Source organism: Prionailurus viverrinus, chromosome C1, assembly GCF_022837055.1.
Source record: "Prionailurus viverrinus isolate Anna chromosome C1, UM_Priviv_1.0, whole genome shotgun sequence".
Classification (NCBI taxonomy): domain Eukaryota; kingdom Metazoa; phylum Chordata; class Mammalia; order Carnivora; family Felidae; genus Prionailurus; species Prionailurus viverrinus.
In genome coordinates, this window is record NC_062568.1 from 16,589,468 (window position 1) to 16,690,812 (window position 101,345).

At 39.3% G+C, this 101,345-nt stretch overlaps 1 protein-coding gene across 12 annotated transcripts; it reads left to right on the top strand.

Moving 5' to 3' along the window:
* The first annotated feature begins 21,383 nt into the window (after nt 1-21,383).
* Nucleotides 21,384-91,314, top strand: FN1 (fibronectin 1). 12 transcript variants are annotated; one of them, XM_047871070.1, is made up of 46 exons: nt 21,384-21,818; nt 22,817-22,945; nt 23,870-24,007; nt 25,582-25,713; nt 26,652-26,789; nt 29,000-29,158; nt 31,663-31,854; nt 32,681-32,860; nt 33,521-33,697; nt 34,994-35,146; nt 36,439-36,567; nt 38,410-38,553; nt 43,279-43,400; nt 46,051-46,231; nt 46,430-46,606; nt 47,626-47,754; nt 47,862-47,951; nt 48,975-49,169; nt 49,958-50,230; nt 51,552-51,818; nt 56,861-56,955; nt 58,626-58,794; nt 59,319-59,405; nt 60,905-61,096; nt 62,414-62,686; nt 63,810-63,992; nt 66,123-66,212; nt 67,497-67,766; nt 68,764-68,880; nt 69,776-69,940; nt 70,690-70,845; nt 71,516-71,629; nt 72,468-72,737; nt 73,944-74,131; nt 75,351-75,438; nt 76,321-76,497; nt 77,248-77,337; nt 77,590-77,769; nt 78,920-79,009; nt 79,862-80,250; nt 81,386-81,524; nt 83,967-84,131; nt 86,011-86,136; nt 86,643-86,749; nt 89,854-89,961; nt 90,557-91,314. In XM_047871070.1, the coding sequence occupies exons 1-46, from the start codon at nt 21,671-21,673 to the stop codon at nt 90,626-90,628; spliced, it is 7,353 nt and encodes a 2,450-aa protein (XP_047727026.1). In that variant the 5' UTR covers nt 21,384-21,670; the 3' UTR covers nt 90,629-91,314. The 12 variants fall into 12 exon arrangements, with proteins under 12 accessions (XP_047727026.1, XP_047727031.1, XP_047727025.1 ...); XM_047871075.1 differs by having other exon boundaries at nt 80,144-80,250; XM_047871069.1 differs by having other exon boundaries at nt 21,385-21,818; nt 79,787-80,250.
* Nucleotides 91,315-101,345: the final 10,031 nt, after the last annotated feature.

Below are 101,345 nucleotides of genomic sequence, written 5' to 3' on the forward strand. Positions count from 1 at the left end.
TCCCAGGTGCCCCTCCTCAATAATTTATTAAATGTGTTACTCACTGAGCAATTGCTATGTACCAGGCAGGCACTGTGCTAATGATTTTCATAGATTATCTAATCCATTCAACAAGTAGGTTACTGAAGGTGATGCTTGTTTCACAGAACCACAAAGAGGCTAAAAAACCTTGTCCAGTATCATACAATTAGTGAATAAGCATAGCTTTGAACCCAGACAGCTTGATTGCTGAGCCCACGTCTTCAGCCACTTCCCAGCTCAACCTCTCACAGCACTTTAGTCTGGACCATTTATCTACACCACAGTGGCTGGCACATAATAAGCAGTCAGTAGGTGGTCATTGATTTCTTTATTATTACATTGCAATATTAGATTCTCAAAAAAATGTCCTGTATTTTCTTCTCCCCATAGCACAGCCCCCTACAACTTGTTAGGCATGCATAACACTTAATGTGTTATTGGATTTAATCTATCAAATAGACCAGAAGTGGAAACATTCTAAATATCACTATTAGCAAGAGTAATGCACACTTTTTTTCAAATTTAAAAAGGAGAGGTCGTTTGTAATTTCTTCAGTTCATAAGTGTACTAATTATTTCAACTCTTAACTATTTTTTTGCCGTTAGACTTGCTGTTATTTATTGCATACATGTTACCTCCCTTGCTTGACTATTCCAGTTCTTTTTTTTTAAGTTTTTATTTAAATTCCAGTTAGTTAACATACAATGTAATATTAGTTTCATGTATAGAATACGGTGATTCAACACTTCCATACAACATATGGTGCCACAAGTGCCCTCCTTAATCCCCATTACCTATATCACCCATCCTCTCACCCACCTCCCCTCCAGTAACCCTCAGTGTGTTCTCTGTAGTTAAGAGTCTATTTCTCGGTTTGCCTCTTTCTTTCCCCCGCTATGTTCACTTATTTGTTTTGTTTCTTAAATTCCACATGAGTGAAATCACATGGTATTTTCATTTTCTGATGACATTTCACTTAGCATAATATTCTCAAGCTCTGTCCATGTCATTGCAAATGGCAAGATTTATTCTTTTTATGACTGAGTATTATCCTTGGCTATTATTTTTAAAGTGGTGCCAGGTAAAAAATGTACCATCGATTCTCTGGAATACATTCTCAGATTCTTACCAGATTTATAGTATTTCATTTTATTTTGTTTCCAGCTTTATTGAGATATATTTAACATACAATGCTGCATAAGTTTAAAGGGTATAAGGTAATGATTTGATACACATATATATTGCAAAATGAGATTAATTTTATAACATTTTCCAACTATTTTTAATATTGACTCATGGAATAATGAGTATTATTTTATAATTTAGAATAGAACTAAGGTTAAAATTGAAATGTGTTAGGAGAACACTGACTACATTTAACACATTAGAAAAATCCTCCAAGGGTTGCCATTTCCAAAAATACACCCCATCCTCTAGTGGACATCTTGTACCTGGGGAAAGATCCCAAGTCATGGATAACACAGTTATGATAATTGAGGATTTTACATCCAAGACATTTGGGATCATGTTTAATATATGTGGTAGACAAAACTCTAAAATAGTCCCTTAAGATTTCTCACTCTAATATGATGAGCTATCAAGCCTAGATTAGTTACATTATATAGCAAAAGGGATTTTGCTGGTGTAACTAAGGTCACAAATCAGGTGTGTTGGGTTAATCAAAATGATTATCTGGACAGGCCTAATCAATCACATGAGTCCTTTAAAAGAGAGTGCTTTCTCAGGCTTGCGGCAGAAGAAGTCAGAGATTTGAAGCCCAAGGATTCAACATATCCTTGCTGGCTTGAAGATGGAGGGAGCCACATCGAGGACCAAAGAGGAGCTTTGAGTTCCTGGCAACAACCACAAGGAACTAAATTCTACCAATAATCTGACTGAGCTTGGATCCCTGCCCCACCTTGATTTGGGGCTTGTAAGACCCCAACCAGAGAATCCAGGCAAGTACGCCCAGGCTTCTGATATACTGAACTGTGAAATAATACTTAAGTCTTATTTTAAGCTGTCAAATTTGTGGCAATTTGTATACAGCAATAGAAAACTGAGGTAGGATTTTTTTTAATTGTTATTGATTTACACATATGACATTGCCAATATTCACTGTTCATCTATAGAAATAACGATTTCATTTCATTCAAAGTAATATTATTTGGATGTGTTCAATCTGTTATTATTTGGCTGATGGGTTCTCATAACTTTGGCATTGTAGGAACATAGCAAAAAAAAAAAAATGTTTACCCACTCCCTTATCTTTTACTCTCCAAGATGCACACATCAAAAAAAAAATGCATATATGTTTATCATCTCATCAGTCTTACACCAGAGAAAATGTCTCCTACCTCTAATTATGTTGTTTCTAACTACTGCTATTACCAATTTTGAGCTATATTAAAGCTTTTGTCTGTTCTCAAATGTAATCTTGAAGTATTTGAGGTCAGAAACTATGTTTATTTCCAACATAATTTTTTTTACATAAAACTCTCTTAATAAATGAACATTGCAAGCGTGTCTGGGTGGCTCAGTCAGTTGAACATCTGGCTCTTGATCTTGGCTCAGGTCATAATCTCAGGTTCATGGGATCAAACCTCACATCAGGCTCTGTGCTTACAGCTCAGAGCCTGCTTGAGATTCTCTCACTCTCTCTCTCTCTGCCCCTCCCAGTTTTTCTCTCTCTCTCAAAATAAGTTAATAAACTTAAACAAACAAACACTGCAATGTTTAGGTTTCCAATGGTGACCTTTTGAAATTCAAAGAGTATATGATTCAGTTATGCAGAGTGATGTGGGGGATTTTGTTTTGGCATGACGACAGTGGGAGTGGGGTGGGGGGGGGGAGATGTTTTACAGTTGAAACTGTAGATTGAATCATTTTTTTCCTACAAAGTAAAAAAGCAGTTGAGAAGTGTGGTAAGCTCCTATGCACAGAAACAGGACTCCAAGAGCTGGTGATTGAGCTGAGAATTTAACAAGCCATCTTTTCAAAACAATTCATGAAAACCTTTAAGAACAAAAAGGAGCAGAAGAATCTTCATTGGCATAAATAATCCCAGAAATCGTGTTTTCTTTACAAAACATGTATTTTTTTGTACTCTACATGTGTGAGCCAAAAGACTCAAAAAGTGAACTTAGTGTAAGTAGGCACGTTTTGATGCCACAGTGAGGATTTTGAGACAGAGTAAAGACCAAACAGCTCCTCCTAGTTGTCACTGAGGGTGCGGCATTTACTATCAAATCAGGAAATGTGTTTCTGGTGAAGCTTAACTCTGGGATGCAATAAAGAAATTAGTCACGTGTTTTGACCACTGTTGCCTCAATAATGCTAAATCAATGTAGCTCCATCCATCTGGATAAAAAGAAGCTGTGGCTAATTTATTAGAAAAGTTATAGCCAAGACAGTAGAATCCATCTACTTACCAAATCTTCAAGACCATACTTCCAAATTGATAGTGTCCATTCTTTGGGCAGCTTTTGTTCATGAGTTTCCTCTCATAAATTTTAGAATTTGCAAAGTGATTTCACCAACAAAATTTCGATCATTTACAGCATTATTTTAGGAGTAATACATAGAAACTATTTTCAGAAGTAATAAAGGAATACTAATAGTATAAAATACGTCATACTTGCAATAATCTTTTAATCTTGTTAGAAAATAGATATTGTTCTCAATACTTTAATTTGCAAAAATTCATTTCCAATGGTCCTCTTCTTCCACTTAGCCGATTTTAAATGTTCCTGATTCTTTTTTGTTATTTAAGCAGAGGCATGATGGTTAGTTTTAGTATATTCTATTAACTAACATAAAAGGGAAAAAAAAAACTTTGGAAGAGTTGACATCATTACATATTTCAATAGCTCTTACAGAATATTAGAATTGGAAGAGAATTTGGAAGTCAACCAATAGAATACAAGCATGAATGACTCTGCTTCAAGTACCATCACCAAGTGATCATACAGCCTTTTTGTAACTAAGGCAGCCCATTTCAGTCTTGGATAGCTCTTACCATGAAGAAGTTCATCCTTATGTCAAAATAAAATCTGTACCTCTCTATCATTTCTATCCATTGTCATGAAGGTCAAAGTGTACTTAAGATTGTAGCTATTTTGTTCTTGTCTTGCTAGTTATTATTTCATTATAGATCTTTATCTAGTCACTGAAAATTCTGCCAACATATTCATTCTATCAAGCCATATCCTACATTGTACACTGACATATATTTCCATAGAAGCAATTCCCACAAGTAGGATTTTAATTTCCAAGTGACATACTCTTAAACATTGTCTCAGAAGCCATTTCATTCTTTAAATTCATGGACAGCCATTCTGAAACACTTCTGAAACACTCACATGAACTCCAAATTGTGAAAATGAGTTATATTGCCTTTGAAGTCAAAGGTATTTTAATTCCTCCAAATAGAAATGTTAAAACTAAAATGTCAGAGTAAGCAATAGTAATGCTAACACAGTTAATACTGAAGATAAATGTTAAACATGTGCACACATTTCTTTGCACAGAGCATCTGCAAATGTAGAACCAAGAGTGGTTTCTTATGGACGAATCTACCTGAGAAGTTATATTAAATTGCTTTACATGCCATATCTTGGCATTGTCTAAAATTTAAAAAAAATTCACAAAGGTTTATTTCCGGAGAACATAGCCGGTAATGACTATGACCGTACGTTTAGAAAAGAAGCACCTTTACCCTCTTCCTGATGATTTTCCATAAGCACAGTCCTGGTAATTCTCCTTGACCTTTATCTCATTTTGTCTCATCTCTGGAGAAGTGAAGTGAGTTACTGGATTGGTAAATTTGGAAAGCATAACCAGACAAGCCAGCTGAACTCTGCACTCCTTTTTCCCCCTAGGTATGGAGGCTGGTCATTGAAATCTTTTTTGCCTCTCTGCTCCTCCATGCATCTGGCCTTGCTAGGACAGTCATGTGCCCTCCGTGGGTCACTCCAGTCCAGTGGGGCCTTCAACCGGCAGAGGAGCCTCCCTAATTCCGGGCACAGTTAGCAGGTCCATCGTGAATCACTACCTCCATCCTAGCCCTCATTGGCCGTCTCTTTAGGTTGCAGGCAGGGAAGAGATGCCTGTTTTGTGAACTGCACTGCCCACCTCCAGGGACCCCCAAAAGAGGAAACCATGAGGTAGAGTAACAAAGGTTTTCTGATGACTTAAACAGAGGGGAGAAAAACACAGTTTTTACTCTTGCTAGAGATAAAGCTTTATCTCTTCAACTTTTCTCTTACTTAGAAACAAAGCAAGTTCAGATACAAACCCATATTCCTTGCTAAAATACGTATTTCAATTTTCTGGGTATAGACAAAATATGTACATGAATGGTTAACAAGTGTAAATGTGTCATTATTTTATATTCAGCCATTTTTGAAAGTGAAGTTTAAAAATTGCAAGTGATAAGAGCTGTTTTAAAATGACGTAATTTTTTTTGCCCAGAAATAATATAATTCAACATACCTGTTTTGCACATAAGGAAATGAAGGCACAAGTGGTTTTTTTTAAGCATAATCAAGGTGACACAGGTGCATGTACTGATAAAGCAAGGACCAGAGTGCCAGTCACATAAAACTGCTAATTGATAAATATGAAGCCAAAAGCTGCTGTAAATGCCACTCTGCAGACCACTCTTTGCAATATACTAATGATGTGGAGGTGTAGACAGGTATAATTTTATCCAGTTTTCTTAAAAAAGAGGGTGAAAAAGTAAGTACTTTCCCTGAAATCATAAGGCAAATGAAGAATAAAATTAATAACCTAATTTTTGTTAGGTTTCCTATACCCGAGTACACATATTTAACGTTTGACAATTAATTATACATTGAGTAATTATACGTTGCAGTATATACTTTGTCTGTATACAAAACTTTTGGTTAATTGGCAACCCAAAAGCATTTTTGTCTTAGGGTAATAAGGACCCTTAGACTAAGCTGCTCTACTACAGATTTTTATTCATATTCCTGAGTAAATAAAAGTGAAAATAGTTGAGGCAAGAATTATGCAAATTACATATAACGATTGGCCTTCAAGGCAGCTTTGTTATTGTTGTCGATATTAATGACATCTTATAACTCAAGTTTTCGACAGCGTGCAGCAAACTCTCCCATCTCACCAAAACTGAGCAAGCTTTCCACTGCGTCCTCCTCTTTGTCAGGAACAATAAATAATGTGCCCATTTTCAGTCACATTGTTTTATGCGCTATGAAGTCGTTTGAACCTTATGGCCTTCTTTCACATCAGCGATTCTGACAGGAGGCTTTTCTTTGAATGCTGCTGCTTAGGCAAGAGTCCAACATCGAGGCGGTAGATGAGAAAGCATAAAAATGAATCAGGAAAGCTGAAGTGTCATTTGGGAGAATGGCAAAAAAGAAATACAGCGTCACAAATCAAAACAGATTGAGGGCCTAAAATCCGTGGTTGAGCAGACCTGTCTGTGTGGCTCTGAGAACTGACTTACCCCAGGCATTGTCACCTCTGGCTTGTGGAAGCTTCACTATCTAACCTCCCATCGGGACACTCTAACTGAACGTTTGTGGCGCGTTCCATTCAGCATCCCGTGCTTGGGGAAAGGATACAAGAGAAATGTGAAGATGACCTCCTGCCCTTATGGGGTTCATACTTTAGTTGGGACGAGAATGCCAAACAGCGGAAATAACCAGACTACAATTTCAAAGTAAAATCTCTTAAACAACTTCCACTCCATCCATGCACCGTATTGGCCTGTGCTCTGCTTTCTGTCCATGGAACGTAACAGTGATGCCACGCATCCTCAAAGCCATGGTCCTGTCCACATGTCAATCAATGCTCTTCTGCTCCAGTCAGTCGGGTTTACCAGGGCTCAGTTCTTGGCTACCAAACTGTTTATTCCATTTCTACTTGTTTTCATAATCATGCAATTTAATTAAATATTTTTGAACCTTTGAGGTACAGAAGTGTGAAAAGAGCATTTTCTTTGAAAATTAATTTGAATTACTCTGAAAAGACATGATAAAGTGCAGAATTTAAAGTATTGCTTTGGAATTGGGTGTGAACAAGGCAACTAAAAAGATTAGAAGAAATATTATAGTCATCGGGAAAGATACTTCACTCAGATGGTCAACAAACTTTTCTTAAAGGGACAAATAGTAAATATTTTCAGTTTTGTGGTCATGTGGTCTCTCTCCCTATATAACTCTGACACTGTAACAAGAAAGCAGCCAAAGGCAATATGCTAAAAAACGGGCATGGTGGTATTCCAGTAAAATGTCATTTGTGAACACTAAAATTTGAATTTTATATAATTTTCTCATGTCATAAAGTATTATTCTTTTGGTTTTAAAAATATATGGGGTGCCTGGGTGGCTCAGTCAGTTAAGCATCAGACTTCAGCTTAAGGTCATGATCTCATGGTGTGTGGGTTCGAGTCCCCCGTTGGGCACTGTGCTGATAGCTCAGAGCCTGGAGCCTGCTTCCGCTTCTAGGTCTCCCTCTCTGTCTCTTCACCTCCCTGCTTGCACTCTGTCTCTCCCTCTCAAAAATAAATAAACATTAAAAATTTTTTTAAATTAAAAATAAAAATATAAAATCTGTTCTTAGATCACAGCCTGCATAAAAAAATGATGGGCTAGATTTGGCTTCTAAATTTGCAGATCTGTGGGTTAGGTTAGGTATCTTAAAAAAAAAAAAAAAAAAAGACAGGAATTTGGGATTGCTGTATTGAAAGGCATGTGCATTTTGTTTCCAGTGCTTATTTAATTTCATTTAATGCAATATAGCCCTGGTATAATTTTGAATATTTTTAATAGGTATACATTAGATCATCAACACATTCTAAAAATAATAATGAATCCTCCCTACAGATTTCTGATCTAGTGTCTACGACAGAGATTGGTTAGGTAGACTAGAGGAGAGATGAAGAAATTGTCAAGTGCCTCGTTGTTCAAATGTCCTCTTGGTCAGGACGTGTCAAGGTATCTGAGCTCTAGGAACAAGACTTTTGCTTCCTTCCCAAAGAGTTGAAATAAATCTTGTTTGCCAAAGACAGCTTGGGTAGTGGATTCTCTAGCTTGTCCTGGCCTCTCATCGGCCTTCCAATTTGGAAAGCTACTGAATGAGAGAAAAGTACAATATCTATCTCCAGTACTAGAATTAATACAAACATTCCGTTTAAATCGTTTTGATAGTTCTTTTTCTTTATTATTTTGCTTTTTTATAATTTTATTCTATTTTTATCAAAAGATAATGAGTAAAATTTCTTTTGAAGTTTATTTGTTTATTTTGAGAGAGACAGAGAGAGAGAGTGGGGGAGGGGCAGAGAGAGAGAATCCCAAGCAGGCTCACACAGTTAGCGTGCAGCCCCATGCAGGGCTTAGATTCACACTATGAGATCACGACCTGAGCCGAAGTCTGACACTTAACCAACTGAGCCACCCAGGTTCCCCATTAGTACAAAGTTTTTTATGAAAAACAGCTGTTCTTACCCCACCCCTCTCCATCTTTCCTCCATTACCTTACCCACCCCCCTGTAAAGACACTTCCCAATTCCACCATAATATCTAATAAAATCAATATTCAGAGTTTCTGCTGCCCTATTTTTTTTAATTTGTGAGTTATTTCTTGCTCCCTGAAGGCCCATACATATATAGATTACTAATTTTTTTTATTCATACAATAAATCTCTTCTCTCTCTACAGTCACTGATTTTCGAGTTTTCATTGATTTTGTTTTTCATTTTCTCCTATTTCTTCCATTGTCGCTCATTCAAATCTTTTATTTTGTCTTCTGTGTAAGTCCATTCTGCTCTTTCTTTATGTAAGAGGTTTTCCTCAAATGTTTGGTGACCGTTAGCTGTCTATTGAGATTGAGAATTGAGGCACCAAAGATCTGACTGGAAACTCTGTGCACATGATGGAGCCTAATGACCGACTGACATCACTATAGGTGACTGGGGTTGACATCTGGCTGTTTCATTGTATCTGCATATCACTCTCTCCAAAGATACTTAATCCAGAGAGAAATTCTCCCATCTGCCACATGGAGAGTAAGCGTGTCGACTTTCAGTCAATCCTCCTGTTTCAGCACTGGGTTTACCTTCTACCACTCTTCCTGCTACTGCATTTGGTATTTCTGGGCCATCTATTCAGTAAGCCAAATTCCTAGCTCCTGCTTCATGAGGTGAGGATGTGGCGAGTTGGTCCTTGGTTAGGTAGACTAGAGGAGAGATGAAGAAATTGTCAAGTTCCTGCTTATAGAGAGACATTCAAGTACTTCTCAGTCCTTCATTTCTTCCCTACCTTTAGAGGTACCCGGTGCCTCCAATTACTTGTTTTATAATTTCTTTAACATTTGTTCACTTTTAAAAGACAGAGAGAAAGCATGAGTGGGGGAGGGGCAGAGAGAGAGGGAGACACAGACTCTGAAGCAGACTCCACGCTCTGGAGCTGTCAGAGCAGAGCCCAACACCGGGCTCAAACCCATGAACGGCGAGATCATAACCTGAGCTGAAGTCAGCCACTTAACCGACTGAGCCACCCAGGCACCCCTCTGGGGCCTCCAATTATTGACAAGAGACATGGCAACAGGGCATCTAAGGAAGACTGAGATAGACTCCCACTGTTGGTTAATGTGAAATCTGGGCTGCTATAAAAAAAAAAAAGATGATCAACAACACAGAGGCTTACAGCATAAAGGAGTGTACTTCTTTCTTATGCAATTGTCCCAGAATGAATGGTCCAGGTCAATGGTGAAGCTGTGCTCTGCTGACATGAAGAGCAGAGTCAGGTCCCAACCTGTTTCCAAGACATTTTCATCATCTGCAAGGTAAAAGCTGGATGCTTTCCAAGCTTGCGTGGTTTCAGCTGGTGGGAAGGAATAAAAGAATCTGGAGGAGGTATGCCCATTGAATTAAGTCCCAGACCCACGGTAGAGACACATCACTTCTCACATTCCATTGGTGAGAACTATTTCCACTGCAATTTCTAACCGCAGAGGAGGCTGTGAGATGTAGTCTCGCTGTGCACAAAGCAACTAACTGTGGAAGAAGAGAATGGATCTGGTTGGACAGTCTCCACTGTATTCCTTACAAAACCTCAAATAATAGAAAATTTAAAAGACTTTCTAGTAGGAGTGAATTCAGTGCTTAGCATCAAAGAGTTTACAGTGCTATTGAAGAGAAAAGAATCCATGCAGATTTTTTTTCAAGAAGCCATAGAAATATGCCAGTGTATGTGGAAAAGAATGTAAGTGTAATCAAAATAAGAAAAATATCAGATTGGGCCAGAATAATCAGAGAAGGCCTATAACTGTTATCATTGCCACTAATAATCATAATTTTCCTATTGACTTTCTGACTTGCAAGCAGAGATAACAATCAATAACAACTTCACACAGAACACAAGCTATGTCACATTATTTACATACTAATTATATTAAATGATAATAGATTCCAGGACTATCTATCAATTAGCTTAATAACCATTTAATTCAACACCTAGAGAAGCCCCATGGTTATAACATTTATTTCCTGTGGTGTCTTTTCCATGGATTTGAGCTTAGACTTTCTTCCAATTTCAGTCTTTGACATCATGTTCCAAGAGAAATAAAATTTATTGTCAAAGAGTAAAGTGATAGAAAAGGACATAATGCTTTATTAGCTAAAAGGAAATATGAAGACAATAGTAAAAAAAATCTATGTAATAAAATACTGTCAAAAGTAGTATTTTTTATTGGGCACAAAATAAAAGAGACACAAAACTATCTAAAAATGCATATGTAATACATATAACTCCAAGTTATATTTGAAATAAGGCAGAGTATTTTTTCAAGTTACTGATTAATATATTTAAAATATCTGAAAACTGAAGAGCAGTCCCACTCTCAGCTAAGATAGGATCATAGGAAACAAATTTACAATCTCACCCAAAACAACTTTTTAAAAAAGTGGGGGGGATAGAGAGAGATTGAGAGAAAGAGAGAAAGAAAAAGTGTATGAAACCATGATCTTCAAGACACTGGGTATCAGGCAACAAGGGACAATGATCCTTAAGAGACTCAAAACAAATGGCATAAGAAAAAAACTGTAAACTGTACTTGATCAAATTAGAAAAGTTTACTCTTCAAAAGATACCATTGTAGAAAAAAAAAAAAGACAAGCTATTCATCAGGAGAAAATATTTTCAAAGCATATATCTGATAACTTGTATCTAGAATATATAAAAAGTTCTCAAAACTCAATACAAAAAAAAAAAAAAACAAAAAATGAGAGAAAGGTTTGAATAGCCACTTTATAAGAGAAGATGTATAAATGGATAAGCACTTTGATCCTTAACATCGCTGGTCATTAAGAAAATACAAATTAAGGGGCGCCTGGGTGGCGCAGTGGGTTGAGCGTCCGACTTCAGCCGGGTCGCGATCTCGTGGTCCGTGAGTTCGAGCCCCGCGTCAGGCTCTGGGCTGATGGCTCAGAGCCTGGAGCCTGTTTCCGATTCTGTGTCTCCCTCTCTCTCTGCCCCTCCCCCGTTCATGCTCTGTCTCTCTCTGTCCCAAAAATAAATAAAAAACGTTGAAAAAAACAAATTAAAAAAAAAAAAGAAAATACAAATTAAAATCACAAAGACATCACTACATACTTATTTAAATGGCTAAAATATAAAAGATGGAACATAGCAAGTGTTGTCAAGGATGCTAAGAAACCATAGTCCTCATACATTGCTGGTGGGGATGTAAAATGGCACAACTAGTTTGGAAAACCATCTGGACTTTTCTTAAGATGTTAAAAAAATATATACCTATGATATGGTCCAGCCATTCCACTCCTAAACGCTTACCCACAAGAAAAGAAAGTGTATGTTCAAACACTTACATGCAAATATTTCTTGCGGTTTTTATTTCTAGCCATCAAAAACTACTCATATGTCCATCAGCAGATCAATAGATGAATATATGGTGGTAAAACTATTTAATTGAATACTATTTAGCAATAGAAAGAATGAACTATCCATAAACACAACAGCATAGATGAATTTCAAAATAATTAAACTGAGTCCAAAAAGTCAGGTACTGAGGAATATATACTGTATGCTTCTATTTATATAAAACTCTAGAATGTGCAAATTAACCCATAGTGACAGAAAACAGCTTAGTGGTCACCTGGGGATAGACAAGGCAGGAGGGTGGGACTGCCCAGGGAAACAAGGAAACCTTTGAAGGTGATGGATAGGTCCACTATCTTAATTGTGGTGATCACTTCTTGGGTGTACACATATACCAACATTTATCAGATTGTACCCTTTAAGTATGTGCAATTTATTATATGTTAATTATACCATTAAATAGTTAAAGAATCTTAAGGGAACATTTTAGAGAAAACAGTATGTCCTTGTTTTTTAAATTTTAAAAACTTCTTTAAATACAGCTTTCTCTAAATAATCTGTTATTATTTGGGAATAACCAAAAACATAATTTGCTGGAATATTAGAGCTGGCTGTCTAGATTATAACTTTAAGCAATTTTAATTTACCCACAATTAAACAAATTTGGTAAAGAACAGAGAATGAAAAGATAAAGATTTTCACAAGTAAAGGAGAATACCTACCTTTTAATTTCATATTATGTGTGCCTAAATTGAAAAACTTGGGGCACCTGGGTGGCTCAGTGGGTTAAGTGTCTGACTTCGCCTCAGGTCATGATCTCTGGGTTTGTGAGTTTGAGCCCCGTGTTGGGCTCTGTGCTGACAGCTCAGGGCCTGGAGCCTGCTTCGGATTCTGGGTCTCCCCCCGTCTCTACTCTTCCCCGGATCATGCTATGTCTCTCTCTGTCTCTCAAAAATAAATAAACATTAAAAACATTTAAAAATAAAGATAACTTCCTCAGAGAGGTTAGATAGTATCAGAGCAAATTTAATGCTCTAATCATAATTTATGCTTAGTATTTCTCTCTTCCAAACTGAAATGAGTTTATAATTTAGGGTCTGTAAAAATTTGTATTATTTTGCTTCAAAACTTAATTGGACGAAGCAAATGGGAAGATCAATTAAATGTGTAAGTTGTTAAAGTACCAGGAATCTTTCAAGAATTTTGTACAAATTGACAAAAATGTGACCACTATGCTGTAAAAAAATAGAGAATAAATTATCAAGTATCTTTAGGATGAGCTACAACTGATCACACAGAACTGACAAAGATGTGATACATATTTTGATTTCCAAATTAATAAAAATAAATAGATTCTCTAGGTTTTTTTAATTTTTTTATTTTAATGTTTATTTATGTTTTTTGAGAAAGAGAGACAGACACAGAGCACAAGCGGGGGAGGGGCAGAGACAGGGAGACACAGAATCCAAAGCTGGCTCTGAGCTGTCAGCACAGAGCTTGATGGGGGGCTTGAGCTCATAAACCACAAGATCATGACCTGAGCCCAAGTCGGAAGCCTAACCTACTGAGCCACCCAGCCACCCTTGGATTCTCTAGTTTTCAAAAGATGATGAAGAGTCTCCAAAAGGTATAAATGATTAGTGATGCATCAGGTCTGTCTAAGAAAGTTTGTTTCTGCATAAGGAATTTATCTACATGAATTTTGGTAAGACCTTGGTATTTACTGCTCACAGGAGTACAGCAATCCAAACAAGCTTTCCTTGACTTTACAAGCTCTCAGCTAAATTATTTCAGTATCTGAAATGACTTAAAAAGCAAAGCTCGGGGCGCCTGGGTGGCGCAGTCGGTTAAACGTCCGACTTCAGCCAGGTCACGATCTCGCGGTCCGTGGGTTCGAGCCCCGCGTCGGGCTCTGGGCTGATGGCTCAGAGCCTGGAGCCTGTTTCCGATTCTGTGTCTCCCTCTCTCTCTGCCCCTCCCCCGTTCGTGCTCTGTCTCTCTCTGTCCCACAAATAAATAAACGTTGAAAAAAAAAAAAAAAAAGCAAAGCTCATCTTTACACATATGAAAAATGTGTAAAAACTTCAACTTTTCCATACATGCCATTTGTAGATTTATGAGGGATTTTTAAAGATAAATTTCCATTTTTGATCTGGTAAGTCTCTTGATCCCATATTCTTTGCATGAACCAAATTGCTTGGTGGATAAATCAAATTATTTCCAAGGGAGTTAGGAAGTTACAACACATATACTTAAAAATAAAATCTTGCTTTGTTTTCTTTTCTTTATAATTTATAATCATTAGGTCATGTGCTCCTATCATCAGAGCATTTTACTCTGGGAAAGATATAATATTTGAGGGGCACATATTCAGCAGAGAAAAGGAAAACATAAAGGCCAAGACGTGGGAAATGCAAGAAGAAATCACTGACTGAGTCATATTAGTTGCTAAGTTTGGAAAAGAATTCATGTGTCCTAAATCTATTTGGCTAAAATTTACAACTTAAACCATAGCTTATGTGAACTATTCATGTTATCCTTAGAAACTGTTGGAATCTGTATTATTAGAGTTCAGCAGGAAATAGAATTCAAATGATTTCCTCTGAGACACTTTGGTGAAGGCCTGTTAAAGAGGTATGGGCATAGCCAAGGGATAAAGAAGAAGGGATGTTTGAGGCTCCCAGGGACCAGGAAGGTATGAACTTTTATTACTTCTAGGGCTGTCATCATAGGAGGGAGCCAGGGAGGGCTGGAGCCTCAGAGAACAGTCTGGCAGGAGACGTCGCTCCAGAGTAGAGTTCCTCCCCATTTCTTTTTAGTTACCCCCACTTCAACTGCCCCCACTCCAAAAATTAAATCTAATTCAAATTTTACCTAACAAAATAAATTAACAACAAAGGAATAAGATTTTATCAGGTAGGGGTGTAGGGGTGAGTTGTTTGGGTTCTTTTTTTTAACCCCCACTCACTTCTCAAGAACCAGTTTTACCCTCTTGGGCACAATATTGCTCCCACTGAGAAAGAACGCATGTTCTAGAGACAGGCAGCTGCCCCCCAGAACTGCGGCCCTGAAACAGGAAACAGACTTCAAAAGAAGCACCCTGACCTCTTTGTCCTCCTGCCCTCCAGCAAGCAGAGATTTCTGCCATACAGTCCAAGGGGTCAGCCCCCAGGTCAGAGCAAGGCAGTGAAAAGCAGAGCATGAAGATCTGAGAGGAACCAAAAAAAGTAACCATCAAAGAATTTTTCCAAATTTCTTAACACTTATAGGGAACAGATCTCTTTGGGGGAAGCCTCGTACGCCTTGGCAAAGAACATGGATTTTGTGTCAGGAAGAACTTGATTGAAGTTCCAGCTTTGTCCCTCTCTCACTACACCAGCTTAAGGACCATCTTTAATCTCTGGAGGCTCAGAGAGAAAAATGAGGCTATTTATATCTATTTCTGGCAATTGCTTTGACAATAAACTATAATAACAGAGGCAGAGCACTTAGTAATGTGACCGGCTGGATACATAATCACTAAATGTGAATTTGAGAGTGCCTATTGTGTGCCCTTCTTTTCTTTCATTCATAGGTGCCAAGTACTTACCCAATAGTGCCTTGTGTCCAGCACTGGGCAGACAGAGTAAACAAGACAGAGACTCTGCCCCACCATGCTTGTAGTCTACTGGAGTCAGGTAATGGTCTTCTACATGAGATTCACAATATCAGAACATAGGCTGTTGGAAGGAAATTGGTTCACAAAAGAATGGCCCCAGATACCACAGGTGACAACTGGTAACATATCAGGTAACAGAGATCTGTGTGACATCTTCCGAATAAATTAGTCTTCTGTTGACTACATCACTCACTAAATTCTTTAGCCAATTGCTTTGCCTATACATTTGTTCCAGAGGAAGATCATTAAGTGATACCACAATTTCAATAGGACTGGCAATTTAGAAAACATCCTTCGAGTTACTTTTCTAAACCTCAGACCCTTATCTGTAAAAGTAAGTGAATAGAGAATAGTATTTGCTTCAGAGGGTTGTTGATGGTTGAATGAAAAAAAAAATGCTTGTAAAGCACTTAGTCTCAGGTCTCAGAGTTAAGTGCTTAATAAAATCTAGCTATTTAATTTATTTCTCTTTTGGTGCTAGAATCTTTAAGACCTGATGCAGATACTTAAACTTGCCTTAGTTTTCCATGTTTGACACAGTAATGATTTTAGATTTTTTTTAAGATTTTATTTTTGGGGCACCTCGGTGGCTCAGTGGGTTAAGTGTCCAACTTTGGCCAGTTCATGATCTCATGGTTCATGAGTTCGAGCCATGCTTCAAGCTCTGGGGCTGACAGCTCTGAGCCTGGAGCCTGCTTCAGATTCTGTGTCTTCCTGTCTCTCTGCCCCTCCCCCCCTTCTCAAAAAAATGAATAAACATTAAATTTTTTTTAAAAGATTTTATTTTTAAGTAATCTCTACACCCAACATGGGGCTTAAACTCCCAACCCCAAGATCAAGAGTCACACATTCTTCCAACTGAGCCAGCAGGGAGCCCCAACACAGTAATGATTTTAAATGTTTATTGCATCTCAGTAAAATTTTATAGTTAATGAGAGAGTATCTTAAATTTATCTAGAAAATGGTTCAGCAAAGATTTAGAGATAAATATATTTATGCTTTCACTTTTATAATTGAGTTGAATGTCTTTAATTTATTGTAACTAATCATTTAAAATAGTTGGTAGAAAGAGTGCCTACTGACCACCTATATGACAATAGCCTTTTGTTGGCTTGAAAATTTATTTAAGAGATAATGTGTACAGTTATTTTTAAGCATCTGACACAACCTTCATGATCAGCTGCATATCAGAAACTGAAAGTATGTAAATGTAAAAGGTTATAAAATAATTTAAATAGTGGAAATCTTTTCAGTTTTTTAAAATATTTTAAGTTTTTATAATTTACTTATTTATTTTTTTAATGTCTATTTTTGAGAGAGACAGAGAAAGAGAGTACATGCTGGAGCAGGGGAGCAGCAGAGCGAGAGAAGGAGAGAGAGAATCCCAAGCAGGCTCCACACTGTCAGTGCAGAGCCTGATGCAGGGCTCAAAACCCACAAACTGTAAGATCATGACCTGAGCCAAAATCAAGAGTTGGACTCTTAACTGACTGAACCACCCAGGCACCCCAAGTACTTTAAGTTTTTTTAAAATAATTTGTAATGTTTATTCATTTTTGAGAAAGAGAGAGGCAGAGATAGAGGGAGACAGAGGGTCTGTGCTGTCAGTACAGAGCCAGATGTGAGGCTCAAACCCACAAACTATGAGATCATGTCTTGAGCTGAAGTTGGATGCTTAACTGACGGAGCCACCAAGGCACTCCAAGTTTTTAAAAAATTTTTTCAGCCTTTCAAAACAAACCTTTAAAGACACTAACATAAAATAAAGCAAAACTGAAAAAAGAAGCAACACACAAAAATAAAAATTTTCCCAGAAACTGTTACCCATCTTGGGAAGCTGGAAATGTTCTCTTAGCCTTGGTTAAGTGTTCCAGCTACACAGTAGTTAGTTCTGTTTTACTGGATGGATTAGGCTTCTTCGCAAAGCCTTTTGGGAGTTAGTCTAATGAGAAAAGAGTACTCCTGTTTAAAAAAGTGGCGAGGGGGCGGGGCCGCTTAGATTAAAGCTTTTAGAAGTGCTGATTAAATAATAAAGTAACTTAAAATATAAACAAAATACTTATTAAGTGGAAGCTGGCTAGCTTTCAAGGAATAAATTAACGCCCTTATCAAATATTTTTTCCCTGGTTGTAGGTGCCCTGTCAATTACAGACTAACTGCTTAGACATTCAACCCACGTGGGCTGCCCTTGGGGCAATTTATTTTTCCTTCTCACACCTGTGTTTAATGAGTAGCAGTTTTGCAAGCTTGGCCATTTTCAAGGGAAGAAGATGGGAAGGATTTCATGCCAAAAAAATAAAATCAAGATAAGAAACAAAGCTACTGCAATTTATCTCTCTCCAGCCATGAAATAGAAAAAGACACTACAGTCTCTTAAGGCAGAAAGTTCCAAAGGTCTCTAGTCAATGGCCTTCCCTCTAACCGGACTGAAAGAGATTAAGAACAGGATAAAAGCCAAAGGTTTTCAGGAAAAACAGCCTACCTTCCTTTAAAGTAACCTTTGGGTCAAGAAGTTATTTCTTATCAGGGCTAAGGTTTTTTTCTAATAGAAGGGTTTCAGCTAGCAAGGGTATTTTCTGCCATGTGTGTATTAGTCTTAAAGGAAACTCATTTTCACTTGGAAAAAAATTGCCTTTTAAAATTTATCCCTTAAATTATTTTTTAATTTCAATCCTCTTTAAATGACTGGATCTGATAAATTCTTTTTGTGCTTAACCGTAATCTTCCACTAATAGTCAATTCAACTCAGATTTCCATAATTGTTCATAATCCTCAATATCCTCCTCTAATAACAAAACATCCAAATAACACCCCCCTCCCCACGCACGAGTACGTGTGTTCCTTTTTAAGTTGCTCTCAATAAATTCTGGGAAAATCCTATCACCACGGCACCTCCATGGAGAAGCAAGGCACAGTCCTAAGTAACGATTTGTTCTGTCTTGAAACATACATGTCATCTCACAAATACTGGGTTTCTTAAGGAGTTTCTGGCATAGAGGGACAGAATCTGCTACTGTATCAAAGGCAAACTTCCTCTCAGAAAGATGAAGACATGAAGCCACCTTATGTATGGCTGCAGCCTCTTGGGAGTGTGTCCTTGAAACAAAATCAGAAGAGGTACAAGTGAAAAGAATAAAGAAATACTACTTTTTGGTCAATTTTGTTAAAAAACAACTTTATTGAGGTGTAATTTACAGAATGTCATAATTATCACCCTTCTGAAGTTACAACCCCATGATTTTTAGGAACTTTGCCAGGTTGCACCCGTCCCAGCACAGTCTGGTTTTAGAACATTTATTTTCATCACCCCAGTAAGATTTCTTGTTCCCATTTACAGTCAATTCCTGGGCCCAGCCCCAGACACCTATGGATTTACTTTCTGTCTCCTTTGTCACACTTTCCTCTCCAAATCAAGATGAGGAAAAAGAAATCCAAGGATATATCCTACAAGTAGAAGGATACTATTTACTGAAGAATCCATCCTGTCCAAATAGTCTCCAGAATTCTTAAGAAATGCAAGGGAATCTTGGACCCTGGGCACATCAGTTGAGTTAGAACAGAATCAGAGAGGTCTTCAATATTTAATTAACTCGCTAGTAAGAGATACTAGACTTACATAGTTACAAGGGATTTTGATAATGAAAGATAAGCCTTGTTATCTTAACCAAAGAAATGTCTCCGTCTCCAAAGTTTAAGAATAACAACAAAAGTTCAAGTAAAAGGGTAAACTTCCAAACATTCCTATAAAATTCAGTCTCATATTTTTATATTTTTGCTTGTAAGATATTAGAGATGTACTATTTCCTGAAACAAATTATATTTCAATAGGATTGAAATATAAACGTTTCTTCTCAAATGTAAGGTGGTCCTTTTTCCTCCAAGCTCTCATATATATATTATTCTAATGTATTTTGAGTACAGCAAATATATCAAAATATCATGCTGTTTGTTGACAAAATACTTTTCTAACCACTTATTTCCTTCCCCCAGAATCTATGTATTTTAAGAAAGCTTTAGTTTCAGGTTTATCTTGCTTACATCCTGATTTCCAGGTATCCTTCCCTCTGGCTTCCCAGAAATTTACTAGGCATTTTACAAGGGGCCCTTTTATACTTGAAAGAGAAAACTGCTTTGTTGAATGATGATGAGAAATTAAAACAAACAAACAAACAAACAAAAAAGTCTAACCCAGACGGGGCTCTAAATTTGGGGAAACCCATGGCACTCTCTCAACTTGAAACGTTGGTCACAAAGATTACTCAAGGAGTTATTTTATACTACTTGTAAGAGACTGATATTTGCTGTGGGGTTTTTTTAATCCATGCGTTAATAAAAGCAAATGTTAGTTTTGTGTCTTTGATGTGTTGGGTATTTTATAACCATAGAGTTCTTTAACCCATGGCAGTTACTGGAGGTGGAACTTTTGGAGAAAACAAGTACTTGCAGAAATAAACATTTTTCCAGTACTTTTCATAGGTTCTTAAAGCAAACAGGAGGTCTGCACCACGAACATTACTTCTGGAAGGCAGAACTTTGAGTCAGGGTCTCTCTGGAGTTGCTGAAGAAAACTGGAGTCTTCCTTTTGAAGACCTTTTTAAAGCCGAGTGTGACTCTGGTTTGTCTGAAAACAAACTGATGTGATGAAATGCTAAATGCTAGTCTTCTCAGATTCCCTTTCAACCCTCTGCATTTAGAGGGAAAGAGGGAGAGACCTTAAATGGGAACTTTCCACATTCTTGGAATATGTAACAATTGAGATGTATTTTTTTTTTTTATTGGCAGCAGGGGCTGGGGGAAGGGCATTCTGTGATGAAACTGATGTCTACCAAAAGAAAATGCCAAATAAAAGCAAGGAAGGGACTATTGGGAGGCAAGGCTGTGAATGGTCTTTTCTTAGCTTTTAGTGAGTCAGACAAGATCTCTCCCCCGTGTGCAACAGGCTTGGTGAACGTGGGCAAAGACATGAAGACCTTTCTCTCTCCAGGTTTCAGGTCATCCACGACTGATTTCACTTTGAGTGGAAACAGGCACCCCATCCCCAGGAAAGAGACTTTCCCGCACATTTTTTGACGGCTGCTTTGTCCTTCCAAAAAGAAAACTCGTTCTCTGAATTTCCCCCAGATCCTCCAAGCACCCCGCAGAACTTAGTAGAAGCTCATTAAAGAATCGCTTTCTCCCCCCTTCCTCAGAACCCGGCAGGTACAGCCTTCAGAAGGGGAGAAGTCTTGAATAGGAAGCTGTGAAGGCAGAGAAAGCGAGTCCCAAGTCAGTGCACATTAGACCAAAGAGAGGGAACAGGAGGGAAGCCAGCCCCGCCCTGGGACTGTAAAGTCTACATTCCTCCAGCTGCAAGGTGGTGGCTACTTTATGGTTTTTCCTCCCCCCAAAATACACTCCAGTGAGCAGACTTTTTTTTCTCAGAAGTGATGCAATTCCTCAACTTCCCCCCGCCCCAGTAAAAAAGAAAAGGAAAGGCGGGGGGTGTCTTGCAACCCCTTCGCCTCGCTCAACTCCAGCCCCTCCCTTTCCTCCCGGTCTACCCCTTTCCAGCCGCTTCCCATCCCTCCCCCTCAGCCCCAAGAAAGTTTGACGACCGCAAAGGAAACCAAAAAAAAGTTCCTTTGCCCCAGTCCTGGCGGGCGATCAGCATCTCTTTTGTTCGCGGCGAACCCACAGTCCCCCTGACGTCACCCGGAGTCCGGGCCAATCGGCGCGCGGTCGGCGGCGGCGGCGGGGGCCGGAGGGTGGGGGGAGCCGGGCCGTCCCTCCTCCCCGGCGCCCGGGGCCTCGTGGGGGGCGGGAGGGGACCGTCCCATATAAACCCTGGCGCTCGGGGCTCGGCCGCCCGCGCCGGCAGCGCTTTGCAGGGGGAGGTGAGGGAGCTCCAGGCGCGAGCGCCGGAGAGGGGACCTGCAGCCACAACTTCTCTCGTCCTCTCCTTCCCCTCTGTCCCTCGGGCCGTCCCCTTCCCCATCCCCTGGCCCCTATTTTCTTGGGGTCACCAACCCGCAGAAGGCACTGGAACCTTCTCCCGCAGGTTGCAAAGGGAGACAAACTTGGTGGCAACTTGCCTTCTGGTGAGGGCGTCTCCCTCCCGCACCGTCTCAAGATGCTCAGGGGTCCGGGGCCCCGGCTGCTGTTGCTGGCCGTCCTGTCCCTGGGGACAGCGGTGCCCTCCACCGGAGCCTCGAAGAGCAAGAGGCAGGCTCAGCAAATCATTCAGCCCCAGACCCCAGTGGCTGTCAGCCAGAGCAAGCGTGAGTACCGACCGCGGGCTGAAACAGGCTGTCCCCGGGACGGGACCCTGAAGCCAACCAAAGTTGTGGCTGAAGTTTTGCGCGCGCGCGTGTGCGGCGTGTGTGAGTGTGTGAGTGTGTGTGAGTGTGTGTGTGTGTGTGTGTGTGTGTGTGTGTGCGCACGCCTTAATGAGAGTTGCCGAACGAGGGCACAAAAGGCTCGGGGTTTGATCAGGCTGGGTCCGAGGGCCTTAGAATAAAATAAAGCATTGGAGCACAGGGGCTCCCGCAGCGCTCTTGTCAGCGGTACCTATTAAAGTCGTCCTCCTATGAATTCATCCAAACTTGCTTTTAAGGAGGAAACTGCCTTTACATTTTCCATTTGGTATTAGTGTGATCCTTACGCTTCAGATTTTCTTTGTTACTAAATAATTGGTTAAATATTTTCAAAATGGGGATGGTAGGAGGGTGTCCAAATAGTTACATTGTTCCTAACGAACTTGAAAGCGATGTGATTGGTTCACAGTGCTTTGGGCCCTTCAGGATACTTCTCCAAGAACAGATCTGAATTCCTCTTCCAGTTTTTCAAAGACACACCCTCCCATAGCCTGGGCTAAAGGAAACTCCTTAAAGTTGTCCTTCTTGACTTATTACCCCAGAAAAGCATTGAAGGTCTTTGCATATTTTAAAATGTAATTCCAGGTATCTGTCTTCCAAAATGTTTCCACTCCTTTGATGTAGACCCCTGGCCAGATGGAAATGACATCATTGTATAACATTTAGCTAAGTTAAAAGAGAAAAAAGGAATACCTAAATATCTACATGTACGAATTGTGGTTAACTCCCTAGATAGCTAATTTCTATATATTTAAGAGTGGAATATTCTGATCCTCTGTTGATTAACTTATTTTTCTATGTTTGTTGCTTAGTCTTGTCAATTTAGTTGTGTAAGAAAATTCCATAATTTAGAAAAAAGAGAAGATGGAGATGTAATCACTTTTTTCTTCAATCATTTATAGCTGGCTGTTATGACAATGGGAAACACTATCAGATAAACCAACAATGGGAGCGCACCTACCTGGGAAATGCCTTGGTTTGTACCTGTTATGGAGGGAGCCGAGGATTTAACTGCGAGAGTAAACCTGAACGTAAGTGGTGGGAGCCTGGCAGTTAGTATCTTTTGATATATGGAGAAGTGGGTGCTTGTTAATTAAACTTAGCATTGGTAACAAAAATATGTACACCATTTTCCCAGTAGAATTATCTATCATTTCCTCTTTAAATAACTGTTAGTAACTGCTTTTGTCTTTTACATGTTACTTCTACCTTTAAAACCAAACAACTAGTATATCTGAAAGTAGTTTCTTGAGTCTACTTTTTGTTTTATTCTCTCAAAGTTTTTGATGAGAAAATGAAAGATTTTGTGTTTTCCCTCCAAAGAAACCACTTATAAAATTTTAATTTATTAGAAAAGAATTTCAAATCTTAAACTACATGTAAGATTACGGGCCAGAAAACACTTTGGGCACTCTATTATAAAGTGATTTGTCAGTTACATAAAACCAGGAGCTGCTTACTTCAAAGTTCTCATTCTTTTATGACCATTTTTCTGTTTCTTGTAAATTATAACAACACCTGGAGAAAAGCACGGATGAGGCTAAAATGGAAATAGGACTAAGACATGACAGTGCCTGGTGGGAGGTGGAGATCTTCAAATTGTTTGCTTTTAGTGTGGACCTTGGTTTGAGTGAGCCAGAGATTACAATGGAAGCCTTCCTTCACAATCTAACCAGTCCAAAAGTAGTGCTTAATACAGTTTTTTCCTAAGGGCCTGAGAATCCTTTACAATAGAAATTAATTTACAGAAAATCAGAGAACTGGTCAAAGTTCAAAAGTTGAGCTTCATTAAAGCCTGCAGTAAAATGTAGGTCTCCCATTTTAATGTTTTACATACTTCTGTTGTACTGTGCTACTCATAGAATGAAAAAGTGAGTTTTTCTTTGGATGGGATTAGTAGAATAAAAAAGCTTTTATATATGTGAGGCTCACATGAACTTTCTTTCTCTCCTCAGCTGAAGAGACTTGCTTTGACAAGTACACTGGGAACACTTACCGAGTGGGTGACACTTATGAGCGCCCTAAAGACTCCATGATCTGGGACTGTACCTGCATTGGAGCTGGGCGAGGGAGGATAAGTTGTACCATTGCAAGTAAGGAAGACATTCTGCAAAATGTCAATAAAATAAATGAATTTCTCCATTACCGTCACTGTCACTTTCTGCTATCCATGACTGGATATTCCTAATTTGGGGCTTTACCCCAGGTGACTGGGTGCTCTTATGTGATCACCCAACTGGATCCTGTGCTTCTGGAAGATGGCTCTGTGCACAGGTGGAAACAGTGTTTAGTTTGTATGGACTTGTGAGTACCCAGTGGATCTCTTGAGTTCCATTTCAGTAAGATATGCTTGGAGGAGTTGTTCATTTTAATTTACCTGGACATCTTCAAGCTAGACTGACCAAGTGATTAGGAAGATGGTCAAGAAGAGGAGAATTAGCCATTGTGTGGTCTGCTCTTCTTGTTTGTGATGCACAGACTTCTTGCATCCCACAGATGCGGTCTGACTTCATTGTGACTTATAGGATTTACCCAGGAAACAAATCTCTATTCCCAGGGATAATATGGAATGGTTAGCCTACTAGTGTTTCCAAGGACCTTTGGGGACTGTGTTGACTCTCATTAATTCCCGTTTAGCTAAGGCAGTCTTTTCATTATTATTCACTAGGCTACCAATAGACTCTATTAACATAGCATTTAGTGGGGCACCTGGGTGGCTCAGTCAGTTGGGCATCTGACTCTTGGTTTCGGCTCAGGTAATGATCCCAGGGTCATGGGATAAGCCCCGCATCAGGCTTCACACTGAGCATGGAGCCTACTTAAGATTCTCTTTCTCTGTCTCTCTCTCTCTCTCTCCCCCTCTCCCCCACTCTCTGTCTTTCTCTCTCTCTAAAAAAAATAAAAAATAATATATTAATTAAATTAAATTTTAAAAAGAAAGCATTTAGTTTTTTTAATCCATCCTTTAAGTATAAGTTACTTGAAAGGCTTCTGTCCAAAAGAACAAAGCAGTCCTTTGTGAATAGACCCAATCAGCTTTTCCTGTACTTAATGTTAGGGTTTATTAAAGTTTATTGGCAGTCTTATGAATTAGTGGTCCATAGTGCTTATAATCTAATGGACAGTTTGGCCTCTGATGTGCCACTGTGTTTAATAGCTTAGAAGAGTACCCAGATTTCCACACTTGATAGGTGTGCATCTATGTGATTTCCACCAATGTGACATTTTTTATGCTGGGGTAAAACATGGGCTCTCCCACTCCTGAAAGCTGGAAAGCTATGCCCAGTGTGGCCTTTTCATTCCATCAGGCTCAATCTGCCTGCCAGCCTTTCTTTTCTGCCTTAGGACCCAATTTCCTGTGATCTCTCTGAGGAACCAGGATTTATGACCTCTTTCTTTGCCATTCAATTTTCTGTGTGATTTCCCATCATGCTTAACCAAGACCCAAAGTGACCAGACCTGTTAACTTTCCCCCTGCCTCTGACGGGAAAGGTGTTGTCTGTGTTCTTGCTTTGCTTAACCCAAGTACCTATCCTGGGTGGAACATGAGACCTTTTCTTTTCTTTCTTTCTTTCTTTCTTTCTTTCTTTCTTTCTTTCTTTCTTTCTTTCTTTAACTGAAATATTGTCTGTCTTTTTCTCTAACATTTGCTTTTTGTCTTGAACAGACCGTTGCCATGAAGGGGGTCAGTCCTACAAGATCGGTGACACGTGGAGGAGACCACATGAGACCGGCGGTTACATGTTGGAGTGTGTGTGCCTTGGTAATGGGAAAGGAGAATGGACCTGCAAGCCGATAGGTGTGTGGCTCTGAGGGACGACGGAGAGGCGGGGAAGTACAGCCAACATGGTGGATTGCACCAAAGGCCCTGTGGATGCGAGATCTGAATTCCAATTCAAAAAATAGGGAAGTGGAAATTTTATTTCAAATACTGAAATAAGTTCATAATCCACAGCCCTGAAGGAATCAGGCCCAAAAGTACTAACATTGGTAGATGTCTTAATTTTGTTTCAAAAGGACAGGATCGAATTGAAAGATTTAGGAAACAGTCATTTCTTTTGTCTACTATCTCATCACTGCTTTCTCCTTGGTCAAGATATAAATTATTTAAAAGAAAAAAAATAGCACTTTTGACATCTTTCTTTATTGGAACACGCTGGACCGAAACAATACTGTGTGTGCTCTGTCACACCTTGGTAATTTTTCTTTTTCAAACTCAAACTTTTTGAGCTTCTTTTGGCCTTAATCTTAAACTCTATAAACACAAGTCTAAGTCTCTGCCTATAGATTTGAATATATAAATTGTTCTTGAATGAGACTTTTTGTGTTGTAGTTATTATAGAAATCAGATTTTAAACAGCTTTCTTGTCTTTTTTTTATGCATTCATAATTAAGATCGGAATTGTGGGTGTTTTGTCCCCCACAGATGAATACATATACAGATCCTTTTCACCCAAATACTTGTGTGAGAAATTTTACTAGCTGAATATATATAGTCTATGTACTTATTAGGAGAATAGAATTTCCGCCTGCCGGCTCATCTTGGGCTTTCTTTCACTTTGGTTACTTACTATGTGCTTAGTTATAGGGCGTGCCTTTCTTTTTGAACAGAGTACCACTTAAAAAAATGTGGCTGGATTTTTGCTTACACAATATACTTTAAATTACAAGGAGCCTGCACAATTCAAAATAACCCTTTCCCCCCCACCCCTGTTTTTCATGCAAATTTCCTTACAGCTGAGAAATGTTTTGATCATGCTGCTGGAACTTCCTACGTTGTTGGAGAAACTTGGGAAAAGCCATATCAAGGCTGGATGATGGTGGATTGTACCTGTCTGGGAGAAGGCAGTGGACGTATCACCTGTACTTCTAGAAGTACGTCTTAGTTCTTTTGCTCAAGATGAGGCGAGGTATTGTTTTCTGGATTCCTAGAGAGACCTGTAACGTGATGTCACTTATAACACACCCACCACACCAGCATGCTTTGGTAACATTTGGATGTCAAGAAAAATTCCACAATCAACTTATTCTGTTTCTTCAAAGAAAACTATAAAGTTTAATAATAAGGTCTTCGGCTATGAGTGACTAAGAAAGATCCCAAATATGCATTAAAATGCCAAATATGCTGTGGACCTGAAGATTAGTTGCAAATGTTTGATTAAATTATCACTGAGATATTTTCCAAGTATTAAAAGCAAAGAAATCATTAAAATCCATGCAAATACATCTTTGGGTATGTAGGTACTATTAACAGAGAATGGAGTGAAGCTCTAAAGTTTTAGGTTTCCTTCTATGTTTGAAATTTAACTGGGGCATATTCACTGGCAAAACTGATGAAAATAAAAAGTACATATAGGTTAAAATTATGTGTCTACGTGGGACTAAGGACAGTGTCTCTTACCCAAAGCTCTTAAATAGGCTTCTTAGTGCCATAAAGAAGCTGACCTCTAGCACCCCTGCTGCTCCTTCCAGGATTGCCTGGAGGCCCTACCTGTTGCCCTAGGGATTCAAGGCTCCTCTTTTGAACTTTTCAGACCAAAGGCAACTAGTTTATTGAAGCAAAACAACCATTAATGTTGCTGTTATAAATAAATTCTAAGTCAAATCTCAATATATTGAACCTATTTTGTTTATCTAGGTTAAAGTGTTTAACATCTTAAAATGTTCAACCTCTAAATTTGAATTCTTTGCTAACAAAAAAATGAGTCTTTCATGGAAATTGATAATAATTCTGGCAGACTCTTTCCCAGAAACTTGCTTGTTCCTTAGATCTTTTGCATTTAGAATGTTATTATGATCATTAGACTTTCAAGACCTTGGTGGCAAAGTTTTAGCTCAAGACAAAGTAAGTGTCTGACTCAAACCCTCATCTATTATTTAAAGTTATTCTAATAGCAAGTTGGGGGAAAGTTCCTCAAAGAAAAGTCATGTATTGCATGAAATTTTGTAAGTCCCCAGTTTATACAGGATGGTATAGGAATGCAAAAAATAAATTGGACATTAGTACAGCCTCCAAAAGCACTTAGTTAGTCGGTCAGGGAGATAAGAAAGGCTTATACATATTCATTTTCTACAAAGTGTAATATTAAGGGCTTCAAGAAAAATACTGAAAATAGTGCTACGGGGGTATAGGGAAGTACTTTTCCCTGGGATATGGAGAAAAGCTATAATATCTTCCTCCAGACCTCCATTCTGATACTAGATCAATGTGGGTGTGTATTTGTGTGCACTTACATCAACCGTCTAATTATGGTCTCTTTCACCTCGTGCTGTGATTTTCTGATTCATACAGAAATCAAATCCTCCCTCCTCACATCGTAGCATATGGGCAAAACTGGATTATAACTGAAACAATCTATTTGCCAGATAATTGAACACATACACTAATGGCAATTTAGTTACAAATGATCGCTTTATGGTAATAATTCCATTTTTCCATGAAAGGTTCACACTGAGCCATTCAAAAGAAGCCATTTGACTGATAATTTTAAATAGGTGTGTGTTGGAGGAGGTTAGAAGAGAACATTTTAAAGAAGTTGGCAGTACTCTGGATTTTCTTACATAACAAATGAAAAAAGAGATGCTACTGTTTTTTATAGCTTCTTTGGGGCAGTTGGGGGAGACCTTTTGAAACCTACTTGCCTCCTATTGTTTCTCACTTTCTAAAGAAAGTCCCCTGTTGAAGGGCTGGTCGTATCCAGCAATTACTGGGAGAAAGCTGGGAGAGCATGAGAAGGAAAGACAGGGGGGAAATAGAAAGCCAGAGAATGAATTTGATCAAAGGACCAATGTGAAAACAATTTTTTTTTAAATTAATGGATGAAAGATGATGAAAAAGTCCTTTGGCAAAGGCGAAGAGGAACGAGACTAAATCCTACAAAGTCACACATCTCCCTTTCTGCTCTAACAAATGGAATCCCATCTTTCAGAAGGTTGACACCTGTGGTACCAGAGCCACATAGAAACCTACCACCAGAGAATAGCTCACCAAACTTTAAACCACTACGTTCTTTTTTTAGCATTGACTTGAGCATTTGCCCAGCTTGACATGACGTGTATATTGAAATGCTTCCTTTCTGATACAGACAGATGCAATGACCAGGACACCAGGACATCCTACCGAATTGGAGACACGTGGAGCAAGAAGGATAATCGGGGGAACCTGCTCCAGTGCATCTGCACGGGCAACGGCAGGGGGGAGTGGAAGTGTGAGAGGCATGCGGCTCTGCAGACCACGTCCGCTGGTGAGGCACAGAACTAGCCAGAAACCGCAGCACGTTTCGAAACCTATTTCTGCAAATCCATCTTTCCTTTGACACGCCATTTGAGGATGAGTTTGCCATGTTTCTGCTAATAATCTGAGTTCATTTACAGACTGCTAGTTGTTAAAAACTTTGTTTAATATCAGGTTTTAAATTTTTAAAAAATGAAATAAGAATAGATCTTAGAGGGAACAAAAGGAGGTTTAGCCCCAAGAGATTAAACGATGTTTAAGGCAATGCCAATGTTAAAAAACCCACACAATTAATATATAGATATATATGTAGATATGCACACATATACATTCACATACATATGCATTTTTTTACCTATGCATTTTTAATACCTAAAGTGCATTTTAATGGAAATGAAAGGGTTATGATGGGTTACACGACTACTTGGTTCTTCTGCTAGGAAAAGGGAAAAAAGTACATTTGTTCTTTTCCAAACTGGAATATGTTTCCTTGTCCTGACATTCAGCTTTCTTTGTAGCGGAAACAATTCTTTATGCGTGGTTTCCATGCTCCAGCAGACTTTGTTGCATTCCATAAAATAATGCACAATCATTTTCTTCATGTATTGGCATTTACAATTCGAGAAATTCAGAGGAGGCCCCGGGATGAGAATGAATGACACAATGTCTAAAGCACTTAAAAAAAAAAAAAGTAGTTTTCATTATTTCTGACACAAGAGCAAGATCTTTGCATTGTAACTTGTTTTGTAAGAGTCTGAAGACAGAAATAATGGCTATCACGGGTGTGTGCTTCTGTTATCCTTCTTAATATGTTCTCATCAAGTTTTCACTGCATAATGTACTAGCATTATTGTTTAGCCCGTTATCAATCAACCATTTAACCATAAATAAAAATATTATTTGTTTAGATTTTTCTCCCTTTGGTGAATTTTCGTCTTGCTCTGAGCACTTCCAAAGGTAAACAAGATTAGACTTGATAGTATCTTTGAGTTATTTGATTTTTTCATTTTTATTTTATTGATTGATTGGTTGATTGAGAGACAGAGAGAGAGAGAGAGAGAGAGAGAGAGAGCAGGTGAGGGGCAGAGGGAGAGCAAGAGAAAGAGAGAGAATCCCAAGCAGGCTCCATGCACAGTGTGGAGCCTGAAGGAGGGTTCCATTTCACAATGGTGAGATCATGACCTGAGCTGAAATTAAGGGCCGGACACTTAGTGACTGAGCCACCCATGCATCCTGAGGTTTTTGATTATATCAGTGAAATTACTGCTAACCAAAAAACCAAACAATTATAAACATCAGTCTACTGAAATAGTTTATGTTTTATTTTTTTCCCTCCTCCAGCTCCCCTACTGAAATAGTTCAATTAAAAGGGTAATTGAGGTGTAACAGGATAAGGATTCAATAAATGTTATCTATTTTTATTAATATTACTAATATTATACAGAAAAGGTTCTGTTTAAAAAGTTTGAGAAGCATTGGGTCAAACAAAATGGATCCTGCTTCTATGAGATCTTTATGTTACTTTGTACTGTGGCTCTTCAGTGGGGTATATACAGATGGCCACTCCCCATGACCTTGGGACCCATTGTATGTAAAGTGTCTTTGGGTTCTAGTGGTGAGCAGGGCTTAGAGAGATGCTGAATTCAGTCCATCAGTTATTCTGGCATTCATTCTGACTCTTCTCCTGTGGGCCTGGCCTTTGAGAGAACAGATTTCCAACAATTTAGAGAAAAGATCAACATATTGTGTTGTCTTACTCTGAAAACAAAGCTGTGTGAAGCGGATTGATTGGGTTTAGAAACACACACACACACACACACACACACACACACACACACACCAATTCTCAAATAATCCTGGGGGGAAACAAAATGTGGAAGGAGGAACAACTTCTAGAGAATCCAGAATGGCTGCCCAGGATGCTTTCATTTAGCTCAGAGTTAAACAGACGGCCACAGGTCTGCTGCAGGGTGTCAGGGACTTCTCAAAAACAATATTGGCAAGAGAAATGCCTAGTTATATTGAACGTATAGAAGCTGCTAAGAGAGCGAGGGTGAGGCAGACCATTCCAGGAGAAGGGAAAGACATGAAGACAGTACAGGGTACAATGAGTGAATGAGGAGACAAGGCTTACACCAAGGAAGGACGTGGTCAGAGGTGAGCTGGAAGAACTTAAGTGTGGGGGATTATGAAGCTGTGGACCATGTGCTTCCTGGATTGAGTGAGGAATTGTTGAGGGCATCTGCTCTGTTGAGTGGCAGGATAATGTCTGTGATTTAGAAATATAATCCAGATAAACTGGAAGATGGAGACCCTTTGGTTAGACTCTTATAGGTTATTTCCTAGGCTGAACGTAAAAGCTAACACAGGGAGGGGCATTTCTTTTCAGTTCCAGATCAGTAACACTATGGATTTCAGAGTGATCTGTATGGGACCCTGAAGATCCCCACTCCAGAAAGTAGTTAGTTGGTTTCTCTCACCCAGCTTTATGACTTTCCCTTCTCATGCCCTTAGGATCTGGCTCCTTCACAGATGTCCGAACCGCCATTTACCAGCCCCAGCCTCACCCCCAGCCTGCTCCATACGGTCACTGTGTCACAGACAGTGGTGTGGTTTACTCTGTGGGGATGCAGTGGCTGAAGACACAAGGAAATAAGCAAATGCTATGCACTTGCCTGGGCAATGGTGTCAGCTGCCAAGAGACAGGTCTGTATTATCTTTTCAAAAAATAATACTGATAGCTTTTTATTATTAAATTTTTGAGAAGCAGTACATTCATTTACAAAAACAAACAAAAAAAACAAAAAAAAAAAACCAAAGTAAAACAATAAAGCAAACAAGAAAAGCTTATAATCTTACCACCCTGTGATAACAACCAGGGTTGGCATTTCATATATTTTCTTCCAATCTTTTTAATCTATGTATTTTCTTTCCTGTAGTGGGGAGTAAACTGCTATGTATTATCTTTATTTGTCTAAAATGTTGTTATAAGAGGGCTGCTTTCTGAATAGCAAACCAACCATATTTTATACTCTGAATCTCAAATTTTTGGAGCTTCATGATGTAAACTTTCAACAACTTAATACATTGCTTCTGGGCTACAAAAGTGATAGTAACCACTGTAGTGGTATAACTATATAATTGGTAGTAACCAATAACAATTGGTACCTTTGACTTTTTCCCTAGAATAACCTCATGTATTAATTATTATGGCACCAACAGAGTTCTGTATATCACTCCAGTATACTTTGAACAGAATTCTTAACTAGTCTGTATTAATACACCATTGCAAATGGGGAAACTGAGGCACGGCAGCAAAGGTGGCAACAAAGGACATGGGCAGAGGAACTCCGATGTCACTCTATTCACAAAAGATAGGTTTGCTGAGTAATACATTTGGACTGACTAGGTGATTCTCTGTGCTGGCCGCTTGAAGGCACAAGCTTAGTCTCCATTAAGCTATAAAGAAGCAGCTACTGGTGGGAGATAAATGCAGCTCTATTTACTGAGACCCTTTTGGTTGTGCTTGTAGCTGTAACCCAAACCTACGGTGGCAATTCAAATGGGGAGCCGTGTGTCTTACCATTCACCTACAACGGCAGGACTTTCTACTCCTGCACCACAGAAGGGCGACAGGATGGACATCTCTGGTGCAGCACAACTTCCAATTATGAGCAAGACCAGAAATATTCCTTCTGTACAGACCATACTGGTGAGTCTCCCAGGAGGAAAGCACAGCAGTGAGAAAAACCCATTTCTCACGCCCTATTTTTATTTGCCAGCCTTCTGGGCATTCATCTTGAGGCTGCAGAAGACGTATCACTTTTGTTCAGTCTGGACCCAGGAGACATGAAGCGAACTTAGCAGCTGAAGATCCTTCCATGTTCTCAAGGACCCTTGGGAAATGACACTGAGGGGAAAGCCCTCCTGTTCAATTATTTCTGACACACTGGGATTATGATGTGATTAAAGATACGGGTATATTAACATCCGTAGGCAATCCCCCAGCACTAAAGAATACACAGGATGAATGCCTGAGTGCTTCTGCTTCTCTACTGGTTAACACTATGTTTTATTCAAAGCAACCATTTGATCTTTTCTCTTTTGGCTGGGAAAATGAGAGTGAAATTGGATTTAAATCTGTTTTGAAGGTGAAGGTGAATACGCTAAGGAAGCTTGAGACTATATTAGCAGGCATCCTTTCTTCTGAGGTAGACTCCCCGTGAATTAGCTGCAGAGACCTGGCTCCCTCGGAACCTTCCTGTGGTAATTCCCCACTGTAAGCTGGGGTCATATGAAGCTGTGTGCTTAGTCCCCACTGTAAGCTCAGTTGTCATATTATTTCTTCCTATTTGTCTGTTATTCTGGGCAGTTTTGGTTCAGACTCGAGGTGGAAATTCCAATGGTGCCTTGTGCCACTTCCCCTTCCTGTACAACAACCACAACTACACGGACTGTACTTCTGAGGGCAGGAGAGACAACATGAAGTGGTGTGGAACAACGGAGAACTACGATGCTGACCAGAAGTTTGGATTCTGCCCCATGGCCGGTAAGACAAAGCCCTGTAGACACCCATTTACGCAGTAAGACAGAAGAATAGTGTCCGGTTTACTCCTATTTTACCCATTAAGTCTTAATTTTCAGATAGCATGCAACTTTGTAAGATATATTTGTATACATATACTTATATAATATCACATATAATTATTATATATTATATAACCATTCATATAATTGTAAAATCCTTTCGATGTAGTTGAATTCCAAAAACATATAAATGCAATAAAAATGCTTTTTTTTAAAGTCTGGAAATGCACATATTTTACAGGTTTGTCATTTGTAAAGAGCACACAACTTACAGCATTTAATACATAACTGCTGTCGTCACAGACCCACGATATTTACAACATAATTTTGGTTTGATTAGAATAAGCCCGGTCACTGGGGCGCCTGGGTGGCGCAGTCGGTTAAGCGTCCGACTTCAGCCAGGTCACGATCTTGCGGTCTGTGAGTTCGAGCCCCGCGTCGGGCTCTGGGCTGATGGCTCAGAGCCTGGAGCCTGTTTCTGATTCTGTGTCTCCCTCTCTCTCTGCCCTTCCCCTGTTCATGCTCTGTCTCTCTCTGTCCCAAAAATAAAATAAACGTTGAAAAAAAAAAAATTTTAGAATAAGCCCGGTCACTTATTAAATACCAAAATGACCAAAACTCTGCTTTTCTTTCAAGTATGGGATCTTTTCTTTTTTAAGGGGGATCTAGTTTGTAAGGATAGAGAAAGGGGGGCCAACACCTTTTCTTTGTTCTCAAATTTCAAGAATGCCATAGGTTACAGTTGATCTTGTAGTTTTGGAACTGAGAAGCTGTGCACCGTATGTTGTGGAATGTGAGGCCATGAAACATAAGAAAAGTACTTCTACTTTTATTTCTTTCAACACAAGAGAATGTCGGATTTAGAAGAAAAACATGCTTTAGCTTACAATTCTATACCCAAGTGCATAGTTTCCCTTCAGGATAGAATAAGCTGGAAGTAGAAAAAATTATGAGGCAGTAGTCAACATCAGTCTTCTACAACAATGCAAACCCTCTACATGAATGTGTAGGCATTATTGTGGTTTAACATCCCTCAACCTTTCCTGTAATTATTCCCTACAACATACTTCACCTGTGGACTATGTTTGCTCCCTCTGGTACTTCAAACCCTACATATGCAGAGAGCAGCCCTGAGACTTCTTTGAGGCACACCAGACTGCTTTCCAACCAATTCTTGGTTATCCTATTAGCCTAAGGACTGATAATACTGCACATGTTTTTATACCTTGTGATCATTTCTCCATCCATTTCTATATAGCCCACGAGGAAATCTGCACAACCAATGAAGGGGTCATGTATCGCATTGGAGATCAGTGGGACAAACAGCATGATATGGGCCACATGATGAGGTGCACATGCGTTGGGAATGGTCGTGGAGAATGGACTTGTGTCGCCTACTCTCAGCTCCGAGGTAGGCTTGCTTATTAATGAGAGCATGTGAAAGGACCGAGACTGCAGAGAGGACCAAGTTTTGTGGACATTTGTACTTTCCAAAAGCAGGAGGGGAAATGTGTGACACCATGCCATCAGTCTACCATGCTAGATAGGTTTGTCATGTTAGGCAGCCAGTGGAGAGAAGCTGGCAGAGCACTTCTAAAATTTGAAACATTCCCAGGATGTAAGTACTTAGGCTGAGAAGATGACTTCAAAGGCTAGAACACAATTATTTGATCCTGTTAGCTTTTAGTTACACCATTGGATTGATGTCTAGAAAAGATTGAATAATTTCTGTAAAGAAAAGAGACTTCGCTATTCTAAAAACAGATCCTTGCAGATCCAAATTGAAGGTGACAATCAGAGAGACCTATTTCTTTTGCTCAGCTCAATTTTTTTTCCCTTGGATCCTGGGATATAATATATGGATATTGATTTATGAAAACCATGTTGGTACTTCTGTTTCTTTGATTTGAAGAGTATGATTTAGGTACAACTCTAAACCAATAAATAGTCCATATAACTGGTGTGTTGACCTTGGCCTGAACTTGTTCTCCTTTTGTGGGTAACACAATACCAGAGTAATAATAATTCCACATGATGTTGCAGAACAGAAAGGAAAGACATACAGACTAACTCTTCATTTTACAGAGGAAGGAGCTGAGACCCAAAAAGGGAAAGTAATTTTCTCAGGATCTCTCAGAGAGTTTGGAACACAATTGGCCTACTCTTGTGTTTTGTTTTATTTTGTTTTTAATTTCACAAATGCCATCGATGTTATTTTATTTCCCAAATCCAAATATCTCCCCACCCCAGCCATTCCAGAGATCAGACCATCACACCATGCTGGGTACTCCATAAGTATGCTTAATTTTCCTCCTATTTCTCATAGCACGCGGAGACCTAAAGGACATTATCAAATTAGCAAGAACTTTTCCAAAAGTAAAACATGTATTTGTTTAAAAATTACCTTTCCACAGGAAGGTGTATTTTACCACATTCTTTACTTAGTTGTATAGACTTTGACCTCTGATATTTAAGTTTATAAAAAAGTTGATAAGACAGAGAATTTTTTGTTTTCCAAATCCTGTATTCCTGACTAAGGTTTGAAAAAATGTTCTTTCTATGCTAGTAGAAAAGTTATTTTAGTGGGAGGTGTTGGTAATTTAGTGGGGAAAAAAACTGTATGCTTTGAAAAACATGACTTTTTTTTTTATCTCGTCGTGAAACTTAAAAAAGTTCTCCACCATCCCACTGTCTCCTAAACAGATCAGTGTATTGTTGACGACATCACTTACAACGTGAATGACACATTCCACAAGCGTCATGAAGAGGGGCACATGCTGAATTGTACCTGCTTTGGTCAGGGCCGGGGCAGATGGAAATGCGATCCCGTTGGTAATTAGCCTCATGTCTCTAGGAGGTTTTGGACGCTGGGACTAGTTAACAAGTTTCAGATAAGGAGAGCCATTTGATATTACATAATGGAAGTTGACTCCAGACTTTGATCAATGGCTTGCAGAGAGCTTTGCAAAGTCTTTTCTCTAATCATAGACCAAGATACCAGTTTGATAGTGACAGTTATCTATTTTTGTTGAGTTTGGTAATATATGCAGGTTTATTTTAATGGAATGGAATTAGTTCTTTGGTTCTGAATCATAAAGAGAATCCATGTTATGAAAGAGAACTTTCCTTTGCTGACTGTGCAATAACGCGGGCAAGTGAGCGTGCCAGTAAATACCTCCTTCCAAATACTTTATTTTTCTTGGCTGCCCTTTATAATAGATCTAAGCAAATAGTGAAGATTGAGCCTTAAAAGAGCTGAGTGGCCAGCCTTAAGGTAATCCATTAATATTCCCTTACCAAAGGAGACCTGTTGCTCACACGAAAACAAACTGATCAGATGAGTTTGTTTGACATGAGATTATCAAAGCTGAGAGAGAAGCCTGAGAGGTATTTTTTTAGAAACTGCTCAGCAAGTAGTCGTTGTTAAAATCTAGTTCATCCATGTGCATGTAAAATTAAGCACTCCAAAATTTAAAGAGGTATATAAAGTGATCCTTTGTTCTTACTATTCAAACGGTAAGTCAGTGCATCAATATAGGTTAAATATAATATCTAATTTATTGTTCCAAAATTGATATTCAGAATGTCAGTATATACTGAAATCTAAATCATAAATTTTTTATTTAGAAATATCGTCTTTTTTGGGGCACCTGGGTGGCTCAGTCAGTTAAGTGTCTGACTTCAGCTCAGGTCATGATCTCATGGTCTGTGAGCTTGAGCCCCGGATTGGGCTCTGTGCTAACAGCTCGGAGCCTGGAGCCTGCTTCAGATTCTGTGTCTCCCTCTCTCTCTGCCTCTCCCCAACTCATGCTGTCTCTCTCAAAAATAAATAAAACTTGAAAAAAATAAAAATAAATTTAAAAAGAAATATCTTTTTAGAAAGCTAAACATTTCTCCCAATGGGTACTTTTTTTTACTGCTACTAATTGCTCTGTAAGGTAAAAGATATGAACAAAACATTTTGTAACCACATACTTTTGTAAGGACAGTTGCCTCTCTGCCCCTCCCCAGCTCATGCTCTGTTTCTCTCTCTCTCAAAAATAAAAAACATTAAATTTTTTTTAAATGTAAGGACAGTTGCAAGTTTCCATTAAAATTAAGAATATACGGTCTGAAAATTTACAAAAAAGGAGGGGGAGGCGTCTGGGCTCAGTTGGTTGAGCATCCGACTTTAGCTCAGGTCATGATCTTATAGTTTGTGGGTTTGAGCCTTGCATCAGGCTCTGTGCTGACATGACAGCTCAGGGCCTGGAGCCTACTTCAGATTCTGTGTCTCCCTCTCTTTCTGCCCCTCCCCTACTCACACTCTGTCTCTCTCTCTCTCTCTCTCAAAAATAAATAAGCATTAAAAAATGTTTTTTAAAGAATATAGGAGCGCCTGGGTGACTCAGTCGGTTAAGAATCCAACTTTGGCTCAGGTCATGATCTCACAGTTCATGGGTTTGAGCCCCGCATCGGGCTCTGTGCTAACAGCTCAGAGCCTAGAGCCTGCTTTGGATTCTGTGTCTCCCTCTCTCTCTCTGCATGTCCTCTGCTCATGATCTGTCTCTCTCTGTCTCTCAAAAATAAATAAACCTTAAAAAATTAAAAAAAATATATATGGTCTAGCACACTGAAATTAAATTTGTACCTCCATGTCTTCAATGCTGCTTCTTCTACTTGTTTATATTTTAGACCAATGCCAGGATTCAGAAACCCGAACATTTTATCAAATTGGAGACTCCTGGGAGAAGTACGTGCATGGTGTCAGGTACCAGTGCTACTGCTATGGCCGTGGCATTGGGGAGTGGCATTGCCAACCTTTGCAGACCTATCCAGGTAAGTACCTTTCTTAATGCAAACTGAGAGTCTTTAACGGAGTTTCCAAAACAGAGCAGCATCAGTGTTTTTAATACTCTGATGCCTGCATTGGCCTCCTCTCTATTTTCTATCTTTTTTCTCTTGTCTCTAATAATCAGATTTTTGACTAAAATAATTTTCCTTTCTCCTCCATCAAGTTAAAGGTGTGCTCAGCTGTGAAAATGTGCCTGTGTGTAAATTTGTTTCTGAACACTGTAGAGCGTTCCATTAGGTTAAAACACTCTGGCTAATTTCTCACATCCCCACGTGGAAATAGAAACCATACCGTGAACTATACTGGAGGTAACGTGTGGGGTTGTATGTTACGGCTCTTAACAGAAAGGTTGCCTAGAGAGATTATGTGAAATACAATATAGGGTATGTGTGTTCGCTCACCATTTCATCTGGGGCTTCTTTGTGTCAAAATTTTCATTTGTTTGATCAGTTGGAGTCTAGAACAAACTATCCTGGGTCAAGAGTTGAGTAATTTGGTCAATTTTCTGCCTACGCAGTTCAAATATTCTCAAATGTTTATTGCTGGGTTTTTTGTTTTTTTTTCTTTTTCTTTTTCTTTTTTTTTTAGGTCACAGGACATAATGCCTAGCTGGAGGTGTGATTAATTCATTTTAGACAAAAAAACATTTTTTAAATTTAATTTTCACTGAGAGATTATAATAAGACACGGTGAATTATGAAGCTCAAATTTTTAGGCACCAGTTATTTGAGCAACTACTAAGCTGTAAAGCCTCCTAGGCCTCTGTTACCCTTAGACCTGAAACATGGGCCACATTCAGAAACAAAAAGAAGTTGGGAGAGCATCAAATTCTGCCTATGACAGAAATTAAGATTAAGTGAACTAGGGACACCTGGGTAGCTCAGTCGGTTAAGTGTCTGCCTTTAGCTCCAGTCATGATCTCACGGTTTGTGAGTTTGAGGCCCATGTCAGACTCTTTGCTATCAGTAAGGAGTCTTCTTGGTATCTTCTGTCCCCCTCTCTCTGCCCCTTCCCTGCTTGTGCCCTGTCTCCCTCCCTCTCTCTCTCTCTCTCAAAAATAAACAAAGAGAAAAAGATTAAGTAAACTAAATCCCTCCATAATGTCATAAGAGATTAGTATCTCTTATTACACATATTCACTATCACAGACAACAGGATATGGAACAATTTGGCCAAAGGTACAGTTTGCCAAGACATGGGTCCTGGCTGTAGGCTGTGAAAGAGTTCCATGTCAAGCTTCACTCACTAGTTTCTCATCTGTAAAATGGGGATATTAAAGTTGATTGCCTTTAAAGTTCCTTCTGCACAAACAACCTAACAATCTCTGATCCTAAACACTAACCGCCCAGATATACCCTTCCAACAAACTTGGAAGAAACACTGTTCTCCCCAGTCCTCAGTCACTGCCAGGGCCGTACAAGGTGACTTTGCTTAAACAAGCTCACAGCACAAACTGACCTGGCTCTTAAATTGTATTCATGGTGAATTTAGGTGTAGGAATCACTTAAAATATATTTTTTTATTTAATAACGTTTAAAATATCTGATTGCAGAAGAACCTTAAGTTCAGAAATTATATATATATATTTTTTCCTTTAATGAGGCAACTAAAGGGTAGAGCCTTCTAAAGAAATGCTCCTGAGTTTCTATGTATATGGTTGTTATTGTTGTGGCAACTTGTTGAAAATCGCCCTCAATGATTTAGAGAAAAAAATTTTTCTCACCCTTTTACAATGAGCCTATTCACAAAACTGCTTGCTGGAACCATTTAGGTGAACTGGACAGGGGTGAAATCTACATGGGAAGGAAGCCTTCTGCTTTGGAGTTTACTTGTTGACTTTGTTCCTATTTTTTAAAAAGGGTAAGAAGAATGCTCAGGGAACACAGAGAAGGAGATTTGGAGAGGGGATTGGTGTTTGCCCTCAGTATGTGGTTGGGTGCTTATCTCCATGCCTGGTTTGCTCAGTGGTTCATGCCTAGCGCACGGGGCTTCATGAGGTTGGGGAGAATAAAGGAACCACAGATGACCAGTAGACTGTCTCTGAGCCTTGCCCTGTTTGCTCCCGTCTACAGAGGATTTGGTGGAGTTGTTCAAACTCAGAGAAGATAAGAGGCATTTGGTTTGTCAATAAACAGCCAGGGAAGCACAGATCTCAGCAAACAAAATAGAGAAAAAAGGACTGAGTCACAAACTCATAAATATTTAACTTCCCCAGGGTCATCGTTCCTGGAAATGATTCATTTCGGCCTTATTTTAAACTGATTTTAAAAGCATACACATTGTGTCATATCTTTACTTAACTATTTTATGGTTAGCCTGACTAGATTGAATAAGAGAGGGAGTAAGGTTTTTACTGGTAATTGCTAGTATATACCAGTTAGGTTAATTTTAGTTTTACCAAATCTAACCAATGTAAATGATGTCAGAATTTTCAGATGTCCTGTCTTCAAATCATATGTAGATTCAAGTCTAGTGGTAACCAGAATTTAGTTGGTCTTACAAATGATGGACATGGGCTCTTTACTTTCTGATAAAAAATACACTAAATGCATGAAGTCCACACTGATGTTCAGTGGTCTATGGTACCAGCCTAAAATTTAAAACCTACAATTTCAAACCAGTGCTTGAAAGTTTAGAAAGAGAAAAAACTCCTGTAGTTTTGCTCCATCACTGAGGTAAAAACGAGTGAGTCACCTTTTTTGTTTCCCTCCCCTCTTGTTTATTACCTTGTGGACCCAGGAACAGGATTAAGGTTAAAGGTGGACAGTAATTGTCATTTGTATTGTCTTTCTAAAACTTAATAGACATTCAACCATCATAAACTTTTTCTTTTAATTAAAAGCTCATTTTTTTTCGAGCAGTTTTAGGTTGACAGCAAAATTGAAAGGAAGATACAGAGCTTCCCATACAGCCCCTGCCCCACACATGCCCAGCCTCCCCTATTACAAACATTCTGACCCAAGCAGTGCATTTGTTACAATCAATAAACCTGCATCAAGACACCATTTTCACCCCAGGTCTTTGGTTTACATGAAGGATCACTCTTGGTGTTGTACATTCTATGGCATCATAAACCTTTTCCTCCCTCAAAATCATGACTGTCAAACTAAATAATATACATATCAGAGGTCTCTTTACCTAAGGAAATTATAGTAGGAATTCCTTAAAGGATTGATATTTGAACAACCTTATGCCAATTACTGTAAATAATGTAAGGACCTGATATTCCTGTATTTACTGATGTTCACAGAAGTCACATCTCTAACATATTGCTTCACCATTTGTCTTTAAAAATTTATTTGTATTTTTGAGGAGCTTCATGAACAGAAGGTGTAATTCAAAGAGTGACATGGAATTATAGAAAACTAAGAATTCTGTACATGGATTTTGATATTTATGTGACTTAGAAATAGGTGCATTAAATGAAATTAAGATTCAAAGAATCTTAACTTGTTAGTTTTCAACCACTTTGAATTATTCTCAGTGTGGAAGTGAGCATATTATTGTAAAACTTTTAAGTCTACACAGAGATGCAAGTTATATATTTGTTCTGCTACAGAAAACTTTGTTTTCAAAGAGAATTTGACAGCAAAGATAATTAGGTTTGAAAATCAATATTTTTTTTTTCCTAAGAGCTTTCAGAAAACCTAAATCTGTTAACAATCTGGTGAAATACTTTACTAAACTTGCAAAATTTTGCTGTCTTTGATAGAGTGGCAGTTAGAAATTCTTGGAAAGGTTATGACAAGAAACTTTGTTTTCATTTCAAAAAAGTTGAACATTGACATCATGAAAAAGACAGTGTTTAGGGAAAAGATGTGTTCTGCTCAGCAAGCATAAATTTTCTAGGTAATTCATTATTATCCTAAGTGGAGTCTACACTATTAAGAAATTAATTCCATTTTCCTTATATTGTTTTTTCTTTAAAAAACATACTTTAAATTTTGTAGGAAACAATCATACATACTGAGATGTGGAAATACTGAATTTAGTATATACTTCAACCTGTAATTTCAGCTGATAATTGCTTTTCAAAAAAAAAAGTTTGATCTCTTAATAACGTGGCCCATCAGTGATATGATTTTAGAGTATACTTACTAAGTAAAAATAAAATGAAAACTTTTTCCCTAATGGGATGCGTAGGATGATAAGAAATAAAACTGAACCTGTAATTACTGCTTTTGTGTATTCATCTAGGATTCTACTCCATTTAGAAATATGGGTGTTTTATATCATGTCATATGACCTTTAGAATGTTGTTTCCTTCTTAGTGGGTGGATTCATTCTAGATGAAAAGCTTCACAAATGAGAATTTGTTTTAAAGAAGCTTAGTATGATAAATAAATGGGAGTTTGGGTTCTTTGTTACTTTATTTGGGTTAGGGTAGTTTGGCAATTTTCTCAATCCTTATTTTGAAAATGGAGACAAAATAAAACTAAGGCATTTTTCAAATTTTATTTTATTTGCTATAAACAAGTTCTATTTGCATTTCTCATGTGAACGACAATGACTTATTGACTAAAAAGGATTTTATTGCATTGATTTCCAAGGACAATATGTAAAAAAGTAATCCCAGAATTTTTTTTAACTATACTCACCCTTACTGATAAGCAAAACTATCTTTTAATGATGGCCATCCACATGCACTAACTTTTAAGTTGAAGCAAGTGAATACCCAAGATCACCAAATCTCACATTCTCATTTTCAGGCACAACTGGTCCCGTCCAAGTCATCATCACTGAGACCCCCAGTCAGCCCAATTCTCACCCCATCCAGTGGAATGCACCAGAGCCATCTCACATTTCCAAGTACATTCTCAGATGGAAACCTGTGAGTATCCCACCCACAAACGGGACATTGAGGGTTCTGAAACAAACACATTCTAAATATTTGTTTTCCAGCTTTCGAGCCAACCGATCTGATGAACTATCTGTGATTTGATATATAGATTTAGCTTTTTTGGTATTTAGAAGGATTTAGAAAGATTTGTTATTTAGAAAGATCTTCTTAACAAGGAATTAGAGATGATAATGTCTGAAACAACTTTTCCCCGATATGGGAAGGGAATCTAAAGGCTTTGTATATCTTGCACCTCTGTCAGAGGAAGATAGTTATTGGCATCATTTCCATGATTTGAAAAAATTAATATTTAGCTATAGAGGTTCACTTTTTAAGGGATCACTTCTTAAAATGTTACTTTTGTTTCTATGAAGTTATTTAGGTAGAGGGGGAAAAGAGATGATTCCAGGGAAGAAAATGACGGGTGATAGTTGGCTTGTTTAAAAAGTGAACCTTCTGAGTTTTTAATGAGAAGCATTTAGAAATTGAAGAAATCATACTGAGGAAGATGTTGATCTAGTAAATTTTAGGATTTCTTACCCTTCAAACCTGCCTGTTAGATCTCCAGAATTCATGACTCATAACTTAAGAAACACTCTTTTAAACCCAGGAAAAAAAATGTCCACTTTTAGTCACAGCTGTTAAATCCTAGCAATTAAAAACAAAATAAAACAAAATGCTGGACCAACTCAGGCAATTGTATTTAAACTCTTTGGGAAAAATTCAAGCTGTGAAATCATTCATTTTTTAAAAAATTTTTTTAAATGTTTATTTTTGAGACAGAGAGAGAGAGAGAGAGAGCATGAACAGGGCAGAGGCAGAGAGAGGGAGACACAAAATCCAAAGCAGGCTCCAGGCTCTGAGCTGTCAGCACAAAGCCGGACATGGGGCTTGAACTCATCAACCATGAGATCATGACCTGAGCTGAAACAAAGAGATGCTTAACCAACTGAGCCACACAGGTGCCCCCAAAGCATTCTTTTTTGTAGCATACTCAGTATTCTTGTCATAGTGTCCAGAGCAGCCATTTCCAGAACTTTGCATTTAGTGATGTTAGCCAGTGGGATTACTATATTTTACCCTCCAATACCTTCTTGTCTCTCATCTTTACATCTCACTCCCAGTTTTATTTACTTTAAAACTAATTCTGAAGTATTGCGTGAGATCACTGTAATAAGAGACATTTATAGGGAAGTAATAAGATGTACATTGAACTGGAAAATCTTCAAAGAAGCAGCAGTGATTAATTTCTTTAAGATTTTTAACGATGAAGAATTTTCAGGTTTTTCCTCAATGGATATTATCCAAGAGTGTATTTTTGAATACTTTCTTCTGATGCCTAACCTTCTAGAATTGAATGAAACAGTTATCATGAAATCTGATCTAATTGTAATGACTAATTTGAGATTTTTTTCAACGTACTTGAGTTAAAATTTAAATTTAAAATATACTACAATCCATATCATTTATTTCAAAAATATAAATGGGGGTGCCTGAGTGACTCAGTTGGTTAAGCGTCCGACTTCGGCTCAGGTCATGCTCTCACAGTTAGTGAGTTCAAACCCTGCATCCAGCTCTGTGCTGACAGCGCAGATTCGGATTCTGTGTCTCCCTCTCTTTCTGCCCCTCCCCCACTCACACTCTGTCTCTCTCTCTCTCTCAAAAATAAATTAACATTAAAAATTAAATATATATATGTATATAAATGGACACTTGAGTATTTGAATTATTGAGGAACTGGTTGATTGGATAATTTTAAAAAGTCACTGGGCATTAAAAATGTATTTTGACTTAGCTTAGAATATTTACACTTAAAAGGATCTCATCTTGTTTGAAGTAAGTGTGTTTCTTTTCCACACATTTTACTGCAATGAGTTTTGTGATCCATGACATATTAATGAAGCTGGACGGATGTGAAATGTAAACTGGAAGCAAAGATTAAATAAACCGAAATCACATTCTTCTGCAGTCTTGCCCAAAGTTGGCTAACCGCTTTTGATGGGGTAAATCATATCCAAGAATGAGTCATACAGCCAGACCAGCTGAACCTTATATGTGATGGTTGCAGGAACTGAGTCACAAAGTAATATTATATCTTTGACTATTTCTGCAAGGCAAGAAATTTGTATCCTACTAAGTGAGAAGTAGAATATCTGGCCGTTTCCCACCTAAGAAAAGAATATATCTCTGTGCATCATAGACATTTAAAAAATGGGAGAGGCAAAACTTAGGCTCATCATGTTTTCTTGCTAATATGAAATAAATTCATCTGGCAAAAAGGAAGGTGCCCCGTGCCTGTGACTGTGTGACCTTGGGCATGTCATATAACTGTTTCTTCACCCGTAAAATGAGGGCATTTATACCATGAAGTTGGAGAAGGGAGAGATGAAGACTGAATGAGAGAATGCAAGTAAAAGCACAGGGTGTGGTACACAATAAGCTATCAGTAAATATTAGCCATACTAATAATTATTATTGACATTAAACTCTGCTACAGGTCCCTATTCTGATTTCAGTTTTCCACGCTTTTCCTCCACAATGGAGCTGCACAGGTCCCTCGTTCTTTGAAGATTACTCATGATCATCTCTGAATGTTCAGCCTTGTGAATACTTATGTGATTTTTTTCTTTTAAATCTTTAGAAAAATTCCCCACGCGGTTGGAAGGAAGCCACCATTCCTGGCCACTTGAATTCCTACACCATCAAAGGCCTGACCCCAGGTGTGGTATATGAGGGACAGCTCATCAGTGTTCAGCACTACGGCCACAGAGAGGTGACACGCTTTGACTTCACCACCACCAGCACGAGCACAGCAGTGACTAGTACGTACCCGAGCCATCCTCATGCCCAAGCCTGTGTTCCTCAGAGCTGCGCTGTCCTCAGGGAGTGGTTTGCTTCTCGGGTCCTATTCTTCCATGGATGGCCCCAATACTGTTTTTAAAAAATGGTGTTCTGTAGATGACAGTAGGACATTTTCTTGATGGTTGAAGGCTCCCTCTCTCCTTCCCGTGGCTGTCTAGGCAACACTGTGACAGGAGAGACGACACCCCTTTCTCCCGTTGTGGCCACTTCCGAATCTGTGACCGAAATCACGGCCAGCAGCTTTGTGGTCTCATGGGTCTCGGCATCAGACACCGTGTCAGGATTCCGTGTGGAATACGAGCTAAGTGAGGAGGGAGATGAACCACAGTACCTTGGTAAGCTAAATGTGTTGCCATGACAGCTTTTGAGTGGCTGATGGTGACTCTATGTGTATGTGGGTTGGGGGACCTCCAAGAAGGTGTTCATTGAGTTTTGGAACTACTTGACAGCTCAGACCGAACAAACTTCCAATGTGAGAAAGGAGAACAGCTGACCCTTTCTAGAACTGAGCTTGGATTTTTCCTGAGCCATGCTCACATTTTCCTGGTCCCAGTGTGAGCTGCCTTACCCGTTTGCCTGGGCACAAGTCTGTACAACCATAGTGTTTTCTCCAGGGAAGTGATTGCCAGTATGAGGACCACAGCAGAAAATGTTAGCCTTTGGGGGTGTACTCATGCTTTTCAAATTCTCATGGTTAGGGGCTTTTTAAAAACTTTATTGTAGTATAATATATCATAGGCATACAGCTTGATGAATTTTTATAAACTTAGGACATCCATGTGAGCAGCACCCAGATTAAGAAAAAGAACACTCAGGGGCATCTGGGTGGCTCAGTTGGTTAAGCTTCTGACTGTTGATTTCAGCTCAGGTCATGGTCTCACAGTTCGTGGGATCAAGCCCTGAGTTGGGTTCTGTGCTGTTAGCAGAGCCTGCTCTCAATTCTCTCCCTCTTCTCCTCTCTCTGCCCCACCCCCACTCATGCTCTCTTTCTCTCCCCCTCTCTCAAAATAAATAAACTTAAAAAAAAAAGATCATCCCTCCTACCCCACACCCCCTCGTCCCCTGACCATAACCGCTACCCTGACTTTTAACTACAGAGAGCTGTTTTTATAAATTTGGGGGTGGATTACAAAAATTATATATCTTCAGAGAAAAAATTCAGAAAAAAATGGTAAACAAAAGAAAAATCTCATAATGTATTGATAATTATCGATTACCCATTAGTACATTTCCTTCTAGACTTTCCCCATCCCTTATGAATGTACAGTTTTAAAAATATCCCCTTTATAGGTTGTGGAGTGATTTGAGGGATTGGTTTGCTCTGATTGATAACCTTTCCTTTTTTACTTTAAAGATCTTCCAAGCACGGCCACTTCTGTGAGCATCCCTGACCTGCTTCCTGGACGAAAATACATTGTAAATGTCTATCAGATATCTGAAGAAGGAGAGCAGAGTCTGATCCTGTCTACTTCACAGACAACAGGTACATGTGTACTACATGCTGTGAGAAGAATTGTTTGTCTGTAGAACAGGCCTAGAGTGATATTTCCTGACTGTTTTCCTCATTTGCCCTTTTCTTTTTGTTGTTAGCGCCCGATGCGCCTCCTGACCCTGCCGTGGACCGAGTCGATGACACCTCGATTGTTGTTCGCTGGAGCAGACCCCAGGCACCCATCACAGGTGAGCTTGGCCTCCTCTCCCTGGCTGCCATGTTAGTCTTGATGGCGTAGGTGGCGAGGTGGCCGATTTTAACCTGTGGACAGGGAGGTCACGTAAATCTTCTGCATAATTACTAGTCTAGGGTAGAGGGGTACGTGTGTGTGTGTGTAATAGTAATTCACAATGTGATTATCATCAAGGCTTACAGCTCAATTTTCTTACAGATCGTTTCCCATCATATCCATTTTATTGACCCCCATACACACAGACACACACACACACAGACACACACACACACACACAATTTCTTAAATTTTTTTTAATGTTTATCTTTATTTTTGAGACAGAGAGAGACAGAGCATGAGTGGGGGAGAGGCAGCGAGAGGAAGGCACAGAATCTGAAGCAGGCTCTAGGCTCTAAGCTGTCAGCACAGAGCCCGACGCGGGGCTCGAACTCGTCAGCTGCGAGATCATGACCCAGGCTGAAGTTCGATGCTCAACCGACTGAGCCACCCAGGCTCCCCAACACACACAATTTCTAAAGCCAGCTCATGGACTTATTTAACCAGGCATTTCTGAGGCCGAAGAGGGTTAATTTTTCTGAAAACCTCATTCTAAGACTTATTCTTAAAGAGGTAGCTCAGTTGCCTTCTTAGCTCATTAAGTGACTCAGCTGCCTCTAAAGTTTCCGAAAGAGACAGTGCTAGACAATCTGCGCTCAAGGTAGTTCACTAATTGCTTTCAGTGCTCGGAGCTCAAAGAGAAGAAATCATTTTAACATGAGTATTTTCACCTCATGGCATCTCTAACAGACATTTATTAAGGATATTAGGTCTTCAAGGATGATATTTATTATTTAAAAAGGTTTGCACGGCTGCTCTTGTTTTACCTTTGTACTGAATAGTCCTTATGAGAAGTGGCAACATCTCTGGTTCTTAACTAATCAAGCAAGATGCTAAGGGTTTTTCTGATAAGAGATTTACGACTTACGAAACCTCTGTTTCATAAAACAGTGTGGCTAACGTTTCCCCCTTGAATCTGCAGGATACAGAATAGTGTACTCGCCATCAGTAGAAGGTAGTAGCACAGAACTTAACCTTCCTGAAACCGCCAACTCCGTCACCCTCAGTGACTTGCAACCTGGAGTTCAGTATAACATCACGATCTACGCTGTGGAAGAAAATCAAGAAAGTACTCCTGTTTTCATCCAGCAAGAAACCACTGGTGTCCCGCGTTCAGGTAACTTAAAGTCACTTCTTATGGCATTGTATCTCTTAGGGCTTAACGAGGAAACACGACTAACCGCTCTTTTGTTGGAGAAATAAAACTATCCTTGGACTGTGTTCATTTCCTTAGCCTGCTAGGGAGGACCAGAAATGTTAGACGAAAGAATAGTTGTTTCTGTGGGAGGGTTGCTTCGTCTCTGTCAACATTTCCTCCATGCAAGTGATCTTATAGATTAGTTTATCCCTAAACTTAAGAAATATGACTGAAATGTCCACACTATTAACTGACTTATCAAAGCTGGCTATTGGCCTTCCCGAATAAAAACTGACACCTTAGCGTCTTCACATTTTTCTCTAGAAACTTAAGGCTCACTTTCTCTATTCCTTTGAAATACTATAAAATGGTTCAGTAAAATACAAACCACATTTTTTTCTGTTGTCACAATAAGGGTTTATTTTATTTTATTATTGTATTATTGTATTGCATTGTATTGTACTGTATTTTTTGCATGTTTATTTCAAACTACTTGATAGGACACTTAATATGTTGGAAACTCTTCGGTTTACCTACATATTTTAGATAAAAACTTCAAATGTTCTATGTAAGCAGTATGTCAGAACCATGAAAATATAAGAAAAAATTCATATTTTCTAGTTAAGAGACAAAACTTGGCATTAGTTTGGAATGAGAACCCCTGTGAATTTCCTTATATACATCTAGGAAATTGGCTTTTAAAAAAAAACAAAAAACAATAGTCTTCAGTAGGAATTGTGACTGACCAGTTGGCTCTTGTCTGTTAGATAAAGTTCCCCCTCCCAAGGACCTGCAGTTTGTGGAAGTGACTGACGTCAAGATCACCATCATGTGGACACCCCCTGAGAGCCCCGTGACGGGTTACCGCGTGGACGTGATCCCTGTCAACTTGCCTGGGGAGCACGGACAGAGGCTGCCCATTAGCAGGAACACCTTTGCGGAGGTCACCGGATTGTCCCCCGGGGTCACCTATCACTTCAAAGTCTTCGCTGTGAACCAAGGGAGGGAGAGCAAGCCTCTGACGGCAGAACAGATGACCAGTATGTTCTGCTCTCCTCCATCTCCACCCCGAATCCTCCACCCTCATTCCCAATCTGTGGTGCATGTGCAGCAAACCATTTACTCCTAGGTTTATGGTTAGAAATAGGGAAATACCCAGTGGATAAGGAAATGCAGAGTGGACGTAAAGCCCATCACACCTGAAAGCAAAACTGAGACCCCCTCCATCATGCTAAATGGTAACCCATGCCCCAAATTCATGCACCCACGTAATGGCACTGAGAGAGGACAACTTCAGAGAACCTAATTTTCTTTGCTAATAGACACATGGATTGCAAACCTGAGTATATTTTTTATAACTACATTTGTCTCCGTCAAACTTGAAATGTATGCTCTTAACCCTTCTATGAGAGAATTACTTACGAATAGTGATTGCTTGAAACATTGCTTATTAAGTGCCAGGTCCTCTGCTCAGTTCTTTACAAGCATTGTCCTTATATTTAATACTCTTTTGGATCTAATGAGGAAGGTCTTATTATCCTCATTGGATTCATGAAGGAATTGAAGCTCTTAAAAATTTCTGCAATTTGTAAAGTTCCAGAGCTAGGAAGTAATGGAGCTAGATCTACAATGACGTAATGGCATTTTGGCTCTATGTCCCATTCTTTCAGTGATTATCCTTGACTATCTCCTAAGCATTCCCTTCATCTGAAAAGCATTTTAAATTACTGCAGGGAAACTGCTAGTAATCATACTCAAGGAAACTCACAATGTGTGTGATTCTTTCTGATAGTGCACACTCACCAGTGTCTTACCATGATTCTGATGTATATGTTATAATTATTACCTGATAGGAATCATGGGAAAACTACTTTTATTTCTCTAGCAAAGGACTAGTCATTCAATAAATGCAGAGAATACTGTTTCTGTTCCTTGTAGAGGTTATGTCTTGCCCTCATTTTAGTGGGCTTGTCTCTCATTTCTTAACCTGTTTGGCTCAGAGCAGAGTCTAATTGTAGCCTTCACAAGTGTTTTCGTTTTTGTATTTTTAATGCTATCTCTATAATGTTAGTACAATTTCAGAGGGTGATGGGAAAGTCAGGATGGAAAATTAGACCTTCCTCAGGATCAAAGTCAAGCAAAAAAAGAAAAAAAAAAGCAGCAATTTCTCATGACTGACACAGTTTTGCAAAGTTCTGTGTAGCACTCCATTTCTTAATGGCTCAACATTTCCAAGGTTTTGACTTTTGCTTAGTTTCAACCTTGAGAAATCTTTAGAAAATTCAGCTGGGCTTTTAAGTTTCAGTATGATCATTACCAAGGTTCAAATATTTCTTGATGTGTTTTATCTTTTCTTTCTAGAATTGGATGCTCCCACTAACCTCCGATTTACCAACGAAACTGACTCCACTGTCATCGTGACCTGGACTCCACCTCGGGCCCGCATAGCTGGGTACCGACTGACCGTGGCCCTGACCCGGGGAGGCCAGCCCAAGCAGTACAACATAGGGCCCTCTGCCTCCCAGTACCCGCTGAGGAATCTGCAGCCTGCCTCTGAGTATACTGCAACCCTCATGGCTGTCAAAGGCAACCAACAGAGCCCCAAAGCCACTGGCGTCTTTACCACCCGTAAGCCAAAGTTTACCCTCTTTTCTTAGTGATGTCATGGGTTCTTTTACCTTTATTTGCATTCTCTGTTCTTCATCCCACTTTTAAAAAGTTAACTTAAAAAACCTCAGTATAAGGGGCGCCTGGGTGGTTCAGTCGGTTGAGCTTCCAACTCTTGGTTTCTGCTCAGGTCATGATCTCACAATTCGTGGGTTTGAGCCCCACATCGGACTCTGCACTGACAGTGAGGAGTCTGCTTGGGATTCTCTCTCCCTCTCTTTCCCTCTCTGCCCCTCCCCTCCCCTGCTCTGCTCTTTCTCTCTCTCTCTCTCTCTCTCTCAAAACAAATAAATAAACTTAAAAAAAAAAAGGAAGATTTAAACCAGTGCTACTCAAAATGTGGTCATGGACCAGCTATTTGAACCATGAATTGTTTCTTATTGGACAATAAGGAGCTTGTGCCATAATATAAATCATGAAACACACCATTCAGTTCAGTTGATTATTTTTCGAAGCAAGATTTTCTTGATGAAGGTAGCAGCATGTTAAACTACAAATGTTGCCAAGCTTCTTCTTTCCTCTGAAACCACTTTGAGTAACACAGTTTAAAGCACCTAGTTATTTGAAAATTGAATGCTATTGTATGAAATGAATTTACCAAATCCTAGTTAAGGCAAGGAAATAGCACCTATGTCTACATCCTAATATTCTGGGTGTTGAATGATAGCAGTAAATGTAGAATAAAAACATTTACCAACTATGGAAACCAACAGACCAAGAAGATAAGGAAATGATTTTTCTTTTTTTTTTTTAATTTTTGTAATGTTTACTTATTTTTGAGAGACAGAGACAGAGCACGAGCAGGGGAGGGGCAGAGAGAGAGGGAGACACAGAATCCAAAGCAGGCTCCAGGCTCTGAGCTGTCAGCACAGAGCCCAATGTGGGGCTCAAACTCATGAGCCATGAGATCATGATCTGAGCTGAGTCGATGCTTAACCAGCTGAGCCACCCAGGTGCCCCAGGAAATTATTTCTTTATGAGACTGCAGCAGATCAAAGTATTTCTGAGGAACAGAGTAACTTTTTTTTTTTCCTTTTATCTTTCTTAAATTACTCTTGAAGTTCCACTTCAAGAGTTCTTAATAAGAAAGAAAATACTGACAATTTTTGGTCACATCTATCCTTTTTTATTCAACCTTTTATAGGAAGTGGCCTTAAATCTCCTATGTATCTACATCACAATAAAGACCTATATCCATAAACTGATTGCTATTAAAAACATTCTCATTTATATTACAAAGAATTACGAGACCCCTAATTTCTAGCTTTATTGGTTATTTTTAAATCGACCTTTTCAGTTACAGAAGCACATAACACTTTTTGACATATATTACAACTATCAACTAGTTTACATTTTTCTAAAAGCTTTTAAAAATACAGACGTTAATAAGCATTCAAAAAGTGAATATGTTTAGTTGTAAATAACTATGGAATTTACTTCCCAAAGAAAATTCATTTTCCTGTAGGAATTCATAATTTACCAAAAATTTAATTCCATTTAAATTTGGTGTATGATTTTTGTTAGTGGAGTCTTTTTCTTAAGTAACTACTAATTGTAAGCAAGTGAAGTCTTTTTATTTGTAAGTTAACCTTTAAATTTTGCTATTTTATGTTACATGTTACTAAGATACTCTAGAATCCATTAATACGAAACCAGTGTTTTATATTTCTTGTAAATATCTATTTCTTACAGATGCCCTTCATGAATTAGAATGGAGATTTCAGTAGATTTAGCCTTTTTCTGACCACATATGATTCTACAAATTATCATTTTTACTTTTTCACTCCTTAACATGATACATATTTTGTGCAGTTTCTTTTGTTGGACTGAGTGACCACGAAAGAAAAACCATTTTCACTGGTACTAACAGTAATTAAGTAGAGTATGGCGGGTCAGTGTAGACTATTTGGAGACTTTGATATATTGGACATGTTATTTTTATTCTCTGCACAGTATATTTATATAAAATAAAATTATATTTGAGTTAAGGGAAGTACTGATAGTCAAAACTAATATTATTAGATAAAGGTTAACATAGTGCCTTGCACACAGCACGCTTTCAAAAAATATTCACTGAATAGATGATTGAGGGAAGAATGAGAACGAAAACAGTTCAACCAAGCTTCAATTTAAATAAACCTACTTAAGTAGGGAGTTCCACAGCTTCATTTGAACTTGGAGAACTCTCTGAGGCTATAAACATCAGTAGGGCTTGCATATTTTTGAAATTGCTGTAAGTTTCTGTAGCTTTTTACTGTCTTACCAAGCTTAATTCTGGGAAGAACTTTTCTGGATTTTACAACTTGTGCCAAATTCTTAAAAGCAAATGTGAAGGTGGGGGGTGGGGGGCTGTTTCTGGGGAAAATACAGCTTACTCCTTTATAAATAGGGCAAATTTTATTTCTTTAACAGCTAGGCTATTCTTCATGTATGACCTGCCAGAACCCATAATTCATACTACAGTCACATCCTTTGTTTGACATCAGTTTGTGGGTTTGTGGTTTGGAGACTTTCCTGTAATGGTCTTCCCAGGCAGAGAGCATCATCTTAAACTTAGGAAGATTCTAGCTGGCTGGCTCAATCAGTAGAAAACACCCAGTCTTGAAGCCCAAGACAGTTGAAAAGAATGTAATTTGTGAAAAAGTTGTGGCTTTCACAGATGTTCAGTACAAGAAGCTGCTTGCTTTCTGAATTTTTTTTTTTTTTGGTGGCCATTAACATGGTCACTCAGGGCTGGCCACAGCATTTTGTCAAAGTCAGCAGCAGCCAAGTGGTGTATGATTTCAGAGACTCTGGGAAGGCACCATGGATTACCCATCCTGGTTCCCCCCAAAACACCCTTGAAATAATAACATAGTTAGGAAACAGCTCACTAAACCAGTAGAACTTCAATTTGGCCATTAGAGTAAGTAATTACAAAGTAGCCCACACACATATTTTATTTTTCCCACACACAGTATTTTCAAAACAGTTTTTAAAATCACACATTAAAGTCCAGACTGGGGAGGGGGGGGGAAGGAAGAATTGCAATGGTGCCTGAATTCCCATGTGATCACAGGGAAGATGAATGACTGGAGCTGAGTAGTGAGTGGGGTCTTGAGACTTTTAATTTCCATGTGTGTGCCTCTGGGGGATAACTGTCTCACCAGCCATTCACAATTTAGCATAAATGCATTTAATAGTTGTTTCCCCCAGTGGGCACAGAATTTGGTTGGTACATAAAAAAGAAGGAATTATGAAGACACCAAACACATGATCTGAGCTGGCAACACACTTGAAACCCTTGAATTTGACACTTGCCCTGTTCAAATGTCTTGGCTTTTGAGACCTCACCTTTCCCATAGCAGCCAGTTATTAAAATGCTCATTTCCTTATTACAAGGTTTAGTTGTTCAGCCGATTATATTTTAGAGATTCTAAATCTGTAGTAAGATTCATAGGACTATTGAAAATGTCTATCTTTTTTTTTTAAGTTTATTTATTTATTTATTTACAGATAGAGACAGTGCGAGGTGGGGAGGGGCAGAGAAAGAGCAAGAGAGAGAATCCCAAGCAGGCTCTGTGCTGTTGGCACAGAGCTCAATGTGGGGTTCGAACTTGTGAACTCATGAAGTTGTGAACTCATCGAACTCATGAGTTGATCTCATGACTCAGGTCGTGAGATCATGACCTGAGCCAAAACCAAGAGTCAAACACTTAACCAACTGAGCCACCCTGGTACCCCGAAAATGTCTGTCTTAAGTTTGTGTACACACACTCTTTCATCCTTTCTCTTCTTGTTTTTAAATTTGTTTAATGTTTATTTATTTTGGGAGAGAGAAAGAGAGAGTGTGCATGTGAGGGGGGGAGGGGCAGAGAGAGAGGGAGAGAGAGAATTCCAAGCAGGCTCCACACTCAGTGCAGTGCCCAGTCCAGGGCTTGATCTCACAAACGATGAGATCATAACCAGAGCCGAAATCAAGTCAGTCGCTTAACCAACTGAGCCACCCAGGCACTCCTCTTTTCTGTTTTTTTCTTTTTAAAGTAATATTTTTATTAAGAGAAATAACAGTGAGGTTAGGATGTTAGGAGACGCAAAATTAACTTTTGTTATAATTCTTAATTTCAGTGGCAGAGTACTAAATTTTTTCAGTCTGATTATCCTAAATGGGTAATCACATATTTAAGGAACCTTTAGAATTTTTAAGTGTGTCTATAGTGACAGATTTTGTTTAACTTTCATGTGGCATTTCTTATTGCAACCAAAAATAATTGACCATAATTATGGAATAATTCAACTTAAAGCTATTTTCAGATCTCATCTGTAATTTAACTATTGTTCTCAAATTAATGATTTAAAAAGCAGAATGATAATCAATTTGTGGTCAGTTTCATATTTCAAATGGGATTCTCCAGGGAAATTAATTGTCCTAAAACTCAAATCCCAAACTTGATGAAAAGACACAAATCATAGACTGAAAGGACTTGAAAGTGTCTTCCTTGTCACTTAGCTCTTTGTCACTCAAGTACGATGCATGGACTCAGCATCAGCATTCCAGAAATGCAAACTTCTAGCCCCATGTTGGTCCTACCGAGTCAGAACCTGCATTTTAGCCAGGTGTCAGACAACTTGTGTGGCACAGAAAAGACTGAGAAGCGCTGACCTACTCCAAATTCTCACCCAGTGAGGGTGTTACATTCAGGATCCACTAGCTGAGTAAACAGAGGTTCTCCATAAAAGTACTTGTTACTGGGGTGCTTGGGTGGCTCAGTCGGTTGAGCAGATGACTCGAATTCGGTTTGGGTCACGATCCCAGGGTTGTGGGATTGAACCTGCATTGGGGTCTGTGCTGGGTGTGGAGCCTGCTTGAGGTTCTCTCTCTCTCTCTGCCCCTCTCCCCACTCTCGCTCTCTCTGTCTCTGAAAAAAACAAAAACAAAACAAAAACAAAAATTGCTACGTGCATTCTGTGCAGTAGTCTGTGATTCCAGCACATTGAACACATGCATTGATTCTATTTCACAGGGCAGCCTCTCGGCTCTGTTCCACCTTACAACACAGAGGTCACTGAGACCACCATTGTGATCACATGGACACCTGCTCCAAGGATTGGTTTTAAGGTAAATTGCAGATATCCCTAACCTCTTGTGAGACAGCCCTGAAGTGGCCTTATGTTTCTGAATGTGGTAGAAACAGGATATTTGGGAGTCAGGAGACCTGGGTTTTATTCGCTGCTTCTGTCTGTGCCTCTCTGACCGCATTGTCCAGGTATAACATTACTGTGGCCTCACTGGATTTCTGGAAGGATGGACTGAGGCTGTGGAAGTGCTTCGCAAAAGGATAAAACATTAGTATGGAACTGTTGTTGTTATCTGATTTTCTCCATCCTTTCCCCCAGGGGACTGCATTTTAAAATATATAAGGAAACGCCATTTGTTGTGTTGTTCTAAATGGGTGTCAACAAGTTCACAAAAACCCATTTAGAGAGACCAATTAAAGTCAGAGTCACTTAAAAATCACATTTTCATCCAATCATTTCATCTCAACTTGTTCAAAGCCCCTTGGGTGAATTTCTTAATAGAAGTTAAGATTAAGGTCTTCCCTGTAGATATCTGGATTCATGTTCTTTAAAGTAATGATATTAGGAAAGTGATGAATACAAATGAATATGTTTAAAAGAATTCCTTTCTTTGGCATTTAGAGTATAGGGAGAGAAATATTTATTATAATTGGAAATCAAGACTAAATCCCAATGACAGCTTGTTTAAAAAAATACACCAAAGGTCACTTCTTTTTTGAAATATGCAAATAGCCATATTGATGATTATGCTACTTAAATATAGAGAAGCGGTTTTTGAAGATTACCTTTCAAATTCTCCTTAATCGTGTCATTCTGACTTTCAGAAGCCTTGTAACCTACAAAGGACGTCTCTAGAGTAGAACACTGTTTGATGATACGGTATTGCCTAGGTTTTGAAATAAAATATTAAAAAATTGAAAATTATGGGCACATTTATTTTAATTCTTCTTTTGTAATATATTGTCCTGCAGTTTAAGCTATGAACATACTTCTTCAAAAGAAATGTTTCTGAAGTACAAAATGTTAAAGGCTCTACTAACCTTTACATTGAATGTTCATAACTCATTAAAAAGAGTGCTAGAGGATTTCTTCCAGCAAAAAAGAAAATAGAGGGGCACCTGGGTGGCTCAGTCAGTTAAACATCTGACTTCGGCTCACGCCATGATCTCACCGGCCGTATGTTCGAGCCATGCGTCAGGCTCTGTGCCGACAGCTCAGAGCCTGGAGCCTGTTTCAGATTCTGTGTCTCCCTCTCTCTCTGCCCCTTCCCTACTTGCACTCTGTCTCTCTCTCTCTCTCTCTCTCTCTCTCTCTCTCAATAAATAAATAAATAAATAATAAAAAGACAAAAAAGAAAATAGAAATGAGTTGCCATGTTGCCCCAAGCCTCTGTGTACTTCTGGTTTATATCAGGAGATTATTTATCAAGCAAAACCTTATGTAATGACATTTCTCCAGAGACTTCCATTACAAGCCAATGTAATGCAGTTTGGGAAGATACCTCTCCCACCTTGCGCCCCCAGTCCAGGGAGCTTCCAGTTGGAGAATCTAATAGAGCGAAAGGCAGGCGCCAACTCATTCCCTAATAAAAGCACAGCATGCAGTGTGCATAGAAGCTCACATTATACAAAGCATGACCAAAACCTCTCGGCAGTAACCTAGCTCTGGAAATATTTGCCCTTGGTGTTTATTTTGCTTTCCTTCTTCTAGCTGGGTGTACGACCAAGCCAGGGAGGGGAAGCACCACGAGAAGTGACTTCAGAGTCAGGAAGCATCGTCGTGTCTGGCCTGACTCCAGGCGTGGAATACATTTACACCATCTCGGTCCTGAGAGATGGGCAGGAGAGAGATACACCGATTGTAAAGAAAGTTGTGACACGTAAGAGGAGTCCTTTGCCTCTTTTCTTTTAGCTTTTAAAACTGTTCCAATTTGTAAAAATAACTGATATCAGTATCACTTTTTGCTTCTGATGACGGTGTAAGAGGAAGATCCCATGTCTCCTTATCTTATTAGCTATTTCTAAATTTGGAGCAGCAAGTTCAACTCTTGTCATATATTCCATGGCATCAGAACTGTTCTTTCTAATGTCAAAAATATTTATGAACTGGAAAGACAGAAAGAATGTCAATAGTATTTCAAAATTGTTAATTGTAAAAAAAAATGGTCTCAGAGAATTGCTGTCCACCATGGTTTCATAGTATAGCTTCTATTATGTTTTTACTGATTCTTAAAAAGAAGGGATGGAAGGAGGGAGGGGGAGACAGAGGAGAGAGAAAAAAGAAAGAGGAAAGAAGGAAGGGAAGGGGAGGGGAGGGAGAGAAGGAAAGGGCAGCAAGAAACATTCCACAGGTCAAGTGCTTGGTGTTAGCTTTAACTTGTAACTTAAACTTTTTTCTGCATAGCATTGTCTCCACCCACAAACCTGCACCTGGAGGCAAACCCCGACACCGGTGTGCTTACAGTGTCCTGGGAGAGGAGCACCACTCCAGGTAAGCCTGGGATGTATCAAAGGGCAAGTCTGTGTGGTACTGTCACAGGACAAAGGTGTTGGAAACTTTGAGAGAAAGGGTCAACATTATAAGTACCCAGCTTTCCATAAAAAATATAGTATGTGAGCGTACATCACAGAGTGACATGTAGCGTGTTTCACTGCATGTGTCTTTAGATAACAGGAAAGTGAACAAGGCAGACCCTCATCAAGCTGTAGGGCATCATGAGGGCTGACAGAAACCATTCTGGATGGTACCTTTTGCTCAGTGGTGCTCAAAATTGCCAGAAAAAAAAAAGGCTGAAATCATACTGCAGAAATTTCTTTTTGTCTATTGTTAGAGATTCTAAGTATACTATTCAATGAAGTTTTACAAATGTTTTGTCATGAGAGGCACCACAAAACTCTAAAGGTGATGGAAGACAGAAATGACCTCCAGTTTGAAACTTTAAGCTGGCAAGTCGTATGCTTGTTTGAAACCAGATCATTAACATTTAGTCTTTGTGGATGGTCTAGGCTGCCTGTCTGGATGGTCACTAGCAAATGTAATGACCTAAACCTTTATTTCCATCCAGTTGGACTTTCTTGTCTAGACACCATTTTCGTGTCCAGCCTGTTCCTCACCCTTTAGTAAGTTTAACTTAAACATATTTTCTCATTTAGTCTGGTCCCTGTGGATCTCTAATTATCACTGTTTTAATTTGAATGTCTCTCTCTTCCCCCTCAACACTCTTACTGCCCAGTTTCTATGATTCCTCACATCTTCCACAGTGAGCATTTTTTGTATACAATATAAGTATAGCCACTTTTGTTTTTCACTTTGTCTCCTTTCCTTATTCCCTTCCTGTAAATCCCATAGGTTCAGACCTTGTAAATTAGGAGAGCCCATATTGGGGAATATGCTTAGGGTTGAGAACCATTCCAGACTAAGCAGGTAAAATGGAGGATTCCTCACCTGTCCTAAAGATGATCTGTTAAGGCAAAGCAGGGTATAGTGGTAAAAGGAATCTGGATTAGGAGTCAGACAAGCCTATGGTAATCACTCCCCCATTCCAAGATTTTTTTTTTTTTTTTTTTTTTTTTTTTTTAAATTTTTTTTTTCAACGTTTATTTATTTTTGGGACAGAGAGAGACAGAGCATGAACGGGGGAGGGGCAGAGAGAGAGGGAGACACAGAATCGGAAACAGGCTCCAGGCTCTGAGCCATCAGCCCGGAGCCTGACGCGGGGCTCGAACTCACGGACGGCGAGATCGTGACCTGGCGGAAGTCGGACGCTTAACCGACTGCGCCACCCAGGCGCCCCTCAAGATTTTCTTTAAACTGAGGATATTAATACCTGCCTCAAACGGTTGTTGCAGCACTGAATAACAGGAGAGTCCTCAATAAATGCTGGGTCCTTTCCCCATTCCCTTCTGTGGGTCCATCATTGGAGTCTACTTTGATTCAGGCTGGGTCACAAATGCTCTGTGCAGTAACTTCCTCCTTTCTGTCCTCTCTAGACATTACTGGTTATAGAATTACCACCACCCCTACAAATGGCCAACAGGGATATTCTTTGGAAGAAGTGGTCCATGCAGATCAGAGTTCCTGCACTTTTGAAAACCTGAGTCCTGGCTTGGAGTACAATGTCAGTGTTTACACTGTCAAAGATGACAAGGAAAGTGCCCCTATCTCTGATACCATCATCCCAGGTAATGGAACAATAAGCAGTTATCCTAAGAGTGGCAGATTCGATGAGAGTGGGGATTGATATCTTAATCCCCAGATGGTTGAGTGTGTCAGATACATTTCGGATTTAGTTCTGACCTCCCAACCACACTCTCCCAAACCATGAAATCAAAGCAACTATTTGGACAAATGCTTGCTGTTAACACTGCTTTACTTTCTGTGCTTCACTGGGATGCTGTTTGTTGCGATGGGTATGTAATGGAGTGGCAACCATGGCCTTCACTCTGTACTGTCAGCTCACGTGGAAATATTACTAAAACAGTGTCATGTGTCTGTCCTCTGTACTGACAGGCTAAAAGTAATATGGTAAATGCATCCCATCGGTACATCTGTCCCTGATTTTACAGTCCATATCCATTTTCAACAGCTGTCTGTACAATCGTACCTATCTCCACATGTGAGCATTGGCTTAGCACTTGGTTGACACGTCCAATTCTTCGTCTTGCAGTTTCAAATCCTTCCTTCATAAAACTGAAGAAAAAAAGAAAGGCCATACCTTCGGGTGTTCTTTCTGGTGGATTGAATGACAACACTGAAAAGACCTATCTAGGGATAGGTTTTTTATTTGCCCCAAATTGGATTGTGACCGAATGAAAGCATTGGACAGGCGGTGTTCTCCTTTGCCCTGTTTGGTAGAATGCTTTTACTAATGCTAATTAAATAACTTTGATTATGAATTAAACAAAATATTGGCAATAGTATTGGACTCAAGTCTGTCTTCCACCTGAATGTGCTTTTGAATGGCACATTTCACACCATACAATGATACTGCATCAGCATTATGGCCATAATGTTGTCATGAGTTTTTGTATGGGAAAAGAAAGAAAAACCCACCGATGTTTTTTTTTTTTTTATTTTTAAGCTTCTTCATGCAAGCTCTATTTTCCTACTAAAACAGTTTGGATTTAAAAAAAAAAAAACAGCATTGTTGATACTTACTACAGATATCATGTCTAGGTTCTAAGAACGGTTTTGACATCCTAAATAGGCCTATAACTTTTAGGAATCTGAGACGTTCAAACTCTACTATTTAGAGACATTTCTAAAATGCAAGAAAATCCCAAAGAATATTGTAAACCTGTCTTATTCTCCCAGGAAAGCAAACTATTCATGATGATTAGGATGTCTTTTCAGAAAATTTGGAAAAGATTGCATATTACCATCATTGCTTTAACATTCCATCAATTATTACCACTGGTAACCTGATGTACACTGCTTTATTTTTTCCTCTTTTTTGCCTCTATTTTCCTTTTGCCCCTCTTTGCTTTGTAACTCAATAGAGGTGCCCCAACTCACTGACCTAAGCTTTGTTGATATAACCGATTCAAGCATCGGCCTGAGGTGGACCCCGCTAAACTCTTCCACCATTATTGGGTACCGCATCACAGTAGTTGCGGCAGGAGAAGGTATCCCTATTTTTGAAGATTTTGTGGACTCCTCAGTAGGATACTACACAGTGACAGGGCTGGAGCCGGGCATTGACTATGACATCAGCGTTATCACTCTCATTAATGGCGGAGAGAGTGCCCCTACTACACTGACACAGCAAACGGGTGAATTTTGAAAACTTCTGTGTTTGAGACGTGGACGGTGTTGCATGCTGCCACCAGTCACTCTGGTTAAATATGGATGTTTCGTGGGAAAAGCCAGCGATTTGCCAATGATTAAGAAAGAGAGGGTGGATTGAGGCCCGGGGCGAAGGAATTGAATGTATATGCTACACTGATTGGATGCAGGCATATGCAAGTGGTCTTAAAGACACTTTCATTTAAGCCACAAATGTGTAGAAAGCTAGCGAGATCTGATCTGTTGAACACAAAATGGCAAAGGTTAAATGAATTTGCAGACTTGGAGTTTTTACAAAGTATCTCACATGAATACCAACTCGGATAATGAGCACCAGTTTATGAGAGAGGTACTTATAGAATGTGCCGTTATGCTCTTCTTTCGACTCCTTGATAAACCCTACCATGTTCCTTCTTTGCAGTGGACTTAAAAACCCAGTCAAATTTAGGGTGGGTTGAAAGGGGGTTATCTTGACATAGGAGAAAAAGAAACTTTGGGGCACTGTGGATTGCATTGCCATGGCTAGGTAAAGAAACTCCTCTTTAACCAGTCTGGGGCCAAGCATGCAACATTCCGAAGGTTCTCTGCCCTGCATGGTAAGAAACATGCTGAGAACCAATCTGCATGAACCCTTTGCACTCGTAGGTAGAACTCACGGAGTGGGATCGTAGCGATGCCGGTAGCTGTAGTCATCTCACATCAGGGGAAATGTAGGACCTCTTGTCTTTTCGTCTGTGTGCATGTGTTTGAAAAGTACCGCTGTGTTTCTCTTTGCTGTGTGGCAACTTCAGCCTCTTCAGCCTGGGATTAAATAACTGTCACTGGTGTTAATAATGTACTTAAAATCAACATGTTTGAAAGTAGATGAAAAGTATTCTTTGAAATGTACTGATGGCAGAAAGGTTAAAGAGGCCTAACAGTACTGTGTGTAGTGTTTTATTTTTAACAGTAGTTCACTATGATTTAGATCAGATTTAGATTAGAATGTTTGCATGATTCTGACTCATTTCCTTAATGCATGAACTATTGGTTTTACCTTTCCAGCTAATTTTTGTTACCTTTCATTTTAAAAGTGACATTGACTCTATCTTCCTTCTTATTTGAAACCAGCTGTGCCTCCTCCCACTGACCTGCGATTCACCAATATCGGTCCAGACACTATGCGTGTCACCTGGGCCCCACCTCCGTCCATTGAATTGACCAACCTCCTGGTGCGCTACTCCCCTGTCAAGAATGAGGAAGATGTTGCGGAGTTGTCCATCTCTCCTTCAGACAACGCAGTGGTCTTAACAAGTAAGCAGTCAACTGTATCTGTTCCATAAATGCTAAGCTAGAGCACAAGGAGAGAATTCCGGGTTCTCAGGGAGGAGCAACTAAGATCAAGACAGCTACAGCAAAACTACAAACAAAACCCCAAATGTGATGTGTGACTCTGTACACTTTGAAAGATGTCACATTTGTCACTATTTTAATGTATGTATCTTTGAGATCCACAACTTTTTAAAGATCGCAGTAGAAAAGCACCAGCAGCGAAGTTCGAAGACTTCAAATAAATTCTGCTTCCAAATAAGCACATACAAATAAATGAATGTCAAAAGAAAATAGAGGACTAAATTTAGATGTTCGGAGAGAGAAACAATAAGGATTGAAAACAGTGTCACCATATCTGTTTTATTCTCATTAAAAAAAAAAAAAAAAAAGTGCCAGTGGGTAATCTCCAGCTTCTGAAAACACAGAAGCAGTGACATGTTACCAGGATAGATCGGGATGATGCTGTTTTGAAGAAAGAGCCAGAAGTGTAATTGGTACTTCAGAAAGAACCTTTTGGCAGGATTTCTCTGAAGGCTGAGGACCCAGAAAACAGCTAACATTCAAATAAACAGCAACCATTTATGTGTCTTTCTGGATCCTACCTTTTTGAAATAGACATTGTTTATTAAAGAAAATAGAAGGAAGCTGCAACATGGTGCTGTTTTTCCTGTAAATGTTGCTTCTTATTATTTTCACCATAATAGTAAAATAAGCACATGAGAATAGCATAGGTTTCTACGTAAGGAAAGAAAGAGCTCACATTTAGGTATATTACCAAATGACGGTCTGAAAATATCCTCTATGTTGCAGACACATTTTAGAGAATGAAAGGCAGCTCAACATGACTATAGTCTTGGCTTCTCATTTCATGGCTGAGGGTGAGAACATCCTTAGTTCTGCCTATCAACAGGGCTGTTGTTTCTGTTCTGGATTACTCTGGAGTCAGTAGTTACAGCATCGCTCATTACACAGCTCCTGCCTCAGGACCACTGTCTGCCCCACTGACTGGTCACATGTTCATCACACATTCTAAGATCTTATTTTAGATCCTGCTCTAGATTGCAAGGTAGCCATCCCCCACCCCCTGCCCCCCAGAGAAGCCATTATTACCCAATTTTACAGATGAAGAAACCGAGGTCTCTAGTGGCTAAGTCAATTGCCCCTGGGCAAGCAGGAATAAGGGAAGTAGAGTCCAAGTATCCAGCTCTATCATCTGGTGCTTTCCCAAACCTTGCAGGGGCCTCTGTACAAAGGCTGAAGAGGAGATGGTATGGAGGGGAATGAGGTCTACTGAGTAGGAATTCAAAGGTTAGAAACCCTACTCTGTACCTTTCTGGGGACCTCAAAATTAAGAGTAGAGGATACTCAGGAATGTGTATGTAATTTTTTAAGTAGTCTGTTCTTCCTTCAATATGGTGGAACCAATCACTTTCCTCATGGAATAGGACTCTTTTCCAGTAAAGGTTAATTATTAAGACCACTGGTCTTGGTCTGGGTCAAATCCTATATGATCTAGGGTAAGTACACCAAACAAGATGACTTTTCTGCACCTCAGTTTTCTCCTGTGTAAAATGGGGATGGTTATAAACCAAACTTTTGGGGGGAAATGGGTACTTTCGTTGTTATGAATTTGGTGATGGTTTCACAAGTTCCTACATACACCACAACCTGTCAAAACTGTACACTTTAAATATTTGTAGTTTATTGTATGGCCGTAAGTCCACTTTCAATTGTAGCAAACTACTTCCTGGGGTTGTTGGTGAGGAGTAAATGATAATCCACAGTGCCACGGTCATTATTACTATATGCCTTCAATAGATATCATATTAAGTGGATGACAGAGATAATATTACATGGCAGCGACCATCTTATTGCAGATGGCTGAATCACTCTCAGAAGTGGAACTGAGGGCAGAGCTTAGAGATGTCACAGGGTGAGGTGACTTTTCCTTATCACCTTGTTACAGCCCATCTCCAGGTAGCAATAGTCATGTCAGTATAAGTCAGTTATAGGACTGAACCTTTTTGTATTTTATCAGTTGAAATAGTCCTAAGGGTGCTTTGCTTTTTCATGCTTTTGAGCACAATTTAAAAGTGCCACTTGCCTCTTCAGATCTCCTGCCTGGCACCGAATATTTGGTCAGTGTCTCCAGTGTTTACGAACAACACGAGAGCACACCTCTTAGAGGAAGACAGAAAACAGGTGAGTCATGTTGGCAGTATGCTTATCAAATAGCTCTCACCTACCAATTTTAATAGTAAAGTAGAATACTGCTTCTAAAACTACATCTCCATTCTTGTGATGGTAGTGGTGCTATAACCATGTCATTCCTTTTTGATCACCGGTCTTAAAAATTAAATGATACTTCTTCAAGTATTATCCTGATTTCCAGTCACTAAGATTATACTCTCTGCTTCCAGAGAGGACTCAAAATAGTCCAGGAACTTTGTTATCTGTCCTTGTAAAAAATCGCCCAAGAATAATATAATCCCTATTTATTTAGAGATAGCAAACATTCCTTTTCATTAGGCAGCTCTAAGGCTGACCCAACACTGTCCTTGTCATGGAAGTCTTTTCCCTCCTTTGCTAAGCCAACAAGTTTATCTTTTTTATCTGCTTGATGAAATATGCATGCATAATGTAAAGTTGATTTGAATCCCATAATATTACATTAAAGTCCTTAAATATGAGGGCTTCTATTAATTATCCTTTTTAAGAAACTGCAGTGTGATGTATCCATTAACTTATGTATTATAATCCACTTGCTTCCCCAAAAAAGTTGCGACATCTCAACTTGGTTTGAATATGTTATTGAATAGAATAAGTAATTATTAGTACTAAAATCAAAATTTTCTGGTAGTCCCAGAGAGATTAAGTGACTTGAATTTGAGATAAACTCTAAATTCTGATTACTTTTTCCATGGTACACTAAATTTTCAATTCATGAGGATTTACCTGCATTGTAATTTGTCCAGGATGATGTCTTGTTTTAGTTTTTGAGAGCTTTATGTTTGCCATTATTATCACCCCATTGACCTATCAGTTCCCTTTGAGTATAGAAAACTTCTTTGACAGCCAAAAGCTTGAGAGTGGGCATAACTTGCCTTATTTTGAGAGACACAGGATAGAAACGTGGAATACTTGAACACTGAAGCATTTGAAAATTATTCCCAGGATATCTTAAACACCCATCTTTAAGAGTGATGCAGAAGCCTAGAATAACAACACACATACATAACTTGGATTATTTAGCAAAAGAAAAAAGAGCTTGAGTTGGCCATTTGGAACTGAGTCAGTTTAGGATTTCGAAATTTGTGTGTGGCTTAGAATCAGTGCTTTATAACTTGAGGTTTATGGCAATATGTTGTGTTAATGAGAAAGGACAGACAGAAGGCTGTGTGTTACCTTCCCTGCATTCTTCCTCACCTTCTAAACTGGTGGTGTCTTTCCCCATCCCCACCTTTCTCCCCTGGGTGGGAAAAACAGGTCTCGATTCCCCAACTGGCATAGACTTTTCTGATATCACTGCCCACTCTTTCACCGTCCATTGGATTGCTCCTCGAGCCACCATCACTGGCTACCGGATTCGCCATCACCCTGAGCACACTGGTGGAAGACCTCGGGAAGATCGGGTGCCCCCGTCTCGGAATTCCATCACCCTCACCAATCTCATTCCGGGCACAGAATATGTGGTCAGCATCGTTGCTCTTAATGGCAGAGAGGAAAGTCCTCCCTTGATTGGCCAACAGTCAACAGGTAACTTGTTTTCTGGTCTGCAAAGAAACTCCGAGGACTTTCCTGTGCAGGGGGTGTCTTCTGTGAAACAGCTTTGTGTTGTCTGAGTCATTGTCTCTTAAAAATAGATTGTGGTTATGAGACATGGAGAGAGAAGTGAGAGTGTATGTGGAGAAAATCTCCTTCTTAGACTGTATCAAAGATCATTTTTTAATGAACATCTTAGTTTTTATTTTTTGAGAGAGATAGAGAGCGTGAGCACAAGTTGGGTAAGGGCAGAGAGAGAGGGAGTCATAGAATCTGAAATAGGCTCCAGGCTCTGAGCTGTCAGCACAGAGCCTGATGCGGGGCTCGAACCCACAAACCGTGAGATCATGACCTGAGCTGAAGTTGGATGCTTAACTGAATGAGCCACCCAGGTGCCCCGAAGATCATTTTTTTATTGCAAAAAATTTCTCACCGAATTTAGATATTTATATGTTTCCAATACCTAAAGTTTTATTCAAAATATTAAGAAAGTCCCTGTTTCAAAGTTCCTTTAAAAACACAATTATTTTAATGTAATAGTGTCATTATTTTTAGGAGATGGATACTGAAGTATCTGGAGGAGAAGTAGCATGATGATATCTGTACCTCAGTCTCAAGTGGACTAACAGAAGGACAGAGAGACAAGCAAATGTGGCAGATGTTACCAATTAGCAAATGCCTGTGAGAAGGGGATATAGGTGTTCAGTATATTATTTTTGTGACTTCTCTGTTGTTTTACAATTTTTCAAAATAAAAAGTTGAAGAAAAAAGCACTATGATAAATTTGTAATAATGATTTCATCACAATTTGAATCGCCTCTTTAACCCCTTACCTTGAATTGTTCATAATTTTTAATTCTACTAATCTTGCATAGCATTTACATTATTATATGAGAGAATTATAAAGGCGCTGACCTGAAAAATGAGCGAAGAGTGAATCTGGGCATTGTTTGAAAGTTATAGATGTGGCAACTTTCCCGTGTTTTTCTAGTTTCTGATGTTCCGAGGGACCTGGAAGTCATCGCCGCCACCCCCACCAGCCTCCTGATCAGCTGGGATGCTCCTGCTGTCACAGTGAGATATTACAGGATCACCTATGGAGAAACAGGTGCGTTAGTAAGACACTGTTTCATTCCGATCAAGTCGGATTGTGTTGTGGGTAACCTGAACGCCCAGCAATGGATACGTATGTAAAGAAACTTTGGCAAGTCCATTCAGAGGAGACTTGTCTTTTCTAAGAGGATGTGAAAAATACGTATGCTATAATGGGTGGCAAAATCAAGAAAAAAAATCGTGTAATACTAAAGGGGGAATAGAAGGGCTGAGGAAGAAAGAATTCAAAATTCACAAATATATGATCAGTGGTAAAATGATAAGTGATTTAGTATTTTTTTTTACTTTCTTATATTTTCAAAATTTTATTTATCTATTTATTAATTTTAATATTTATTTATTTTTAAGGGAGAGAGAGAGGCATTGAGAAAGGGAGGCAGAGAATCCCAAGCAGGATCCACACTGTCAGCACAGAGCCCGATATGGCGCTCAAACTCATGAACCATAAGATCATGCCCTGAGCTGAAATCAAGAGTCAGATGCTTAACCGACTGAGCCATCCAGGCACCCCTTCAAAATTTTATTTAACATGAATATATTGCATTAATATTTTGAAAAAGGAACACAGTCTATGCAGTCCGGGTTGAGGACTTACCTTCTTTCTTCTTCTAATCTTAACCCACAATTCAGAGACATTTTAAAGCTGGAATGTTAAGCATTCCACAGTTAAGCATTAACTGTGATTTTCTCCCAATTTTTTTACACACTTATTAAGGTTCACTACATGCATAAATAAATATGTTTCTGTTTAGGCTCTATTAATAGCACTCTTTTAAGAGGAATAAGAAAACATGTGACTAACTGCTGTCTCAATATGTTATTATAGTTACTCAACAATCCCCGACTACTTCTCAGCCCCTCACATTTTGAACTAACCTCTTTTCACACAGGAGGAAATAGCCCTGTCCAGGAGTTCACTGTGCCTGGGAGCAAGTCCACAGCTACCATCAGTGGCCTGAAACCTGGAGCGGACTACACCATCACCGTGTATGCTGTCACTGGCCGTGGAGACAGCCCAGCAAGCAGCAAGCCAATTTCCATTGATTATCGAACAGGTACCAACCCCTGCTCTGAGGTGACATGAGAATATTTACTTAGTTTTACAGAGTTCTTCCAAAGTACTCTCCTCATGTGGAATTAGTTTTCTTTTCTTTTTAAATTTTTTTTATGTTTATTTGTTTTTGACAGAGAGAGACAGAGCATGAGTAGGGGAGGGGCAAAGAGAGGGAAACACAGAATCTGAAACAGGCTCCAGGCTCCGAGCTGTCAGCACAGAGCCCGATGTGGGGCTTGAACTCACAGACTGCGAGATCATGACCTGAGCTGAAGTCAGGGGCTCAACCGACTGAGCCACCCAGGCACCCCTGGTTTCTTTTTTAATAAGAAACAACATAGACAGCCAGCAGAGTTTTGAGCCAGATATACAAAGAAGTATCACCAGATATACAAAGGGATTTTGTGTATTTCGTTAATGGATATATTCCATGTGCCTGCAATAGAGACAAGCATAGAGGGTGTTCAATATATTCGTTAATGAGTGAAGGAATGAGGTGATAAGAAGACAAACACCTACTTGGAATATAGTCTTTGTGAATGAAGCAGCCATCTTGAAAATAGGTAATGGCATCTAGATGCATGCCCCACCTCCAGAAGGCAATCTATGTGTTTCTGCAAAAGATACACCCGTGAGTCATTAATGGTAATAAGAGATGATTCTGTACACACCAGAACTGGAAACAAGACTTGTCCATTCTTGTCCCCATGGACTGGGGCTTCACTGATTTCTCCTTGTGTTTATGTGTAGAAATTGACAAGCCAGCACAGATGCAAGTGACTGACGTTCAGGAAAACAGCATTAGTGTCAGATGGCTGCCTTCAAGTTCCCCTGTTACTGGCTACAGAGTGACCACTACTCCCAAAAATGGCCCAGGACCATCAAAAACTAAAACTGCGGGTCCAGGTAAGAAAAACCAGCATCTCACATACATCAGGATAAACAGAATAGGGTCACACCATATGGTTTTTAATATAAATGGCCACCTAGGTCTGAAGTACTATATATTTTCATATCATGCATCAGAGATCCCCATTTGTGAACTCAGGGCTCAAGATTGTTACAAACTCCCTCCATGGTAGCATTTTTAGGATAAGTGTGTTTCTACTTTTACATGCATAGTTCTGTTTGATGGTGTGACCATCTTACATGATTAGATCTATCTTTGTGGGTTTATCATGCACACCAAAGAGAGAGATGGCCTAACTTTTTAAGATCCTTTTAACTCTTGTTTTTGTTTTTATATAAAATGCTGGTGAAATCGGGATCCCAAGGTAGTATCTTGAGGTCAGGCTAATTTTCATTTTTTCCAAGAGCAGCATCCTTCATTGTTGGAGACATCATATTAAATTTTAGAGTGTCTCCTTTAGTTTGACTTTACTCCAGTATGGCAGTTTGTATTAGCAAAGAACATGTTTGTCCAAGGGAAATTCATATCTGACTCATCCATGTTTTCATGGTAATTCTGCAAATGAAAATTCTGGGCCACCGTGCGTTTATTACGGAACTCTGAAAGTCACTTAGCTGACCTTACAGTGGATGACATAGATGCATTTGCTTTTCACTCCCTTTGCAGATCAAACAGAAATGACCATTGAAGGCTTGCAGCCCACAGTGGAGTATGTGGTCAGTGTCTACGCTCAGAATCGAAACGGAGAGAGTCAGCCTCTGGTTCAAACTGCAGTAACCAGTATGTAACCAATGCTTATTTCCCATTTTCAAAGTCAATTGTGTTCTTAGGCAAATGAATGCCCTCTGCACATCTTTTGCGATTATACCTAGAGAAAACCAACTTGGTTAGTTTGAATCTTGAGCTGAGCCCTTTACAAACATTTTTCCTTCTTGGTGCCAAGCAATGAACATATAGGGAAGGAAGTTTGTGGAGCTATCATAGTTGCTGTGCTTTGAATTTCTTTTGCTCAAATGGCCTCAGCAAAATCTTGTTTGCCTATAGCAAATCTACAAAATATTTTGCCTGGACCTATTTTTCTACGACTGGATGGTAAAGTTGATTGCGGCATGCTTCGTGAAGCTATTATGTTCGGAGCATTTGGAAAACTGTCTGCACCAGCGATTAATGTAAATAATAGAGTGGGGAGAGAAGAGTTAAAGAAAGGTTGTAATAATCTGACTCTAACATTGAAAATCAACTTTACCGCTTCCAAGGTATAGAAAATTCAGGTCTGTGAGACTAACATCACGTTGCAAAAACAAATCTGTAAAAACAAATTGTAAAAAACAAATTTTACAATATCGTAAAATTAATAGAAATAAATCCTCATTGTGGGGACATTTTACCAGGTGCCTATGTGTCTCACATACACCTATGTTTTGGTAAGTGATGTAACATTAAATAGTTTCTAAAAAAACCTATTCAGGTGTCAAGTAATTTTCCATTTAATAGTGGGTTCATTGGAATTTAATTCATCAGAGAAAATGGTATCTGCAAAACTGCTTTGCATGTTGTAAAAATGCTTATTTCACAACTTGCTTTTCACATAACCTCTTACCATTAATTTGCCTAACAGACATTGATCGCCCTAAAGGACTGGCATTCACTGATGTGGATGTCGATTCCATCAAAATTGCTTGGGAAAGCCCACAGGGGCAAGTTTCCAGGTACAGGGTGACCTACTCGAACCCTGAGGATGGAATCCATGAGCTATTCCCTGCACCTGATGGTGAAGAAGACACAGCAGAGCTGCAAGGCCTCAGGCCGGGTTCTGAGTACACAGTCAGTGTGGTTGCCTTGCACGATGATATGGAGAGCCAGCCCCTGATTGGAACCCAGTCCACAGGTATATCGGTAACTGCACCAGTGGGTGCTCATGGGAGCAGCGGCTTTACGCCCTGCTGAATGAATTATACTTTCTTGGGCTATTGATTCCCTGGAAGGGGGTTAAAAAAAAAAAGCAGCCTCTCTAATAGGAAAGACCCTCTTTAGAAAGGAATAGTAATAAGCAACAAAGTTTAAGGGATATTCAGATACAGTCTCATAAAGGGAAGTTTTAGAGTGGCTTGGCTTATAAATAAGGCCATAAAGTGAGACAACTGAAGATGGTCCTAAAATTGTGAATTATTTCTTAAACCGGGATTCCCTGTGGTCACACTCACGGTGCATAAAGGAAAGGAGTTTGGCATCCTAGAGCTTACTCTAAAAAAGGAACCCAAACTGGGCTATTTCCTAGCAGCATGATTCTGAGAACACGTAGGTAAGACCTTCCTTCTCTGGTTAGATATCATGTGCTGAGTGCGCAATTTGCTTATAGGTTTTGGGAGTCAGACACAGCGGAAACAGTTTAGGGCAAATGCTTTCCACTATACTTTATCCGCTTGTGCTTTGTTTCCGAAGCAGAGTGGAATGCTAAATTTGTGTCTGTGTGGCACCATAAACCTTGGAGGTGACTATCTGTATTATTGCTCTTCGCTTCTCTTTTCTGCTTCTGTTGTGAGCCAATTTTCTTCTTATGCTGCACCACAGAGAATACTTCAAATTTAGCAGCACTATCTGCTGTGGGGTTCAAATAAAGAAGATAAAGACATAATTCTGTCTTTTGGGGATGGAATACTCTGTGAAGTGGTTTTCCATACAAAGATCACTTATCCGGGAAAAGGGCTATTGCTCATCTTTCCATATAAAATGGAAAATCAATCCTAATGGCCAATAAGCCAACTTGACTTTGTTTTTTTATGTTTATTTTTTTTAAGGGAAAGCAAAAAAAAAAAAAAAAAAACAACTTTTCAAACCCAAAGTCCCTTAGTCTTCTGGCATTTTTCCAAGTGTTTCCAGTGATTCTGAGAATTGGTGGATATAAAACACATTTTTTTCAGCAAACATTTTCTTTATTTTGCATCCCTTCTTGTACTTTCTCATACTGAATCTTGACTTGACCAGGGAACCCACCTCACCAAACAAGCACAATCTATACTTCTCGGAATTCACTTTAATTTCCCTTTTCCCCGGTTCCTATAATATAACCTCCAATTAATGACCATCCCGACAGCCATTCCTGCACCAACCGACCTGAAGTTCACCCAGGTTACACCAACAAGCCTGACCGCCCAGTGGACAGCGCCCAATGTTCAGCTCACTGGATATCGAGTGCGGGTGACCCCCAAGGAAAAGACTGGACCAATGAAAGAAATCAACCTTGCTCCTGACAGCTCATCTGTGGTTGTATCAGGACTCATGGTATGCAGTGCCCTTTTTCATGGGAATAAAACAAAGTTGACCCTTGAGCAATATAGATGTGATCTGTGTGGGTCCACTTATATATGCTGATTTTTTTATAGTACAGTACTATAAATTTATTTTCTCTTCTTTATGATTTTACTAATAACATTTTTTTTCTCTAGCTTACTTTATTATAAGAGTATAGTATATAATGCAAATAACATACAAAAATATGTGGTGATCAACTGCTTATCAGTAAGGCTTCTGGTCAATAGGGGGCTATTACTAGTCAAGTTTGGGGGGCAGTCAAAGGTTATAAACAGATTTTCAACTGGGCAGGGGGGTTGCTACCCCTAACCCTTGCATTGTACAAGGATCAATTGTAATCATCTCTTACACATTTTAAGGTGGTGAAGATAAAATATCATAATAAATCTATTGTGTTTTGGTGCCTCTGCCACCAAATAATTTTCTTGTAATTCTGTATCTGAATTATCTATAGTGATGTAAGCTTTTCCAGATGACTCTCTCGGACAGAATTTTATAAACAGCTTTGGATATTGCACAGCTCTTTAAATGTATTCTGTTTATCTTAAAAGATTGTGTGTATGTGTGTGTTGAGGGGGGCAATTCATATATCCATAGGCTGAATCCATAAATCCATTTTGGTTATGCATTTTTTGAGCTCTTTTATCTTGGCAAGGAGTATTCTCCAGTGTGTACCAATCCAGCCTGACTCTCCCTTCATTGAAACATTTTTAATCCTTCTAGATAATCATGTGGAAAACTAGCCAGGAGTCTAGGATATGGATGGACTTCTTAACATAAGGCCAGTTTCAGGAGAAATGACAGAAAGAGGGTTCTGAGATAGAGTAGAGTGTTCTTTCTGCCTCTCGGTGGTCAGAAAAATTCATGATTGGCACCTGTCAGATCATAAAGGAGAAAAACAGGCCAATACCTGCTTTCCCCACTTTGTATCAGCTTTGTATCAGTGTAAGTATGTAAGTTAAAGCTTACTTGGTGTTGACCCCTAAGCACATTTTTAAATTCATGTAATTAACACGTCCTGTTGATCATCTGCAGTGCGGGAATAAAACTCATCTAGGAATTTATGGCTCTGTGGGTTTTGCTAGTTTATTTTTTCTTTTATAACCATTGTGGTTTTCTAATGCTGTAGTGAAAATGCCTCGGTTTCAGTAGATCACGTTACTAAAACTTACCGTGTCCTCCTTTCTAGGTCGCCACCAAATATGAAGTGAGCGTCTATGCCCTTAAGGACAGTTTGACAAGCAGACCAGCTCAGGGAGTCGTCACTACTCTGGAGAGTGAGTAATCAGGCATTTTAATGTCGACAGATATTCTGCATAAGCAAAAATGAAAGAATGGTAAATGATTTTCTAGATCACCAAATTCACAGAAGCATTCGCAATATGGAAACTGATTTGCTTGCCCATCTTTTTGACTGCCTACAGTCACCTTTTATGCCCTCCAGAAAGTGGTGTACTGGCACATAAATGGAATCACTTCAAAATGTGATAATGTTAGTGTTATGAACTAGGACTTACATTTAGTTTATGCTCTAGTTGTTGGAAATTGTCTTCATAAATCTGTGGAGGCTAGACACATGGACTTCTGCTGTACCTTAACAGTACAATAAGTATTGGACAAAATTGGGTCAAAATTCTAGTTTTGTGCCATATCAATAATTTATAGTATGCTCTTTCAAAAATCACATAAAGTATCAAAATTTCCTATTCTATAAAATACAGTTTCCATTGCATATGTTGAGAGAAAAAAATGAAGGCTTATAAAAAGGACAAAATACTAGCAATACTATATATGTTATTGCTGGCTGGCCATATCATTGTAACTCCTACCACCCATATTTTATGTTAGAATAAATTAGTAATTTTAATACTTACTAAGATATTTGTAGATACTGTAAAGTCAGACTCAGAAACCACTGGTAATATCTGCAAAGGTTTTTAGTTTTGCAAAAAAAAAAAAAAAAAAGCATGACAGGTGAATCTTTTCATACTTTCTAATTACTGTCAACCTTTCTCTCTGGATGCAGGGGAAAATCTTCACATTATTAGTTATTCATAGAAATGGATATATCTGGTGTATAATAAAGAAACATTTTAAAATATCAAAACCTTACCTAAATGAGTCAGCTGGGCGCTAATCTCCAGTTGTGATTTGTGCAGATGTCAGCCCTCCAAGAAGGGCCCGTGTGACTGATGCTACGGAGACCACCATCACCATCAGCTGGAGAACCAAGACTGAGACAATCACTGGCTTCCAAGTTGATGCCATCCCAGCAAACGGCCAGACTCCAATTCAGAGAACCATTAAGCCAGATGTCAGAAGCTACACCATCACAGGTCAGGGAACTCACTGGACTGATCACGTTTGTTGATGCTACTAATGACATAAATTAGCTTCTCAGTTACTCTACCACTTGCAATGATTAAATTTACTGTCAGTGTTTTACAATAATCCAGATATAATATTTAAAAACTCACTTTCATACTATGATTAGAAATAATTGTATTCTGTGAATGCCTGATTTTGTCTAATGTTTGCCAAAGAAATGGCACAAGTTCCGTTTATTAAATTTAACCTTTCATCAATGTATCCTTTCTTATATAAAAAAATATATATAACATAATGCTTAAAACCAAAAGAAACTAAATAATGGCATACAGTTCGTAACATTAATATTGATTATAAAACATAATTAAATTTTAAAAAGCAAACAACACTACTTCATAAAAATCAAAGTGGTAATCTGAGAATGTTCAATATCTGGGTCAGTTTAGGTCTGGTTACCAGCCAGTGACTGATTACAATGAGAGAAAACACACTCAGCAGGTGCTCGCCCCTTATTCTCCAAGACGACCACTTCTAATAGCATTTTTTTAACTTTAAAATGTATTTTAGCCAATATCTTTGTATGCATCAGTGATTTTCTTTTGAGATATGTTTCTTATTAGCACCCATGCCACGCTCTAATTTACTGCTCAAACGTGGTCTGTATGGGATGGTAGAGGAACTATGAAAATTACACAGGAGTTTGAAAATTCTCCTAAAAATTTAAGATCAGATAAAAAGCATCTGTTTACAAATCACAGGTTTACAACCCGGCATGGACTACAAGATCTATTTATACACCCTGAATGACAATGCTCGGAGCTCTCCTGTGGTCATCGATGCCTCCACTGGTAACTACTTTTTTTTTTTTTTTGTAACTACTTTTTTACTGAAGAAATGCCATCAACTTATAGGTGATCAGTGATGTGAGCTTAAGAAACAAAAATGAGACTAACGTTGTATTGCAGATCACAAGTGAATCATTTTTATAGTTCTAGAACTCTCAGATTCTCTCAAGTCTGTTGATAAGGGAGGGAAAGGAGTGTGGGAATAATTTCCTTGCTTACTCACTTTCTTAGAGACTTAATTTTGTTTTCTTTTAGCCATTGATGCACCATCCAATCTGCGTTTCCTGGCCACCACACCCAACTCCTTGCTGGTATCATGGCAGCCACCCCGTGCCAGGATTACTGGTTACATCATCAAGTATGAGAAACCTGGGTCCCCTCCCAGAGAAGTGGTCCCTCGTCCTCGCCCTGGTGTCACAGAGGCTACTATTACTGGTATCGGGGTTTCCATGTTGCTATTTTCCTCCAGACTCCCTAGGACACACAAAGCACTTAGCAGATCCCAACTATGCCTTTGATGCTGTATCACGAGAACAAGAAGCCCTGTTTCTGATACCTTCAAAAAGCATTCTCTGTGGAAGAGCTGTAGAGCTCAATACATCTGAAAATACAGGAATTCATGAAAATGCAGTAATTCTAATACTGTCATCATGGCATAACTAGATTTATTGGCTGTATGTTTGCCAAATACTTGTCAGTCCAGTCCTAGAAAAAGACATTTTTCAAAACAAACTAATTGTGATCCTGTCCTCCCATGAGCTCCCTAAAGATCTGATGATCTTACAGGACTTGCCAGAATGCCACCTGCCATTGCCCTCATTGCCCAGTTTCACAGACTAGGTCTTGAGGCAAAGTGATTCCCAACCACCCATATTGGGGAGAATGCCTGGAATGGAGAATAAGAGTTGTGCATTTCAGTGGGAAAGATCATAAGCCTCTGGTATTATTTTTGTCCCAGGGGATTAAAATTTTAAACTATGTACAGGATATCATCTGGATTTTAAAATACTGTGGAACACAGAGAAACCAGAAAGAGATGCTGCTTTTTTAGAAACTTTGGAAGAAGGAAAATAGAATTAGATGTGGAAGGAGTTGAATTGGATACTTCCTACAGGGACCACACAAAGATTGGCGGCTTTCTCTTACAGAGTACTTACCTATAGTCTAACTTTTCATTGATCCTGTCACTGAGGACCATCTGGTTATTAGGCCTAAGTAGATTCATGTATACAATCTGCAGTGATCTCCCCCAAATGTGTATTCCACCAGTGGTTTATGATGCTGATAGACTTTCTTGAATTCAAAAGGGCAAACAAGACCATGTGTTAAAGGAATACCCACAAAAAATTAGCATAAACATGTTTACTTGGTGTCGGATTTGGTAGGAAAATTATTAATTATTAATTTGCCAAGTGGTCATCCTATGTGGAGTATTTGGGTTTTGCGGGAAAAAGGTGAAGTCTGTTTTACTTTTCAGGAGGCCAAAGGCCAGCTAGAGAGAGGATGCTTGCTCCCCAGTAGCATCAACTTCCATTTGACTAGCTGAGCATACAGACTTTAATATGATGATCTGTCCTTCCGTCAGGTCTGGAACCAGGGACCGAGTATACCATCCAAGTCATTGCCCTCAAGAACAACCAGAAGAGTGAGCCTCTGATTGGAAGGAAAAAGACAGGTAAAGGGCACCTTCTGGGTAGGAAGATAATCAAGACAAAACTAATTATAAGTGATAAATTTTGCTGTGAAAAGGTTCTCGAGGTTTTGATACCTTTCTCCTGGAAATTGTTTCTTAAACAGCTTAGCATGTATATTGTGCTCTTTGTTATCATGAATAACCTAACATAATCGGCAACATTCAGTTTTTTTTTTCTTGTCTTTATTTATTATTTGGTTTCTGAAACTTGAGCTAAATAATTTTTTCAACTTTATGATTCCAATTTCAGTTTAATTTGAAGAAAATGCTATATTTACGCTGATAGGAGAGTTTTAGAAATAAACATGTATGTATATTTATCATTTCAATTCATGAAAAACTGTTGAGTCAAACCTCTGGAATTCTCATACTTCAGATGCTGAAATAATTAGTCTGGATTCTAGTCCTTATAACATGATTCTCAAATGAAAAAAAGAAGAAAAAAGGCTGCACATTTCAGTTCCATTAGGCTTAATTTGGGCAGAAGCAGCTTCTATGGGGCTCAGCGGTTCAAAGCTTTATGTGTATGATAAACTCATACGAACGCTTTTTCATTCTAAACTATAAAGAAACCTTTGAGAAAAATCATAAAGATTTCTTTTTGGAAAAAGTGTTTTGTGATTTAAGAACTGCTAATTTTCTAAGGGCTTTGATCAGATTGATAAAGAGTCATTGTTGCCTGAATTGATAACGACTACTGCTGCTACTTTTGGGAGCTTAACACGCTTTGCTTTTTTGGCTCTAACCTCTCTCGGCTAGATGAGCTTCCCCAACTGGTAACCCTTCCACACCCCAATCTTCACGGACCAGAGATCTTGGATGTTCCCTCCACAGTTCAAAAGACCCCTTTCATCAACCCTGGGTATGACACTGGAAACGGTATTCAGCTTCCTGGCACTTCTGGTCAGCAGCCCAGTGTTGGGCAACAAATGATCTTTGAGGAGCATGGTTTTAGGCGCACCACACCGCCCACAACGGCCACCCCTGTAAGGCATAGGCCAAGACCATATCCGCCGAATGTAAATGAGGAGATCCAAGTTGGTCATGTCCCCAGGGGAGACGTAGACCATCACCTCTACCCTCACGTTCTGGGACTCAATCCAAATGCCTCTACAGGACAAGAAGCTCTCTCTCAGACAACCATCTCTTGGACCCCATTCCAAGAAAGCTCTGAGTATATCATTTCATGTCATCCCGTTGGCATTGACGAAGAACCTTTACAGGTAATTGCTTTTCCTCTTTACTTCTGAGTTGCCTGGAAATAAGTAAGCTAGGTAACTGAAGTGACCAGAGCTCAACTATAAAGTGGCTCTATTTCTAGTACCTTTTAGAAAGGTGACAGGCGTAAGCCCTGATTCTTCTTTTTAAAATCTCAGGATGCCTTACTTTGGGGGATGTGCCAAAAAGTATCATTAACTTTTGTTTAGTAGAGAAAATAAAATAACTTCTATTATTCTCACACATTTAAGGCTCCTTAGTAATATGGACAAAAAATTACCTGAGAAAAGACAGATCAATATTCTGCCTGAACTTACATTTGTGCAAGAAGGGCTAAAATGCCATCCTTGGGACACCTGGCTGGCTCAGTAGGAAGAGTATGTGACTCTTGATCTCGGGGTCGTGAGTTCGAGCCTCACATAGAGTGTACAGATTACTTAAAAATGAGATCTTTATAAATAAATAAATAGCCACCTTATAGTTTGTCCATGAAGAATCCCATTATCTACAATATGTCTAAGGAGAAGGAACTTAAGTGAAGCTGTGCATATCAGCTGTTACAAGCGATGGATTCTCTAAAACTTTTGTTCTTTGTCTTGCTGGTATCAATTTTTATTGTGTTCTTATTTTTAGAAAGTGGAAGAGTTAAAAAACAAAAACAAAAACAAAAGAAACTAACCACACTGTGAAAGTTTCATGAGCTTAGAAACATGAGTTTGAGGATTTGCCAAAACGCTTTAAGGCCCCCATCTGGGGGTCACATGCCACCTTGCATAGGATGAACAGATCTCCCTCATGGCACAGTGTCCACATTTTATGTGAAATGGGGTGGTGAGGGTTTCCAGTGGGCTTACACAGACCTGCGATTACAGCAGGACGAAGAAGAGCCTGCCTATTAAATTACTGAGGGCTCCCGATAACTAGGGAGCACAGAGGGTAGATTTTTGGCAGGTCAAATAAAAAAGATGGCCTCTCCCCCAAGTTCCATTTCTCTCTACGGCTGGTTTGAGACCTTTCCACCGTCCTTCCTTGTTTGCTTTATTTACATAGCGCGGGTTACTGATAAGAGAATAGGGCAAGTCACATGAATTCCTCACTATAACGCTCTTTCCATCACTTTGGATGTGCCGATAATTGCAGTTCCGAGTTCCTGGAACTTCGGCCAGTGCCACCCTGACAGGCCTCACCAGAGGGGCCACCTACAACATCATAGTGGAGGCACTGAAAGACCACAAGAGGCACAAGGTTCGGGAGGAGGTCGTTACCGTGGGCAACTCTGGTACGTGCATGCCTGGTTACTCGGGCACAGGCTCCCCTCTGGACTACCCCAGAGACCCTTTTTCTCTTGACTGAATGTTCCTTTGTCGCTGTTGTCTTTTAACTTTGGGAGGTAATGCCATTAAGTAAATGAGCAACTTTAAATGCAATGATTTTTCCCTCATGATATCCAACTATCTTTGTAAAATGCATCTACAAATAGTTTCAAACAGTGTATGATAATAGACCTGGAAGGGACCTCAAATATTATTTAGTCCAACATTTTGACTACCTGCCAGTGAGTATCTGAATTGATACAGGGCACAAGTCTCCTGATCTCTTTTCCCAGGCCCTCTGCATCTCACCATGTTGCTGCCTCTTCAGGGATTTTTAAGTACTGGAACTGATTACCTGTAAAGGAAATTCCCTATCTGCAAACATTAGCGACTGCTGTTTTTGTTCCTCATGTAAAATGCTGCCAACATAGCCCCCTTCTGTTCAAGGAGCTCCCTTAGTCCAGTGTTATTTCAGTTTCTTTTTCTGATTACATAGGCCCAAAGCTGAAATAGAGGTTAAACGGTCACCGACATCTCTTTGTAGCACTTGCAAAGTCCTCTTAAGCCAGTAGTGTATCACCTGCCTTTTCAACCTGCATCAGCTGAAGATTCACCAAGGAACATGAGATAGGGAATAATCGAAACCATGAACCTTCCATCTTCCCACCAGAGGGTTCTCTATCCCACATCAGCAGGGAGTGCTAAATTCTATCACTGTCAAGGGACGGGCTTTATTCCAGGGTCAGCTGCTGAATGTGTAGTACACAGATGACCATGCTACTTTACGTGTATAAATGTCTGTGAATTTAAGCAGTTGACTATTTGGTGGGGGGATCATTTTGTGCTTGTTGTGTTATGTATCCATGGTAATGCATGCCTTCTGCCTTGCGTGGTTTTACTAGTGGGGAGCCACATGAAAGGAATTTTCAAAAGCACAGAGGTCTTTGTGCTTTTCCACATCATTTTTTTTTTCTTTAAGATTCCATCTCCATAACTTAAGTCAGGTGGAATTTTAACTCCTGGCTATTTTTAGGAGGGTTACCGAAATCCCTAGTAACACTTCAGTTTCCTTTCATTTCTCTTTCCAACCCAGTATCCCCAGCAGCAGTATTCTGCATTCTAGCCAGGTTCCCCTGGCTTTTAGACATGTCAGACTTCTTAGTTTCTTTCAAACTCTAGTTTCTTCCAGGGTGATGCCTTTTAAACTATTAGCCACTTGAAATATCTATTGCTTTTGAGATTTTGATGTTTGCACTATAAAAAGAAATAGACCCGGTGGGATTCAAAGTCACCAAAGTTAGTTTATTTAATTTTTAGAAAATCATTGGAAGCATGCTTTGTTTGCACAGATTAAGTTTTCTCAAAACATAAAGACCAAGATCTGAGGCAACATGAAGAGACCTCATTACTCATTCCTGAGTCGTTCATATCCCTTGCTTTCTCTTATTTGAAACAGTTGATTTTATTGCTAAAGTAAAACAGTCCTACTACTATGATAATAATGTACAGAACCTAGGATTTTTGCACTATTTTTGCACGGTTATGCAAAGCAAAGGCTGCAATAATAAAAGTGAATATTGCATTCTAATGGTATATAAGAATGCCTGAGACTTTTGCATTAAAAGCAAAAGATGCTCTCAGGGGCACCTGGGTGTCTCAATCAGTTAAGCATCTGACTTCAGCTCAGGTCATGATCTAGCAGTTTGTGAGTTCAATCCTCGCTTCGGGCTCTTTGCTGACAGCTCAGAGCCTGGAGCCTGCTTCAGATTCTGTGTCTCCCTCTCTTTCTGCCCCTCACCTGCTCACTCACTCTCTCTCTCAAAAATAAATAAACATTAAAATAAATAAATAAAAAGCACAAGCAAAAGATGCTCTCTAATATTTTTTACTTGTTGAGCACTTTCTAAGTGTTAGCAATGGACCAGTGCTTTGAATTCATGCTATAATATCTCCTTCACAAGATCCTGAGCAGGTAGATATATTTTTATTAGTATCCCCGTGTTGCAGGTGAGGGAAGTAAGACAGAGAAATGCAAAGTAACTAGCGTAAGGTCCCTCAGGTACTCCTGGAGAGACAGTCCAGCCTCTGCGTCCTGCTCAGGTTCTGAACTAGCTTAAAATGCCTTGAGATGTGTTCCATGTTTTGCCAGAAATGAGGATTTTTTAGAAGTGATGGCAAAAATGAAATGTGGGCTCCTTTTAAGGTGCTTGGGCAAGTGTTCACCGGCAGCATCTAAGCACTATTAGAGCAGCTGATGCATTGGGTAGAACAGAGGCATGTTTCTAAATGCTGCTGGGATTTCTGGTTTAGACTAAGTCATTATAACCGTAATTCAGTTTTCTCCTTATGCTCCAAAACCACCAATAAGATGTCTTTTCTTTTTCTTTTTCCTCCTTTTCTTCATGTAGTCGACCAAGGCCTAAACCAACCTACAGGTGACTCGTGCTTCGACCCCTACACGGTTTCCCATCATGCCGTCGGAGAGGAGTGGGAGCGGCTGTCTGAATCTGGCTTTAAGCTCTCGTGCCAGTGCTTGGGCTTTGGCAGTGGGCATTTCAGATGTGACTCATCTAGTGAGTAGCTTGCTTTGTCCATCTCCTCCAGTTCCAGGCGTTAGCACAGTGTGCCAAGCAAGCATGTTTGGCAGACAAGGGCTCTTCCAAACATGAAGCAAATGAGGGGAGACTGCTGGCCTCAAAGTAACATTTTGCATCATAAAAAATGATGGGAAATTTTACTTGTTGACTCCTGCCTCATTTCCAGGGTTATGGGGCAATATGACTATTAATTAAGAATATATTTGTGATGATAATGTGATTTTTTTACAAAAATTTTCTGTTAAGATATTAAAGTCAAATTCTCCGGAGCCAAGTCTAATGAAGAATAGAAGAGATGTGAAGGAATCCCAAATCTTTTTTAATCTTTAATGTTGAGTGAGCTCAGAGGTGAACATTTATGCTCATGTTCTCTTTCAACACACACCAAACATACACATATCATAATATATACACACTCTCACGCATACACACCCTCGTATTACACATCCATGTACACACATCAGGTAGTTTTGAATCTTGCCATGTAATGAAGAGAGAACAGATACTCATCTCTACATAATTAAGAATCAACTTCATTTGAAATATATTTGAGTTTCAAACTGTAAAAAGATTGTAATATTTTTAATTATACTTTCAGTTAAAATGATCCTAGAAATGACTTATTATGCTTGAGATTTAACATTGGAATTTACAAAACTCTCATTTCTGCGTTTTTTTTTTTGTTTGTTTTTTTTTTGTTTTTTTTTTTAGGGGATGTGATTATTATGGACAGTTGGTTTCTTTCTATAGGTGTTAACCATTATGGCTTATAAACGAGCCTCCTACAAGACATATCCAGAAGTTGTATTTGGGGAAATCCAACATAATATATTTTTAAGAGATTTTCAGACTAAAATGTGAAGTGGTTTAATTCAGACTAACATATGAAGACAACTAATTTTTTCAATGCAGGCTGGTGTGCTTGACCATCTGAAAATGGAAAGATGGAGCAGGTGTGCCCTATGCCGTTTAGTAGGAGTTGGAGGTTTTAGCATTTGGCATCATTTAGGTGGCTCTTCATTTCTGACACTGAACTATTTTAGGTTTGTATATTTATTACCAAGCTAAGTACTTAGGCGCAACTGTGGGAGCAGAGCTATAAGGATTTATGTGATGCTTTGGCCCAACTCACATGTCCTTTGCTTATATGTCGTAATTGCCAAAGTAAGGAGTGACCGACTTGATAAAAGGGAAGAACTGGTATGCTGTTATACACACTTCTGAGGTGCGTTTTGTTTTGGAGATTAAAGACACCTTTTATGTGTAGTAAAGATATAGCACTGTGACTTTTAGATGCTCCTCAGAAGCAGCCTTGTTTGTAGGGATAACAACCAGTGATCTATCATTTTGTTTGTTTTTGTTTTGTTTTGACACACAGGCCTATTCGTTTACCCTTTCCATTTACAAGAAACAGGCTGTGACTCGTGGAAACCAGCTGAGCTTTGTTTTTTGGTTAATAGAACTACTTTGTATCCAGGTTCTCTGCAAATCCAAAAAGTGACTTTTCATCTATGATCCATTCCCAAAAGACTATTTAAATCCTACTTTGGTTTCCAGTAATTTTAAACCTTAAGAGTGAGAATGCAGATGAAGGTCACTGACAATTCTTGTGACATGATTTTGGCGGAATACATCGCGTCTTAAAATATCCTAGAAAATGCGAAACTGTAAAGATAATATTTTTAAATCCAACCCAAAACTGGTTTGTCATGGAGATCATGACTTTCAACTTTTCTTGCCACTCCTTCCAGGTTGCCTGGCGTTCGAAATCCTGTGACGTGTCCCAGCTCACACACTGTCTTGCGAGTCAGAACACCCTGGTAACTCTCTGCCTCTGACTTTCCCCACCCTGCAGAATGGTGCCATGACAATGGCGTGAACTACAAGATTGGAGAGAAGTGGGATCGTCAGGGGGAGAATGGCCAGATGATGAGCTGCACCTGTCTTGGAAATGGAAAAGGAGAATTCAAGTGTGATCCTCGTACGTTGCCACACATCATTTTTAGTGGCTTATTAAGCACTCCCACTTTTATTACTGAGCTGCAGCTCTCATTCACAGAAATGATTGGAGACTTTAGGTCTCCTTGAGGAGTGAGCAGTGGGTTTGTTAATCTTTTGATTTGGGAAAGTGGAGACAAGCTTCAAAAATGAGCCAGGATTTAATGTTATTACAGGGCACATGAGCACTTTTCCTCAGTATTTTGACCATAAGCTGCAGTGAAATACTACAAGAAAGCTTTATGGTTCTTTAGATTCAACTTTTAAAATACGAACCTTATCCAGTTTATCAGAGTTAGTTTCTGGAAGTGCTGCCCTAAGATCTATACAGCAGTACCTCTCCTAACAATGGTTTTCACAAACATGTAGGATTTCGGCTGTGATGATGCAAATTTGGGAGAGAAATAGAACCCACCCTCTTTAGGAAGGTGAGGTAGGTCTGTATTATTCTCAATCTTACATGAGCTTCTGACTTGTGTCTCCACGCAGATGAGGCAACGTGCTATGATGATGGGAAGACATACCATGTAGGAGAACAGTGGCAGAAGGAATATCTTGGTGCCATTTGCTCCTGCACATGCTTCGGAGGCCAGCGGGTAAGGCCAGCCTCCCTCTAATTTAAATAAGACAAAGAGGGGGCTCCTGCACTGGGGATTAAGAGGTCAGCTTCCTGTGTGTGTGCTGTACACAAAGGTGTGGTAGTGCCCGTTATGAAAGTAGAAATACCTCATTTCCTGTTGGCACATAGCTGCCAACGTTAGGCCCCTCTACACCCCTTCCCAGCTCTCCCCTCCGTGGCAGCCCCAGCCCTTCTTCTCACACCTACTATTCTCGGGCTGTCTCAATTCTTCATCTTAAATTAAAGTGTTAAATGCTGCACAGCACTGGGCCTCTAGATCCATTCTGATAGATAGGTGTCCCCGTGGCATTGCTGTTAAATATTCTGAATAACATCCTGGACCTAAGAAATTACCACTTTCTTGTATCCTCTCTCAATCCAGTAATAGATCCCTGCTGTTGGTCTAGCACTGTGCTTCAGGAATATGGGACAGAGGGAAGGAGAAATGGTCCTGGCTTTTCACGATATATTTGGAAACATTAAATTAGCATACACTGAAAGTCAAGCTGATTAAGTTTCTTAGTGAGTCTGACAAATACTTTCCAGGTAGGCTGGAATCAGCAAGAAAGTTTCCATGGAATGAGAAACATGAACTGGCTGGGGTTTAGGATGTTTCGTTTTTTGTTTTTTTAAGTTTTTTTTATTTATTCTGAGAGAGAGCGTGTGAGTGGGGAGAGGCAGAGAAAGAGGGAGAGAGGGAGAATCCCAAGCAAGCTCCATGTGGTCAGTGCACAGAGCCCAGCGTGGGGGCTCGAACTCACAAAACCTGAGCCAAAATGAAGAGTCAGACGCCTAACCGACTGAGCCACCCAGATGCCCCTAGATTGTTTAAAATAGGTTGAGGGAAGAGGAGGAAGCAGAGAGACCAGAGTAAAGCACCTGAGAAGGGAAGGGGCTGGCATATGTGGGGTCCAGGGAGCCACCCGTCTACAGAGCGTCTTATGGTAACAAATCAGATGAGAAGAAGGGGAAGCCACTTATGGAAAGGCTTGGAATTCCATCATTTAAACTGGAACTTCTCAACCATTTCAAGTTTATTGAGACAGAGAGCATGTGCGCATGTGCACGTAGGGGAGGGGCAGAGAGGGAGAGAATCCCAAGCAGGCTTCATGCTGACAATACAGAGCCTGACTCAGGCTCAAACCCGCGAACCGTGAGGTCATGACCTGAGCCGAAATCAAGAGTCAGACACTTAACCAACTGAGCCACCCAGGGGCCCCTCAACCATTTCTAGTCTGTGCTCTACCTCAGTATGACAGAAAATGCTGTGCTTTTCTCTAATATTATTTGAAATTTCAAAATAAAATGGTTCTTATAACTCACAAGCCATGAAACATAACACTCCTTTTATTTTCAATGAAAACACACCCTCTCCAACAGCTCCTCACATTCTGATACAATGAAGAGCCTGCTCCCCACCCCAGGGTAAGATTCACTGGTTGATGCCTTTGGTATTAGCCAACTGTAGGTGCCCAAGAAGAAAAGGAACATGATGAAAATGGTTTTTAGAAAGGCAGGGAAGGGTCTTCGGGTGTCTGCCTCTGTCCCCACCTGAGGACCTGAGCTCATGGAAAGTATTCTGACCTCCTCCCTCTGATGGAGGGAACCTGTGGAGGTGCTCACTGTCTCTCATTAAACAAAGACTGTGATCATAGAACTCAGGCATTTCTGGTAAGTGGTTGGTATAGAAATGTGTGATGGAAAGTTAATTTTTAGACTGTGGTCTCACTTCAGCATCTCCTCATTATTTATGCACATGAAATCTTTCATTTGTGACACCTGTTCTGTTCTAAAGAAAGTGCTAAATGAAACACTAAAGACAGCAGTAGAAACTGTTACATTTTTATGTGTGTAGAAGCCAGATTCAGTGATTCTGTAAGTAGGTATTTACCTGTATTAGGTATTAGGAGGAATATGCTTTTTTATAAGTTTTATTGAGAGAGAGCAGGGGAGAGGCAGAGAGAGAGGGACAGAGACAATCCCAAGCAGGCTTTGTACCACCAGCGCAGAGCCCAACATGGAGCTCGAACTCCCAAACTGTGAAATCATGACCTGAGCCGAAATCAAGAGTCAGATACCTCACCTACTGAGCCATCCAGGCGCCCCGGGAATATACTTTTTAATGGAGAAATATGTCTGGAATATTTAAGTGACAGTAGAAGAAAGTGATTATATTATTTGAGGTTCTTTTGGTTATGAGAGGAAAGCTCAACTCAAGCTGATTTAGGCAAAAAAAGACTCACAAAGCTGAAGAGTCCAGGATCGACCAGCTTCAGAGCTGCTCCGGCAGTGGCATTCAGAGTCTCTCACTCTCTCATATGCTTTGTCCCTTTGTATTGGCTTTGTTTTCTAGAAACTCCTGCTGATAGTGAGAAAGATGACCTCTGTCAGCTCCATGTTTATCACCTACAGGCTTAGGAGCAACAACGAAAAAGAACCTGTTCCCTAACATTTCTAGCAAAACTCTCAGGGAGGAGTCTCAGTGGCCCCGCTCCGTCCTGTTCCCATCTCTCATCCCGAGTCTGGCCAGATGAAAGGCTACAATACACACTAGGCATGGAAATTTAGGAAGAAGTGACAACAGATAGAGATGGCCAGGAGTCACACAGCTGGGTAGCAGTCCCAAATCCACCGGCAGTTCAGTACGAGGTTCTCCCACTTGCTCTGTGCAAGTAACTCTTTGGGCCTGAGTTTCCTTATCGGCAAAATGAGGGTGTTTGTCCCTGTGATCGCAAGTCCATTTTAAAAAGCTCTAGGATTCTAGGAAAACCTCTCTGTCTTCTAGTGCAGAAAGCTTACTTAGGAAGTTGGGACCGGAATGACTCTTAGCAGATGGGTGGGGTTTGAATAGGGAGAGAAGGGAGAACATTTCAGGAAAAGCATAAGTAGACAGGGGCAATTATAAGATATAAGCAATAAGCCCAAATGTATTCTACAAGTTGTAAATGCATAAAATCCTCATCTAAGCTCCCTCAGTGGTTAACCGCTTATAGCTTATACTTTGCCAACGTGGAAGACCTAAATTGTGATGCTCCCAGGTTATCATAAAGCCCATCTGACTTCATGCCTGTGTTCTCTCAGGGCTGGCGCTGTGACAACTGCCGAAGACCAGGGGCTGAACCCGGTCACGAAGGCTCCACCGGCCACTACAACCAGTACTCGCAGAGATACCACCAGAGAACAAACACTGTACGTGCACCTGCACCTCGAGTGTTTCTTCCCTAAACGCAGTTAGACACCTAGTAGGGAGTCTCTTTCTGTAGCTACCTTTCTTCTGAATGAACCAAATATTTTTAATTTTTAAAAAACACCTTTTTTTAAAATATGAAATTTATTGTCAAATTGGTTTCCATACAATACCCAGTGCTCATCCCAATAGGTGCCCTCCTCAATACCCATCACCCCCCCCCCCTCCCTCCCACTCCCCATCAACCTTCGGTTTGTTCTCAGTTTTAAGAGTCTCTTATGCTTTGGCTCCCTCCCTCTTTTTTTTTTTCTTCCCCTCATCCATGGTCTTCTGTTAAGTTTCTCAAGATCCACATAAGAGTGTGTACCCTTATGTATGACATAATTTAGGTTCAGACTTATTAAACTCTTAAACATCTCCTATTGCCCAGTACATTGATAAGTTCTTGAAGCTAAAAATCATCTATCTATAAGTAGTTGTCATAAAATCCTCCCCACCTTTTTTCTGTAACTTTACAGGATTTTTTTTTTATAAATTTTTCTTCTATTTTAACAGAATGCTGCTTTTTTTTTTTTCTTTCCTTTTCTGTTTTAACAGAATGTCAACTGCCCAATTGAATGCTTCATGCCTTTAGATGTACAGGCTGACAGAGAAGATTCCCGAGAGTGATATTTTCAATCCAGAGAAACAAGCATGGATTCTCTGCCAAGGTCCATCCAAACTGGAGTGATGTTAGCAGACCCCATCTTAGAGAGTTTCTTTCTTAAGCCCTTTGCTCTGGAGTGACTTCTCCAGCTTCAGCTCAACTCACAGCTTCTCCAAGCATCACCCTGGGAGTGTTTTGAGACTTTTCTCATAAATGGAAGCAGTACATCGCCTGTTCTGCTCCGAAGTATTCAATACCGCTCAGTATTTTAAATGAAATGATTCTAACTTGTGATTTGGTTTGGGATCAATAGGGAAGCATAGCCACCAACCGACATACAAAATGTATTGAAATGATATTCTCAAATTTTTAAGTAGGAAAGTTACCCAAACACTTCTGCTTCCACTTAACTGGCCTGCAGTATTGTAGGGACGGCATGTCCTTGTAACTGTGATATTTAAAATATCCACAGTATTCACCTTTTCCAAATGATCCTAGTAATGGTCTAGAAATATCTTTCTCTTACCTGTTATTTATCAATTTTTCCCAGTATTTTTATATGGAAAAAATTGTATTGAAGACACTTAGTATGCAGTTGATAAGAGGAATTTGGTATAATTATGGTTGGTGATTATTTTTTATACTGTATGTGCCAAAGCTTTACTACTGTGGAAAGACAACTGTTTAATAAAAGATTTACATTCCACAACTTGACTGTCGTGGCTTGAATGTCGTATAAAGGAATTTGGGGTAAAGAAGAATCCCCACAGATGTTTCTTTTCAGGGGCGCCTGGGTGGCTCAGTCAGTTAAGTGTCTGATTTCAATTCAGGTCATGATCTCATGGCTCATGAGTTCAAGCCCTGTGATGGGGTCTGTGCTGACAGCTCAGAGCCTGGAGCCTGCTTGGGATTCTGTGTCTCCCTCTCTCTCTCTGCCCCTCCCCCACTCATGCTCTGTCTCTCTCTCAGAAATAAACAAAAAAATTTTTTTTTAATTAATGTTGTTTTTCAATTCAGCAAACATTGAAAAACCAATGATGTGTACAGCTTCCCCCTTGGCGATTTACATACAAAATTTTCTAAATCTGTCACTACAAAAACAGATTCATTCTTATCATTTCATCTCTTCAGTAATGGAGCTAGTTTTATATTTCTGCTTTACCAGATTTCAGTGGACTCAAATATTTATTTAGCTTGCTAGCTGGTTCTTCAGAAGTGGGATTGAAAGAACCTTTGGTTGTTTTTTTCCAACTATCATTCTTCCTTCCCTCCCCTCTCCATGCCATCCTTCATTGAATAAACACCCATTCAAAGAGGTTACCTGCAAGGAAAACAAAAGGAGGCCAGTGATGTTAAAACTACTTGAACAGTATATCCTAGAGGAGTTCTGTCTTAAGGAGATGCTGTGATAGGAGAACCTCAACCCAGCTCTGCTTGCTTCCTGCCAGCTGACACTTTTGAGGTGCCCCAGCAGAGCGGGGAACAGAGTTTGCACACTCCTAACCTACAGAGACATCTCCTTTTCAGTTTAACTTTGGGGAAACAACAAAACGTTGAGATCGAATCTGGCATCTAAAACAGTAAATAATGGTGTTGGAAACAGCTGAATTCTAATTAGTTAAAAATTAGTAATTCATAATATACAAGAGATGGAAAACATTTTTTTAAAGTTTATATTTGAAAGAGAGAGAGAGCATGCATGCACACACGCGAGTGGGGGAGGGGCAGAGAGCGAGGGAGAAAAAATCTCAAGCAGGCTCCACACTGTCCTCGCAGAGCCTGACACGGGGCTCAATTCCAGAAACTGTGAGATCATGACAGGAGATCATGACTTGAGCCGAAATCAAGAGTTGGACACTTAACCGACAGCCACCCAAGTGCCTTTGGAAAACATTTTTTGTACACTGTTGAGTAACAGAAGAAAATATTTCAATAAATACTTGCCAATGAATATTAAGACTAAATACAGAAAGAGATTTCCTCAGGGTTCATTTGTTTAAAAAAAAACCATCTCACATCTGAATTGATTTATGGTTTATAAAATGCCCTGACATTTAGTGTCTCAATGGGACAAGGTTTTACAGTCTAATTTTATAAAGAATGCAGCTCAGATCAGTTTTCCTTAGCAGGACATAGAAGCTAACCCTAGGTTTCTGTTTAACGTTCCTCATCTTTCAGCTTTATTAGGCCAGTAATGACCAAGACAGCAGCTCTGAATACGTTTAAAAAAGAGATAAATCACAGAAGAAACAGATCATGGTGATATTAAGTGACTCTCTCATTTGTCATCATTCATCGCTGAAGAGAACATGTGATTTGATACAAATCTATGCACACTGTGCAGTGGATTGTCCTACTGAAGGTGCAGGCCTACCTACGAGAATGCACACGGGTCCCTCCATTTCCATATGTGAAGAGGAAGCCCAGGTAACACGTGGGTCAAGGTCTACACCCCGACTCCATCTTGCTTAACAGTCTTTATATTTTAAAACATGACCAAAGAGCAGCTATCAGTTGAGAATGTGCTTTGAACCACTATCTGCAACCTAAAACTATCTTCCCAAATGTGAGTTTAGGTAAATCCACTTGGACTGTATTGATTAAATGGACAGCAAAGCCTCTTGACAACTTATACACTGATATGTAAAAAAAAACACAAACTCCATATTTAAGATTTAAAAATACCATGTTTTCCAAAATGTCTGCTAGATTCTCAAGAGCAATACATTAATTTTAAAATTAAACTGTTTCAATAGTGAATCGGTTAACTACATTCAAATAATCAGAACAAATTAAACAAATTTCAATGGCCTTTTATGTTTTGGCATCACAATGCAAGAATGGTAAAACTTTGTTTTACTATTTCTCAGAAAAATCATTCAAAAACAAGAACCAAGAGGATTTCCAAAGTTCTTTAAACAGTTTTTACTGACTCATGATACTTCTTCCTGAGACCTGTCTTAAACAGACCAGGTTGAAAATGCATAATTAAAAGACCAACCTGGGGGCACCTGGGTAGCTCAGTCAGTTGAGCATCCAACTTTGGCTCAGGTCATGATCTCACAGTTCCATTGAAAGCGAGTTGAAGCCCCGTTATCAGGCTCCCTGCTGCCAGTGTGGAGACTGCATGGGATTCTCTCTCCCTCTGTCTCTGCCCCTCCCCCACTGTGCATGCACTCTCTCGCGCTGTCTTATTCTCTCTCTCAAAAGTAAAATAAACATTAAAAAAAAAAAAAAACAATCTGGATTCAGGCAGGAAATTGCCAATTTAAGAAAAAATCAGGTAAAACTAACAAATATATCAGAATCAAAAAGAAAAATCATAGGTTTGAAGCTTTACCTTGCCTTGCTGCTTTTGATTTGCAATGAAATTTACTGTGTATTTATATTGTTTTCAGCTCTAATGACCTAAGTGAATGATGCAAATTAGTCTGTATAATAATATCACTATAAGTCTGTAAGGCACACTTTCTAAGGTGGTGAATAAAGAAATGATCAGGTGGAAATTACAAGTATAGGAAATGACTTTTCTATTTAATTATATTTCCATCGAAAATTCTATTCCATTTCTAGTTGCATGAAACTCATTAAAGTGATTAAGAAACATCACATCAGCACATTTAAATGCTGAAATTGCTTCCTATTCAGTAAATTCCCATTACTGTGGTAGGGAAAGTGGCAAGCTACAATTAAAAAATCCCATTTTCAGGAGATAGATTTCAACCATTTAAAAAAAAAAAAAAAGACCACTCTTGGGACTTCTCGTGTTCAGGAACACTTAAAGATAAGCATAAAGGGTGATAAAGGAGAACAACACAAGGATGACCTTGCCTGCTGTGGGTTTTTCAGGCAAAGAACATTATTTTTAAAGAGTATATGGTACTCACATTTGAAATAAGAGTTATAATCATTGCCACATTGGCTCACTCCATAACTTCATTGAAATAAAAGATTAATTTGAATTGCAAACAAAAATCTATATAAATCACAAAGGAAGAAAATACTCTAATAAAACAGCAAGAGAAATGGTGCTTCAGCTGAAAGCAAAGAATGGAAATTCCTTTTCTAACATCCCTCACTAGGGTCAGGTAGAAGATATTAAAGCATGTTTTACATTTCCTTGAATTCCTTTTTACTTACTCTTTAGAGACATGCGCGTTTTAACAATCTTAGGAGCCAAATTTATCTCTAAAATAGCTCTTGTGTGGAGCCCCGAAGACTCACAATTAGCGCTGTGTGGAGGCCGAGGGAGGCAAGCAGCTCGGGGCCTTGGAACACACGTCTTCACGCTGCCCGCCACAGGAGTCTCCTCTCCCACATAATGCAGTGAAGGCCAAGGATTTTCCCTTGGCCTTCTCTTTTCTCTCCTTGCATTACAGTACTTTGGAAACTGCCGTTTCGTTCCAGAAGGAAACGTTGCCTCTGCCAGCAAACGGCTGGACGGGACTTTACAATGAAACCTACTGATCTAATTAATTCAGCATTAGATGTAAGATGCTGAGCCAAGCACTAAAAAGTTATATTTGCCTCAAAAACATGCAGCTTTGGTAGAGAAACTGAAACCCTCATCCATTGCCGGTGAAAAGGTAAAACGGTCCAGCTGCTGTGAAAATTTGGTGGTTCTCCAAAAAGTTAACCCCAGAATTGTGTAGAACCCAGCAATTCCACTCCTAGGTATATACTCTGGAGAACCAAAAACATATGTTCACATCAAAACCTGTACACAAACGTTCATAGCACCATTATTCCTAATAGACGAAAGGTGGAAACCATCCAAATGTTTATCAGCTGATGAATGGATAAACAAATGTGGTGTGTCCGTACAAGGGAATAGTATTTGACTGTAAAAAGAAATGAAGTTCTGATACACACCACAACATGAACCTTGAAAACACTATGCTAAGTGAACGAAGTCAGGCACAAAAGGCTATATATCATGAGTCCAATTATATGAAGTGTCCAGGATAGGCAAACCAAAAGAGAAAGTAGATTAAAGGGTACTAGGGGCAGGGAGAAGCGAGGAATAGAGTAACTGCTAATGGGAACAGGCTTTGTTTTGGGTTGATGACAATGTTCTAGAACTAGGCAGTGGTGGTGACATAAATTTGTGAATATATACACTTAAAAATCACTGATTTGTACACGTTGGAATTGTTAAAATGGTCAATTTTGTGTTATGTGACTCTTCATTTCAAAAAAAAAAAAAAAAGAGGGGTCCTGAGTGGCTCAGTTGGTTGAGCATCCAACTTCAGCTCAGGTCATGATCTCACAGTTCAAGTTCCACATCGGGCTCTGTGCTGACTGCTCAGAGTCTGGAGCCTGCTTCGGATTCTGGGTCTCCCACTCTCTCTACCCCTTCCCCACTCCCACTCTGTCTCTCTCAAAATTAAACACTAAAAAAAATTTTTTTTTTATTAAAGAAAACAAAATGCCTCTTTACTTACAGAAAGTCTCTGCAATATCTTTTTGCCTACTGGTAAGAAGTGAGGTGTGGGGAAACAGAGTCGATGAAAGGCTGAAGGAAATCAGACATCTCTTGGCTACCTATTTGGAAACTGAAATAAAATCTTCCACAAATATACACTTACTACTTTTGAAGCAAGTTCCATGCATTAATGTCATCCTCCACCACCTTCCATATACACAAAAAACACCAGGAATAGTAACTAGCATGTTTTACAGTATTTATTACGTTCCAGGTGGTATTCTCAGTGTTCTTACACATTGTCTCACCCACCCCTCGTAACAGCCCTATGAGGTGCATAGAGACAGAAAGTGAGGCAAAGGCTGAGTGCATAGCCTAACATCACTCAGCTTGTTAGTAGCAGTGTTGTGACCTGAACCTGACAAACTGGCTTCCTGTGTCTTTAACCAGAAGTACTTTTAACCAAGAGCGACTCAGCCTTTCCAGAAGCAAATCCATCCTTATTTTACAAGTGAGGAAGGAAACAAACTGTTAAGAGTTCAAACCACATGCCCAAGATCACCCAACTGGTGAGAAGCAAAGCAAGTTATTGGTTATCATAAAAGGCACAAGGTAGTTTCCTGGAGGGAAAAATGGGAAAATAATCCAGAACAGGCATGGGGGGCTGCTGGCAAAAATTACTTTCCTTAACCTGGTTGATGGTGACATAAGTGTTTCTTTACATGGTTTGTTTTTTTTTTTTTGTTTTGTTTTTGTTTTTTTTTTTTTAAGTGTATTTATTTTGGGAGACAGCAAGTGAGCAGGGAAGTGGCAGAGACAGAGGGAGAGAGAATCCCAAGCAGACTGGGCACTGTCAGCACAGAGCCCAATGCGGGGCTGGAACTCACCAACCGTGAGATCGCAACCTGAGCCAAAGGCAGACGCTTAACCCAGTGAGCCACCCAAGCACCCCTGTTCACATGTTATTCTTTAAACTGTAGATGTTTTATGCACTTTCCACAGGCATGATTTGTTACAATTTATTTTTAAAAATGAATTTGTCCCTAAAGAGACAACACTGCATATAATTTCTACATGAGAGAAAACAGGAGAAATGGCAAGAGGTATGAGAAGTAGTTAACAGAAACCTCGGAAAGATTGTCTTTAAATTTAAAAAAAAAAAAAAAAAAGTAGGAGAAAATGTCTCTCTCTAACCCTGAATTGAAAATCTGGGATTAACATGGGAGTTTTGGGGGATGAGAATGGAGAAACGTTCTTTAAGCAGGAAGAAGTTCTTATTAGGGGAGAAATATATAGTTATCAGTTTAAAGCAATAATACAGGAAGGGAATAAAAAGTGGTTTGAACTTTATAGATTGGATGGTAGAAATAGGGTCCAAATATATCAATAATTGACATGAATACAAATGAGCTGAAAGCAAAAGGGAAGGTTGGCAAAGTGCATTAAAAACAAAAACAGGTTCCAGATGTATCTGCACCTATAGTGTAAGAGCACCAAAGAAGAATGAAAAGTGGTATTAGACATATATAAACTAGAAAAAGAGCTAGTCTAGCTATGTTCATAGTAGATAAAATAACTTACTTTATATATTTTATCTAAGACAAAAATTGTTAGTAGGATTGGAGTTAGTACATAATAAAAGCACTATGAAAAATAGTAACTTAAAAGTGCAAGCACTTTTTTAGCTTCAAATATACAAGAAGCAAACATCTATAAATCTGCAGGGAGTGACGTAAACTCATCTTCACAGAGGGAGGTTTCAACAGATCTTTCTCCACTGTTGATAGATCAAACTTAAAAAAAAAAAAAAATCAGGGGCCCCTGGGTGGCTCTGTCGGTTAAGCGCCCGACTTCGGCTCAGGTCATGATCTCACAGTCTGTGAGTTCAAGCCCTGCATTGGGCTCTGTGCTGACAGTTCAGAGCCTGGAGCCTGCTTCCGATTCTGTGTCTCCCTCTCTCTCTGTCCCTCCCCCACTCACGCTTTCTCTCCCTCTCTCAAAAATAAATACACGTTTAAAAAAAATCATTAAACTACAACTAACACTTTAAAAGAGATTTAAAAAAAAAGAGGCACAAATAAAATAAAATGACATTATAAGAAAGCAGTAACAAAATTCAGAATATCAGAAAATCTATGGAACCAAAAAGTGGGCATCTTCAATAATCGACTGCAAAAAATAAATAAAAATAAAAAAGGAGAGGAACCAGTCAACTAACAAACTTGAGATGTACCAGCCAAAGGCAATGTGTCTCAGGCTCGGATCTTATTCCCAACAAACTAAGGGGAAAAAAAGCCAGTGTGGAAGATCTGGACAGTTACTGGGTATTTGATATTAAGAATGGTTAGGTCTTTCAGTGTGATACTTGAATTATGGTGATATATCTAAAAACAGAAACAAAAACTTATTTGCTAATAGTTTGATTTACAGAAAAAATTGTGAAGATGGTACAGAGTTCCCATATACCCTACACCCACTTTCTCCTTGTTATCATCTTACATTATTATGGTACATTTGTTACAATGAATGAATCAACACTGACCCATAATAAACTACATACTTCATTCAGACTTTTCTTAGTTTTTACCTCATGTCCTTTGTTCAAGCAGTCTATCCTGGGGACATTACATTTAGTGGTTGTGTCTCTTTAGTCTCCTCTAGATAGTAGTCCTCAGACTTCCCTTGTTTTTGATGATCTTGACAGTGCTAAGTACTGGTATTTTGTAGAATGTCCTTCAGCTGGGAGTTGTCTGTTTCTCTCATGACTCAGCTGGGGTTACAGGGTTTTGGAAAGACCAGAGAGGTAAAGTGCCACTCCCATTTTTAGGCATACATACACTAACAGCGTGACACAGTGGTTCAACCTTCACCTGGCCAAGGTGGTGGGCAGCTTTCTCCACTGTAATTACTCTTTCACCCTCCTTTCCATGCTACGCTCCTTGACAAGTCACTATGCAGAGGGCCCACGCTTCAGGGGTGGAAAGTTATGCTCATATCCTTGAAAGTGCAGTATCCATATAAATTACTTAAAATTCTTCTTCATGGATTTATTCTTCATATATTTAGTCATTCATTTATGTCAGCGTTGAACTCAGGTATTTCATAGATTGGGTTATAATCTAACACTACATTATTTTGTTGCTCCAATGATTCCAGCTTTGGCTATTGGGAATTCTTTTCATTGGCTCCCATGTCTTTTGACATACTCTCATTATATTTTTGTTTTTAAACCACTTCCTTAACTGAAACTAAGATGCTCCAGGCATCCATCTCATCTTGTATATTTTCTGCCCTAGTCTTAGAGTCGGCTGTTTCTCTAAGGAGTCCTGGATCCTTTTATTGGATGGCATCAGAAACCAAGAACTCGGCATTAGGCATGTTCTTTGCTACTGGGGTATTATTATTTCTTGGCCCCTTCAGCAGATAGATTGATTATATATTTTAAAGAGTAAAAATACTTTAAAATTTTATAGAGTCACTTTAACTGAAATATTTACAGAGGAAATACCTATATTGTGTTTCACAATAATCAGTGTTGAGGAGTGGTTAAGTGGGCAAACATATAAAACTAGTGATCATGGGTTACACTTGGATGACAGGTACAGAGTTTAGCTGATTTGTGTCCATCCCAAAACCTCCATAATAAAGACCCTTTAAAAATACAAAACAATACAGCCATGTGCCAACGATCTTGACAACTTAAGACAAAATGGTCAAATTCCTAGGAGAAAAAAAATATACTTTCTAGAGTTGACTCAAATGTATTAAAATTTTGTTTATTTACTTTTGAGAGAGACACAGTGTGAATGGGAGAGGGGCAGAGAAAGAGGGAGACACAGAATCTGAAGCAGGCTCCAGACTCTGAGATGTCCGCAAACAGCCCAATGCAGGCCTCGAAACCACAAACCACAAGATCATGACCTGAGCCAAAGTCAGATGCTTAACTGACTGAGCCACCCAAGTGCCCCTAGAATTGACTTAGAAATCTAAAAAAAAAAAAAAACAAAAAACTTAAGAAATGGAAGCAGTGACTAAAAATTTTCCTATGATGTTCACTGGTGTTTCTGATTCTCTTATGGGTAGACTATACTAGACTAACTCTCCTACAGATAGTTATAAACATAGAACAAAAATGTTACAAAATATTTGAAACCACTGGAGAGGAACCAAAAGGTGGTAGAAACCAGAGGGGATCAACCTTCACAGGGAAAGAAGGGGACAGGTCAATTCTCCACAAATTGATCTATGGATTCAATGTCATTCCAATCAAAATGCCAACAGAATTTTTTTTTTCCCCTGAGAGAAAGCTCAAGTGGGGAAGAGGGAGAGAGAATCTTAAGCAGGCTCTACGCTCAGGGACCGGCCTGACACAGGGCTTGATCCCACAACCCTGGGATCATGATCTTAGCCCAAATCAAGAGCCATATGCTCAACCGAGTCACCCAGGCACCCTCCAACAGGGTTCTTTATAGAAATAGAGTAGTTAATTTGAAAACGTATAGGAAAATGCCGAAGCCCTGGAATAACCAAAAAACAAGTTTTAAAAAGGACAATGATAAAGGACTTCCATGATTTGATTTCAAAATTTACCACAAAGCTATAATTTTTAAGACAACGTGGCACTGGTGTTAGGTCAAATAACTATGGAACAGAACAGAGGCCAGAAACAGACCCATGCAAATAATGGTTAACTAAGCAAACAAGGAAATCCAACAGGAAGTTTTTCCAAATGATGATAAAACACCTGGATGAACGTATGGAAAGAAAATGAAACTTGACACATACATCATCACACTAAAATTTAAACAGATCTTACATGTAAACTGTAATAATAAAAACTATAAATTGTTTAGAGCAAAACATAAGAAAAAATCTTCCTAATCTTTGGGTAGGTAGCAAAGATTTCTAATTTTTAAGGTTACATAAAAAGGTAAAGATCGACATGGGATTCAGGATGAGGTTATCTTGGAGGAGATAGGATAGCGTGGGGGAAGATGGGGACACCAAAGGGCTGGATTCTAAGTTATTGTCCAGACCCTAGATTTTGTCCTGGAGATGAAGTCACAGTCCTATAATGTTATTAAGACCATATACATAAACCAGTCTGTCATGGGCTAAAGATTATTCTAATTCTGTGTGCCTGAAGTCCAAAATAAAAACTTACCTGGTTTAAAAAGTTTACTCTTTAACAGAAATACTCTTAAAGCATTTTGGGTCTTTAAAAATACTGCTTTTCCGGGGGCGCCTGGGTGGCTCAGTCGGTTGAGCATCCAACTTCGGCTCAGGTCATGATGTCACAGCTCTTGAGTTTGAGC

Excerpts from the sequence above, each read along its gene's own strand:
- FN1 (XM_047871069.1), top strand. The coding sequence starts at position 21,671 with ATGCTCAGGGGTCCGGGGCCCCGGCTGCTGTTGCTGGCCGTCCTGTCC. Across the intron at positions 26,790-28,999 it reads TATCACCTGTACTTCTAGAA|ACAGATGCAATGACCAGGAC; the intron begins GTACGTCTTAGT and ends TTTCTGATACAG. Across the intron at positions 76,498-77,247 it reads CAGAAGCTACACCATCACAG|GTTTACAACCCGGCATGGAC; the intron begins GTCAGGGAACTC and ends TACAAATCACAG.